The following is a 144,179-nucleotide window of genomic DNA, read 5'->3' as shown; positions in this document are numbered from 1 at the left end:
AGCACTGTCTCCAATCTTATCAGATGTTCTGGACCACAGGCCATGAGCAACCATCCAGTAACACTTAGCACTGGTGTGGGCCACAAGCCACCCTCGTCCACAAGACAGGTAAAGCTGATCGCCACTGCGCTGGTTAGCTCGGAAGCTTAAGTCCGCAGAAGACACGTTTTCTGCTTCCAGTTCTGATTCAATTGCATTCCGAAATCTGGTATTACAGAAATTGCAGGTGCTGGGAACAGAGTTCGTTGCGAAGTTAATCGACTTAGGTATAGAAATGCAAACACAGAAAACAGAAATGTAGGCACAGAGCACTATGTTAACTTTTTTCATCAAAATTTTACATAACACTTTCACATATCACCTGACAGTAGATAACAGAAAAGAAAACTCATTTTATAAATAATTATATACTCTAAAACACGTTCACATTTTAGTATTCGATACAGAAATCAGTAATACAATGTCCTTGGAGTAACTTATTGTGCGATACTTTTGTAGAATTCACATCATAGTTCATTTGAGGAAGAATGCACATTTCTCATAATAATTGTTCAGTCTTTGTAGTTTATGGTGGTACATAGTCATGTCAACCCTTCTTGGGATTATGTAAAATATCATAAGTCACTTTAAGCAGTTGACTACATTTTTTGTTGGGTATAGAAGGCTCATCTGTGTTATCATGTTGTATGATGCCCTGTGACTACTTGATAATTTTTGCTGATGGACAACCATACATTGTTTGCATTACCACAACCAAACTGAAGTTCTTTCATGTCTATGAGATTGTAGGTAGCACACAATGGAGAATGTGCCAGAAGAATGTAGTGTTGATATTAGTTCGTTGGAATTTATCTGTTGACAATGTAAAATCACTTTGCCCTTAAATTAGTAGTTAGTAGTGGGTTAGGGATGTTTTTCCAGATTCTGCGCCACTTAAAGTTTTATACTTTTGTTTCATATCGTTCCTACTTTCACTTTGCGTGAAATTCTTGTACATATCTTTCGCTTTTGTCTATGCTTTTCAGGAAATCTCATTTTAACACATCTACATTCAATGAGGAAATGTTTCATTACGAATAATCGTACAATTTACTGTTATGATTCATCATATGAAACGGTCTGCGGAATATGAAATTAACTAACATTCGGGATATGGTACACATGTACTAGATGAGACCAGGGTAGCAGGTGCTATTTCTTTTAACAGACATGTCGCCATGCTATTAGGCGATTTCTTCCACTGTTTATACGATTTACAGATGTACAGTTCCTGTATGTTATTGCACAAATCTGTAAGGTTTAAACCACATTATCTGTAGTCAATGTCAGCTTTCCATATTTCATTATAATATGTGTTTGTCACTGATGCACTGACAGAGAGTGGATGAACTTCTCTTGACCACATCTTTAGCTAGTGTCTGGTCTTGTGCCACATAACCTATTTTGGATGTAATGTAAACGTGCATCAAATACACACTCTATATTTCATCAAATATCCTTAGATTGTGTTGACATATACTCGCCATTGTGTATTGGCGAGTATTTATTTGTGTTATATATACAGGGTGATTCATTGATCGCGACCGGGCCAAATTTCTCACGAAATAAGCGTCAAACGAAAAAACTACAAAGAACGAAACTTGTCTAGCTTGAAGGGGGAAACCAGATGGCACTATGGTTGGCCTGCAAGATGGCGTTGCCATAGGTCAAACGGATATCAACTGCGTTTTTTTTAAATAGGAACCCCCATTTTTTATTACATTTTCGTGTAGTACGTAAAGAAATATGAATGTTTTAGTTGGACCACTTTTTTCGCTTTGTGGTAGATGGCGCTGTAATAGTCACAAACATATGGCACACAATTTTAGAAGAACAGTTGCTAAAGGTAGGTTTTTTAAATTAAAATACGGAATGTAGGTACGTTTGAACATTTTATTTCTGTTGTTCCAATGTGATACATGTACCTTTGTGAACTTATCATTTCTGAGAACGCATGCTGTTACAGCGTGATTACCTGTAAATACCACATTAATGCAATAAGTGCTCAAAATGATGTCCGTCAAACTCAATGCATTTGGCAATACGTGTAACAACATTCCTCTCAACAGCGAGTAGTTCGCCTTCCGTAATGTTTTCACATACATTGACAATGCGCTGACGCATGTTGTCAGGCGTTGTCGGTGGATCACGATAGCAAATATCCTTCAACTTTCCCCACAGAAAGAATTCCGGTGACGTCATATCCGGTGAATATGCGGGCCATGGTATGGTGCTTCGACGACCAATCCACCTGTCATTAAATGCTGTTGTTGTTGTCTTCAGTCCTGAGACTGGTTTGATGCAGCTCTCCATGCTACTCTATCTTGTGCAAACTTCTTCGTCTCCCAGTATGTACTTGCAGCCTACATCCTTCTGAATCTGCTTAACGTATTCATCTCTTGGTATCCCTCTAATATGATATTTAATGCCGCTTCAAACGCATGCGAGCTATGTGCCAGACATCCATCATGTTGGAAGTATATCGCCATTCTGCCATGCAGTGAAACATCTTGTAGTAACATCGGCAGAACACTACGTAGGAAATCTGCTTACATTGCACTATTTAGATTGCCATCGATAAAATCGGGGCCAATTATCCTTCCTTCCATAATGCCGCACCATACATTAACCCGCCAAGGTCGCTGATGTTCCACTTGTCACAGCCATCGTGGATTTTCCGTTGCCCAATAGTGCATATTATCCCGGTTTACGTTACCGCTGTTGGTGAATGTCGCTTCGTCGCTAAGAAGAAAACGTGCAAAAAATCTGTCATCATCCCGCAATTTCTCTTGTGCCCAGTGGCAGAACTGTACACGACGTTCAAAGTCGTCGCCATGCAATTCCTGGTGCACAGAAATATGGTACGGGTGCAGTCGATGTTGATGTAGCATTCTCAACACCGACGTTTTTGAGGTTCCCGATTCTCGCGCAATTTGTCTGCTACTGACGTGCGGATTAACCGCGACAGCAGCTAAAACACCTATTTGGGCATCATCATTTGTTGCAGGTCGTGGCTGACGTTTCACATGTGGCCGAACACTTCCTGTTTCATTAAATAACGTAATTATCCGACGAACAGTCTGGACACTTGGATGATGTCGTCCAGGATACCGAACAGCATACATAGCACACGCTCGTTGGTCATTTTGATCACAATAGCCATACATCAATACGATATCGACCTTTTCCGAAATTGGTAAACGGTCCATTTTAACACGAGTAATGTATCACGAAGCAAATACCGTCCGCACTGGCGGAATGTTACGTGATACCACGTACTTATACTTTTGTGACTATTATGGCGCCATCTGTCGCAAAGCGAAAAGGATAGTCCAACTAAAACATTAATATTTCTTTACGTACTACACGAATATGTAATAAAAATGCGGGTTCGTATTTAAAAAAAAACGCAGTTGATATCCGTTTGACCTATGGCAGCGCCATCTAGCGGGCCAACCATAGCGCCATCTGGTTTCCCCCTTCAAGCTAGACGAGTTTCGTTCTTTGTAGCTTTTTCGTTTGATGCTTACTGCCATTAAGTTTCACACATGGTGCTAGCTTATAATTGCTTAGTATTTGTAGTGCTTTCTCTATGTCACTGGTGCCTGCTACGTAATGTATCCCCATTTTTGTGACAATATGCCCTTTAAAGATTAAATGTTTGAAAGTAAAATTTCCGACAAAATAAGGACACATCACGCAGCTGACAAGAGAACAAAAATATTTTTCTGCTTAATTAAGTGATATGGTATAAGTGTATCTTCAGCGCCATACTACAACTTTTCTCGGCAGAAATTGAAATTATTGTAGTCAAAAGCCGTATTTGTAAAATGATAATCTTGGTGTCGCCAGACAGTGTAGATGTAAATGCAAAATGTCAGCTTCGTTGAAAATGCTACTTATAATTGGATTTTGTTAAAATTATGTACTGCACGTGAATGACGTGCATTGTAATTTGCAAACCAAAGCACACTTACCGGACACGATTGTTGAATCACCAAACTGACCACTTTGACTAATTTGCATGCTTAAAAATATATAAAACGTTTTTGGTTAGTGGACTATGGTACTAAATATGCTACTAATAAATAAAATGTAATGCATTTTAAGTATCACGTTAATATTTCATTATGATACTGCGATAACAAAATATGCAGGACCTTTTCGCGTGGAAGCTCACGGAGGAAGAAGAATGAGAGTGAGTAGTACCTTTCGTTCATAGTGGTCAAAGCATTAAAAAAACGGAATTCCCAAATACAGTAGAATATGCATAATATGTAAACTTCACAATCAGGAAATAGGTACTTTACTGTACATAGACGGTATACCATAAACTTTCTGCAGTACAATAAACTTTTTGATGCTGAATCGTAATGTATTTTTCTACTTTGCCCCCCTTGAATGGTGGAGACAACATTTGCAACAGTAATGGGATTCACCATTCAGCTTCATTTTACATAAGGACTGAATATTCCGCGTATTACAGACTTAAAAGCATAGTAGATCACTGACTAATAAATCCAGAGTACAATGTAATTTATGGAGTCTGTCAGACATTGTTTCCATGACACAATAATTTGATGTTATATGTACGAGTATTAAGCAAAAAATATTATCAGTATATATCTTTGCTTGTGTAGCTTGCACTCGTCTTTAAGTGTTTTTTTATGAGATTAACACACATGTGTTAACTTTCGATAACGTCCGGAAATTTTAGTTCGTTTGTTAATTAGAATTCATAGCTGTATATGTACAATACAAAAATGTTTTTGTCAATATTTCACAACTATAGAAGCCAGAAATCTGCCTCTACATGATTACTCTGCAATTCACATTTAAGTGCTTGGCAGACGGTTCATCGAACCACAATCATACTATCTCTCTACCATTCCACTCCCGAACAGCGCACGGGGAAAACGAACACCTAAACCTTTCTGTTCGAGCTCTGATTTCTCTTATTTTATTTTGATTATCATTCCTACCTATGTAGCTTAGGCTCAACAAAATATTTTCGCATTCGGAAGACAAAGTTGGTGACTGAAATTTCGTAAATAGATGTCACCGCGACGAAAAACGTCTTTGCTTTAATGACTTCCATCCCAACTCTCGTATCATAACTGCCACACTCTCTCCCCTATTACGTGATAATACAAAACGAGCTGCCCTTTTTTGCACCCTTTCGATGTCCTCCGTCAATCCCACCTGGTAAGGATCCCACACCGCGCAGCAATATTCTAACAGAGGACGAACCAGTGTAGTGTAAGCTGTCTCTTTAGTGGACTTGTTGCATCTTCTAAGTGTCCTGCCAATGAAACGCAACGTTTGGCTTGCCTTCCCCACAGTATTATCTATGTGGTCTTTCCAACTGAAGTTGTTCGTAATTTTAACACCCAGGTACTTAGTTGAATCGACAACCTTGAGAATTGTGCTATTTATCGAGTAATCGAATTCCAACAGGTTTCTTTTGGAACTCATGTGGATCACCTCACACTTTTCGTTATTTAGCGTCAACTGCCACCTGCCACACCATACAGCACTCTTTTCTAAATCGCTTTGCAACTGATACTCGTCTCCGGATGAACTTACTAGATGGTAAATTACAGCATCATCTGCGAACAACCTAAGAGAACTGCTCAGATTGTCACCCAGGTCATTTATATAGATCAGGGACAGCAGAGGTCCCAGGACACTGCCCTGGGGAACACCCGATATCACTTCAGTTTTAGGATATGCAGGATTAAAAATATACAGGATTTTGATGATGGCTGGAGATTCTGTAGGTGATGATGGTGCAAGATGGACTCAAGGTGATGCGTCATCATGGCTCGGGCTGCATCTCAAGGGCGTCAAGCAGTCCGTCGGATCGGTTGTAACCTGACGTCGGCTCCGTGTTTAAACGGTGTTTTCGTGTAGCGAGTGGTTCCTGTACTCACAAGTAGTGGAAGTGTCAACTATTCAAGTGTCAGTTTTCTCGAAGAGACATTAAGTGTAAACAGGGCAGGACGAGTGAATTGAAGTTATAAAGTGGGACCGGTCGCGAGCAGCGTGGAGGGATCGTCGCTATACCGTTGGTGCAGAGTGCGCGTCGGTGTTTGCGCTGCGTCAACTGAGAAGAGGCACGCGGGCCACAGCAGTTCGTCAGGAGCCCGCTGCGCCGCCAGTTGCTCTGGCTTCTGTACGAGCCCAGACGGGTGTGAGGCAAGGCCAGCCACACCTGACGCTTCTCGCGACAGCGGAAAGCGGCGTTACGACAGCGGTGCAGCTAAACAGGAGAGGCCGTGCACTGCAGCATGCACATCAAATGGACAAACAGATTTAGTCAGACTGGCTACCCGGAAAGGAACAGTGGCGACTGACACAGCTAATTTGAATAATAATGCCGAAGGGAAAACTGCAACAGTTAGAGAAGCAGTGAATGTACAACAGCAATTCGAAGACTTGATGACATTTACGGAAAATGAATTTTCTGGGCGAAAGATTATGCAGGCAACTGCAAGCGAATTGAAAGTGGAATTAAAGGAGGAAATATCGCAGTGGGCGATAGAGAAGGCATTATTAATTGGCAAGTTGGAACTATTACCAAAATAAAACGAAAGCTACGGAGACAGACGAATGGAAAAACTGGTAGAAGCTGACCCTACTACTTATCTTGGAAGCTAGATTAAGGAAAGGCAAACCTACGTATCTAGCATTTGTAGACTTAGAGAAAGCTTTTGACAATGTTGACTGGAGTATTCTCTTTCAAATTCTGAACGTGGCAGGGGTAAAATACAGGAAGCGAAAGGCTATTTATAATCTGTACAGAAACAAGATGGCAGTTATAAGAGTCATGGGACACGAAAGGGAATCAGTGGTTGGGAAGGGAGTGAGACAGGGTTGTAGTCTCTGTATACTGAGCAAGCAGTGAAGGAAACAAAAGAAAAATGCGGAGTAGGTATTAAAATCCATGGAGAAGAAATAAAAACTTTGAGGTTCGCCGATGACATTGTAATTCCGTCAGAGACAGCAAAGGACTTGGAAGAGCAGTTGAACGGAATGGATAGTGTCTTGAAAGGAGGATATAAGATAAACATCAACAAAAGCAAAACGAGGATAATGGAATGTGGTCGAGGAGGAGGATATTAGTATTTAACGTACCGTCGACAACGAGGTCATTAGAGACGGAGCTCAAGCTCGGGTGAGGGAAGGATGGGGAAGGAAATCGGGCGCGCCCTTTCAAAGGAACCATCCCAGCATTTGCCTGAAGCGATTTAGGGAAATCACGGAAAACCGAAATAAGGATGCCCGCAGACGCGATTGAACCATCATCCTCCCGAATGCGAGCCCAGTGTGCTAACCACTGCGCCAAAGTCGAATTAAGTCGGGTGATGCTGAGGGAATTAGATTAGGAAATGAGACACTTAAAGTAGTAAAGGAGTTTTGCTATTTGTGGAGAAAAATAACTGATGGTGGTCGAAGTAAAGAGGATATAAAATATAGACTGGCAATGGCAAGGAAAGTGTTTCTGAAGAAGTGAAATTTGTTAATATCGAGTATAGATTTAAGTGTCAGGAAGTCGTTTCTGAAAGTATTTGTATGGAGTGTAGCCATGTATTGCAGTGAAACATGGACGATAAATAGTTTGGACAAGAAGAGAATAGAAGCTTTCGATATGTTGTGCTACAGAAGAATGCTGAATATTAGATGGGTAGATCACATAACTAATGAGGAGGTATTGAATAGAATTGGGGAGAAGAGGAGTTTGTGGCACAACTTGACAAGAAGGAGGGACCGGTTGGTAGGACATGTTCTGAGGCATCAATGGATCACAAATTTAGCATTGGAGGGCAGTGTGGATGGTAAAAATCGTAGAGGGAGACTAAGAGATGAATACACTAAACAGATTCAGAAGGATGTAGGTTGCAGTAGGTACTGAGAGATGAAGAAGCTTGCACAGGATAGAGTAGCATGGAGTGCTACACCAAACCAGTCTCAGGACTGCAGACCACAACAACAACAACAACAACATGGAGAAAATTTACAAAAACAAGCTAAAACTTATGCAGTTGTGGTGCTAAAGACGCTACCTAGTAGAGATGCAATCTAATTAGCTCCTGCAGCTAAAATAGTGACAATACAAACAATGCAACAAAGTACATTGTTCATAAAGTCAAGAACAAATGAAGAGGTGAAAGTAGTGCAACAAAAACTAACGACCTTAATGAACCCCAACAAAAAGGTGCAAGAGATACTGACTTGTGAACAGTCTAAGAAAAAGAGACCTTTAATGACACCGTACGACATCCCAGAGGACACAGAGCCAAAGGCACTAAAAGAAACAATGTACATGCAGAATCTAGAAGATGAACTAAGTGCGGAAAGCTTCGAAAGCGGTTGTACAGTACGATTCAGGACAGGACCAAAGGGAAGAAAAGTTGGCCATCAAGTTATTGAAGTGAGTTCTGAGGTTATAACAGCTCTCATAAAGTGACAAAAAGTATATCTTGGGTTTCGTTCGGTTTCAGTGATATTAGTGAGGTGGTGTGTTCACTGCCAAGACCTTGGTCATTTGGAAAGTCATTGCGATAAACGAGTAGTAATTTGTGGACATTGTAGGAAAGAAGGTCATATCAGAAAAGACTGTAATAAAATCAAACAAGTGGCAGTATGTGTGCCATGTAAATATAGGGGTAACAAAGGCATCAGAGAACAGAAATGAATGTCACACGTATCAAACTCTCCTTACAAGATAGATTTTAAGAATGCAGTGAGGACTGTAATGACACCATCAAGTGTCGTCTATGTAAGGAACATAAATCACCATCGGGGAGGAGGAGGGACGGCGAAAGAACGAGGAATTTCCGGCAAACATTGAACAGTAAGTACCATAGAACAGAGCATGCAACACAGACTGCACCTATGAAAAAGCAAGAAAGAAGTTTTTGGCGAAAATTCAGAACTATATGGCATAACAGAGAACCAAGATTGGAGACGGATATGGGAGTGTCGTATGATATAAGCGAAGAGAATTTGGTGACACAAGCTGGGCAGTTGTATGTACATAGAAGGCGACAGCACACATCCTGAGGAATATACTGCGCTACATAGAGAAGTATTTGAAGATTCGCCAATGCAGGAAGCGAATCTGCAACAAAAACAGTACGAGACACAGAGCCAGCTCGTACAGGAAACAAACACCTTCTGCAAAGAAGTAAACAATAAAACACAGACCAGAATAGAACGGCGACAGATTTATGAAAGCATAGAGAACGTTAAGCTGGAAGAGCCGACGACGCTTACTACGGCGTTAACACATCTAGTTAGGTATAAACATCCAGAAGGGGCGTATATTACTTTTCCTGTACCTGATTTCGTGCATAGAATTCACCTCAGAGTGAACAGTCAGCCAAAGGGAGTGCAAAAACTGCAGAAATAACTGAAGCCAGTTTCTGCCAGAAGAAATGAATCATTCTCTTTAGATACTTTGTACAAGCACTTTGTGATGACGCATGGTCCTATAGCATTCGATTACAGGCAATTAGGCTACGACTGTCGAATATATACCCCTCACCCCTAATGGAGATAAGGATAGGACAGCTTAATGTCATGAGAAGTGTAAGCGTATTGCATAAGGCTAGAAGAGAAAAAAAAATGGTTCAAATGGCTCTGAGCACTATGGGACTTAACATCTATGGTCATCAGTCCCCTAGAACTTAACATCTATGGTCATCAGTCCCCTAGAACTTAGAACTACTTAAACCTAACTAACCTAAGGACATCACACAACACCCAGCCATCACGAGGCAGAGAAAATCCCTGATCCCGCTGGGAATCGAACCCGGGATCCCGGGCGTCGGAAGCGAGAACGCTACCGCACGGCCACGAGATGCGGGCTAAGGCTAGAAGAGTGGCAGAGGAGTTGCAGTTAGATGTATTGTGCCTCCAAGAACAGTATACGAAGGTAGGAAAGACCCCCAGTATGCCAATAACTGCCAGATAGTCGCACAAGAGCAGCGTCCTATGGCAGGCATAATGGCACTTAACAAGGCCATAACAGTGACAAAAATATCATAATACTGTTCAGAACAGAGTAGTGTGTTCACATTTTGCGGCGTGCAGTTGCAGCTGTACCGGTTATAAAGCTAAGTACTAATAAAGGTCGCCGGCCGCGGTGGCCGTTCGGTTCTAGGCGCTGCAGTCCGGAACCGCGGGACTACTACGGTCGCAGGTTCGAATCCTGCCTCGGGCATGGATGTGTGTGATGTCCTTAGGTTAGTTAGGTTTAAGTAGTTCTAAGTTCTAGGGGATTGATGACGTAAGATGTTAAGTCCCATAGTGCTCAGAGCCATTTGAACTAATAAAGTTCTTTGAGCACTGCTATACAGTTACTAAATTTAATAGTTTTCAGCGTTGTTTCGTGCTGTTTGTGGCGAAATAATGATGTAATAAACTTTTAGAAACGTTCGCTCGCTGCGTTTTTTAGAGTTTTCTGTGCGTTGAAGTCGTTTAATAAACTTCGTGTTTTAGTTTTCATCTGACGTTTCTTATTGTTTCTAGTGAAATATTTCTGTAAAATTTTCATTCATTGTTTTAACTTCGTTGAGTGTTCCAGTGGCCGATTGAATTTTTGGGTTTAGCTAAAAATTTTGTGAAGTTTTGTTGGTATAGGTGTTAGCTGTGGTCTAGTAGTATTAATACAAGTGGTTGCTTTCTTAGTAGACAGAATTTGGAGACCGCTATTGTTAGTTCTATAAATAGTTCTACTGGTGTAACTGAACTTAGTTAATGTAGACGCATAGGTTTTTTTTCAGTAACTGTAAAATTTTACAATGAATGAGAAGTGTGGACTTTGTCGTAGATTTGTGAGTAGTGGGTTACGGTGTGAGATTTGTTCAAAGTGTTTTCATTGAGGGGAATGCAGTAGGGAAGCCAGTGGGCCTGCTAGCGAGATCCTGTCTTGGAAATGCAGAACCTGTAGTAGAAATAAGTAAATAGAGGAGCAGGAGCGTAAGATTTGTGCCCTTCAGGTGCTGTTGCAATGCGCAAAGGGGCAACTAGATAGGTTGAGGAGGGTGAAGGGTGGTGGGGAATGGCAACTGGCAATAGGCAAGAAGGCAGGTAGGAGAAGGAGGTATTCAGTCAGTTATACTTTTGCATGTAAGCAACAGATTTGGCCAACTGTCAGAGCTGAGTGGAGAGGAGCCTCTTATAGCCGTAGATGTAAAGAGCACGCAGCTGTCCTCAGCAGTTAGGAGGCCTAGATTATTTGTAAACTCTAACAGAAAGAAGAATGTTCTGCTGCTAGGTAGTTCGCATGGTAGAGGTGTGGGCCAGCACTTCCTTGGCTCAGGTGACTGACAGCATAGGAATGTAGGAATTTCACGAAGGAGGATCAGGTAGTGATAGTGGGTGGAGCAGGGAATGGTCTTGATAGGGACGGGGAACATGATATAGATGGTGACCTGGTAATGATAGCTACTCAGACTGGTGGCACTAATGTGCATTTCGTGCAACTGTTTCATTGTCATGATCGGCTCCCTATTAATGCGGCTGTTAGGAGTGTTAACATGGGGCTGGAGAGGGCACTGATGGCAGGGGGGCATGGGTCACATTTCAGTGGTGCCAGTTGGGACTGTCAGTAGATCAGGTTTCACTAGGCATGGCCTACACCTCAATAGGTATGGGAAGGGGAGGATGGAAAAGCATATAGGTGACAGTATAGTGGTGGGATTACTCATGGTGAAATTCCTGTAGTAGTTGGTGTTAAAGCTGCACCTTTTTTAGATTGAAGTCAGCTGTTAGGTATCTGAAGTAAGTGATTGTTTGACGCGAAAACTAGTCTACTTTGCTTATTTTCATTGACTTAAGTCATATGGTGTTGTATTTTGGGGTGACTCTTCCCATTCTAAAAGGATATTTTTGGCTCAGAAACGGGCGGTTTGGGCAATAAGTGGTGTAAGTTCACAAACCTCTTGTCGACACCTGTTCACGAGCCTGGGTATTTTGACACTGGCTGCTCTATATATATTCCTTACTGTCATTTCTTGTTAACAATATCAGCTTATTCCCAGAATAAGCAGCTTTCACTCAATTAATACTCGGCAGAAATCAAACCTGGATTTGGATCGGACTTCCTTAACTCTTGTGCAGAAAGTGTACAGTATACTGTAGCATCCACTTTCAATAAGCTAACACTCGAATTCAAAATCTTAGCAGTAATCCAAGCGCTTCCAAATCGAAACTGGAGGGTTTCCTCATGGGTCACTCCCATTCTGTCGAGGAGTTCCTTGAAAAATTAAGCTGGTCCTTTTTGTATTCTTTATTGCATTTACTTATACTTATGGACTGACATTTTTCGGTTTCATAAACGTTTCATTTTTATCTGTTATTACTTTCATGTTGTAATTTCATATACTGACACGTTCCATGGTCTTGGAGATTCGCTCCTCAATTTGATCCTAAGAAATTTGACGCATAAATAAAAAAATAAATAAATAACATGTATCTGTGTGGAAATGTTAACTGGAAGGGAGAGTTGTATCCTGATTTCCATATATTTTCAGTTTAGTGATGAGATCAAGAGCATCTGCGAAGACTAAAGGATATTAGTCACCTAGGACGAACTAAGCCTCTTGTGTACTCCATTGATGCAAATGCGAAGTCAGTATTGTGTAGGCAACTGACTGATGACCGTGGAAGACAGCTAGAAGAAACCATTATCGAACTCAACCTACAAGTACTAAATGCATCTTACAATCCGCCAATCTATCAAGGGAGGGTCGGAGCAACGTCAAATACTGCACTTGAGAGGTGGCAGAAGCCCCCTCTCATATTTCTATCTTACTCACAGTAATTCGATTTTCCTCTCTAATTGCATGTGGTGAAAAGTTGCTATTCCTCCACACGTGGACTTCCCACGCAGCGTCTCTCGTCACCCGGGTGGTCTGGTGACGGGCAAGTTCTGCTCAGCTTGAAAGTGTTAAGCAGATGGGTGTGAGGGAGTCGAGTGGATGCTTTCCAGAAGCCGACATTGTCATGAGAGCGGCGGAGACACGCCCAGGTGCCCCGGAAGGGGCGGCTGGGCTAGAGATTCCGTTACTTCACAGAAACTTAGTGAAAACCATTTCTGGCGGGCTACCAGCGAGGCGTGGGAATGACTTGTGTTCCCAGGCAGTCTTGGCGGGCAAATTCCCGCGTTTTCTGCAAAATCGTAATTGTGATTGGCTTGCTCAGGGCATAGCAAAATCGGCGCAGAAATTGGCGCCAAGAATCTCCATTGGTGGAATGGTAGTGCTTCTGCAATAGAGTGGAATTTTCCGCCGGTTTTCGAGTTGCTGATTGGAACGTTTACCCACGGCCACTGTCGTGGGGGCGGGAATGTTCTGTGTTCGGCTTGTACGGGTGCTCTTGAGAGTGTCGGCTCTCGCCTTTCTGTCGGAGTAGGTTACAAGACTGAGCTCTCAGTGCTCTGGACAGCCTGCCTTCCGTTGGCTGTCTAATATACTTTTATTTAATTGTAACTGTTTGACGAAGTTTCTGAAGTTTCGACTTCAACGTAATTTTCAGAGTACAGTTGGCAATTGAGCGTTCTGCGTACAAGCGGCCTGTGTTGTCTGTCTTGAGCAGTTTTGGCTAAAGTTGACTGTACCCGAGTTATGTGAGACTTCGCTTGTTAAAATCAATCACTGTAACGTCAGTGATTGTGTGGCGAGCCTTCTTCGTCTCCCTCAGTGGCGCATTTCCATTGCTAGGAAGTCTTTAGTCTGAAACAACCAGACCAGGATAATTTGTTTTGGGTTATACTCGCAACATTATCATCACCACGACGGGACATCTAAGCAACCGGCCATCGCCTCCGGTACGCCAGATCGTATTCTTGCAGTTAAGAAGACAGCTTGTTAATGTATGTCCACAGCACCGGCTGATTAGGGATTTTCCTAGGTGATAACCTGAGCTCAGCAGAGCGCGCCTGTTCGTCTTTTTCTAACTTTTTTCGGTCTTGGGCAACTGTAGCAGCAATTAATGTTGGGTTGGCTGTGTGTTTCGTCATAAATGTCACAATCGAGTTTAGAGACAACTTCACCTTCAGAGCATTTATTTGAGTATCCAATTGAGCCAATTTGATGTATTGTAAATGTTTCATGTGTTTTATTTATTATTTTGAGTTTAGTCGTAATAAATCATATTGTTGTTTTGGACAGAACTTTCATTCGGTTAATCGGTAGAGCAACCGTTTCATTTCTCACTACGTTAATGAAACTTTCCTTTATTTAACTTATTTATCAAATTAAATTATTGCAGGTGACAAACTCTTTTCTACTCCATTTTCAGGGTCGATTACAGTCAGTTCACGTTTCTTTTTCATCCATATACAACAACAAAAGTCGGAGTTAGAATAGGAGGGAAGGGGGGTTTAGAGCATCATTTACATATGAAGATTCTAGAAGAATTTAGTCTTAAATACACTGCTAGCCCCGACACCTCGCACACTTTAGCAAATATGGCAGAGGCGCGCCGTGTGAAAGACTGGAAGGTTGCGAGTGGAATGACATCGAGTGACCACAATATAATACATTACACCATCACTGGAAGAGAAATCCAAGACGACACAGAAAACATGCGCATAAGGCCCAAATATAAGTTCAAGGACGCTGACTGGGAAGAATTAAGAAGACTATTTCAGTGTCCAGGAGCTCCATCGTTGGGTGATAATGTGGATGTGAAAGTGCAAGAACTGGCAGTGGCTATACATGGACCAATGGAGGCATCGGTAACTATCAGCAGAGGTCATTCTAAAAGAGCACCTTGCATCTGGACCGAGGAATTGCAAAAATTAAAATCCGAAACAAGAAGATCCAGGAAGCTGTACCACAGCAGCATGACTCAAGAAAAAAGAGTCCAAACGTTGCATAGATACAACGTTTTAAGGAAGAGTTGTGGAAATCAAAAATAGAACGATGGAAGCAACTCGTGGAGGCTAACTTGGCCACCTGGATACCTGGGGCGTGCCATATAAAAAAGTCTGTGAGAAAATACGATCACCAAAAGTCTTACCGACCCTCAGAAGGATTGATGAGATGGTAACAGAAAGCTGGGAACAGTCGCCCTGCTAATGGAAACACTACTTCTTGAGAGAAGAAGACAAGACAGATGATCAGTGTAGGTGACTGATGTGTTATGGGAAGAATATAGGAACAATAAACTTGTGTACCCTTCCGCACAAGCAGAAATTAGGCACATAATTTTGAGACTGAAAAAGAAAAAAGCTTGAGGACTTGACGGGATCCCTGCCAAAGTAAAACAAGTCTTATGACACCAATTACATACTTACTTTTGCGATCTGTACAATGAGCGTTTCTTGCAAGGAAAGGTCTGTGCATCGTGGAAGAACACTGAAGAGGTAATAATTAGTAAAGGGAAAGATAAGGATCCAATGATACCCAGATCCTACAGACTAATTTGTCTTTCAAACATTCTTGGCAAGATAATATGAAAAACTATTATTTAAGATATTACAAGGTCACATGCTGCTATGTGAGATGAAGCCTCACCAGTATGGGTTTAGAAGAAGCTAGTTAACTGAAGACGCTATTAACAAGGTGATTTCGCTAGTGACAGATACTCATTCTATGTACACTTTAGCAATGATGATTGATATTGCTGGTGCACTCAATAACCTGTGGTAATCATCTTTATTTGACGGCCTTGGGGATTTGGAGTGTCCAGAAGCGCTGTATAATTGCCTGAGAGATTATTGCCATGGGCAACATGCTTCTTAACATGCCTGGGAAATAAAATAAGGAAGACAATAACAAAAGCTGTCTGCAGGGATCAGTGTATGGTCCAGAGTTTTTGGACATAGCACTGAGGCCCATATTACAGAAATTACATGACAGCAGTAACATAACCTATCTGGTGGCTTTTGCAGATGACATGCTGTTTGTCATAAGTGGTGACTCCAGAAGAATTATAGAAGACAAATGTATTGCGTCGGCCGGCCGGAGTGGCCGTGTGGTTCTAGGCGCTACAGTCTGGAGCGGAGCGACCGCTATGGTCGCAGGTTCGAATCCTGCCTTGGGCATGGATGTGTGTGATGTCCTTAGGTTAGTTAGGGTTAATTAGTTCTAAGTTCTAGGCGACTGATGACCTCAGCAGTTAAGTCGCATAGTGCTCAGTGCCGGTTTTTGTATTGTGCCCCTCAAAAACTTGAGGGCTGGTGTCGAAGTGTTAAATTGTCACAAGCACCTCACAAACCAACGTACCTCCTGCTGAAAGGGAACCTAATAAGAAACCCTAAAATAAAGTTCAACGATATAACGATTAGAAGAAGCGCAGTGACGAGATGTTGAGGGGTATTTCTAGATGAACATCGTAAATTTGCACGTCATGTAGAGGAAGTAGGCAGGAAACGCACCAACGTAACGAATGAAATTATAACCATTGCAAGTAGGTAATTTCAGTTTCCCTTGAAGACAATTAGAGTATACCACCCATCTATATTAGCATCAGTCGTAGGATATGGCGCAAGCGTCTGGGCTCATAGAGTGCAGCCAGTAAAGCCAGCCTCAGTAGTGAATAGAGTTCAACGGGCATGGTACTAAGATTAACGGGGGCCTACAGCACTACCCCAAATGATGCTGTGTTAATAATTCTAGTAATATGCGCACTGGATTTGGAAATTAGGAAAAGGGGAACCTTTAACTGGTTACAGAAAAGCAATCAGATGGAAGTACGAAGGTGCTTGGAACTGGGGTCAGTTCGGAAAAGGCAATAAAAGAAAGCATGTTACAGCTGTGGCAAAATGAGTGGGACCTTTCACACACTGGCAGAAGAACACATGAATTTCTCCCTAACATCAGGTAGAGATTAAAAATGATATTTCTTAACCCATCGAGTTGATTGATACGTTAACTGACTGGCCATAGACCTTATGCCATGTATCTATACAAAATCAGAAGAATGTTAACTGCACCCATGACAGTGTAGGCTCACCAGAACCCACATTATGGGACTGTGCACTCCATGAAGTTGCAGCGGCTAATGGATGTCAGGTATTAAGGATTTTGGATTCCAAAGCAGCACTAAGGAGCGAGTCGATCTGGCACATCTTGCACGACACTGCAGCTACAGTATCGAGGAAGGCCAAGGAAGACATCACAATGCATTCAACTATAAGCCATCATGCTTCCATCCAGGCTAAATATGCTCTGCTGATGGAGAAAAGACGACTGAGGTTGGCGATCACCGCGTGAAATACTGTTCCAAAAATCTACACACATCAAAAACGTTTTGCATCACCCTGGTTCCCAGAACTCCTGAAGATACGCGTTAACTCTGGGTATTGTATCACAGACACAGTCACTTTGACTGTTCAGAGATGTCACTAAACCCGCCCAAAGATGTAAAAACCACGCATGAGCAGCGCCTATTAGACGGAGAGAATCCGACAGCCGATCAGTTGCAGTCATTCCACGAGGAAGGAGGTACATGACTTGTGTTGTCTGTAGTTCAACCATGCCTAGACGGTCAATACCGCAGTTCGATCGCGTCCATATTGTTACATCTACATCTACCTGATTACTCTGGTATTCACAATAAAGTGCCTGGCAGAGAGTTCAATGAACCACCTTCAAGCTGTCTCTCTACCGTTCTACTCTCGAACGGCATGCGGGAAAAACGAGCAGTTAAATTTTTCTGTGCGAGCCCTGATTTCTCTTATTTTATCGTAATGATCATTTCTTCCTATGTAGGTGAGTGCCAATGTTTTCGCAATCGGAGGAGATAACTGGTGATTGAAATTTCGTGAGAAGATCCCGTCGCAACGAGAAACGCCTTTGTTTTAACGATTGCCACTCCAATTCACGTATCATGTCTGTGACACTATCTCCCCTATTTCGCGATAATACAAAACGAGCTGCCCTTCTTTGTACTTTTTCGATGTCATCCGTCAGTCCTGCCTGATGTGGATCCCACATCGCACAGCAATACTCCAGAATATGGCGGACAAGCGTGATGTAAGCAGTCTCTTTAGTAAATCTATTGCACCTTCTAAGTGTTCTGCCAACGAATCGCAGTCTTCGGTTTGCTCTACTCACAGTATTATCTATGTGATCGTTCCAATTTAGGTTATTTGTAATTGTAATCCCTAAGTATTTAGTTGCATTTACAGCCTTCAGATTTGTGTGACTTATCGCGTAATTGAAATTTAGCTGATTTCTTTTAGTAACTGATTTCTTTCAGTACTTCACACTTTTCCTTACTCAGGGTCAACTGCCACTTTTCGCACCATACAGATATCTTATCTACATCATTTTGAAAGTGGTTTTGATCATCTGATGACTTAACAAGACGGTAAATGACAGCATCATCTGCAAACAATAAAAGGCGGCTATTCAGATTGTCTCCTTTGTCGTTAATATAGATCAGGAACAATAGAGGGCCTATAACACTTCCTTGCGGAACGCCGAATATTACTTTTATTTTACTCGATGACTTTCCGTCTGTTACTACGAACTGTGACCTTTCTGACAGGAAATCACGAATCCAGTCGCACAACTGTGGCGATACTCCATAGGCATGTAGTTTGGTTAGAAGACGGTTGTGAGGAACGATGTCAAAAGCCTTCTGGAAATCTAAAGATATAGAATCAATATAACATCCCCTGTCGACAGCACTTACTACTTCATGGGTATAAAGAGCTAGTTGTGTTGAACAAGAACGATATTTTCTGAAACCATGCTGACTATGTGTCAATAAATCGTTTTCTTCGGGGTAATTCATAATGTTCGAATACAGTATATGCTCCAAAACTCTACTGCAAATCGACGTTAGTGATATAGGCCTGTAATTCAGCAGATTACTCCTACTTCCATTTTTGGGTATTGGTGTGACTTGAGCAATTTTCTAGTCTTTAGGTACGGATCTTTCTGTGAGTGTGTGGTTGTATATAATTGCTAAATATGGAACTATTTTATCAGTATACTCTGAGAGGAACCTGACTGGTATACAATTTGGACCGCAGGCCTTGCCTTTATTAAGTGATTTAAGCTGCTTCGTTACACCGAAGATATCTACTTCTATGTTTCTCATCTTGCCAATTGCTCTTGATTGGAATTCAGGAATATTTACTTCGTCTTCTTTGGTCAAGGAGTTTCGGAAAAACGTGTTTAATAACTCTGCTTTAGTGGCACTGCCATCAGTGACTTCACCGTTGTTATTGCGCAGTGAAGGCATTGATTGCGTCTTGGCATTGGTGTGCTTTATGTATGACCAGAATCTCTTTCGGTTTTCTGCCAGATTTCGAGGCATAATTTCGTTGTGATAATTATTAAAAGTATCTCGCATTGAAGAACGCGCCATATTTCGAACTTCTGTAATACTTTGTCAATCTTCGGGATTTTGCATTCTTTTAAATTTGGCGTGCTTTTCTCGTTGCTTCTGCAACAACGATCTGACCCGTTTTGTGTACTATGGGGGATCAGTACCATCACTTATTAATTTATGTGGTGTATATCTCTCAATTGCTGTCGATACTACCTTTTTGAAAACATTCCACAACTCTTCTACACTTACATGATCAGATCGGAAGGAGTGAAGACTGTCTCTTAAAAAGGCGTTAAGAGCATTTTTATCAGCTTATTAAATAGATATACTTTGCGTTTCTTTTTGATGGTTGACGGTGTTACGGTATTCAACCTAGCAGCAACTGCCTTGTGGTCGCTAATTCCTGTATTCGTCACAATACTCACTATTTGTCGAGGATTATTTGTTGCTAAAAGGTCAAGTATGCTTTCGCAACCATTTACGCTTCGAGTGTATTCATGAACTAATTGTTCAAAATAATTTTCTGAGAAAGCATTCAGTACAATTTCGGATGACATTTTATGCCTGCCGCCGGCTTTAAACGTATATTTTTTCCAGCATATAGTGGGTAGATTAAATCACCACCGACTATAATTGTAAGAGCGGGGTACTTATTTAAAATGAGACTCAACTTTTCTTTGAACTGTTCAGCAACTATATCTTCTGAGTCGGGGGGTCGGTATAACGATCCAATTAATAGTTTAGTCAGATTGTCAGGTATAACCTGTACCCATACTATTTCACATGAACTATCTAGCTCAATTTCGCTACAAGGCAAACTATCTCTGACAGTAATAAAGACTCCACCACCAACTATATTTAATCTATCCTTTCTGAACACTGTTAGATCGTTTGAAAAAAATACAGCTGAACTTATTTCAGGCTTTAGCCAGCTCTCTCTACCTACAAATATTTGAGCATCAGTGCTTTCTATTAAGGCTTGGAGCTCTGGTTCTTTCCCAACACAGCTATGACAATTTACAACTACAATACCAATCGTTTCTACAACTACCTTATTGTGTTTTACCTGCCCACTTTTAGACAGGCGTCCCTTCTGTGGTTCCCTGAGACCCTCTGACCTAAAAAACCGCTCAGTCCCTTCCACACAGCCCTTGATACCCGTGTAGCCACCTCCTGTGTGTAGTGGACTCCTGACCTTTGAAGTGGAACCCGGAAACCTACCAGCCGATGGCGCAAGTCAAAGAATCTGCAGCCTACATGGTCACAGAACCGCCTGAGCCTCTGATTCAGACCCTCCACTCAGCTCTGCACCAAAGGACCACAGTTGATTCTATAAACGATGCTGCAGATGGTGATCTCCGCCTTAATCTTGGAAGCAGGACTGGCAGTCTTTACCATTTCTGCTAGCTGCCCGAAACCATACAGAGTCTGCTCTGATCCAAAGACACATACGTCAATGGTAGCGACATGATCCACCACCCACAGTTGGCTGCACCCTGTACTCTTCATGGCATCCGAAAGCACCCTTTCCATATCCAGAATGACTCCCCCCATGGTGCACATGGAGTGCACACTGGCTTCCTTCTCCTCCTTGGCAGCCATGTTCCTAAGGGGCCCCATTACGCGCCTAACATTGGAGCTCCCAACTACCAGCAAACCCACTCTCTGTGAATGCCCAGACCTTACAGGCCGAGAAGCCTCCTCTGTAACAGGGTGGATAACTGCATCCAGCTCTGAGACATCGTCAGCCACAGATAATGCCTGAAACCTGTTCATCAAATGAACCGGGGAGGCACTACGATCAGCCCCTGGGAAAGTTTTTCACTGCCTGCCAGACTTTAGAATGATCTCCCACTCAACCATGGGTCAACCTCAGCGCAGGAGCGCCTGGAGCTGTCACAGCAGTGGACTGATCGGAGAACATGTGGAAAGTGCTCAACATCCCTCGCATCCCCGCGTCCGATCCCCCACAGTGACGCCCCTTGGGAGCAGCCTCAAGCTGTGTGACGGAAGCCAAAGCAGCCTGGAGCTGTGAGCGAAGGGTCGCCAACCCAGCTTGCATCTGTACACAACAATAACAGTTCCTATCCATTAATGCTGTCACTCCTGTTTGAAACTCGTAAAACTATGTAACAAGTGAACTGTGTACTCGCCTTATTAGTAGTAGGAGCTAGTGGTGCACTCTTGCTGACAGTCTAACCACTGAGCTGTTCTAACCAAACAAACAAAGCCTGTATGATACGAGGGTCGATACAATGGTCGATAGCAATGGCGGTACTGTACACTACACTGTTGTTGAAATAAAAGGTTGTGCCTAGTAAGCACTCAAACACGCAAGAAATTACAAAAATAAACTAATAACTACCCAGATTATTGAAAATAAGTCGCTCCTGTTTGAAGCTCGTAAAAACATGTAACAAGGGAACAGTGTACTCGCCCTATTAGTAGCAGCAGCTAATGGTGCGCTCTCACTGACCGTCTAACTGACAGCACCAGGAAGGGCTCTCAACAAGGAAAGTGTCCAGACGTCTCAGAGTGAACCAAAGCGATGTTGTTTGGACATGGAGGAGATACAGAAAGACAGGAACTTACGATGACATCCCTCGTTCAGGCCGCCCAAGGACTACTACTGCAGTGGATGACCGCTACCTATGGACAATAGCTCGAAGGAACCCTCAAAGTAACGCCAACATGTTGAGTAATGCTTTTTGTGCAGCCCCATGATGTTGTGTTACGATTCACTGTGCACAATAGGCTGCATGATGCGCAACTTCACTCCCAATGTCCATGGCGAGTTCCATCTTTATAACCACGACAAAATTTAATAGTCATGGGTGACTGAAATTCGGTAGAAGGAAAAGGGAGAGAAGGAAACGTAGTAGGTTAATATGGACTGGGGCAAAGAAATGAAAGAGGAAGCCGCCTGGTCGAATTTTGCACAGAGCACAACTTAATCATATCTAACACTGGGTTCAAGAATCATAAAAGAAGGCTGTATACATGGAAGAAGCCTGGAGATTCTGACAGGTTTCCGATAGGTTATATAATGGTAAGACAGAGATTTACGAACCAGGTTTTAAATTGTAAGACATTTCCAGGGGCAGATGTGGACTCTGACCACAATCTATTGGTTATGACCTGTAGATTAAAACTGAAGAAACTGCAAAAAGGTGGGAATTTAAGGAGATGGGACCTGGATAAACTAAAAGAACCAGAGATTGTACAGAGTTTCAGGGAGAGCATAAGGGAGCAATTGACAGGAATGGGGGAAAGAAATACGGTAGAAGAAGAATGGGTAGCTTTCAGGGATGAAGTAGTGAAGGCAGCAGAGGATCAAGTAGGTAAAAAGACGAGGGCTAGTAGAAATCCTTGGGTAACAGAAGAAATATTGAGTTTAATTGATGAAAGGAGAAAATATAAATATGCAGTAAATGAAGCAGGCAAAAAGGAATACAAACGTCTCAAAAATGAGATCAACAGGAAGTGCAAAATGGCTAAGCAGGGATGGCTAGAGGTCAAATGTAAGGATGTAGAGGCTTATCTCACTAGGGGTAAGGTAGATACCGCCTACAGGAAAATTAGAGAGACCTTTGGAGACAAGAGAAACACTTGTATGAACATCAAGAGCTCAGATGGAAACCCAGTTCTAAGCAAAGAAGGGAAAGCAGAAAGGTGGAAGGAGTATATAGAGGGTCTATACAAGGGCGATGCACTTGAGGACAATATTATGGAAATGGAAGAGGATGTAGATAAAGATGAAATGGGAGATACGATACTGCGTGAAGAGTTTGACAGAGCACTGAAAGACCTGAGTCGAAACAAAGCCCCCGGAGTAGACAACATTCCATTGGAACTACTGACGGCCTTGGGAGAGCCAGTACTGACAAAACTCTACCATCTGGTGAGCAAGATGTATGAGACAAGCGAAATACCCTCAGACTTCAAGAAGAATATAATAATTCCAATCCCAAAGAAAGCAGGTGTTGACAGATGTGAAAATTACCGAACTATCAGTTTAATAAGTCACAGCTCCAAAATACTAATGCGAATTCTCTACAGACGAATGGAAAAACTAGTAGAAGCCGATCTCGGGGAAGATCAGTTTGGATTCCGTAGAAATGTTGGAACACGTGAGGCAATACTGTCCCTACGACTTAACTTAGAAGCTAGATTAAGGAGGGGCAAACCTACGTTCCTAGCATTTGTAGACATAGAGAAAGCTTTTGACAATGTTGATTGGAATACTCTCTTTCAAATTCTGAAGGTAGCAGGGGTAAAATACAGGGAGCGAAAGGCTATTTACAATTTGTACAGAAACCAGATGGCAGTTATAAAAGTCGAGGGACATGAAAGGGAAGCAGTTGTTGGGAAGAGAGTGAGACAGGGTTGTAGTCTCTCCCCAATGTTATTCAATCTGTATATTGAGCAAGCAGTGAAGGAAACAAAAGAAAAATTCGGAGTAGATATTTAATTCCATGGAGATATTAAAATCCATGGAGAAGAAGCAAAAATGTTGAGGTTCGCCGATGACATCGTAATTCTGTCAGAGACAGCAAAGGACTTGGAAGAGCAGTTGAACAGAATGGATAGTGTCTTGAAAGGAGGATATGAGATGAACATCAACAAAAGCAAAACGAGGATAATGGAATGTAGTCGAATTCAGTCGGGTGATGCTGAGGGAATTACAGTAGATTAGGAAATGAGACAGTTAAAGTAGTAAAGGATTTTGCTATTTGGGGAGCAAAATAACTGATGATGGTTGAAGTAGAGAGGATATAAAATGTAGACTGGCAATGGCAAGGAAAGTGTTTCTGAAGAAGAGAAATTTGTTAACATCGAGTATTGATTTAAGTGTGAGGAAGTCATTTCTGAAAGTATTTGTATGGAGTGTAGCCATGTATGGAAGTGAAACATGGTCGATAAACAGTTTGGACAAGAAGAGAAATGTGGTGCTACACAAGAATGCTGAAGGTTAGATGGGTAGATCACATAACTAATGAGGAAGTATTGAATAGGATTGGGGAGAAGAGAAGTTTGTGGCACAACTTGACCAGAAGAAGGGATCGGTTGGTAGGACATGTTCTGAGGCATCAAGGAATCACCAATTTAGTATTGGAGGGCAGCGTGGAGGGTAGAAATCGTAGAGGGAGACCAAGAGATGACTACACTAAGCAGATTCAGAAGGATGTAGGTTGCAGTAGGTACTGGGAGATGATGAAGCTTGCATTAGGTAGAGTAGCATGGAGAGCTGCATCCAACCAGTCTCAGGACTGAAGATCACAACAACAACAACCACGACACCATCCAGTGCAGTACAGATGGGCCCAACAACATGCTGAATGGACCGCTCAGGATTGGCATCCTGTTCTCTTCACCGATAAGTGTCACACATACCTTCAGCCAGACAACTGTCGGAGACGTGTTTGGAGGCAACCCGGTCAGGCTGAACGCATTAGATACACTGTCCAGCGAGTGCAGTAAGGTTGAGGGTCCCTGCTGTTTTGGGGTGGCATTATGTGGGGCTGAAGTATGCCGCTGATGGTCATGGAAGACGCTGTAACGGCTGTAGGATATGTGAATGCCATCCTCTGACCGATAGTGCAACCATATCAGCATCACATTGGCGTGGCATTCGTCCTCATGGACGACAATTCGCGCCCCCATCGTGAACATCTTGTGAATGACCTTCTTCAGGATACCGACATTGCTCGACTACAGTGGCCAGCATGTTCTTCAGACCACAATTTATTGGTTTTGAACTTCGTGGCACAAGAAGGATACGTTCTGAGGTATCAAGGGATCACCATTTTAGTACTAGATGGAAGCGTGGAGCGGAAAAACTGTAGAGGGATACCAAGAGATGAACACACTCCTTCGAAACTAATAATATAAGTTAGACCAGATGTATCTTGAATTCAAAGAAATAGTATCGGCAGCAATTGAGAGATTTATACCAAATAAATTAACAAATGACGGAGCTGATTCTCCTTGGTACACAAAACTGGTCAGAACACTGTTGCAGAAACAACGAAACAAACATGCCAAACTGAATCAGACAAAAATCCTCCAAGATTTGCGATCCTTTACAAAAGCTCGAAATTTAGCGCAGACTTCTATGCGAGATGCTTATAATAGTTTCCACAAGAAACTTTGTCTCGAAACCTGGCATAAAATCCGAAGAGATTCTGGTCGTATGTGATGTATGTTAGGGGCAACAATCAATGCCCTCTCTGCACGATAGAAATTGAGATACTATCGAAGGCAGTGCTGCCAAAGCAGAGTTACTAAACACAGCCTTTCGAAATGCCTTCACAAAAGAAGACAAAGTAAATATTGCAGAATTCGAATCAAGAACAGCTGGCATCATGAGTAACGTGGGTGTAAATATCCTCGGAGTAGCGAAACAACTTAAATCACTTAATAAAAGCAGGTGTTCTGGTCCAGACTGCATACCAATTAGGTTCCTTTCAGAGTATGCTGATGCATTAGCTCCATACTTAAAAATCATATACAACCATTCGTTCGACGAAAGATCCGTACCCAAAGACTGTATAAAGTTGCACAGGTCACACCAATATTCAAGTAAGGTAGTAGGAGTAATCCACTTAATTACAGGCCCATATCGTGAACGTCGATATGCAGCCCGATTTTGGACCATATATTGTGTTCGAACATTGTGCATTACATCGAAGGAAATGGTCTATTGACACATAGTCAACATGGGTATAGGAAACATCCTTCTTGTGAAACACTACTAGCTCTTTATTCGCATAAAGTGCTGAGTGCTATTGACAACGGATTGCAGATCGATTCCGTATTTCTGGATTTGCGGAGGGCTTTTGACACTCTTCCACACAAGTGGCATGTAGTGATATTGCGTGCCTATGGAACGTCGTCTCAGTTTTGTGACTGGATTTGTGATTTCCTGTCAGAGAAGTCACAGTTCGTAGTAATTGACAGAAAGCCACTGAGTAAAACAGAAGTGATTTCTGACATTCCATAAGGTAGTGTTATAGGCTCTTTGCTGTTCCTTATCTATATAAACGATTTGGGAGACAATCTGGGCATCCGTCTTAAGTTGTTTGCAGATGATACTGTTGTTTATCGACTATTAAAATCATCAGATGATCAAAACAAATTGCAAAACGATTTAGAAAAGATATCTGATTGGTGAGAAAGTTGGCAGTTAACCCTAAATAATGAAAAGTGTGAGGTCATCCACATGAGTGCTAAATGGAACTAGTTAAACTTCGGTTACACGATAAATCAGTCAAATCTAAAGGTCGTAAATTCAACTAAGTACCTAGTAATTAAAATTACGAACAAATTAAATTGAAAAGAACACACAGAGAATGTTATGGGGAAGGCTAACCAAAAACTGTGTTTTATTGGCAGGACACTTAGAAAATGTAACAGATCTACTAAGGAGTCTGCCTACACTACAATTGTCCATCCTCTTTTAGAATACTGCTGCACAGTCTAGGATCCTTACCAGATAGGATATCGAAAAAGTTCAAAGAAGGGCAGCACGTTTTGCATTATCGCGAAATATGGGAGAGAGTGTCACTGAAATGATACAGGATTTCAGCTGGACATCATTAAAAGAACGCGGTTTTCGTTACGACGGAATCTTCTAACGAAATTCCAATCACCAACTTTTTCCTCCGAATAAGAAAATATTTTGTTGACACCGACCTACATAGGAAGGAACGATCACCACGATAAAATAAGATAAATCAGAGCACGTACGGAAAGATATAGGTGTTCGTTCTTTCCACGCGCTATACTAGATTGGAATAATGGAGAATTGTGAAGGTGCTTCGATGAACCCTCTGTCAGGCACTTAAATGAGATTTGCAGAGTACAGATGTAGATGTAGATTCATTTTAATTAGAGCAGGATTAATACTTCCTATTTTGTTTGGTTCTCCAATCTGTTGGCTTCAAATGCTTCTTAAGTTCATCGATACATATCTTCTGTTCTTGTTAACTATTATCTTCTTCTTTTTGAGAGCAATGGTGTTTTCTCCTGGCATTCGACTTACAGGTAGGGGAAACCCCTCTAAAACTCCACCTGGGATAATCTGTCTTATGTTCTGTTTTGCTTTACATAATCTTTATATTTATGTCTTGGTATTTAACTTAATTTTGTATTAGTGTAATATAGTACTTTATATTTGCATTTTCGCTTTCAGTAAGTAGATGGGTAATATTATTGGATGGTCCAAGTGGAATGGTTTCGTCAGTTTCTTCGTTAATTTCTCTGATGCATTGTACTATGGTGTGTGGTGGGTATTTATGCTAATAACGTGGAAAGTTGAAACGCGTAAATTCTTCTTTTAACGTTTTGGTTGTGAGCGTGTCGAAATGAATTCTATTCTGTCCTGTATTGCTCGCAAGATCGATGAGTCGGCGCTGTAGTGATAGTATGTTTGCAGAGTGTACTGTCATGATTCGTAGTATATAGATTTTACCTGGAGGCACTTCACAGGGTTTTCCTTTCTGTACTTAAAACACTTTCTGTGTGCTATTTATTTGAGATCCATACTGGTGCACCATGTTCAAGAACTGGCCTTATAAACGTTTTATGGGTGTAGATTAGAGTGTTGTTAGATGCTCCTCTTATTCGTCCTCTAATTAGCTTTAGAAGGCCTAATCTTTTCCTTGCCTTTACTATGATCTTATCTTGATGAGTTTCCATGATAGAGTGGTATCCATTGTAAGACCTAAGTAATTTTACCTTGTTTGGTGTTTGTTATTTGTTGGTCATGAAATTTCTATGGCTAAGTATCACCAGTTGACTTTTCTGAGCATTAGGCTTAACATGCCAGATGACAAACCATTTTTCTAATTTTGAAAGGTAATGTATATTAGTATAATTCAGATCTTCTGTTGTTTTTTCATGACACTAATAAACTGTACCGTCTGCATAAAGGACCAAGCCCTCATGTAAGATAAACTTTACTACCACACCCCATCGAACGATCTTTCTATGTCCTGAGACAAAGCTGACGCACAATCTGTAATATGTAATGCTTTGGTGATTACTACATATTCTTATGATCAGGTCTGTAGTTGAATGTTGCTTTTTAAAGCCCAATTGTATATTTGGTATTAGTTTTAGATCTTCTACAAATTTCTGAAGCTGTCTGTTTAAAATGGACTCAAAGCCCTTTCCAGTAGTTGTCAATGACTTTATGGATCGATAAGATGTCGGATTATTTAAACGTTTTCCAGGCTTTGATATCATGATTACTTTTACTGTGTTCCATTGTTGCGTTACTCGTTTTAATTTTAGAGCTTTGTTGTAGAAGCAGCGTAATTTCTAATTATTTATTTTCTTGCGGTTGCTCTGACATGTAATCTACTGATTCCATCCATTCTCAATGCAGTGCTTTTACCAGTGTTTATTGCTGTTTCTATTTCCTCTTCTTCTATGATTTCTTGAATAAGCATTAACTGTCTTTCATTTAGTACCTCTGGGGCTGTTAGAGTTATTGACATATCGTCTTCTATTATTTTTATGTATGCTATTGAAGAGAGAATCGTTGGGTATTTTATGAGTTTCTTCTAATACATCTCTGAAGATCTGCGCTTTTGTTTGACTGTCTGTTATCATATTCCCGACATATTGCAGTGGGGGATCTGTTATGTATTTAAAAATAATCCAGGACTTATTCGACTGTTTGTGGTCTAACGATTCACACGTTTTGGCCCATCTTTGCAAACGATAATCTGCAAGTTGTCTTTTTACAAGCAGATTCAAATTATTCCTTTCTATTCTCAATTCGTTACTTTTAAGTCTTTTTAATTGTCGATATGTCCTTCGTTTTTAGTTTATAGCTGACAAAATATTTACTGGTATACTTTCTAAATTTTACTTTACTCTTGTAGTTGGGGCGTTTTCGTATTCTGTTTGTTTTAAAGCTGTTACGATAGAGTCATTACATTGGTTTAAATCTTCAGTTATTGTTATGTTGATCCATTTTGTTAAATTCTCACTAACTAATAATTGATATTTTTTATAATCCATATTTTTTAAAATCATATATCGTTTTTGTATTTTGTTGAATACTGATAGAATAGTACATTGTTGTTTTTACGAGTAATGGTAGGTGATCGCTAGTAATACTGCTGCCTATCCAGTGAGCAGTGAAGTATCGATGGATATTATTGCTATATAAAATATGATAGGGTATAGATTTGTAAAAGTAACGGTTGTTCCAATACTACTGGCCTGTATAATGACCGAATTACAGTGGGAGTGGATTTACACTAGTTCCGACCTAAGGAGATCTCATTCAAACTAATCAACGACCTTACTGTTGTGAAAGGTCAACAAGATGACCAACGCGTCCAAACCGGCGAGGAACATTCTCCCAGCAATACAGACTGTCTTCGGATGTAAATCTCGATTCTGTCTATTCCACATATTCAGCAGACATAATACCCATCCTCACAACTACTAAAAACCACGCTCATTTCCAGCATTTGTCACCAGAACAAGATCCTTACAGTGCTGCAGCATTGTAGCATCCCTTCTTCCTTCAGCCTCCAAAACTCACCAACCCCAATCTTCACTCCCATTTTAGACAACCTCATCGGCTGCCCCCTTACCTTGTATGGTATTTTCTTTTTTGACTGCTAATGACCATGCACGCTCCACCTACTCAATGCAGCTTTAATGGTCCAAATGTGCCCCTATGTAAGAAGCCAGCCCTGGCACCACTGGTCACATGCACCTGTGTAAAGATGAGGTCTGCAACAGGCCACCCCCTCCTCTTCCTACTCCTCCCCCCCCCCCCGTGCACCTTGTGCTCTACACTCCCAGGCAGAAAGGATATCTGTGGCGACCTAGAGCAGTGATTGCATGATGCATGTGAGGAATCTCTTTGGCCAGTGCTAGGGCTTCACTATGAGGCAATGTTGTAGTTAGTCTGTTCTGAGCTTCTGTGTTGTATTCACGTTCTCTGACCTGTCTCCACGGAGTAATGAAGTGTAGATTCATGGCACTCATGCTCTCCATTATTTAACCTGGAGCAAGCTCACTTACATCTGCTCTACAGTACTGCACATCTACCATTCAAAATAAAACTACTGGTACATCAATTAGAGCAAATATGCAAAAAATGTAAACAATATCAGGAATTTTCAGTTGTGCATCTAGCAGCCTATGTTGTTCTGTAAAATTACATTGTCACATGGAAACGAACAGTGGAAACAGTGGGAAACCATTAGAAAAACCACAAATCTCCAAAAGGTGTAAACAGAACGATATTCACAAACAACTGATTTAACATGCATAAACAGTCATTACTACACGTCTGTGTATATAAATCTTAACAAATTTGGGTTTTCAAACCAAAAGTAACACTGTGTTATGGTGAAAGAAATCAACTTTGCCAAATCACTGTAGCACTGTTTAGTCGTTCTGTAAGAATCTATGAATTTCATCTTTGAATGTTACATACAGCCTTTAGTTTATGTTTCTAGAATGGTAGAATCCAGATTTCCTTCATTTTCTCATTTGTGTGCAATAATGACAGAGAACCACATCATCCTCTAAGGTCAACTCGCTGAATGTAACCAATAGATGCTTGGCTTTGACAAACAATACTCTTTTTCCTCCATACCAGCACATGGCAACTGCAGTTTCTCATTTTGGAGTTGTGCTTTGTGCAGAACTTCTTTGCCAGTTACACAGCAACCAGCTGCCAATTTAGATGGCGTGCCCACTGCATTCCTCTTGAGTCGCTCTGTGTATGGATGGCTCAACTTGCATGTAAGGGTGATGGTGGGGGATGCATGTGCTATAGTAAAGACCAGTTCACATTGGCCATCATGTCACTTCACATCAGGTGTAAACATTCGATAATACATTTGCAATGGTGACATTCACACAAACCAAAAACGAACATGTGTATATTTCTGTGCAAACTCTGATTTCTCTATGATGATCGTTTCTCCCTATGTAGGTCGGCGTCAACAAAATGTTTTTGCAGTCTGAGGAGAATGTTGGTGATTGAAATGTCATGGGAAGTCCTACTGGAACGAGATACACATATCTTTTATTGATGACCACCTCAAATCCTCTATCATGAGTGTGACATTCTCTCCCCTTTCTCTCAATACTAAAAAAATGTGTTGCTCTTCTTTGAACTGTCTCAATGTACTCTGATAATCCTAGCTGGTAAGGATCCCACATGGGACAGCAGTACTCCAAAAAAGGGATGGACAAGCATAGTGTAGGCAGTCTTCTTAGTAGATCTTTTTCATCTTGTAAGTGTTCTGCCAGAATATCACAGTCTTTTGTTCGTCTTCCCCACATCATTTTCTATGTGTTCTTTCCAATTTAAGTTGTTCATACATGTAATTTCTAGGTGTTTAGTTGAATTTACAGCCTTCATAGTTGACTGATTTATTGTGTAACCGAAATTTAACGAATTCTTTTTCGCACTCATATGGATGACCTCATACTTTCCATTATCTACAGCAACTTGCCAATTTTCGCACCATACATATATCTTTTCTGGATCGTTTTGTAATTTATTTTGATCTGCTGATGACTTTACTGGACTATAAATGACGGAATCATCTGCAAATTGTCAGATTGCGTCTTAAAATCTTTTACATATATAAGGAACAGCAGAGGGCCTGCAACACTACCTAGGGGAACGCCAGAAATGAGTTGTGTTTTATTATTTTTTTTAAAGGACCACACCACCATTTGAGTGTTTTATTGTTTCGGCATTTTATGTCATTTTCAAGTGTTTGATTTTATGTCTTTAGATATATCGGAGAACACTGAACAAGTTTTCAAGCTCAAATTTAGCCATAAATTAATAAAAATATTGGCTCTCTGCGAAATGCCAGATGTAAAATCATCATCTTGTTTCAGATCAGTAAATAATCGTGGTAACATGTAATATTTAGTAAAAACAGGCTTATTTAAGTAAATAAGGTGCACACATGTCCTTAAAACATAATGATAGTATAATCAGAGAGTATGAGTAACAAAATAATATGAGTTGTTCTATTACTCCATACTTTTCGATTTCAGTATCATTACATTTTAGGAACCTTCATATATATATATATATATATATATATATATATATATATATATATATATATATATATATTCCTGGAAGTGGAAAAAAGAACACATTGACACCGGTGTGTCAGACCCACCATACTTGCTCCGGACACTGCGAGAGGGTTGTACAAGCAATGATCACACGCACGGCACAGCGGACACACCAGGAACCGCGGTGTTGGCCGTCGAATGGCGCTAGCTGCGCAGCATTTGTGCACCGCCGCCGTCAGTGTCAGCCAGTTTGCTGTGGCATACGGAGCTCCATCGCAGTCTTTAACACTGGTAGCATGCCGCGACAGCGTGGACGTGAACTGTATATGCAGTTGACGGTCCCGCACACCGTTAGGCCGTCTTCCGCTCACGCCCCAACATCGTGCAGCCCGCCTCCAGTGGTGTCGCGACAGGCGTGAATGGAGGGACGAATGGAGACGTGTCGTCTTCAGCGATGAGAGTCGCTTCTGTCTTGATGCCAATGATGGTCGTATGCGTGTTTGGCGCCGTGCAGGTGAGCGCCACAATCAGGACTGCATACGACCGAGGCACACAGGGCCAACACCCAGCATCATGGTGTGGGGAGCGATCTCCTACACTGGCCGTACACCTCTGGTGATCGTTGAGGGGACACTGAATAGTGCACGGTACATCCAAACCGTCATCGAACCCATCGTTCTATCATTCCTAGACCGGCAAGGGAACTTGCTGTTCCAGTGCACGTCCGCATGTATCCTGTGCCACCCAACGTGCTCTAGAAGGTATAAGTCAACTACCCTGGCCAGCAAGATCTCCGGATCTGTCCCCCATTGAGCATGTTTGGGACTGGATGAAGTGTCGTCTCACGCGGTCTGCACGTCCAGCACGAACGCTGGTCCAACTGAGGCGCCAGGTGGAAATGGCACGGCAAGCCGTTCCACAGGACTACATCCAGCATCTCTACGATCGTCTCCATGGGAGAATAGCACCCTACATTGCTGCGAAAGGTGGATATACACTGTACTAGTGGCGACATTGTGCATGCTCTGTTGCCTGTGTCTATGTGCCCGTGGTTCTGTCAGTGTGATCATGTGATGTATCTGACTCCAGGAATGTGTCAATAAAGTTTCCCCTTCCTGGGACAATGAATTCACGGTGTTCTTATTTCAATTTCCAGGAGTGTGTGTGTGTATATATATATATATATATATATATATATATATATATATATATATATATATATATATATATATATATATAAATTGTGCTTTATTTTCGTGACAATTGTTTCGTTACATCTCGGATATCTGAAAGGGAAGAATTGTTTGGGTTTCACAGAACAGAACAGGTCTGACACCCACACTGTATATAAATCAGATCATAAGTGAATACCATAATTTTCATGAAATAACATTTTAACTGAAAAGGTCAGTGCTGATGAAGGAGAAATATATAGTTTTCTAAGACGTTATTAGTTATGTAAGGAAAAAACATAATAGATATGGTAAACAACCTCTACTTATTATGTTATAAATATTGTTTGATGTTTATGTATGCAGGGGAGACAAGTACAAACTGAGCAATTAAGCATGCTGAGCAACTGATTATATAAAATCTGTGACTGTCAGCATGCCATCACAGTATTGCACATCTAGCCTATACTCTCTGAGCATTTAAGAAATCTGTGAAAACTAGATGGATGAATGACGCTGGAGTATTGAAACTTCGACTTATCATTAAGAGATAGCTCGGCCTGAAACAAGAATAACGAAGAGCGTTTCAGTGTAGCGAGAGTCAATAGAATTGCTTCGAAAGTACCATGGCGCACCTCTAGCATTCGATTCACTTGACGTCCCTTGCTCATTATGTTCCTAGATTGCCTGCATATGAGACACTATATTCAGTACATCGTATTTGGGTATAGCTTGCGTGTTATAACAGTATGCCATTTCAACGTAGCAGTACAATGAAGATTTATCACACTAAGTATGGTATGTTATAATTAAAATTAATTTAATCTCTCTTTGGCTATAAAAGCCTTAAGGAGAGTTGAACAGCAACAATAATATGTGGTCATGTGATTTAGAGACATGTAGTTGTGGAACAAAGAGGCATAGGCTCACTTCCTGGAGCATACAAATACTCTTTCCCATCTTTGAATTTGTGATACATTATGGGACCTCCTTATTCCTGTAATAAAGGTGTGTTCTGCGATATTCGATGTTATTTGCATTAAAGAGTGTACTTTCTCAGTAATGAGTTTCTCCCATTTCGTGGCATCAGTCCATTTAAAAAACGAAGAGTCAAGCAGTATATTGCTCCCTCCTACGTATATCTCGCGAAGAGACCATGAGGATAAAATCAGAGAGATTAGAGCCCACACAGAAGCATACCGACAATCCTTCTTTCCACGTACAATACGAGACTGGAATAGAAGGGAGAACCGATAGAGGTACTCAGGGTACCCTCCGCCACACACCGTCAGGTGGCTTTCGGAGTATGGATGTAGATGTAGATGTAGAAATTGTTGTGAGTGAAACAACAGCAATGGCATTTTTATTCCATCTTGCCACAAATAGTTACCCCGTTTTTTTTCGACTGTTTCGTGATTTCCGAGGGTGCGGTTAGCCATGAATCTAAGGGTACATATTAAATGACATTTGTATTCTTGGCTGTTATAAATATGTGGGTGTTTATTTCTGAGTATGTCACGATTTACGATGGCCTCGTTACACAAGAATCTAAGAGCAAAGCTGAAACTGCTGTGAATGTAAAGAGTAGCAATAGTATGTATAGTCTTGCCTGTCACAAATATTTAGCTGCAGTCGAATCCTTAACAATGCTTTCCTAACTATGGCAGTCAAGTAAAAGATCACACGACAGTGCGAGCGAGAAGCGTCACATGACCTAGTCCTGATTTCATCCAAACGGAGAGATGTCATGTGACCTTCTATCAATATCATTATTTTTGTTTCTGGTCAAGCTGTTCCTGACAAAAAGTAAAGTGTAACACTTGTATTTCCCTATCTTCCTCTGCAAATTATGCCTTGTTTGGAGCAAGAATTTGTACTTCTTTATTTCGTAGAAACCAAATGTTAGGAAAGTAAGCTATTATTGTGGGAATTGACTGTACATACCAAATAAAGCATAGATTTATAATGTCTGTTTGTGACTGAATAAATGTATTTAGTTCTGTTGATGGAGTATGGGGCAGAGTGAGCAATTTTGTCCAGAGTGTATGTACTCATTGTGCCCCACGTGTTGTTTCTCTTTTAGTAAGTAGGATACTCCATAACTTTCAGAAAACCAAATCTGTTCGCTACAGAGAGAGAAAAAGTACAACCCTTGACCGATTCTTGAAAGTTTAGTTGTCTTGGCTATATGATGGTTAAAAAGTTTCAGTAGTTGGAAGTCTAGCAGAAACTACTGATAATGATACCAACAGGGCAGATACAACACAGACCAATAACACAAGCACTATCCCAATTGTAAGGCTATGTGTGGTTAGAAACTATTTAAAAAATTCAAGAGCCTTGAAGTCACCAAAATAAATTCGACTTCTTCCAAAAGCCACCACCAGTAAGACAACTCAGCATGGAAGCAAAAGAGGAAGGACAAAAAATCGTTCTGATACCCCAGAGAAGTAGAAACATCTAGAATGGCAACATAGGAAGAAAAAATTGGCCGAATTCTCAAACTGAAACAACCAAAAATCCCATTTCTAAAAATGTCAAAAGGCAACTTCAGCCAATGAGAAAATTATAAAGGTTGTGCTATTCTTCAACTGAGTGACAGTGGTGATAATTCGAGTCTCCATGAATAAAAAGCATTTAACGTGAAAGGTGAGCTCTAAGAGAATAACTATGTTATTGTAAAAGTGACACAGAAATAAATACCATTTTGCCGCTTTGTAGCAGATATCAGTTCAGTTGGTGAAAATAAAAGCACTGCTATGTCCAGTGCTCCTATTACATACAAATTCGATGCATCACAATGCTTATCAAGAAAAATAATTGTTCCCAGTGTGTTTGTCGATTTTTGCTGTTGTCCACAGTGCCCCATAGTAATGCACCATGTGCCCCATGATGGGGATGGAGTGGACATTTTCACATTACTTTGCTGTCACTTATTCCGATTGTAAGGTTTTTATTTGAACAAACAAATAAAGTAATACAGATACTAGATGTTGTAATCTACCTACATGATATAAAATAATCCTCAAATATTACCAAATTTCATCGTAAAATATTATAAAAGAAAAAAATGTGTCAACTGTGCTCCAGTCTCCCCACTTCTCAGGATCTTACCACACACAGAATCAAGAATACACATTATGAAGTTTTCCTTGGCCATTAATAAAATAAACTTTTGCATTGTTATGTCCTCAATTCTGAAACTATAATATGACTTTTTGAATCACAAATGGTAACTCATAACTTCACTTTTACCATTCAGTACTGTGATGAAAGAACTGATGTGACAGTACTCTTATGTAATGTGAGATGGTAGCCAGTGTGAATAGGCTTTAATTAATGTCTGTGGAATTCAGCTTTATTCCTGAGATAGCGTTCTAGTTCAGTTAAGTTGGAAACACAAATTGAATTCGTGCAGTACTATAGTGTGTGACTGTTAACGATATTCACACAACATTCAGTGGATTTTGCTGTTGTCTGTGGAAAAAACATGGCTGACAAACACTTGAAATATGCCAATTACATTCTTGGGGACACTGAGGCTAGTAGACATCGTTATGGTCTATACGAACTTTGTGGAAACAAGGGAGTTTATGTCATCATATCTAATGAAAAAACTAATGAGAAAAAATTTTCAGAAATTTTTTGGAAGTTTTGTGTACATATGGAACGGTTAAATCATGTAACATAGTTAAATAAAGTATCAGATATACACCGTAAGGCCAATAAGATATATGTATTTCGAAAGCTCAGAATAAAAAGGGGAAAAAGAAAGACAGACTTTCAGCTCCCTAACGTGTACATGTAGATCAAGCAGCAGTGAACAGTTGAGGCAGCCGTATGATGCTCTAAAAGAGAAAAAACAATGATTGTGACTAGCAAAGACAATAGAAGTTGGAAACTGGTGCTATTTTGAACATAGAGAATAATTTTTATATACAGTATATGATATGATAAAGCTATGACACATTTCAATGGAAGCTAACACGCCACTGAAAATCCCATGTGATATGATGTTATAGCTCATGTGATGATGATAATGATGATGATGATGATGAGGGGTTCTCTGCTAGGTGTGAGAAACAGGATGATTGGAGTGTGTCCACAGATGACTCCTGATGACAGAATAACAGCATTTATTGATTAATTGCAATACATTGGCATACAGCTGGCTCACACTTGCACCCACTACCTGGGCTGTAGCTGACTCGGCAGCGGTGCTACAGCATTGGTAGGGCATATTGCAGTGGCTGTAGGCATGAAGGCAGCATCCCAGGACGACGGCGATAGTGCATTACTACAACGCACCGCAGGCGATGAATACCATTTTACTGAGCGAGGTGGTGCAGGAGGACGACGGTTCAAACCCGCATCCGGCTATACTGATTTTGGTGTTCTATGCTTTCCTTAAATCGCTTCAGGCAAATGCTGGGATGATTTCTCTGAAAGGACAAGGCCGATTTTTTTCCCCATCCTTCCCTCATCCGATAGAACTGATGACTCCCCCCAGATCAACTGCCCAACCAGCTCCCACTACAAGCAGCTGCCTTCTGACTACGTCTGATTACAGAGATGACTATTGCACCAGCACCAATCTGGCGCCTCCTAGGCATGCATTATAGTGGTGACTGTCACGATGACTGTGATGACAGTGACGATCCCAAACTGGTGGCAGTGCTGAGTGTCACAGGCTGTGCGTCACTCGAACGTCTCATGACAGTTGATGACGAGCAGCTAGCTGCTGGTCCTTAAATACGAGATTCGGCAGCTGGTGTTGAAAGGTCAAAAGCTGTCTGGCTTGCCTCTTTCCATTTACACTACATTTATCTGCACCTTGTCACGACAGGCGATAAGCAGGACACTTGGTTCCATCTACTCAAAGTCTCATTACGTTAATTTATTCAGGGAAATGTATTTTATAAAGGTTTCTGTGGTCCTCAGTAAACAGGCTAATAGTTCCAGTCTGTGTATACATGAGAAATGTACAGTTCGCATGCTGCTCTGAATGTGGCAGGTGTGTCGTGGGCACTTAGAGCTTTGTGCTCACTTGTGCATGATAAGTGGCCACTAATGGAAACTTAAGGAACCTACCGGTCCTTTTCACTAAGTTGAGGTTGGTGGCCTGTGGCTGAGGGCAACAGTTCCAGGTGCTTGTTGGGACACTAGAATCTATGGCAGAAATGTACAAGTCTTGGAATGTTGGAGTGTTAAACAACACTCTGAGTTACCCATCGCCAGCTGACTTCAGATAGGAATTTCTGTGTCAAACTAGCGAGGAAGATGTGCTTTGATTGGCCCTTGACTAACTAAATTCCTGGGTGTGAATTTGTAAAGTGTAGCATTGACACACTATTGTCAGGTAGCACTAACTTTTTCCTGACCAGCGTAAATTCACGGGTTGGGATATGGTGGGAAAAAAAGGGGCACTCTTAGTTTGATTGTGGATGGAGACAGGTCGCAGGTTTGAGACGTCATGGCGATTAGAGGTGTCCAAGTCCTAACGAACGAGATTCTGATCCTCCAATACAGACACTGTCCTCTGACTTACTGCCAAAGCAGACTGGCCCGAGTACACATCAGCACAGCTCACTAGATGGAGGTTGATGTTTATGTAGGAAGCATACTATTGCCACAGTTCTGGTGAACCATTTTCAAGCCTTAGTTATTTGGTGTGGTATTCAGTCGATTACTAGTGTTTCTAATTAGTTGGGTCGTAATGGTTTAATGATTTAATGTGCAGCTAGGATATGGTAGCCATCCATATGCTTGCCTATCTTGTTAGTTGTCATGAACAATTACTTTTTTGCTTTGTTTTTTTTCGCTGAATGTTGAGACAAATACTTTGTAATTGGTTAATATAATAAATAATCCGTTTACAGGCATTTGAATTTTTTTATTTGAAGGTGTACACAATTCTCTTCAAGTAAGTGCTTTACTCTATTGATTGAATGGATAGATTAGTAGGATTATTGCAATTTTCCACCTTATGATTCTACATTAGGGTATTTCAAAATAGCGATTCCATTGCACTATTAACAGTTAACTTGCAGTCTTAACTAGGGTGTGATGGAATCTGGGTAAGCCCATTACTTTGATAGGATTCACAGTCTTGGACACCATGGATATTGCATAATTTGGGGAATCCGGCTCAGTCTTGTTGTTTGGGAGATTCTGTGGGCTATCTAACTTTCTCTCTTGTTCTTACATAGTCAGTTGATCTAATGTATTTTTCATTTTGTTCATCTGATATCACCATCTCTGGCAACCTTTATTAGTTCTGCTTTTGTATTAGATTAGTTTTAGTTTGCTGGCGCCTATTCCTTCATTACTTGTGTTTTACATGTGCTGTAGATCTGTGGGTTTTGCTCCAAGTCCCTTATCAATTGACCGTACTCACACTGGTGTTATGTGTACATGTGAAGGCTACAGAGATGCAGACCCAGATCTACGATATTTTTGAATCGGTGGAAAGACTTGATAGTGGACCCTCTCCCCTCCCATTCGAGCGTTTCAAATAGGCTGCCAAAAATTTTGAAATGAAATCGATTTTTCAAAAATATGTTCATTTTGTAGCGCAAATATTGCTGAAGAGTTTGATATATAAGACATATATATTGGAGGAGATGTAAGACATATTATTTGGTCTTAAGTGTGCCAAAGTCCAGCGCCACACCTCTTCACTCACCATTCTTCTATTGCCCATCACTGTATTTCGCTCTATGGAATTAAAATATGTATATTTAGTAATAGAAGCCATCAGACCTATAAGCAGGAAGGCAGAAATTAAAAAGGCCTGCTAATAGTAGAGCACTGGTGGCATCAGAACAATCTGTTAGTGCAGGCTGCCTACAGCACGGGTAAATATACATTCAGGGGTAAGTGCACATTCAATGGCAAACTGATTGTTATCCTTTGATTGACAGATCCTTAACCTATTGTTCTGCTGAAAACATTAAGACCCCCTGGGGATAATCCATTTTTTTGATTGACAGATTATGAACCCCTGAGGATAATCCTTCCTTTTGATGAAAATACCAGTAACCTATTATCCCCCACCTCTCCAGCACCTCCCCCCTCCCATCCCTCATGGAATTCCTTTTGATGATACAAGCACATTATTGATATCAATTTGGTGATTAATTTATTAAATCGATCAATTAGTTAAATCCACCTTCTGGGAAAACCCCTAGCCCTCCCCTTCCCCTCCCCCTCCTGGGAATTGGCGAGAAAAAGACACAGCTGATCGGTCATTTGCTGGGAAATCGACTGCAGTGTATGGAATATTGTTTAAACAATTTAGACAATGTGTGGAATATTGTTCATTTAAACAGTTTATGGGATTCAAGACGGCATATATAATATAAAATAAACTCTTTATTTAGTTACATGCACGCAATACAACTATGGGAAAGAGTAATTCATCAATTGGGAATTTAACATCGCGATTGGGTTTTTAAAAGCGCTATAGAATTCTTAAATTGGTTATCTCTGCTGCATTCGGAAGGAGGGAGGAAGTTGCGAGATACAACAGAGACAACAGCAAATACCACTGGAAGACAAAGCCCACTGTGATGTATTAAGAAGCACTAAATACGACACACTGGAACCACGATCCAGTGTGTGAGAATACGTTGTCATGGCTATTGCCTCAATAAAAAAAATGACTGTTTTCCAGGAAAGCATCAAAGACAGCAGTCAGCTTGCATGTACCACTATTACCTCAATAGACATGCAGTAGAATGTTGCCTCGACGAAAAAAAAATACTGTTTCCCTAGTTCCTGGTGATTCCATGTCAATGTTTCCTCATATTCCACTTGCTGTCCCACACTCGTTCCCATGTACAAGAATTGTTCTGCACCAAGCAGAAGACTTGCAGCAAGTGCTCCTTCAATTTCCCCACATTTCGGCGTATTATCCCACAATTTATATAAATTTTACGTCATTTTTCGTAATATTATCGGTTTTATGTCACTCCTACCCATATGATCATGATATCACTATGCATCCAGTTACCTCCAACCACATATTCTATAGTTACAGTGCGTTTGCACTGTTTTCTGTATATCTGTCTTGTATATCTGTCTCTGTGCATGTATTGGAGATGGCTCCCATCATGACCGAATGACTGCTGTCCTGTCGGGATGCATCATTTGTGTGACATAATCTGTGTTCAACTCATATACAACTGCATGTTCTGTGTGTGACTTAGAGCACTGTCTACTTGCGATCGTTAACAGCAAACCTTTCAGTGATCAGAGGAATTTCATCTCATTTGTGATTAAATGTGTCCATCGTGGTTCAGCAGATTCCTGTAGACAAACGAAGATTTATGAGACGTACTCCATTCCTCTGCCGCATCTTGGGCATAAAATAGTGTCTTTTGTTTCATAACTACGGTGATTCTACGTTAGCGATAGATGCTTGTGAGAGAAAGCAATCGCTGTTTATACATCTGCTTGACAGATAGGAGTTTACAGAGTTAGTGGCGGCATGACATGTAATTTCACATGTCAAACACCTCTGCTATGCATTAGTCTCTTTCTTAGTAAGAGGTATTCTCTGTTACTAACAATCATAGTTTGATGTCTGAACCATGATTGGATGTGAGCAGTGGGTGCTATACACCTCTTGAAAGTTACATTATGCACGTAGCACAAAGAATCGATATTTTAAGGAAGTCGTTTTTTTTCCATTTTACAGTTTGTCACCATAGTTTATCGCAGAGAAACCTGTGAGGAGAATGTATGGCATGCACTGGAAATATATTTCTTACATTGGGATAGTAACACCACAATACAGTAGGTCGGAAACTGCGATGATCTAACATTATAGCATGTTTTAAGTGCAGAATTGTGTAGCCATAGGAGTGCATGTGTTTATATTCTCTCTAAAACCAATACCTTCTTGGTACTGACTCCAGCCATTAGAACAATACTTTACAATTGATAGCGTAGTTGATCTATGGAAAATGCTTTAAACTCTGTCCATATGGAGCTCCATTTTGCAAAAAAAAAAAAAAAAAAACACCTGTTTCTTCTTCATAAACGTTTATTATATCGTCATAACACTTTCATATCTACTATATACCGATAAGGGTTGCTAACCTCCTTGACATTGGCACATCTGGAGAAATCTTATGCTCTTTGATGAGTGTGGGACAGCAGTTGTGGACTCAGTTCACTCTGTTACTTCACGGAATGTGGAATGTAGTGGTCTCCTTCTGGTAAGCAGCAAATTAAATTGGTGACAGTGTTGCTGTGAGCATTGGTCAAAGACAATGCGAGGAGATCTCTCAGTCTCTAACTTTATCGTAAGAATGTGAGAATGATCTGTGACTCCCATCCACATAGGGAAAGATGAGCAATCCTAATCGTAAATTAAGCACTATGATCGAAGTGCTAGAAGTACATAGACCACTATGTGGTATACTTTTGGTTTATATGTTTGAGAATTAACAATAAATGGACATACTACACAGACATCTATCTACATTCACAATGGTACTCACAAGGTAGAGTAGGGGCGGTTTAGTGATGATACATAAATTGGGAAGTATGTTGCTGTGTCACTGGTTGGCATCGTAAAAACTGATAAAATTGCTAAAATAGCTAGCACTATCAACTGTGATGCTTATTGCATTACATTGGAGGAGTCTTTAGCATTACATCCGTCCACTGCTACAATGTTGATTGCAACATAATGATTGACATCACTTGTTTGAGATGGAGACAGAGTCTTGATGGAAGAGCAACACCTTCTGGGGATGGCTAGCGCCTGAACAGTGATCACGTACATGACAGCAATGAAAGGAATCAATAGTAACGGCACACAAAGACATCAGCTATCCCATCACTGCGAAAGATGAGTTTAAATGTAGATGTTGTCAGTCACCTTTGGACAGCAGTTTGGAAACTCTCCACAACGCCGCAAAACTCTTCCAGTTTCCTTATGTTGTGATGAATTGTATTACAGTCATCCAGCATATGTGTTGTTGGAACAGTGGTAACATGATTTACACTGTGCAATGTCCAGATTCTGTGAAAGCCAATGGATCGAAATGTGTTAATGTCAGTTTAGAACCTGACACAGACCTCGACGTCATGGCAGAAAAAAAATGTATGGTGGTGTGCAAAATGTGTTACAACATGAATAAACTATGTATTAAATAACAAAACAGGGATCATCTCTTGCAACTGATAATCTGTGGGATATGCAAGCGACTTTCATCACTTGCGACCAATGGATCAATACCTGTATATTTAGTAGGATCTCCACATATGCTCAATACCGGCATGCAGATAGTATTTGTTTTTGAAATGTTGAAAGAGGGAGATGCAGTTAAAATCTTATTGAGTTCTCTGATGGGTGGAGTTCGCGGTGCTTTTATAGTTCGTGGTTTTTCTCTATTGGAATGTACAAAGGAACGGTGATAGAATGTTTGGGTGACAGATGTGAATACACCCTGACGGCCGCAGATCTTCAGACTACAGTACCTGTACATACACTCCTGGAAATTGAAATAAGAACACCGTGAATTCATTGTCCCAGGAAGGGGAAACTTTATTGACACATTCCTGGGGTCAGATACATCACGTGATCACACTGACAGAACCACAGGCACATAGACACAGGCAACAGAGCATGCACAATGTCGGCACTAGTACAGTGTATATCCACCTTTCGCAGCAATGCAGGCTGCTATTCTCCCATGGAGACGATCGTAGAGATGCTGGATGTAGTCCTGTGGAACGGCTTGCCATGCCATTTCCACCTGGCGCCTCAGTTGGACCAGCGTTCGTGCTGGACGTGCAGACCGCGTGAGACGACGCTTCATCCAGTCCCAAACATGCTCAATGGGGGACAGATCCGGAGATCTTGCTGGCCAGGGTAGTTGACTTACACCTTCTAGAGCACTTTGGGTGGCACGGGATACATGCGGACGTGCATTGGAACAGCAAGTTCCCTTGCCGGTCTAGGAATGGTAGAACGATGGGTTCGATGACGGTTTGGGTGTACCGTGCACTATTCAGTGTCCCCTCGACGATCACCAGAGGTGTACGGCCAGTGTAGGAGATCGCTCCCCACACCATGATGCCGGGTGTTGGCCCTGTGTGCCTCGGTCGTATGCAGTCCTGATTGTGGCGCTCACCTGCACGGCGCCAAACACGCATACGACCATCATTGGCACCAAGGCAGAAGCGACTCTCATCGCTGAAGACGACACGTCTCCATTCGTCCCTCCATTCACGCCTGTCGCGACACCACTGGAGGCGGGCTGCACGATGTTGGGGCGTGAGCGGAAGACGGCCTAACGGTGTGCGGGACCGTAGCCCAGCTTCATGGAGACGGTTGCGAATGGTCCTCGCCAATACCCCAGGAGCAACAGTGTCCCTAATTTGCTGGGAAGTGGCGGTGCTGTCCCCTACGGCACTGCGTAGGATCCTACGGTCTTGGCGTGCATCCGTGCGTCGCTGCGGTCCGGTCGCAGGTCGACGGGCACGTGCACCTTCCGCCGACCACTGGCGACAACATCGATGTACTGTGGAGACCTCACGCCCCACGTGTTGAGCAATTCGGCGGTACGTCCACCCGGCCTCCCGCATGCCCACTATACGCCCTCGCTCAAAGTCCGTCAACTGCACATACGGTTCACGTCCACGCTGTCGCGGCATGCTACCAGTGTTAAAGACTGCGATGGAGCTCCGTATGCCACGGCAAACTGGCTGACACTGACGGCGGCGGTGCACAAATGCTGCGCAGCTAGCGCCATTCGACGGCCAACACCGCGGTTCCTGGTGCGTCCGCTGTGCCGTGCGTGTGATCATTGCTTGTACAGCCCTCTCGCAGTGTCCGGAGCAAGTTGGTGGGTCTGACACACCGGTGTCAATGTGTTCTTTTTTCCATTTCCAGGAGTGTAGTTTCGAAACGCATTGTAATTCAGTAGCAAAATCCTCGTCCTTCTTCCAGTTCCTATATGATGTGGAGTGTTCCTCATTTTCCCAGCACCATAACTGTTCGTAATGTCTTTTATACTACCGCGTGCTGCGCGAGAAAGCGAAATTTGGCATGGACTTCAATGCGAGATGCCTTTAATAGGTTCCACAACGAAAAATTGTCTCAAAATTTGGTAGAAAATCCGAAGAAATTCTGGTCATATGTAAAGTACACAAGTGGCAAGACGCAGTCAATACCTTCGCTGCGCAGTGCTGATGGCACTTTACCAACGACTGTGCCGCTAAAGCGGAGTTATTGAACGCAGTTTTCCTTAATTCCTTCGCCAGGGAAGACGAATGGAATATTCCAGAATTTGAAACACGAACAACTGCTAGCATGAGTTTCTTAGAAGTAGATACCTTAGGGGTTGCGAAGCGACTCAAATCGCTTGATACGGGCAAGTCTTCAGGTCCAGATTGTATACCAATTAGATTCCTTTCAGATTATGCTGATACAATAGCTCCCTACTCAGCAATCATATACAACCGCTCGCTCACTGATAGATCTGTACTTACAGATTGGAAAATTGTGCAGGTCGCACCAGTGTTTAGGAAGGGTAGTAGGAGTAATCCATCGAACTACATACCTATATCATTGACGTCAGTTTGCATTAGGATTTTGGAGCATATACTGTATTCAAACATTATGAATCACCTCGAAGGGAACGATCTATTGATACATAATCAGCATGGCTTCAGAAAACATCGATCTTGTGCAACGCAGCTAGCTCTTTATTCGCATGAAGTAATGGCCGCTATCGATAGGGGATCCCAAGTTGTCTGGCCGCGGTGGTCTCGCGGTTAAGGCGCTCAGTCCAGAACCGCGTGACTGCTACGGTCGCAGGTTCGAATCCTGCCTCGGGCATGGCTGTGTGTGATGTCCTTAGGTTAGTTAGGTTTAAGTAGTTCTAAGTTCTAGGGGACTGATGACCACAGAACTTAAGTCCCATAGTGCTCAGAGCCATCCCAAGTTGATTCCGTATTTCTAGATTTCCGGAAAGCTTTTGACACCTTTCCTCACAAGCGACTTCTAATCAAGCTGTGGGCCTACAGGGTATCGTCTCAGTTATGCGACTGGATTCGTGATTTCCTGTCAGGAAGGTTGTAGTTCGTAGCAACATACGGCAAATCATCGAGTAAAACTGAAGTGATATCAGGTGTTCCCCAGGGAAGCGTCCTGGGACCTCTGCTGTTCCTGACCTATATAAATGACCTGGGTGACAATCTGAGCAGTTCTCTTAGGTTGTTCGCAGATGATGCTGTAATATACCTTCTAGTAAGGTCATCTGAAGACCAGTATCAGTTGAAAAGCGGTGTAGAAAAGATTTCTGTATGGTGTGGCAGGTGGCAGTTGACGCTAAATAACGAAAAGTGTGGGGTGATCCACATGAGTTCCAAAAGAAATCCGTTGGAATTCGATTACTCGATAAATAGTAAAATTCTCAAGGCTGTCAATTCAACTAAGTACCTGGGTGTTAAAATTACGAACAACTTCAGTTGGAAAGACTACATAGATAATATTGTGGGGAAGGCAACCCAAACGTTGCGTTTCATTGGCAGGACACTTAGAAGATGCAACAAGTCCACTAAAGAGACAGCTTACACTACACTGGTTCGTCCTCTGTTAGAATATTTCTGCGCAGTGTGGGATCCTTACCAGGTGGGATTGACAGAGGACATCGAAAGGGTGCTCGTTTTGTATTATCACGCAATAGGAGAGAGAGTGTGGCAGATATGATACCCGAGTTGGGATGGAAGTCATTACAGCAAAGACGTTTTTCGTCGCGGCGACATCTTTTTACGAAATTTCAGTCACCAACTTTGTCTTCCGAATGCGAAAATATTTTGTTGAGCCCAAGCTACATAGGTAGGAATGATAATCAAAATAAAATAAGAGAAATCAGAGCTTGAACAGAAAGGTTTAAGTGCTCGTTTTTCCCAAGTGCAGTTCGGGAGTGGAATGGTAGAGAGATAGTATGGTTGTGGTTCGATGAACCCTTTGCCAAGCACTTAAATGTGAATTGCAGAGTAATCATGTAGATGTAGATGTTTTGGCGCTGGCCTTACACATCGTAGACCATTAGCAGAGCTATGGCAACTTGTTCCCATTTCCATCGAGTGGTCAAAACACAGTCCCGTCGTTTTGAGTCTGCTTACCTTGTTTCTATACACGTTGCAGAAGGTGGTAGATATAGCTCTTTCCGATTTCTGCTCAGTTCCAACTTAAATTGGAACGATCACATGCGCATAGCTGCAGGGGTGGCGGGGAGAGACTGAGGAGCAGTCACAAGGTTCATAGGAACTGTCAAAAACACATTGCAGTTTTATTGCAGCAGATAGGTTCAATGAAGTTAGCTCGTTTTGAGGTATGAGAGTGTCATGAATATGATTCACTAGTGGCTGTAATCATTAAAAGACTTCTCCATAGGATCCAACGCAGGTACATGGTTGCGTGAAAAGACTTGATTCCAAATTGCATATAGCATTTCTACCAGGAAGTGTAACAGTATCAGCGTCTCTTGTGTGTACTTGTAGAACCAAGACCACTTTTTATGCAGGGTGACGGTAACACAGTCGTTGCGATCGTGTTTTTAATAGTGCGGACCTTACACATAATGTGTGTTGTCGGCAGCAGAATCCTTCTGTTGTCAGCTTCATTGGCGGAGCTACAACAACATGTTCCCACTTCCTCAGAGTGGTTCAAAAATGGTTCAAATGGCTCTGAGCACTATGGGAGTTAAGATCTAGGTTCATCAGCCCCCTAGAACTTAGAACTACTTAAACCTAACTGACCGAAGGACATCAGACAACACCCAGTCATCACGAGGCAGAGAAAATCCCTGAACCCGCCGGGAATCGAACCCGGGAACCCGGGCGAGGGATCACAGAGTGTTCAAAAGACGGTCCTGTTGCATCAACTCAGCTCAGTCTGTTCCTAAACGAGTTGCAGAAGGTGGTGAGTATAGCACTCTCTGACTTCCATTCAGTTCCGACTTAAATTGGGACCACCACATGGATGAAGGTGCAGGGATGCTGGGACAGAGACTGAGGAAGTTTCAAGATATAGAGGGACTGTTTAGCACCACGTTGGAGTTTTGCAGCAGCAGATAGGTTCGAAAAAGGTGACTTGTTTCAAGATATGAGAGTGGCACAAATATTATTCACCAGTGATTGTAATCATTAAAAGATGCCTCCATAGGATCCAATGAAAGTGTGTGGTTGAATGGAGAGACTTGATTCTAAATCGCTGACGCCATTACTAACAGAAAGCGTTACACTCTTGTGTGTGCCTGTAGAACCAATGCCCCTTTTCATACAAGGTGACGGTAACATAGTAATTGTGATTGTGTTTTTTATAGAGTGGTTCTTACACATAACGTATGCACATCAAAGAGAGTTTTGCCTCACCCCGATTCCCAGAACTTCTGAAGATAGACGTTGACTCTGAATATTGTATCACAGACACAGTCCCTTTGACTGTATAGAGACGTCACTTAACCTGACCAAATATGTCAATAACCATGCATGACCAGCGCCTATTAGACAGAGAGGGTCTGGCAGCCGATCAGTTCCAGTCATTCCACCAGGAAGGAGGTATATGGCTCATGTTGTCTGTAGTTCAATCATGCCTAGACGGTCAGTACGGCGGTTCAATCGTGTCCTCATTGTTGCTTTGTGTAGGAAGGGCTCTCCACAAGGGAAGTGTCCAGGCATCTCGGAGTGAACGAAAGCGATGTTGTTCAGACAAGGAGGATATAAAGAGAGACAGGAAATGTCGATGACATCGCTCGCTCAGGCTGCCCAAGGGCTACTACTACAGTGGATGACCGCTATCTACGTATTATGGCTCGGACGAACCCTGACAGCAACTCCACCATGTTGAATAATGCTTTTCGTGCAGCCACAGGATGCTGTATTACGACTCAAACTGTGCGCAATAGGCTGCATGGTGCACAACTTCACTCCCGACGTCCATGGCGAGGTCCATCTTTACAATCACGACACCATACAGAGCGATAGGCCCAACAACATGCCGAATGGACCACTCAGGATTGGCACCATATTCCCTTCACCGATGAGAGTCGCATATGCCTTCAACCATACAATCGTCGGAGGTTTGGAGGCAACCTGGTCAGGCTGAACGAGGCTGAACGCCTTAGACACACTGTCCAGCGAGTGCAGCAAGGTGGAGGATTCCTGCTCTTTTGGGGTGGCATTATGTCGGGCTGACGTACGCCGCTGGTGGTCATGGAAGGCGCCGTAACGGCTGTATGATACATGACTGCCATCCTCCGACCGATAGTGCAACCATATCGGCAACATATTGGCGAGGCATTCGTCTTCATGGACGACAATTCGCGCCTCCGTCGTGCACATCTTGTGAATGACTTCCTTCAGGATAAAGAGATCGCTCGACTAGAATGACCAGAATGTTCTCCAGACATGAACTTTATCGAACGTACCTGGGACAGATTGAAAAGGGCTGTTTATGGACAACGTGATCCACCAACTACTCTGAGGGATCTACGCCGAATCGCCAATGAGGAGAGGGACGCTCTGGAGATTGTGTATAGTATGCCACAACGGATACAGACATGCATCAATGAAAGAGGACATGCTACTGTGCATTAGAGGTACCAGTGTGGACAGCAATCTGAACCACTACCTCAGAAGGTCTTGCTGTATGGTGGCACAACATGCAATGTGTGGTATTCATGAGCAATAAAAAAGGGCGGAAATAATGTTTGTGTTGATCTCTATCCTAGTTTTCTGTACAGATTCCAGAATTCTCGGAACCAAGGTGATGCAAAACTTTATGTGTGCATGTAGCCAGCTGTAGAATCCTTCAGTGGTCAGCTTCAAATGTCGATTCTCAATAGTGTTCCTCTAAAAGAACCTTTTCTTCCCTCCAGGCATTCCCATTTGAACTTCCTGGTGAGTGTAATCCGACTACTGAAAATGGAAAATTACTTGCATTGCAAAATGGCCCTCATGATCAATTAAATTAATTATCCTATCAATTTGATATCATTGACATGCAATCTACCAGATGGTTGGGCCACCACAGATTTAATTTTTCACTTAACGATATTTCAATCATCCATCTATCTACATCTACATGGTTACTCTGCAATTCACATTTATGTGCCTGGCAGAGGGTTCATTGAACCATTTTCATACTACTTCTCTACCATTCCACACTCGAATGGCACGTGGGAAAAAGGAACAACTAAATCTTGCCGTTCGAGCTCTGATTTCTCTTATTTTATTATGATGATCAATCATCGTAATAAAATCAGATGTGTTACCACATTTATAAAGTGGTATGTAGTATAAAACTTACATTTACAGCTTCTCTGTGCTGTTGCTTTAAGAGACAACGTATGTTGCGAGACACTTGGTTACTTTCAGAGAGAGTTCGAAAATGAGGTGGCGTCCTATGACAGTAGTAGGTCTTAGCACTCCATAATGAGCTAAAAATGAGTTTAATATTCTAGACCTGTGTTGCATGACGTGACAGATAAGGAAAGAGATTTTTCTACCTGATGAAAGAATACTTTGAGGGAATATAGTCTATGCCATTCCAGTCCAGCATTTTCACAACAAGTAACGGAACTTTAGCGATGTGAAAACGCATGCATTGTTCGATTTCTTCTATCTTCCAAAATAACTCGTATAAACGCGAGAAATTCGAGGTGCATGGTCAACAACATTGTTGCTCAAATGGTTGAAAGGGCTCTGAGCACTGTGGGACTTAACAGCTTAGGTCATCAGTCCCCTAGAACTTAGAACTACTTAAACCTAACTAACCTAAGGACGTCACAAACATCCATGCCCGAGGCAGGATTCGAACCTGCGACCGCAGCAGTCGCGCGGTTCCAGACTTAAGCGCCTAGAACTACTGGGCCACTTCAGTCAGCTAACAACATTGTTGCCTCGGATTGGTTAGGCATCCAAACTGCAGCTGCTTGTTTCACAGTGCAGCATGGCTGCTTGCAAGGGTGGTCAAAAGGAGTCGGCAACTGGAAGTAATGGATTAGCTCAACATTTGACATGTACAAAGAATGCGCCTAACTTTCTGATCTTGCCCACTGCAGCGAGAGCTAGCAAAGTGACCCAGTGTGCTGGGTGAGCCTAACAGAAGTGGATATGTGGTGTGTTGCGTAAAAGAAGATTCCAAATTATGGACGTTTTCACTGGATGTACTGATAACATCCGAATTCCTACCAGTCCAATCATCCCCGGATGCCCTCCATGGCTGGGGGTAGTGCACTCTGGAAGACACGTGTGTCCATGACTGTGACTGTGGCCACAGAGGAAATTATCACTGACTTCTTTACACGGTGCTGGCAGTGTGCATGGAAGCGGGTGCGCTGCATGTGAACCTCGGGACAGGAGCGAGCAGCGAGTGCGTTTTCAGCTACCTCTGACATCTAGACATGGCAACTACTCCTACAGACTGGATCTTGGTTTAATTTTTGTCATGTTTACTGCTTCTCAGTACATTGGACTGGATTCTGTCTTGCAGTGGTATTTGATGTTGTCTCTATCCTGTCAAGTACTAGAACCTACCTCATCCACCTTCTTCCAAATGTAGTGGAGATAACCAATTTAGGAATTCTGCTGTGCTTGAAAAAACCAAATCGCGACATCAGGTTCCCGACTGAAGGCGATCTGACATCTAGCCATGACGTCTTATTGCCATGGACTGGATCGTGGTTTAAGTGTGTTGTGTTTAGTGTTTCTCAATACATTTCATTGGGCTCTGTCTTGCATTGGTGTTTGCTGTTGTCTCTAATGTATCACACAGCTTCCTCCCTCCTTCCGAATGTAGCGGAGAAAACCAATTCAGGAGTTCTACAGTGCTTTTAAAACCCCAATCGCAACTTCAAATTCCCGATTGATCAATTTATTCTGTGCGTGCAGGCGTGCATAAGGGTGTGGGTCTTCTCCCAGGTGTGGCGGGCGGGGACTACACTGTAGATGGCGTACAGCGTGCGCCTCGTGATCTCTAGTTTGTGTTATCGGTAGGATTTTTTTTCCCCATCAGATATGTTTAGTGGAACATTGTGTTGGAGGAGGGTGTTTGTGCTCTCAAACGTTGGTGCGTACCAAGACCTCGGATATATTTAGCTTTAAAATATATTTGTGGTTGAAATTTCATTACTTGATTTACATCATGTTTGTGCGTGAGGACTCAAATGTTGAAAATATGTTTTATTGTGAAGAAGGGTCATCGTTCTTTAAACGATCTGTTTGACTGCTGTAAATTGTTAAACAATTAATTTGAAAGGTAGTGCAAATGGCTTATTTCACTCTATTTTTGATATCAAAATTATATCAGCTCTTCCTTTGCCTCCAGCGTTAGCCAATAGGAACACTGTAATCTGAGGGAGACGCAAACCTCTGCCTGGATGTTTTGGGATGTTGGTTCACACAGACAATAAGGGGAGTGGCCTCTTGAGAAGGACAGAGACAGGAAGCGAGTCTGGAATTTCACAATCACCACATTGCCACCACCCAATGACACTGGACGGTTTTGACCATCGTTGTGTACCATGACGATAGAGACACGCACAGGAGACCCCAAATGACGGCTACTATACTGCACTTCATTCCATTCATGATCTGTAGACCGCTTTGGCAGGGTTTAACTGCTGGTGCAATATGACAGCTGTATGTTTCTCGATATTTACAAAATAGTTTATCACTGAGATTCTAGTAGTATGTCTGTTTGCAGAAAGTGGTGGTGGATTTCGATATATGTCATAAACTTTTAGATAAATAATTTCTCTAATTTTTCCGTCTGCGCTTAGACACCAGTGAGCTTCGAAAAGTGAGGAAAATAAATACTAAGAGTATTAACATCCCTGACTCCAGCGCAAATAAAAACTAAGCATACTCAGCGTTTTCAAACACGATCAGAATTAAAAAGGGTCGCAATTGTTTAAATATTCCATACTACAATCGATTTCCTGACAAACTGTTTAAATAACACCATCTCATAACCTGTAATTTATTAAAATAAACAGTATTCCATACACTGCAGTCAATTTTCCGACAAATTCTTATTCCATATTTATAATTTATTAAAATAAACAGTATTCCATACACTGCAGTCAATTTTCCGACAAATTCTTATTCCATATGCCACCTGGAATCCCATAAACTTTTTAAATAAACACTATTCCACACAATGAATTGTTTGAACAATATTGCATATACTGCAATCGATTTCCCTCCAAGTAACCGATCAACTAAGTCTTTTTCCCGCCAATTTCTGGGAGGAGGAGGGGAGGGGGAGGGGTAGGGCTGTGGGGTATCAAATAGGGTGGAATTAATTAATTGATCGATTTAATTAATTACTCAATCAAATTGATATCATAAGTGTGCTTTTATTGGCGAGGGGAGTTCCCACAGGAATGGGGGAGGAAGAGCTTTCATGGTGGGAGAACAATAGGTTAAGGATCTGTCAATCAAAAGGAAGAATTATCCCCAGGGGATTAAAACCTGTCAATCAAAAGGATGAATTATCCCAAGGTAGTCTTAATGCTCTTAGCAGAACAATAGGTTAAGGATCTATCAATCAAAGGAGAACAATAGGTTTGCTCCTTAAGTATACTTGCTCCTGATGCAGGCAACCCGCACTAATAAACTGTCCTGATACCGCCCTTGGCCTAATACTCCTGTGGAGCCATTCCTACTCCCAGTTGGCCAGTTTGATAGCCCACTTCACATTAAAAAAAAACCTCACAATTTATACTGGATGACATTATTTGTATCTGTGTTCTCAGCGGGACTCATCAGCAGAAGTAACATTCTCCTGAAGATGGCGACCAGCTGGATCGCCGAAATATCGAATCGAGTTGATTTAGGATCCGGCAGCAAACCAAAGAGACTCTCAAGACTTATTACGCCGGTAAAGCCTACAATGTCACACAATATGTAATCCTTCTTACCTGATATTCCTGTTAGTTATTACTCTCCACTCTGGTATTCTGAATCTATGGATTTCACTAAAAGTGATCATTTGCACACCCAATCAATCACATGAATAAACAGCAATTGGCAGTCACCCATTCCGGTTTATTCAGCTTAGCTTGTATAGCTTGTCCCCTTTATCCTGAGGGAAAGTTTATAATGTCTAGATGCAATGGGGATTCCCCTGGCAGAGTCATCATGTACACATTGCACGCATTTAAAAATCAACTTACTTCAGAAATCAACTTAGAATGTGTTCAAAACTGTTCAAAAACCATCATGGATGCGTTTCAAAATCATATGAATAATCGACAGATCAACATGCGGTGGATGCTAGGCGCTTTATGAAACAAGGTTTTTTTCTTAAAGAATTTTATTTTGGCACCCCCTGAAATTGCTCCCCAGGGCAAATACACCGTTCTGCTCCCGCCCCCCCCCCCCCCCCCCCGCCTCCTCTAGACCCAGTCAGTGGAGATGGTGATATTATAGTTATTAGGCATCTTATAGAGCGTCAGTTACTTGACTGTTCTATTGGATTATGCCATTAGATTTCTGCGTGCATGATTACATTTAGTAAGGCATGGGAATAAATTTCTCAACATGGGGAAAAAATCGAGTGGTCATTAAAGCAGTGCAGCCAGTTTCAGATGAGGGGTTTGATCACGCAATTCAGTGGAATCAGATCCAAGTTGAGGCTGATATTCACCACTGTGCTGTTGATGTAGATGTAGGCAAGGACGGTGGTGAGGTCACTTCATGGCCAAATTTATGCATATCCTCATGGAACAGTAGGGTGGCAAACGTACAGAGCACAGATAATTTGTTCATGTTTTCAAAGAAAATGGAAGCAAGAGCAGTAGAGAGGGAACAAGTATTCAAGATAATACTAAAAAACGAGGTAAAACACAGACAAAATGGCAAAACAAAGGGAAACAAAAGTAGATGACAGGACATTGAAGAGAACAACAGAGGGCACAAGTTGTGGACTGAAGAGATTAAATTGGAAGTGAAAGAGGAAGGCAAGTAGACCTCAATACTGGTTGTGTGTGCCTTGAAAAAGGCACAAAAAGCTAAAGAGATAGCAACAACAGCGGTCAGAGAGGCGAAGAAGGCTCACACAGCGATCAGGACATTAAGGGAGGAAGGTCGTGAGATGAAGCATGTATTAAATAAGACGAATAAGAAATACATGGCCCAATTTGTGGAATGATTTTACCAAAGTGCAAGAGTGCATGGAACAAATATCACGAGATGATAGAATGACAAGTGTTATAAACAACTGCATACCACTACTCAGAACTGCTGAGCACATCAGCATTGTGGTGAGTCCTGTAGTAAGTGAAACAGGCATTATGAGTTCAGAGTCAGTACCAGACAGTCTGCCAGGAACATCATTACGCGAATGTATGGACGACATGTTCCATTTTAAACACTTTGTGTCCATCAGAAAATCTCTAAGCTACAGAGACAATAGAAATGTCCTACACCTGAAGTCCTTCATTTCTCAGTTTGACCTCTCGCTACCTCCAGAGTGGCCTCTCGAGTGCAAATCATATTTTGTATGTGGGCACCTAGAGGGAAGTGTCGCAGAAAGAATATGTACAATTGCATCGACTTGCTCATCGTACAAAGAGTTTAGGGGTGGGTTCTTGGCAAACTGCTGGTCGACTGAGACGCAGGAATGCATTAAAAATGAGATCACGTTTATCAAGCATTTAATCACCTCAGGATTTAAGAGTCCTGTGAAATTCTTTGAGGTGCTCGTGAAAAAGAACCAGTTCCTCGCTGACCGATGCAGCAGTGCCAAAATAATCATCTTCTGCCATATGAAGATCCCATGACACCTCCAACAAATATTAATTGGCAAGTGTGATAGGGAAAATGGAGAGTCACGAACCATGAGTTGTCTAGCGAATCAGTATCGAGAGAATCCACGTAGATCGTGTAGTAGAAAACATCCAAAATAATGTAGAATATGTGGCACAGATGCGCCAGAAGAGTGAAGAGTTACGGAGAAATATTGCAAGGCAGCAAGTGGTGCAAAGTATCAGGAATGGTGAAATGATTTGACCTACAGAAGAATGGGGGCTCGCTTCAGAAAGGCAAGGTGCCAAGTTAGAAAAAATTATTGTCAATCTGTATGTACAAGACAGAATTATTTTCGATAATTCAAGAAACTTTGGAGGTCAAGAAACTTTGGAGGTACGTGGGAAACACAACGAGAAACGCCTTACAGGTCTGAAAGAGAAGAGTAAAGGGTGATGATGCCAGGCCAAAGAGAGAATTTTTGCGAAGCTAGACGAAGGATTGCACCGAGTAAATTCAGAATTAGAAACAGTAACAGAAGATCACCACAGCATCATCGCAGATGTTAAAAAATTGATGGAGGTATTAAATACGAGGGTTGGAACTTCAATAGTGGCAACTATTTATTTACAGCTCGTACAAAATAGATACGCGTTTCAAAGTTTTACTGACCTTCAAAGTTGTCACCAGCGATGTGGAAGTCTAGGATACTCTTATCAGTGCCAGTTGTGTTGACAGTTCGAGCAGCACGATCTACTGTCCGACGAATTAGTAGCAGTTCCGAAGTGAATGCACATGTTTCCTTCAGTTTAGAAATCGAGTTGAACTTACGAGGGCTTAAGTCAGAGGAGCGCAGTAGATGGTATAGCACTTAGAAGCCCCATCAGAAAAATAAGTCAGTAACAGCTTGCACTGTATGTGCTTGAGCATTGTCCTGCAAAATGATCAAACTGATGGTCAGCTCCTGCAGAAAGTGTCATCACTTCTGTCTCTAAGCTAGTTATAGGTTGTGATCCAAAAATGAACAGCATAGACACGGAAGTGATGAAACTTTCTGCAGGATCTGACCATCATTTTGCAGGACAATGCTCAAGCATGTACAGTGCCAGCTGTTACCGATTTGTTTGACTGATAGGGCTGCTAAGTGCTACACCACTAACTGCTCTCCCCTGACTTAAGCCCCTGTGAGTTCAACTGGATTTCTAAACTGAAGGAAACACTTCACGGCATTCACTTCAGAACTGCTACAAATTCGTGAGGCAATAGACCGCGCCTCTTTAACTGTCAACACAACTGGTACTGCTATGAGTATCCTACAACTTCCAGAATGCTATCAACAGGATATATACAATGCTGGTAACTACTTTGAAGGTCAGTAAAACTTTGAAACACGTTTCTATTTTCAGAATGAGATTTTCACTCTGCAGCAGAGTGTGCACTGATATGAAACTTCCTGGCAGATTAAAACCGTGTGCCGGACCAAGACTCAAACTCGGGACCTTTGCCTTTCGTGGGTAAGTGCTCTACCAACTGAGCTACCCAAACACGACTCACGACCCGTCCTCACAGCTTTAATTCTGTCAGTACCCCGTCTCCTACTTTCCAAACTTCACAGAAGCTCTTTTGTGAAACTTGCACACATTTTTCATCTTCCAGGAAGTTATCTATCTGTTTTGTATGAGCTGTAAATAAATAGTTACCACTATTAAAGATCAAACCATCGTAAAAAAAAATGCAAAAGCTGAAGATGTACAAAGAAAGACACAACAAGCAGAACAAAGCACTAACTCGGTTGGATATGGACCCTAAGTTGAGAGAGAAAAATAATGAGAACTGAACGGAATTTGCACGAAAGAGACACAAAGAAAATATTTGTAGTCATTACACCACACAGGTATCTGAGTCAGTCGAGTTCAGTCTAGCAAATATCAAGGAGGATGTGGTGCATACGCAGTATGATAGAATCCATATTGTAATTCATTTTTCGAGTCAGTCTAGAGAATTTCATCAAAGAACTTGGATCACTCGGTTCAACCACATACTGCCACTGTCACAGTCACACAAACGAAGAATGAACTTCGTGCCCACACACCATTATGAGGAATCTGCGGCAATTATGAGGGTCAGAGCATTTGCATGTCAAAGTTACAATGAATTTCGAGGAGATTTCATTGAGGAATACTGACCAAAAGTACTTCAGGAACTTGAAATAAAGGGGACTGCTCATTTTGTTGAAGTATTTGAGTCTCGAGTGCAACTGTCCAAGAGAATATTTGAAGGCTATGGTCGCAAGGGACAGCATGAACCTTTACTATGAAAGGACAGTATACTGCCTTTGTTTTCGTGAAATTACAACAGATGAGAACAGAGATCATACTGGCGGGTAGAGGCACATTTACAGAGGACGAATTTCAGTAACCGTTTGTAGAGTTATGGTTTGAGCGTGAATTTGGCGAGTGAAAATCAAAACACGGAAATTTATAGGTAGGGCAGAGGACAATTCGTCTCACATACAAGTTTAGGGTGTGAAATTTGTGTGCCTGTATAGATTTAGTCTGTAAGATTTGTGTATCGTAAGTGTGGTCATCGTCCATTTATTGATTAGCTATACAATTTGTGTACATGTTGTGTGTGTGTGTCAATTTCCGTACTAGGATGGTGAGTTAGGTGGAATTTTGGGTGCTGTGATTTGTAACAGCAACTAAAAGCAGAAATATCAGACAACTTACTAGCATATGTTTCCATGTACCTATGAATAATAAAGTATACCAATTGCGAGTTCGCCGTGTGACAAGAGAACTTGTTGGTAATGATTTGTTGGATGCAAAACAGCATCACAGATATGTGTTAACAATAGCAGGAAGATACAGTGTCACTTTGTGCTATGATTAAATGTTGAATGTGACTGTTAGTCAAGAGATCACACCATATGCAACAGTACATGTAACTGGTGAACAAAAGGTTTGCTTGTTGCGCAGTCACATCAAGCTTGGTAGTTGTTTTCTTGTTGGTTCTTTATGCAAGAGAAAACAATGAATGAGCCTGATATGACAAATGTGTAGACAACATTAGACAAAAGTCGACTCCTTCCAGGGGGAGCAGAAAGAAGAGTGCCAAACCTCAGTACACTCCTTGATTGTGCAGAGTTTATTACTGAGAGCAGTAGTGCACCAGGGTCATTCAACTTTTGGGCAAAGAGAGATTTCACATATATCCGTAAGTGGAATCACAAAAGGGAATGGGGATAAGTATCTGCTTCTCTAGCTGAACGGTCAGCCAGATCATTCCCTAGGATGCTGACATGACTTTGGACTCAGAGAGAGATAACTGAGTAAGCAGCATGGCCAAGGGCAGAGAGAAGGTCATGGATAGCAGGGATCAAAGGGTGATGAGCGTAACATCAGTCGATTGCCTGCAGGCTGCTCATTGAGTCAGTACATATTAAAACATTGTGGAGGGAAGCCTGAGTAGCGAAAAGGAGGGCCCTGTGAATGGCTAACAACTCTCCTGTGAACATACTACATGATCCCAGCAATAAATGGTGCTCTAAGCCAGTAAGAGACGTGAAAGTGTATCCTTTATCTATTGTCTTAGAACTATCAGTGTAGAAGATGGTAGCACCCTGGAACTCTTCAAGGATGGAACATACAAGACGCCAGAAGAACACAGAGGCGACAGAGACCTTAGGACCCTGGAATAGGTCGTCCTAATCTGTGGTCTAGGCACCATTCAAAAGGGGGGGGGGGGAGGGAGAGATCCTGGCAGAGGGAACTGAGATGCATTCCAATCATCAGACACACCCATAGGCAGTTATCAGGAGTGAGATATCCCTCGTTTGCAAAGAGGACAGTGTACATGGGGTGGTTAGGGAACTGGCAAACGGCAATTGCGTAAGAAACCAGGAGTTGGCTGCATTGTATTTGTAAGGGGGAATCCCCACTTATGCGAGGAGACTCTCAACACAACTAGTGCAAAAGGCAGCACTAGCCAGTTTAATCTCACAATGGTTCACAGTGTCAAGTATTTGCAGGTTTGAAGGAGCTGCTGAGCCATAAACCTGACTACCGTAATCCCGCTGGACAAGACCAGAGCATGGTAATGATGGAGAAGAGTGGCATGGTCTGCACCCCAAGATGTGTGGGCCAGGAGGCAGACAGTATTAAGTGTCCACATGCATGCAGTCTTCAGATGTCGAAAATTGGGCAGCCACACCAGCTTTTTATCAAAAACAAAGTCCAAGAAATGGGACTATGCTACAACATAGAGGAGCTGGTCGCCTAAATAAAGTTCTGGATTGGAGTGTACTGTGGGTCAATGGCAAAAATACATAACCCCACAGGAGAAAACTGGAAGCCATGGGAGATGGCCCATGCAGAGACCCATTGGAAGGTGTGTTGGAACCAGTGCTCAGCAGATGCTACCGAGTCAGAGCTGCACCAGATGCAAAAATCGTCTACATACAATGCTGTGGTAACCAGAGGCCCAACAGAGATTACAAGACCATTGGTGGCTATGAGGAAGAGTGTAACACTTCACACAGAACCCTGTGAGATACTGAACTCACGAATCTGAGGAGTGCTGAGTGAAATGCTAACTCGCACCCAGAAGAGCTGATGGGATAAAAACTAGCAGATAAAAATCAGAAGGGGGCCGTGAAAGCCCCAGTTATGAAGGGTCACTAAAATGTAATGGCGCCAAGCCACGTCATATGCCTTATGTAGGTCAAAGAAGACTGCGACAAGATGCTGGCAGTTACTAAAATCCTGTCGAATTGCTGTTTCCAATCTGAGTAAATGGTCAGTCGGAAGTCATCCTTCCCAGAAACCACTATGATATGGGGACAAAATGCTCTGAGATTTGAGTACCCAACATAATCGGAAGCTAACCATTCTCTGAAGCAGTTTACAAAGTACATTCATCAGTCTATTATGGTGGTAGCTGTCTAAAGACGTTGGGTTCTTCCTGGGCATAAGGACAGGGATAACTATACTGTCTCGCCATTGTGACAGGAAAGCATCTGTGAGCCAAATGCAGTTGAAGACTCTGAGAAGATGTTGCCTCTGGGTAATGTCCAGGTGTTGGATCATCTGGTTATGGATGGAATCCAGGCCTGGGGCCATGCCATGTGAAGAGATAACAGCCTGCAAGACTTCCCATTCAGTGAAGGGTTCAGCTTGGCAGGCATTGAAACAAAGGGGGGGGGGTGTCTGGTCAACTCACTGTTTCTGCTGGAGAAAGATATCAAGATAGGAAGAGGACGCTGATGCCATCACAATGTGTGTAGCAAAGTGTTCTGCATAGACCAATAGATCAGTACATAGAGCACCTTAGATGATAAAGACACTGGACAGTTGATTGTCACTGGCGGCCCAGGAGGCTATGGATCTTGCACCAAACCCGTGATGAAGAGGCATACATCCACATTGAGGAAACACAGCGCTCCCAGCAATCTTTTTTACTTTCCTTAATAAGGTAACAAGCCTTATCATGGGGACTGTTAAAACTGAGGAGATTGGTTTGTGATGAGTGTCGTTTAAATCACTGCAGCGCCCATCAGCGGTCCTGTACAACGACTGCTATGTCCTTGATTCACTAAGGTATTGGTCAATGACGAGGGGGAACTATGGATAGAGGGACAGCAGTGCCAGCAGTATGCAGAATAGTAACAGAGATGCCCTGCACGACCGCATCAATGCAAATCGAGAGAGAGGTGTCGAAGTGCACAGCAGATGTATATGAAGGGCTTATTTCAATAGTGGTTCAAGTCCTTTTTTTTCATTTTGAAATACAGAGTCGCAAAGTTAAATGAGCACTGAAAAATCTGCAATTCCGATACCAGAAATATTCAAGCATGTGGCTTCTTGCTAGAGGTGAACCTTTCTTTCTGCTTGTTTGGATCATTAATATCATAAACATTATATACAGCAAAGTGGAGATAATGGACTTGTACCACTATTGAAATAAGCCCTTCATATAAAGCGAATTGTCTCTGCAGAATGCCCATTGTGGGTGCTTGTCTGCCTGGCGGCAGCAGGGAAATGATAGAATCACTGGAAAGTGGTCACTGTCATGAAGATTGTCATGGGGTGATCACTGTAGGGAAGAGGAGATTGTGAGATCGACAGCAGTAAAAGTGCCATGAGTGGTACTGAAGTAGGTGCGGGAACCGTCATTGAGGAGACACAAATCAAAGTCTGTAATAAGTTGGTCAATTAGATGATCCTAACCCATTGAAGTGGCACTGCCCCACAAGGGGTGGTGTGCATTTAAGTCCTCATGGAGGAGATACAGGGGAGGGAGTTGCTGTATTAAGGTAACAGTCCAACATAAGGAAGTGACCTACCTGGAGTGAGGTAGACATTGCAAATGGTAATTGCCAGAATTGTTTGAACTCTAACCACTGGTGCTTTCTGGTTGGTACAGAGGGGGATACAGTCACTAATGACATCAGCACAAACCATAGTGCAGACCCCTTCAGGTGGTGAGAGTCCACGTTAGACAAAGAAGCTGAGGGGAAGTCATGTCACCTGGTGAGTTGTCGTAACTGACAAGGATGGGGCATTCTGACAGAATGCCTGATAATCATGAAACATTGGAGAGTGGTCATCATGGAAGTGCATTTCTCGAAGCTCAAGACAGGATGCAGAATAGCAGCATACAAGGTATTGTCTTTCCAATAGGTTATGATAGAATCTGTTGCAATTGCACTGGGTTATTGTGTGGTGAGAGTCCACATTAGACAAAGAAGCTGAGGGGAAGTCATGTCACCTGGTGAGTTGTCGTAACTGACAAGGATGGGGCATCATCCATAAATAAGATGTCAGACTCAGGTTGTGAGGGAGGAGATGGCAGCTCCAGTGGCACCAAAGGGGGGGGGGGGGGGTATCTTGTCCTGGAACTTATGTTTCTTGCATTTTGGAGGTGGAGGAGGGCAGGGCACAGAGGGAGTACAGGCTTCTGCAAGATCCGGAGCTGAAGAGAGTGGACGGCCTTCAGGCATGCAGTTGATGCATCTCATGGATGAGTTGTGGTAGTAGGCTACCGGCCTGAGAAACACTGGGGAGAAGAAGGCTTCTGAGTGAAAGGGGGGGGGGAGGGGGGCATCGTATACAGGTGCCCAAGAAGGGGGAACTTCTTCAGTTGGGGAGGGGGAGGGGGAGCAGCTCCCATTGGGGAGGGTGTGGGAACTGCAGGGGAGGGAGAGAGGGAAGGGCATGGGTAAGGAAGAGGTAGGAGGGAAAGGATGCAACAGAAGCAAATGTTGAAGAAAGTGACACCAGTGGAGTCTCTCATATTTTTGGCGAGCCTCAGCATCACAGAGGCAATCCAGGGACTTGTACCCTTGGATCTCCTTGTCTCTCTTGTCAGCTGGTCACTCTGGCAAGCAACGAGGGTGGTGGTCAAGACAATTGACACATGGGTGGCGGTACACAGGGGCTTCCTTCAAGAAGTGGGTGTCCACAGTCACCACACAGAGGATCCAACATGCAACAGGAAGACATGCCCAAAACACAAGCACCGAAAGTACGTCAGTGGTGGTGAGATGTAAGGCTTCATGTCACATCTGTAGCACATAATCTTGACCTCCTATGGGAGGGTATCCCCCTTGAAAGCCAGAATGAAGGTGCTGGCTTTGGTGTGGCTGTCTTGACAATCCTTCTGCTCACATCGAACAAGATGATGGCCACATTGCCCAGATTTGCGTGGAGTTCCTCATCAGTTTGCAGGATGAGGTCCCTGTGAAAAATAGCTCCCTAGACCATATTAAGAGATTGGATAGGGGTAATAAACACTGCATCTTTGCCAAGACAATCACAAGCACAAAGAGCTGCAGATTGGGCAGCAGAAAAAGCTTTTGTCAACAGGATGACTGTCTGCATCTTACTGAGAAACTCTGCTTCAGCAAACTTATCCTCAGTATTCTCTACAAGAAACAATGGTTTTGTGGTGGTGAACATGTCTCCATCTGTGGGGAAAGTGTTTCATCCCAAGACGGCTAGCCTGGCCCTCCTCCAACAGTGTACCCAGGGAGGCCAGGACATACAAAGCAGCATTCAATGATTCTTCACCATTCAATGAGGCGGTCATTTGAAAATGGCCAGAATTTTGCCACTTGATGTGCTTTGTGCACCAAGCATCCACCCTGGTTCCACCCACTTTGATCATGGGCTCTCCCTGTGGACCCCCACCCTGCCACAGCAAGGGCAATATGGCACAGCAACTGTTGCTGGGAGTTCCCATGTTCCAGGAAGAAAACCAACCATTCCTTAGCATACATGGGGAGGGAACAGCTCAGGTACAGCAGTGTGATCTCTGTGTTGTTAGAGGGCTCAGACAGATGGGTACATAACAGCTCCACCACACTGACTGTTTACAAATGCTGATGACTTTGTGGAATGGAGGGGGGCTACAGCAGGGAAGGGGGTAGAGGAATCCATGCCATAGATGCTAGAGAGGGAGTTCTTCCCCAAATGGCTCATACTAAAAACAGAAAATTTAGAACTGGAGGTCAGACCTCAAATGGGGACCAAAACGCCATAAAGGGATGAAAGAGAACAGGCAGGTGGAACAATATTACGAGCAAAACATGGACCAAGGTGGATAGCCAGGTCAACATCAATAAGAATATCTAGAGAGGGGAAGTTGAGGGCAGCGGGGTAGGGGTGAGGGTTGGGAGGAGGGGATAGGGTGAAGGAAGCGCAGCCAAGGAAGAAACAATGGGCTGCAATAGCTCAGGACCCCATGTGCACCACACACAAACTCACGAAAAAACTGTGAGTCCACTGTGGGGTGCTGTAATGTTGCTGTGGATGACAACAAAAGGGGCCATGCTATGAAAAGAAATGGCACCCCAAAACATCATTCCTGTTTATCAGTTCATATGGCAGACAACAATCAGGATGGTATCCGACTTCTGTCCGGGGCATCTCCAAACACATCTTCATTGGTCTTGGAGCTCATTTCAAAGTGGGACTGATCACAGACGATAATTTTACTCCAGTCAATGAGATTCGCTTGTTCCAGAGGTAACAAACACTACAGTTACTTGCTGGATTGACTATTCCTGCAGAAATAATTACATGATTTTCTGAAATACAGACAAGAAAAATAAGTGGTCATTTAAAGTAACAACAAGGGTTACCACAGTCTGGTGCCATTAACTTCTTATAGGTAGTCCAAGACTGGACTACTGACAATGCATGACTTTGCATGTAGACACAAAACAGCATCAATACAACTGAAAGCTATGGGGCAACACATGTTCAAGAGAATGACTCAGCCTGCATTTCCATTTAGATAGCACACCACATTGACAGTCTCTGCCACCTACTTGGAAGAGAATTTCATTGTACAGTAGTGAAGAATTCTTCTCTGATGATGGAACACTATCTGTCCGAGTTGCAGCTCAGTGTCATCTAAATCTACAAGACTACTCTGCAATTTAAACTAAGTGCCTGGCAGTGGTCCCATCAAACCACCTTCATACTATTTCCCTACCATTCCCCCAAGCAGTGCACAGATAAAAATGAACATTTAAATCTTTCTGTGAGAGTTCTGATTTCTCTTACTTTATTGCAATGATCACCTCTCCCCCTGTAGGTTCACATCAACAAAATATTTTCGTTTTCGGAGGAGAAAATTAGTGATTGATATATTGTGAAGAGATCCTGCTGCAACAAAAAACACCTACACTTTTATGATACCGCCCCATCTTGTGTATCTTATCCTTGACATTCTCTCCCTTATTTCACTATTATACAAAATGAGCTGCTCTTCTGTGAACTTTTTTTTATATCTTCCATTACTCTTATCTCCTACAAACCCCATACTGTGCAACAATACTGCAGAAGAGAACTGTTAAGTGTAGTGTAGACAGTCTCTTTAGTAGAACTGTTGGATCTAGAAGATGCAACAGTCATTGGCTTGCCTTCTCGCAAAGTTATTTATGTGATCATTCCAATTTAAGTTGTTTTGCAATTGAAGGAATTTGATTGAATTGACAGCCTTTAGATTGTGTAATGTACTGCATAATGTAATATAACGTGGCGAAAATGGTTTTGTGTGGTGAAGTTTGGGATGTGTATCTTTGCTTAACATAAGAAAAATGGATATCCTCCACCAAATAAATAATATGTATCTTGTGTAATCCGGAGTACTGCTTCTTAATGCTGCTGTAGGTTCATCTTGATTATCTTACATCACCACACAGGAATCCTACAGCGGTTGAAATAAGTTCCGGTATTTCTTATTCACAGAGTTTTATTCTGCGTGGTAGACGTTCGGTGGCGAACAAGTGTAAAATAGACTTAAACCTAGAACACAAACGTTCGTTATTATTATTATTATTATTATTATTATTATTATTATTATTACTACCACCAACACTTCATTGTTGCTTGAAAAGTGCAGGAAGGTCACAACCACTTCCATCTCATCAGTACCTTCCTAGCATTAGCGACTAGTTGATGTGCTTATGACTGCCAAGAAGAAACTCCGTGCACTGCTTAGAAAACAGTGGCAGCTTTTCTGAAAGTCGCAATTTTTATGATCGTTTGTAATTTGGTTACATCTTATAAGGTCAGTAATGCTCACAATATGGGTTTATCATTACTTTTATGCATGATCCACGCTGTATTTACCGAGACAATAATATGAGTATTTATAAACTCAGTCTATCACTATCTTGCATTTAATTTCAGATGTCAGATTTAATAAACGCAAATGACCCAAATCTGGGAGATAAAATAAGAAAATTACTTGATGAGCTAGAGCAAGAGGAGAATAACAGCAACATTTATGACTCGACAAGTGGAGATGAACCCAATAACTTTGAGAGGATGATATTGACCCTATAGACGGCGAGAGTGAATAACACCAAATTACAATCCTTGGTTCAAACCATCCAAATTCTGGCGAAAAAGGAAGTCATGCTCTGTTGCGGTCAAGAAAGCGACTCAGGATTGTGTCTTCATCTTCCTCATCGTCACAGTAACCCATAATTTCAGATTCAGGTAAAAGTGTTTCTTCATCTTTAGATGGTAAGGACTACATGATTTGGCCCCGAAAGATCTCTCTGCAGGGTAAGGATGGAAGTTGCTGGTTATCTGTAGATCCTAAAAGAAAGACAGCATGTACACCTCAAAGAAATATTATTCATCATATTCAGCCCCCTATCAACGATGCTTGAAATGCTGCTATGCCATTAAAAATGTTTTTTTTATTCTTCAGAGATGACGTTACAATTAATAGATCACATGAACGAGGAGGTAATGAGGAAAAGATCAAAATCTGAAGAGTACTCAGAGTAGAAGTTCCACTGAAGAATTGAAAGCTTTAATTGGTAGCCTGATCCTGACAGCAGCTTTGAAGAATAACCATTTATCAGCATGTGAATTATTTGACAGTAATTTATGTAGCCATAGATATAAAGCAGGCATGAGTTTTTAATTTCTTGTCTGAGGTTTAGTGATAAATTGACTCGTGAGGAACGAAAGCAGTCCGATACATTTCCAGCTATCAGGGAATTATGGGATGAATTTGTCATCATTTGCTGTAACTGTTACAGACCAGGCTCATTCATTACAGTGGACGAACAACTCCTTGCTGTTCATGGTAGACGTCCACTTCATACATTCATAGTCAACAAGCCCGCTAAATATGGGATTAAAATTACCATGGTGTGTGATGCAGGAACAAAATATATGGTTGATGCTTCCCCATTTCTCAGCAAAGGCACAGATACTAACGGTCTGCCATTTGGAGAATACTATGTAAAGGAGCTCTCAAAAACAATGAGAAGATCTAACCGAAATGCTACAGTTGATGACTGGTTCGCGTCTACCAAGTTAGCTGATGATCTGCTAAAGGAGAAACTCACTCTCATTGGTACTTTGAGACACAATAAGCGAGAAATACCTACAGTATTGCTTATAACCAAGAAGAGAGAGATAGGAACATCCATGTTCAACTTTGACAAGGAAATGACTCTTGTCTCATATAAACCTAAGGCAAATAAAATAATCCTGCTATCGACAATGCAAGGCCAAGCTGAAGTAACTAAGGAACCTAATATGATTCATTGCTACTACGACACAAAATATGGTGTTGATTCATTAGACCAGATGTCTTGAAACATTTCTTGCAGCCGGAAGACTAAACACTGGGATTTTTGTGTCTTTTATGGAATTTTGAACATTGTGTGTGTTAATATGTAGGTAATCCACGTTCACAATAACACCTATGAAAAGGAGAATGTCCTAAAGAGGAAACACTTCCTAATACAACTGTGTGAAGAGCTACTCTCACCATGGACACAAAGCAGGCAACAGGTACCAAGAATATCAAATACCATCTGCCCTGAGGAAAACTATCTGCCACATGTGTCTATCAAAAAAGAGAAGAATTACAATAACGTTTTGTGCTGTTTGTTGTAAGGCATTTTGCAAAGAGCATCGAGTGCAATTATGCACTAATTGTTCAAATAAATGTTCCAATTGTTGTCAAAAACTATTTTTTCTGTGGTTATCGACTGGGGATTTTGTTGTTTATTAGTGATAAATAATAAAATGTATTACCAAATTTTGCTTACTTTTTGTTATGTCGTAAAAATTACAATCATTTGTAACATTAGATAACTGAAGAATGTTTATTTCTAGGATTAACACTGTCTCATGACTGACATAGGACTTACTGTAATATAGTGATATCCTACTGTGATACAGTTTGCACTCCTGAAAGTAGCACAAACCTTTGTGGTCCGTATATACAATGACTTCGTGTCCAACTAAATAATTTTGAAATTTTGTAAAGCCCCAAACAATGACGAAAAGTTCCTTCTCGGTGACTGTATAATTCTTTTCATGGTTTTGCAAACTACTGCAGCCAAAACTAATAGCACAGCGCATGGTCTCTCCCTCAGATTAGATAAGTTTTTCGTTCCATAGATCCGTGTTGAGGAGATCCTCGTGGATGTGGAACATGTCACTTTTTTTTTTTAAAGCTGAAATAACAATACTAATAGTATAAATATATACAACACATCATTTGTTTCTATTAAAAAATTCATCAATGGAGTAGGAGTTGGCCACTAGTAAGTCTTTCAGGCTCCTTTTAAACTGATCTTTATTTGTAACTAAATTTTTTATATCTGCTGGCAAATTATTGAAGATTAGTGTTCCTGAGTAGTGGACCCATTTTTGAACTAAAGTAAGTGCTTTTAAGTCCTTGTGCAGATCATTTTTGTTCCTGGTATTGTATGTATGAACTGAACTGTTTGTTGGAAAAAAAGAGATATATTATTTAGGATAAATTTCATTAAGGAGTAAATATATTGAGAGGCAGTAGTTAGTATACCCAGTTCTTTGAAGAGGTTTCTACAAGATGCCCGTGAGTTTACTCCACAAATAATACGTATTACAAGGCTTTTGGACTCTGAAAACTTTTGTTTGACTTGAAGGGTTACCCCAAAATATTATACCATATGACATTATGGAATGAAAGTAGGCAAAGTATGCAAGCTTTTTCACTTTTATGTCGCCTATGTCTGCTAACACTCGAATTGCAAATACAGATTTGTTAAGGCGTTTCTGCAATTCTGTGGTGTGCTCCTCCCAACTGAATTTATTATCAAGTTGTAATCCCAGGAATTTAAGACAGTAGACCTCTTCTATCTGCTCTTCTTCATACTTTATGCATATGCTGGGTGGAAACCTCTTACAGGTTGTTGAAATAAACAGACTCCTAAGTCATAATCACACCCATCTGTCATCATACAAAATGGTAAAGTTAAGTCTGGTCAATGTAAGATTTCACTATTGACAAGCTGTCTTTTAATCTCATCGAAAGCTGCTTGACATTCATCAGTCCATTCCCAAATACTGTTCTTTTTCAGGAGCACAAGAAGCCATGGAGCATTTAAAGCGTGTGTTCTTATACATTCCCTATAGATATTGCATAAACTGTAAAATGACCTAAGTTCCTCCTTTGATTTCAGTTTGGGGAATCTGCAATAGCCAACATTTTGCATTCATCAGGCATAATTCGTTCCTTATTAATAATGTGCCCAAGAAATTTCACCTCTGTTACTCAAAATTTATATTTTTCCAACTTTAATGTCATATACCCCTCTCCCCCACCTAAATTTTATGGCAATAGCTTTCAGAATTTCCATATGTTCATCCCAAGGTTTTACTGACTACCAGAATGCCATCCACATAAATGATTAATTTTGAAAGTAACTCAATTCCTAAAATGAAATCCAAAGCCCTGATAAATGCAGCAACTGATAAGTTTAATCCAAAAGGTACTACACAGTAATGAAAACTTTCCCCATTATACAAAAATGCAGTATATTAATGCCTAGAATTGGGTTCTAAAGTAATTTGATGAAATCCTGATGTCAAATCCAAACTTGCAAAATCATTTGCATCATGAAATTTATATAAGAATTCCTACACTGGTTCTGGGTGGTCAGTTCCCTTTTCCAAGAATTTATTTAAATGTCGAGAGTAAAGTACTATTCAAACCCCACCATCTTTCTTAGCTGCTACAACCATACGATTCTTGTACTGACTGCTACAACTTTCTATTATTCCCCAACTTTGCAATTTCTCCAACTCCTTTTCTACTACCTTCCTCTTACAAATAGGTACTCCTTATGGCTCAATGAAAAATGGTTCATGTGGTCTCAGTTATAACTTACACATGTAACCTTTCACCCTGCGTGTCCTGTCACTGAAAACGCCATTATATACCCAAGAAATCCCTCCAAGTCACTTTTTGCATCGCTACATAAATTGTCTGCTGGGTTAAGTTTGTCCAGTACTAATTGAGAAAAGTCTTCACTAACCATCTGGTTATCAAAATATTTGTTATCTTCATCTAAATAGTTTCTGTCATCAAATACTTCCACTCCTCTTTAATTACTGCTACATTTCTCACCAATTGACCCTAACCACATGTGCTCATCTAAATCGGTTATTACCACACATCCTTGCTCAAGTACAATACTACTGACAGTAAATAAAATTAATGCTAGCCTGCTGATTAATTTATCAAGTTCACCAGTGGCCCCTTTTATTTCATTTCGTTACTTGTATCATTGTCTACTACTTCCACATAAACCATACCATCTAATTCATTATAAAATACATCAGCATCAAGTGTCTCAAAATACCCATTTGCAACATCAACTGCACCTACATGAACCTAAACTGCAATTATATGTCTCCACATGACAATCACTATGAAAATAAAATGAAATGATCATATGGCATTTATTGACCATGATATCCCCTTCGGGGTTCGGACACTGTATTGCAAGCCTTTTTAGTTGACGCCACTTTGGCGACTTGTATGTCAATGATGATTATTCCAGATACGCAACACTCAGTCCCCTGCCAGAAATCGAACCAGGGCCCTCGTGTGTGATATGTGGTAATGTGCTACAGAGGCAGACACAATCACTATTACAAGTACCAGAACTTATGTCAGTGGGCACATAAACATAATTCAACTTAGGTTTTCTTTCTTCCACATCTTTTCAGACAACACTAAAAATTCATCATCACAAAATAAGCTAACTAAGCCATACTCATCAGCAACATTATACATGCTACTATTACTGAACACACAACTCTCATCAAATACCAAAAGTTAGTCAAATCATCTGTACTAAGATTAAATTTATTTTCTGCTTTACTAGTATCTTCACCCATTTCCATCGGCATGAAGCCCCTAAATGCTTTATCATAATCAGCTCTGTTTATCTGGTAATTATTGTGTCTACTGTGGTATCTGTGACCTGAACTTCAGCTCTCTCTTGTTATTATCATAATATCTGTTACCATTTATCCTCTGATTACCCCCCCCCCCCTGCTCATTATCATTAGCATCACTATCATTCTGTTTGTGATAGTTCGTACCAAAATCATCATTACTTCTATTACCATAATATCTGTTGTTATTGATCCTCCTGTTGTTATTCTGGTGGTGTTGTGATGACCCCCCCCCCCCCCCCATTCTGAAAATTGTTCTCCCAAGCATGATCTAATTTATCTATGTATTTCAGAAATTCCTCAACAGTGCTGTCAGGTCCATAAACAAGATTCCTCTGACCATGGCCATGTAAATGCTGCTTAAGTGTGTCAATTTGGATTAATTTGTCAAGTAGTTCATCTAAGCATGCTAAAGTCCTAAGCTGCTTTTCACAAAATTCTCTCTTCTCATCTCTCCCTTGCAAAATCTACTTCCATTCAAAAATTCTGATTTTATTTGCACCTGCTTACTTTCTGAGCAAAATTTGTTTAAAAATAATTTTTCAAATTCTGCTAACATCATTTCACTTTCATATGTTCAGGCAAGCCCGGTTCAAAGCTGTCTTGCACTGGTGCAAATAATAGATAAAGTGTAGTTTACAATCACCCAGACGTTTCATAACATTATTGCAATTGTTTTGAAACATCTTATTACCACTTCATATATTACTAAACATTAGTCTCTAGATTCACAACTTTAGAGTTGACTGTTTGAAGATTGATATTTCATTTATTTTGTTGTTTATTGAAGAAATTTGTTCTGAAACAAGTATAAAATTTAATGTCAGTTTCTCGTCAATGAAATTATTTTCAGTTTGAATGTAAATTTGTATGTTATGCAACTCGGATTTTTGTCTGTTATTTTTAGTCGTTCATTGATTACATCAACACATTCAGTAAGTAACTGTAATTCAGTAACAGCAAAGTACTTCAAACAATCCACTTTATATTCTTTGTCTACTCTTTCATTTACACTGTTTATTTGTATATTTACCTTATTAACACCTTTCTTAATTGCTTCTAGATTCTGATCCATTTTTTCTAAAATTGTTTTCGGTGTCCTCCCTTTTTTTATTTTGCTCTGACAGTTTACTATGTAGTAAATTTTTCTAGTATTTCTCCTGGAAGTTGAAGTTCGTGGAAGGATGAAGTTTAACTGCTTGATGAATTCTCATGGCTTTGAGTGTTTAGATTCTGCATTGATGCATGCAGCTTCTGTGAAACTAGCACAAGAGCTTCTGTAAAGTTTGGAAGGTAGGAGACGAGATACTGGCAGAATTGAAGCTCTGGGGGCGCAGGGGGGGGGGTCATGAATCGTGCTTGGGTAGCTCAGTTGGTAGAGGGCTTGCACACGAAAGGCAAAGGTCCCACGTTTGAGTCTCGGTCCAGCACACAGTTTTAATCTGCCACGAAGTTCCATAGAGGTCCTTGTTTCCATTCATATCCCAATACTGGTATATAACACACTATATTTTAATCAATTATTTCACCTGAAACTTAATGAACAGAGGGATCAGTTTTACTGAATGAAAGGCCTAGATTCAATTAATTAAATTTTGTACGAGTAAAACTTTAAATTCCTACATGGTCATAATCACAATTCCATTAACTAACACCGCACCAATTTCAATATGAGTATGCTTAATTCTGACTGAAATATCATCACATCATATTTCTATTAGGGTTACAAACAGTTTTTAGCCTGAAAACATAAAAGTAGCTTTCTATAGATGACTATAAATATCGGAAATTTATTTGTTAATTACACCATAATTACAATAACAAATTTATTCCTACCATGTGCCCATAGTTTGCATTGTGTGCAAATTGTAGTGGTACATTAACTTCTAATCCAACATGTTACCTTCATTCTGCATACTGTTGAGGAACAACATACTCAATGCCATAACAATAGATTAAATTAGAGCAAATTACAAAAGACTAAGTCAAAGCAGAAGTTTAAATTGCTGTAAATTACTGATATTATATATATGCCCTCTTTGGGAGAGTGGGGATGAGACTGTAAGAGGGTACAGGATCCCAAAAGGGTTGTGGTATTACAGTAACCAAAATTTATTGGATTCCTCTTAGTGCTCATGAGGATGCACTGACATTTTTTTTTTTTTTTTTTTTTTTTTTTTTGTTATTTGAAGTCAATTGCCACATTCCACACCATACAGATATCTTGTCTAAATGATTTTGCAATTGGTTTTGATCATCTGACGGCTTTACCAGACAGTAAATGGTAGCACCATCTGCAAATAGTCTAAGAGGGCTGCTCGGCTAGTCTCTCCTTATATAGATCATGAACAGTAGAGGCCTTATAACACTTCCTTATGAAACATCTGGTATCACTTCTGTTTTTCTGACCAAGTGATTTATATTTGGTCCCATTTGGATTCATTAAGTACAGAGTGTGTGCGCTCGTAATATAGGGCACGCCATAGCCAACGTATTACAATATGGAAACATGTATTACAAGTTATTTACATTCATAATACTACAATGTCTTTAGTTGATTACTATACATAGATACAACTAATAACATCATTTGTCACTCTTTACACATATGTACCTCTACACTATAAAATTCTTTATCTGTTGAGTTATCCTTTCAACCTTCTTGAATGTCCTATCATTTATACTGCCCTGTAAAACTCTTATGACAATGCTTTACCAGCTGTACTCCAGAGTATCGAGAAACTTTTACAGCCGGTCTCAGTCTGGGAGGTATAGTTCTTGGCTTATCTTTACTTCTTGTGTCATGTAAATGAACATCTACATTTTTCTAGTTATGTACTGCTTACAATTAGTGAAATTATTGTTTTGTATGTGTACACAGATGGACAAGTCAATATCTTTTTTAGATTACCAAATGCAGGTCTGGATGAGTGTTGTTTCTTTTTATTTATTTATTTATTTTTTTAAAATTTGAAATGGTCTAATAGCTCTTTCTGTAAGACAAGAAATTTTTTAATTATTATTGCTGCTGGAGTATCCCCAAACACTAAGTCTACACTGTAAATATAGTTCAAATAGAACATGTTATATAGAAGGTATTTTTAGCATAATGTTCAAGCTGTTTCATAATAAATATTATGGTGCTTAATCTGCAACAGATATTGTCTGTATATTTTCTGCATTAAAGGTTAATGTCAGCTGCAATTTCCAGATTTTTATGGAAGTGAATTCTTCCAACTTTGTTTCATCTTTGCGATCTTCCTTATCTCTATTTGTGAACACCACGAACATAGTCTTTTTTAGATTTATAATTAAGCCATTCTGTATGAACCACTGTACTGTATTATTTGTCAACATAGACACATTGTTTTCAATATTTTGAGCTTTTCTTCTACATACATCGGTGTCATGTCATTAGCATACAGTATTTTTTTTTTTTAATCCTTCTCAGTGACTTCAATGTTCTTTACAAATGGGTTGAACAGAGGCAGGCCAAGTACGGATCCTTGAGATGCACCTGAAAGTTGTTTTGTTTTCATAAAAACTCAATCCATTTGTACTTATCTATTGGGCGAAAGATGTACAAAATGTGTGAAGTTACTGACAATAAGAGTATTCTGACTTAGGGAGAAAAAAGTAATTGCTCTTACTACCAATCACAAAAAATCAATTTTCCAGTGTCTGACTGCGTTTTAAAATATTCTCTAATGTCTCCTAACAACTATACTGTAATCCGCCTGTACATGCAACATGCAGCTTACCTCGTCTTGCAGCTGCAACTGCGTGACCAACAACATGCTAAAATAATTCTGCAATCCATGCAGAATAACACAGGGTCACAACCACTGAAACAATTACTGTCATTTTTTTAAGGTAGAAATTGAATCATCAGGAAGGGTTTTATCAACAAGCCTTAAGCAGTGTAAACCATGAAAGAAACGAATTAAAAATTTTAATTTACAATATTCAGAAAATTGATGATTTAAACACTTCCAAACTTTATATAGACCGTTCTTTCATTCAACCGCATGATTAGCAACAACTTTAATTATTCCAAAGTGTCTATAATCGTGTCTCTGGTCACAACAAAGATATATTACTCTCAATTCATGCATACACAAATCTGACAAAATCTCTTGAGTATGCAACAAAAAAGACAATTACCAAAAATCCTCAATTAATATCAAAGCTTCCTCTGGCACTACTAGCACGGTCATGGCAGGCGAAGATATCTCATATCACATGGCTTCCCTCCATCACACGCCGTGTCCGACGACTTCTGACAATTATCAACAACTGTTCGCTCACACACCAAGCAGAATCAGTGGTCAACTTTCCAAAGAAATATTAACGCCAAAATTTCACACTGTACTTAATATTACTGATTTCAGATCTCCATCCTTTTTCTGTTGTCACATGCTGCTTTCTGTAACTGACATATGGTTTTTATCCAGTGCCCTGCATGTCCATGTATGCTATAGTTCTAAGGATTCTCTATTACTGATGTATGGGTGATTGTGTCAAAAGCTTTAAACAAATCCAGAAACCAAATGATGCAGCTACTTAGATAAATTCTATGTTTATATACAATTATTTTTCTTTCTACTTATGGCAAAATATTGAATGGTACTTCACTAGTTTTACTTTGTTTTAGATCCAAAGATGATCCAATGATCAAAACATGTCATCTCATCAAAAAAAAGTGCAACTGAGACGGAACAATAAATCAGAGTTACCTTAAATCCAGAAACATAGCAGATGTGGAGTTTCTATCGTCCAATGCATCAATAACAGATTCTGTTCAGCTTGAAATAGCTGTTTCTGTAGATTTCACTTTTTGAAAACCATGTGATGTAATCACAATAATACATTCCTCTAGGAATATGGTCATCCTACTATGCAAGAGCGTCTCTAGAATTTTTGACAAACCATAGATCTAAGATACTGGTCTGTATTTATTTGAGTCATCTTTCTTACATATTGGTACTACTTCGCTTATTTTTCTGGAAATAGTCCTCCTCTGAATGAGCAGTCAGCTGCATCCAGAAAAGGTTAGATTATTCTTTCATTTGCATGCTTTATTAGAAAATTTTGCGTATCACCATCTCCTGCAGACTTCTTAGATTTTAACTTTGGAATGTTTTATGAGTTCCGCTTTTCTTACTGATTCCATGAACACAGTGGTGCAGTTGCCCAAGTGTTATTGGACGCTTTAATCCTCAATGACTTCTCTCTCTCTTTAAATTCTGCACAATATCTATAAATTATTGTTAGTACATCAGAAATTTTTGTTCCATCTGTAACAGTATTATTCTCAATATTCACTGACTTCGTCTAATTTCTGTTACTTACACTCTTTTGACCACATCTTTCAGTGATTAATATATCCCATGCTGTTTTAGTTTTACGATTGAAATTTGCTATGGCTCTGTTTCTTGAATTGAATTTTGCCCCTCTTGTTTATCGCCTGTACTACTACTGATACTTTTGATGTGTCTCCATGTTCCCTGTTTGTCTAAGTTCCTTCGCTTTAGTCCTGAGTTCAATTATTTATTTGGCAATCTATTCCTGCTTTGACCTTCCTGACACTTAATTTCGGGAATGACTGTATAAAAATGATATTAGTGCATTAAGAAATGCATCATACTTCATATTCATGCTTTATGCACACAATGTTTCAGTCCAATCTTCTTTCCTCATTGTTAATATAAAAGTCTTTCCATTAAATACTAAGAACTGTTATCTTTCTGACAGGAAATCACAAATCCAGTCATACAACTCAGACAATACTCCATAGGCCCGGTTTGATTAAAAGCCACTAGTAAGGATTAGTGTCAAGCACTATCTAGAAATCTAGAAACATGGAATCAATTTGAGTTCATCCATTGATAGCACTCATTACTATGTGTGAATGATGAGCTAGTTGTGTTTCAGAAGAACAGTATTTTCTATCTGGTAGAGTACTTGCCCATGAAAGGCAAAGGTCTCGAGTTCGAGTATCGGTTTGGCACACAGTTTAAATCTGCCAGGAAGTTTCATACCAATGCACACTTCATTGCACAGTGAAAATTTCATTCTGGAAACCCCCAGGCTGTGGTACAGCTATGTCTCTGCAGTATCCTTTCTTCCAGGAGTGCTAGTTCTGCAAGTTTCGCAGGAGAGCTTCTGTGAAGTTTAGAAAGTAGGAGATGAGGTGCTGACGGTAAGGACGGGGTATGAGTCATGCTTGGGTGGCTCAGATGGTAGAGCACTTGCCAGCGAATGGCAAAGGTCCTTTGTTCGAGTCTTGGTCCGGCAGACAGTTTTAATCTGCCACGAAGTTTAATATCAACACATGCTCCACTGCAGAGTGAAAATTTCATTCTGGAAACATCCCCAGGCTGTGGCAAAGCCATGTCTCCGCAATATCCTTTCTTCCAAGAGTGCTAGTTGGTTGGTAGGTTTAAAAGAGGGGGGGGGGGGGGTCAGGGACCAAATTGCTAGGTCATCGGTTCATCGCTCCGATTAAAATAATTCCAGAAGGGTGGGAGTAAAATAATCGAGACATACAAAACACAGCTGGAAGAAAGGAGAAAAATCACAAGAATGACAGAGGGGCAATAAATATTAAAATGGACAAAATCGGCCAAGAACACCACAGAGATACACAAGAGACATTTAGAAGAGATCAAAACAAGAGAGCAGATTACCAAGGCTGGCTGACCATGAGAATAAAAAGGAGAAGCCTGCCACTCTCCAACACATTAAAATCTCCAACCTAAGAGCACTAGGGTGGAGGACACAGAGGGACAAAGGACATGTGCTAAAACTTAGATCTAATTATAAAGCCCAGCCTCATGAATAAAACTTAAAACTAAAAATGCTGTTGAGGCATTGTCGCCCAACACCGAAGATAGGGTGCTGGGATGGTTAGAATTTTCGCCACAGAGTGGCTAAAAGGAGGCAGCCCAGCAAGGTTTGGACAACAGTCATATGTGAGCCACAGTGATAACGAGGTGGATCCTCGCAACAGAGGAGGTAGCCATGTGTTAGGACAACTGATTCCCTGTGAGAGGGCTGCAAAAGGTTAGGAAGCCAAGTAAATCAGGGATCAAAAACCAGTCCTAAGAATCGGTATGTCTCCACTGCAGTGAGTGGATTGTCATTAAGGTAAAGTTCTGGTTCTGGATGAATGGCGCCATGCATAACACACGACTTTGTGGCAGAAAACTGGAAACCATGGGCTAGAACCCATGACTGCACCTAGTAGATGGTTCACTGCAGGTGCCACTCGGCAACACTAGCACCGGTGGAGCAGTATGAAATGCAGAAGTCGTCTGCATACAGAAATGGTGAGATGGTCCCGGACACCCCCAATCATACAATGTGGCAAGAATATGTCACCAGGTTGTGTCATATGCTTTACATAAATCAAAAAAGACGGCAACCAGATGTTGGCGTCTGGAAAAGGCCGTTCGAATGGCACATTCGAGGGGCATAAGATTATCAGTGGTAGAGCGACCCTGGCAGAAGCTGCCCTGACATGGAACCAGTAGGCCACATGACTCCAGGACCCACCCCAACTGCCAACACACTGTACATTCCAGCACGTTACGAAGAAAGATGGTGAGGCTGACGGGCTGGTAGCTATCCACATCATTTTGACCAGATTTGAGCACATAATGATGGTGCTCTCCCACCATTGCAATGGAAAGATGCCATCACACCAGATCTGGTTGAAGATGACGAGGAGATGTCGCTTGTAGTCAGATGAGAGATGTTTAATCGTCTGACTGTGGATATGATCCAGCACAGGAGCTGAGTCAGGGCAATGGGCAAAGGCGCTGAGGAGCTCCCACTCTGTAAATGGGGCATTATAGGGTCCACTGTGGTGGGTAGTGAACGAGAGGACTTTCCTTTCCATCCACCGTTAGAGGGTGCGAAAGGCTGAGGGAGGTGAAGGAGGGGAGGTCGCGGGTTGTTCTCAGACGCAGAGGCTCAAGCATTTGCTCAGCAAAATGTTCAGCAATCACGTTTTCATCAGTAGATAACATGCCATTGATGTTAACGCCTGGGACACCTGTTGGGTCTGGTACGCAGGAAGACATCTGATCTGCATCCAGATTTGGGAAGGTGGCATATGGCACCCAATGGTCGACACGTACCTCTCCCAACACTCCTGTTTCCATCGGTTTATAAGCTGGCAAACGCGGGCACAGAGCTGCTTAAAGTCTATTACGTGCTCTAGGAAAGGGTGCCATGTATGTCGCTGTAGAACTCGCCGACACTCTTTAATTGCCTCAGCAACTTCCGGCGACCACCAAGGGACTGTCTTTCGCCGGGGACACACTAAAGAACAAGGGATCGTGTTTTCCGCTGCAGAAACGATCGTTATAGTGACTTACTCAATGACAACATCGATGGTACCATGTAGGGGAGATTCAGTGGTGACATCAGAGTTGAAGACTTCCCAGTCTGCCTTGTTTAAAGCACATCTGTGTAGGTGTCCATAGGCATGATGCTGGGGAAGTGACAGGAAGATGGGGAAGTGGTCACTCCCACACAGGTCGTCATCTGCTCTACAGTGGATAGATGGGAGGAGGCCAGGGCTGCAAACCGAGAGATCAATGGTCAAATATGTGCCATGTGCCACACAGAAATGTGTGGAAGCACCTTTATTTAAGAGGCACAGGTCGAGTCATGACAGGAAATTTTTGACCTCCCTGCCATGGCCAGTAAGCATGGTGCCAGCCCACAGGGGTTATGCACATTAAAATCTCCCAAAAGTAGGAAAAGTTTAGGGAGTTGATCAATCAGTGCAGCCAATACATTCAGGGGTAAAACACCATCTGGAGGAATATATACATTGCAAACAGTTATTTCCTGCATCACCCTTATCCTGACAGCCACAGCTTCAAGAGGGCTTTGAAGGGGCACAGTTTCACTACACACTGAGTTTAGGACATAAACACAAACTTCATCTGATTATAGTCACTACAGTTCCTGTAATATATCTTATAGCCATGGAGGGCAGGGGTCTGCATTGCAGGGAACCAGATTTCCTGGAGGGCAATGCAGAAAGCAGGTGTAAAGCTTAACAGCTGCCGTAATTCAGCCCAGGTGGTGGAAAAAACCGCCACAATTCCACTGGAGGATGACATGATCGTGAGACTGGGAACGCATGAAACACTCAATGAGGGATGCCTCAGGGTCACCAGATGAGTACCTGTGCAATTTATATCCACTGTGTCTGAGGGCCCAGCGACACCACAATCTCCACCTCATCATCAGACACAGAGCTTGTAGGTAGTGGTGGTGTGGGTATCACTGCAGCACCTTGGTTCTTGGGGGTCTCTTCTTTTATAGGTATCTCTCACTGCTCCTTAGGTTTGTCCAGGTGGGAGGGCTTCACTGATTCAGTCTCAGGGACTGAGGAGGACCATGGAGCCCTACGACCAGCTACCTGTGGTTGCTTCAGCCACTGGTAGGTGTCAGCAACTGGTAGGAAACTGGGAAGGGAGTGACCCAAGGGATCCCTTCCTGGCAAGAGGAGCCGAAGAAGACTTACGCTTCTCTGCCTGAGAGGTGGGTGTTGCTCCTGAAGTAGGATATGCAGGAACAACAGGGAGGGAAACGCCCCCATCATCAAGGGGGCAGGTGGAGTCTGACAGCTCAGAGCCAACTGTATGCAGCAGAATGGAAGATGGTAGAACCATTGTCTCATAGTGGTGGCATAGGTTGACTTCATATGCACAGGATGCAGCCTCTCATATTTTCTCTTAGCCTCAGTGTAGGTCAGTCGGTCCAGGGACTTGTATTCCCTTATTTTACTTTCCTTCTGGAGAATCCTGCTGTCTGGCAAGCAAGGTGAATGGTGCTCTTCACAGTTGACACAGACGGGAGGCGGGGCACAGGGAGTATTGGGATGTGGACATCCACAATCCCAAAAGGTGATAATGGAGGTGCAGCGGGAGGACATATGGTCAAACTTCCAGCACTGAAAGCACCGCATCGTGGGAGGGACATATGGTTTTACATCACAGCGGTAGACCATCACCTTGACCTTCTCAGATACTGTGTCATCCTTGAAGGCCAAGATGAAGGCACTGGTGGCAACCTGATTACCCCTCAAACCCCGGTGCATGGGCCAGATGAAATGGACACCTTGTTGCTCTAAATTGGCACTCAGCTCATCGTCAGACTGCAAAAGAAGGTCCCTGTGAAATATGATACCCTGGACCATGTTCAAGCTGTTATGGGGCGTGATGGAAACACGCTTGTCATAGGCGAGTAGTGCCCATGACTAGTCAGAGTATGCTGTTTTGATCAAGACCGACCCTGACTGCATTTTAGACAAGCCCTCCACCTCCCAAACTTGTCCTCTAAAAGTTCCACAAAAAAACCGAGGTTTCATCGACAAGAAAGATTCCCCCACCAACTCTTGTACATACGAGGTACCAGGGTGAATAAGCTTTGCTGCCATCCTTAGCCTCGTGTTCTTCCCATGGTATGGCAAGGGGGAAGGGGTGGGGGAGGGGATACAATTTGGGGTCATATTTCTTAGCACTGAAGTTAGACCTTGATCGCTTAGAGACTGCTGGTGTTCGACCACCAGCAAGAGATGACGTACTACGCTTCATGGCGTGTCATCCGTTCTGATGCCACCCACTCTGACCAGGGGCCCTCCCCACAAGCGCCACCCAATCCTGATGCCGCAGGGTGATGAGCATCTACTCCTTGGCATATGTGGGGAGTTAACGGTACAGGCATCAGCAGAGCGACCACTGTGTGGTCAGGGGGCTACAACCAATAGGGTACATGGTGGCCCCACCACAACAGACTGACTATCTAGCGCAAACGAGCAATGTAGTCCATTATCGCCAACAGTGAAGAAAGCAATACTGCACAGAGGATGGAGGAAAACACACTCAGGGGGGTGACCTCGCCCAACAGCTGGAGGAGAAATGGAAGTACAGATCCACGTCGACGAAGGGTGAGAGAGGTCTCGGTGCCCTTTCCCAATTGGCTCACTCTTCGGGAAAATTTTGAAAACTGGAGGTAAAAACCTATAGGGGACCATCACAAAGGCTGAATCATTAGACTCCTTTTAGTTGCCTTACGACAGGCAGGAGTACCTCAAGCCTATTCTAACCCCTGGACCCGCAGGGGGAGGAGTGCTAGTTCTGAAAGTTTCACAGGAGAGCTTCAGTGAAGTTTGTACTGCAAAACTATTTCAAGTAAGATATTATGACAAGCATTTATACCAGAATTAAAAGAGTGCAAGGCAGGGTATCCCCCAAATACTTGACGACTCAGTGATTTTGTGCTATTTGAGTTATTCTTACACTTGCAGTAGTAATGAGTGGCCAACAGCAAAGGGAAAATATTTTCGAAGAGAAGTGATGGAAGAGAACTTCTACATATCTCCAAATTGTACAACATTTTAAACAAATTGATGCTTAGAAGCCACAATGATTTATATTTATGGCTGTGAACCATGAGAGAACTTTTAATAGAATAGGAACCCTAGAGCCATTATTAACTTTTTAAAAAAATTGTATTGTAGGTTACAGGTTAACAGTATCTGGAACGTATGGTGTAGAAATTGAGAAACTAGTGTTGGAGAGAGCAGCCTGATATTTCATTGTTACAATGCGCCTCATCATGACAGCTTTATACAGTAATGGAATTTTCATCTTCAAATCAAAATTTCATACCAGCAGATTTGCTAATGGTCTGGTTTTTGTTTAACTTGCTTTTCACTTTAATCTGTAATGTTAGTAACCTTCAATATTAGTTTTGTGAACACAAAAGTTTGTAAATACCTGAAACATTAAATGGACATCATAATATACATCTAAAATCTGCCATCCTAGAAGATGGATGACTCTTGTAACTCCAGCCTGCGCTATTCTTATGAACAGCCTACAGCCTCTTGGTGACACTTACAATGTCAGGCTGCAATCACAACAGTGTTAGATGCTACAATTTGCCACTTTACATTTTAAGTGTTGTTGCACTGTCATGACTGTGTTCTTCATACAAAACCTGATCTAATGATGCTTTCCATGCCAGGCCTGGATATAGGGGAGTGGGGGCAAACTGAGGTATCTGTCAGGTTGGCAATTTCAAGGGTGCCAAATTCATACTGTTAAAGAAAACCATCATGTTTCACAAAGCACCTACATCCAGAGCTGTTGGTCTATCGATTATTCATATGATTTTGAAACAAATTCCTGTTGGTTTTTAAATATTTTCTAACACATTCTAAGTTTATTTCTGAACAAGTCAAGCTCATTTTTGAATGTGTGCATAGCGTATGTGATGTCTCTTCCAGGGGAATCCCCGTCCCATCTACAAATAAAAACACTTTCCTGCATACAATAGGGGACAGGGCTATACAAGCTGAGCTGAATAAGCCCAAACAGATGAATGCCAATCACTGGGTGCACAAAAGATCAGCATTGTTATAATTATTAGGGAAATTCATAGATTCAGACTACCAGAGTGGAAAGTAATGATTAACAGCAGAAGGCTACACTACAGAGGGCCAGTTGTACACTCCCCAATTAGCAGTTGCTTAAGTTCTATACATACAATATCACGGGAAACATGTTGCAAAAAGATTTAATACCGCCTAATTCGAGAATGTACATGGGATAGCTGAACTTGTGATTCTGCAGGGTTAGCAAAGTTAACCACAGAATAAGTTTTTACAATGGCAGGAATAGTTACAGAATTAGTAATGACAATATTGTTTGTAGGAATGAGGAAGGAGAAGAAATGGGGACATCAAATAAATTATACGGAAGAACGCACAGATTCCAAATTATCAACAGAAGAATGGAAAGACTGGTAGAAGTTGAACTGAGGAAAATATCATTTTGGGTTCAGGATCAATGCAGCACCAATCATCAGGAAAATGCAGACACTACAAGTTATCTAAGACAACAGATTGCATTAGTAGGGTTTGTAGATGTAGAAAAAGCTTGACAGAATTGACTGGAATACACTGTTTGAAATTCAGAAGGTAGCAGAGAGAAAAATATACAATTCATACAGAAACCAGACAGTAGTTATTTGAGCTGAACATGAAAGGGAGATATTAGTTAGGTAGATAGAACAGGGTTTTAGTGTGGGCCCTTGTGTTGTTCAGTGAGTAAATGGCACTAGAAACCATGAATTTGGATAGGAAATTAGTTTCGGCAGAACAAAACTCATGGTTTTCTGATGACACTGTAATTGTATCAGACAGAGAAAATTACTTGGAAGGCCAGTTGAATGGCATGGATAATGCCATGGAAATTAAGTTATAAGATAAAGACCAACAAAAGTCAAAATAGAGTAATGAAGTTAAATCTAGTGATGCCTAGGGAATTAGACAGCTGGCCATTAAAACTGTAACACTGTGAAGATTGCATACAAGAAATTACGAATTGGCATGAAGTGTACCACCTGCTTGGAAGTGCAAGTGATGCATTTCAGTCTGACCCCACAAAGCAGGTGGAATTAATGCCATCCTCATTATGTATCTAAGATGAATGTTTGTGAGAAAAGTGTTTTACACCTCATTTGACGAGGAGAAATGTCTACCAGCATGTGTTGGAATTCGCAGGATCTCTCAATGGCCCTACACAACTAACACCCGAAAGGACTGGCATATTGTTCACTCAGCTGTGCTGGTTCGTACAGTTATTTTATGTAACTAGATTCAAGAAATGAACATGTTTACAGCAAGAAAACTATCCACATGGACAATGTAGTGATATCTAAAGCACTGGGAATGTCAACATCTCGCCCCCATTCTTCCAACTTAATATGTCAGCCAATCTCAGTTTGACTTGTTGCCCAGCAGGGTTACTGCCGTTGTTGCTGCCAGAGGTGGCAGCTCTCTGTTAAATTTTGCACCCCGTATACCCCCAAATCATTTATAAATTTAATCATGCTTTCTTCCTTCTATGTAAAAAGTAAAAGAAGGGAAAAAGTCAAAATTCCTTTTTTCCTGATGTTGAACTTTCAGTGGCCAGCACTGCAGATTTGGGAAAATGAGTTTTGAAATGAATTTTCGTAATTTGGCAACAAAATAAACTGACAATGGCCATAGTAGAGAGAATGTAAAATGCAGATAGGTAATAATAAGGAAAGCTTTTCTTAAGAAGAGAAAAAGTTATGATATAAATTTGTTAGTAAGTCCTTTTCCGAAAATATTTCTGGCGTGTAGCCTTATTTGGAAGTGTAATGTGGATGATAAATGATATGAACAATAACAGAATAGGAACTTCTGGAATGTGATGTTGCAGAAGAATCCAAAGGTCAGCACATACCCTCTGTGATATTGGGATTATCACATTCTTATTCAAGTCTGCATGTATTTCACCTGTTTCATATATCTTGCATACTAGGGATACTAAACTAGATATGGTTGGTTCTTATAAATAGGAAATGTTTCCCACAGCCCAGTGCCACATTGACGTAACTGCTCGATAAAATTCAACAGTGACAGCAAGAGAATTGTCTGCCTCAGGACTTGCAGTTTATCAAGAATCTGTACCAGAGACTCGGAGCAAATGGTCTGTATGCCATGCGACCAATAATTTTTTCCTCTTCATAGTGGTACAGAGAGGGGCATGTATATTGTGAAGGAACATTGAGACTGAACCCATGTTGAACAGAAAAATGTGTTCTTCCTTGACGAGACTCAGAGCAAATGGTCTGTATGCCATGCGACCAATAATTTTTTCCTCTTCATAGTAGTACAGAGAGGGGCATGTATATTGTGAAGGAACATTGAGACTGAACCCATGTGGAACAGAAAAATGTGTTCTTCCTTGACGAGTATCATTCCAGTGTACAAAATAATGTTTAAGGGACACTGGATGTGTGTACAGAACATCACATCTTTGTGGGGGGGATTGTATTACAATACTTGTAACTTTTCAAGAGTTGTTACAGTTGGTCCAGACTGCTGCTTTGTGCATAACAATGTCTACCCCCATAGAGTTGTTTTGTGTACAAATTTCTTACTGCTGTAGATCTCTATCATATGTAATGGGCATAGAGGTCTTTCTACCTCAATCCTGTAGAACTCATCTCACAACAGGCATAGTGGAGATGAACTGCAGCCCATCAAGAACACTTCAACACCTTTGTGCAGTCCACTGTCAGTGGTGGGATCAGAAAGAGAGAGCACATTTTTCACAAAATTGTTTTGTTAATGAACAAGATTTTTCTTTTTTTTCCCCCTTTTTAAAAATATGTACTTTATAAAGGAAGCTCAGAAAGATGGTTTATGGTTGAATCAACGATGAGGTCATTAGAGGCAGCACAAGTTCAAATAAATGAAGCAACTCTGTCACATCCTTCACTACGAAACAATTCTTGAACTTGCCTTAATCAAGAGGGTGAAACTACCGAATAGCTTAATCAGCATCGTCAGATGTGGAGTTGAACTGCATTCCTCCCAGACACACATCCATCAATAAGCCACACTGCAAGGTGTATATCTGTATATTAGATTTCAGAATTTTTCTAACTTCACATTTTCGACATTTGTGAGCCAAGTATTATGTGATTAACCTTGACCTACATCTGTCTGTATGACACACTGACTAGGTAATGTGCCTCCACTTTTTATACTAATAAAAGGGGTTGTGTGTGATATTTCTGAATTTGCTGTACCCCAAAGAATTATGTTACTCAAGATAACGTAGGAAACAGTAAGATATGGTTCAGAACTGCCCTATGATGAGTAGACAAAATATAGCTGTTTTCTAATGCTACAGCCCAGTAAGGAAACAATAAAGTAAACCAAAACCTGTTTTTAAATCTTACCTAGTCTAATTACTTCTAATACAATTTCTTCATTGCATATGGATGGCATCTTTCACTAGGCTTGCATCAAATATCCTTTCCTATATACATATCTTAGCACATTCCTTCTTCAAAGTTAACATACTAAGCTGGTATTACTGAATAATACTCACTACCATGAACATATGTTCCTTTATTTACAAGTTACATGACAACTTTTTAGCAGATCATTAGCACAAGTACTGACATTTATGAAGGATACAATTAATTGTATTTTCAACATTAGACCAAAAGACTCTTGTAACAATTATATGTGAAGCTATCTATGGTCAAAAGGCCCCTGTAACACAATTATGTGTGGAGCTATCATCTGTAGTTTTTTCAGTTCACTTTCACTAAAACCAGCAGAATAAAACAAGTCAATAATCTTTAAATGAACAAGATATTCAGCCATGGCAGCAAGTGGTAAACCAATTGCTCTACAGTGCCTCATATGAAACCATTTCAACTTTTTCAGGTGTAGCAAATGCTGAAATGAGGAGGGCTGTAAAGAGTAGCACATAGTAAGATCCAATTCCAACAGGTTTGGACAACATTTTAAAAATGAAAGATCACGAAGTGAGTTAGACTGTGTGATTTCCAGTAAGCGAAGTTTAGGGCACAGTTGTAAATTCTGTAACACATGGTCTGAGGCCTGACTTAATTCATGTAACGCCAGTTCTTCAAGATGGGGACAGTGCTGGCACAACTGAAGGACAGTGTCAACAGTAATACTTCTGGCACCATGTATGTGAAGTATTTTCAACTCTGACAGTGACCCCTGTCTCAGTAAAAGTGGTAGAGTTTCACCTGGAGTGTTATACATCATTGGATCATGTTTCACAGTTAAATACCTGAGTTTCTTATCATCATCAAGCAGCTTTGGAAACAAATCAGGACTGAAGAGACCTCTTGGAACTGTTATGTTACTAATATTACAACTCCAAACTAAATCCCTAATTATTTCAAAATCAACACCTGATGAAAGAAGCACATTGCAACCAGTAAACCATACACAGAATTTTGTACCTGTCCCTACAAAAAGTGTTGTCAGGTGTGGAATAAGTTTGGCTACTTCCACAATCTCACATTTCCTTTTTTTGTCTGTTAACCGATATTCTCGCCCTTTCCAAAGGGCTGAACTCCTACACACGGCTTTCCAGCGTTTACAAACATAAAGAGCACATGTAACTATATCTTTAACAGGAAGTCGTGAGAAAATTTCAAGCAGTATTTCATCAGGGAAGTCCTGAAGCAGCATTGTATCAGGGCACACCTGTAAATCAGATTTGTAAATTAATTTGCCTGTGTATTTATTTAAGATACAAAGGCTACAGATGAACATCATTTTCAAAGAACACTGCATGCCACAGTTAAAAAATTTCCAAGCAGAGCATGTAGTGCGGGGGTTAGTAAATTGAAAGCAAAAGATAGCAACACGTTACTGTACAAAATAATTCAAAATAAGAATAAACAAATTCATAACATCTTCAGAAAAAATGAATACATAAATCTTCTGAGACAAATTCAGTCAAAATTTTGTATACAAGACTAGAGCGACCAGGACAGGACATGATACCTTATGTACAGTAACCACTGTCTATATAGACTTTGTGGCTTTCTGAGTTAGTATTTTATTAACACAGCTAAGGAAGCAGTAGCACATGGTGATTTTAATGTCTTGTAGGACCTCTGTGCTTCAGAATAAGACACACATTTTGATATTCTTAATTCTTGGATTTTTCTCCCCTGAAGAGATAGGTTACTAGATACTTTAAATGGGGCGATTACCAGTGAAATTAAAGCATTACATAAAAAATGAGCACAGCATTCCTACTTTCTGAGCAGCCTTGACAACGACAGCCACAAGTCACTTAGTCACTGCAAGCCAGTGTGGTATAACTGAAAAATGATGGTATTTAAAACATAAATTTATTTATTGTCCCTGGCATCTTGTGCTGAACAATGTACAAAGATATAGGACATGGTTTACATAACCTGTGTGGTGACTGTTTCATTTTTTTTTATTAGACATAATACAAACAGTATTGAAGTTATAAGCTCACAGATATGGTAGCATTAAAATGGTCAAAAAGCTTAACACATACAGGGGACACGTTTACATGTATGACTAAATTACATTTGACATAAAGCTAAATACATGTAGGGGACAGATTACATTTATATGAGGGTGCACAGAACATTAAGTGACAGTAATATATATATGGGCTTACAATGCATGATGGGAATTTAGAATAAATATAAAGACATAGACTAATTCCTGTACAGTCCTAATTTACCTACCTTACAGTGCAGTTTATTTCAGTTTATAAAACAAGATTAAGAGTAAGCAAATTTAAATTTAATATGTTATCCAATGATTAGTGAGCTTGTGTTTTTATTTTTTTTAGAAAGATTTTTGGAGGGCTAGTGTAAATTTGCCTGCAAGTACACCAACAGAGTAAAAGGAGTGTGTGACAAGTAGTTCTTTTACTTCTTTTTTTCTGAATGACAGCCCTTCACTATTTCTTATGGTCATAGGAAGTTTATTGTGCAGCTGAGTGCCTATATTTCAGACACCAGCTTGACATCTACTTAATCTCTGTGGCAACAGAGTGTTCAGATCTCATTTTGTGATCATGTATATCCCTTTTTATTGTGAAAAGGTGCATGTATTTTTAATAAATAAGACTGTTTCCATTATATAAATACAGGGTACGGTAAAATTTCCAAGGCTTTGAAAACTGTCTTTGCTGACAATCTGGGATATTCTCGCTCCATTATCTTTAATAGCCTTTTCTGCACTATAAAGATTATTTTGTGTTATGACCCCCAGAAGGGGATGCCCCATGTTGAAATGGAATGAACTAGGTCAAAGTACACTGTTTTTAATGTATATATGTTGCATCTTTGAATGAGGATTCTAAATGCATAACAGAGGCTGCTCAGCTTATTCAGTACTTTATCTCCGTGCACATCGTACTTCAAAGTGTTATCTACAGATATTCCCAAAAATTTCATTGCTTCTATTTGATTGATTTCATGGCCTTCTATTATTATTGATATCACCTGCATAGGGAAATTTTTTGATGAACAAAAGAGCATGTGAGCTGTTATTTGCTTTCAGCAACAGTTTATTTCTGAGAAACCAGGAGAGCAGTCTACTCATTGTATCTGATATTTGGTCACTCTTTTGTTGCACTGATGTGATACTAAACAACCAATTTGTATCATCAGCAAATAGTATATGAAAAGTTTTAGAAGGGTTCAAGAAAGTTCATTAATAAAAGGCAGAAAAAGAAGGGGACCCATAACAGAGCTTTGTGGCACACCACAAGTAATCAGGGCTGTGTTAGAGCAAGTTCTTTAAGTTCTTTCTTTGCTAGTGCTGGAGACTTCAACTACGTGCATCCTATTTGTTACGTACAACTGAAACCATTGATTACATGTGCCTCGGATGCCATATGTGCCTAGTTCCTGAAGCAATATCTGGTGATATCAAGTGCTTTGGTCAGGTCAATGAAAATCTGGAGGAGAATTCTCTGTGATTGAAGGAAGAGAAGATTTGGTCACAGAGAGCACAAACGGCATCATTAACAGATCTGTTCTTGTGCAACTCATGACATTCAGAAAATAAGTTTTCTTTATTGATGAATTCTAACGCATGACTGCACATGACTTTTTCAATTACCTTTGCTGCTGTTGGTGGGAGGGATTTTGGCTGATAATTATTGACGTCATGTGGGTCACTACTTTTGAAAACTGGGGTGACTTTTGAGATTTTGAAGAGTTTCAAAAGGCAGCCATTGCTTAATGAACTGTTTATTACATCACAAAGAGCTCCAGCAATTTCTATGGTAATATTTTTCATTAAATGGTCAGTCAAACCATCAGTGCCACAGGAGAATGAGTTTTTGTTTCTCTGATAATTTTTATAACCCCTGCAGTTGATGATGGTGTTGAGAAGAGTGCCCTGTCTGATTTTTTTTAACACTATTTCAAAATTTTTTTTGTAATTTGCTCATTCCTGAAGAAAGATTGCTTATGTTACCTGTGAAATGTGCAACAAACAATTCATTTGTTTCTTTAAATTATCTTTTATCCCCATTTTCATTTACGAAATCAGGCAGTAGTTGTTGAGCCTAAGTTCCTCTAGTACCACTGACAACTTTCCATACAGCTTTACTTATGTTGCTTGCATTTTTAATGTACTGGTTGACAGAGCTTTTTTGCCTGGGCTACCACTTTCTGTATATTTTTGAGATAATTACGAAAATTAGAATCTGTTACTTTTACTTTCCATGTACAGTCTTTCCTTAGTTTCACAGGAGGTGAGTATCCCTTGTGTTATCCACCTTTTGTATTCATTTTTCCTGGAGGTCCTAATTACACGTTTCTTAAGCGGGAAGGCAATTCTTAGCATTTTTATCAGTGGCGTTTTCCAGGTAAACATTTTCCCAAGACTATTGTGTTAGCAAATCTTTAAATAATTGTAAACAACAGGATCATTAATGTACCTGCCATTAATTATTTCAGATGAGGTGCACATGGAACTATAGGTTTACATCAAACAGGAGGCCTTGGTGGTCAGAGAGACCATCTGACAAGTTCTCAAGTTTTATTACTGGGGTAGTGTAAGGGTTTACAGAGATTGTGTCAATGGTAGAAGAGGACATGGAGTCGTTCTAGTAGGTTCTTTCACAATATTTTCCACTGAGAATGTTGCTAACACATTTCTTAAATCACTGGCTTCATGTGAAGTCACTGCTAAATTTGCATTAAAATCAGAGCACACAATAACTATTTCCCTTTTTGAAACATAATAATTGATTGCAGATTCCAGATTTTGTGGAAAGTGAAACATGGTTCCACTTTGTGATCTGTAGCTGCAAATACTAGCTGTTTACAGTTGTTTCAGTTCAAGTACACAATGTCCAAAGTGTTTTTCTACATTTAGATGATACATTTTATTGATTTCACTGGACTGAATGCATCTCTTACACATATTAGTCGGCTTCCATCCCTTTTAGTGTATCTGCAGTAGCTAGCACCCATGACATACTTAGAAAAATTAAAAAATGAGAGCTCATCAGCTTTCATCCACTGTCCAGCAAGGCATATAATATCCACAGTGGGAAGGTCAGACAAGCAATACATTTCAAATTCTAGAATTTATTTTGTATAGACTGCATGCTTTGATAAAGAGTACAGAAGGTTTCATTAGTTCAATAAGGCCTATCACACCTACTCATAAAAAATATTTTTGCACTCTGAAGGCCAACTCAGCTTTATGGGTTCTGTATTACCTCACATTGCTTCATTGTGTACTATTACTTTAATACAATTAGTAATAAAATCGCATATGTATAATTTACCAAGATCATTTTAGGTGTGTGTGAAATCTTCTGCCATTGTGGACACAATTGAGTTTTTTTACCATATTTATAAAATCACTGATCAGTCATTTGCAAAGTCTGTATGCTAACCTAAAAAAATCTATTGAAGAGTCATGCACTCCAAACAGAAATATCTTTAACCAATGGACAACAGGAATTAAACCCATTCCACTGGAAAAATATACAGTTGTCTCTCATTGATTGTACAACATTTTATATCCTTCAGTAAGACAGTGCTCTTTAACCACAGATTTTTCTAGCTGAAATAAATGCATGTAGCAATGGTGGTCCACTCTCGACTGTACGAATTATTTGTAGAACATAGGCTTTCCCTTAATGGCAGGGTATTTAGTAGACACAAGGCTTCCTCAAACCCAAATCATCCTTCACTGAGCCCAGCAGAGCTTAATATTAGCTAGCAGCATCAAATCCCTTTAAAATTCTCCCTATTTTTGAACATATGCTTCCCAAAAAAGTTAGGAATGACACAAACTTGCTTATATTTTCTGTTGGTTCCCTCATAAGTCCAATCTGTAGAACATAATGGATGTGATTGTCAGTATAAGCATTCTCCTTGACCACAGCTTTTAGATGACACAGTTCTTATGTCAAACCGAGACGCCATAAGCTATTTTTACCAATGTATGTAGGATCCACTCCGTTGGTATGATAGATGACAACTTGAATGAAGATATCAGTCCACATGCATGGGCTTACGATAAAAACTGTGTCCTAATGTACCATTTTTAGAGTTAGATATCTAAAAATGGAAGTTTTCCTTCCTTTGTGAACTTAACATTGGGATGCAGATAATTAAAATTATCTAGGAAATGGTCCAGAGCATCCCTCCCATGTGTTCATTACATAATCGTATTGTCAATGTACCTACATAAACAAGTTGGTTTTAAGAACGCCATTTTCAGTGTCATGTTCTCAAAATCATCTATAAACAAATTGGCGACTATGGGGGATAATGGACTCCCATGGACATTCTAGTTAGTCTGTTCAAAATATTTGTCTAATTAAAAGTAAGTCGACGTCAACACATTGTGACAAGCTTAATTTTTCTTCACCCAATTCTTCACCAATTAACTGCAAAGAATCTTCAAGAGGAACTCTGGTAAAAAGAGAGACATCATCAAAACTAACAGCAAATCCATGGGACTGAGAGACAAAGACTTAAAACGCTGAATAAAAAACAGAGAATTGGAAATATGATGTTCACATTTTTTGACATGGAGACTAAGAATAAATGCTAAATACTTGGTCAAGTTGTAAACAGGAGCACCCAAATTGCTAACAATAGGCGGAAGAGGAGTCCCTTGCTTGTGTACCTTGCACTAAATGTATAATCACAGTGTGACTGCAGCACCAGTTCTAAGTTTTTAAAGATCATAATCAGATAATGATCTCTTCCTCAAAAGTGAAAGCATTTTACGCAAATGATCATCTTGCGAAAGAAGAACTATTGCATTGCCCTTGTCAGCTGGTAGAATTACTAAATCCTGGCCTTCTCTGATGGATCGGATCACAGCTCTTTCAAGTGAGATGTTGCTTCATAGGGGTGGCACCCAACACACTGTATGTGAGACCTCTTGCCCGACAACATCAGCTAGATCATTGGGGAACCTGGACACCTCTTCTTCAACAACAGAAATGAATAATGGGAACATTCCTGGGTACAGGGGCAAAATTTAATCCCTTTTCCAATACTGCCAACACAGCATCATCCAGTTGCTTGGTTGTGTGATTAATCACAACTTGTTAATGGGTGTCGTCATCTGTTATTGTAGACTGAGAAGAAAACTGTTGAAACTTCGAAGACTGTCTAGTGAGAACTATCAGCCCAATCCCAGGATGCAACAGACAGCAATGCCGAAACTTCCATATGCAAACAAAATTCATCCTTGGATATGAAAACCAGTTGTCTGCATGTAAAACAAATGAGCTTCCTTACTAAGGCAAAAACAGCATGCTTCTTAATATGTTGGCCATTTTTTGCCCCAAAGTAATGAACAATTTTGGCAAATTTAGGTATTCTACCTTCAATCTGGCATCTCGGGAAAAAAGCAAGGGCACTCTGTCACTTCCCCTTCTTCTTACGAAGTTTATCAAACTTCCTTACAAGTTCAAATGTCTCCCCATAAAGACTCTTGACATGCCTCCATAAACTCCCAATGTAGTAATTGACGATATTCACGTCGGTTCTCCAGATGGAACATAATGTGGTCCACCTGCCCACCATCTTAACGTGAGTAAGCTATCACACCAACTCGTCATAACTGAATGCCCTCACTTTTCTGTTGAGATGCCGGAATGAAGGTATAATACCTAAATTTGCCAGAATTGTTCATTACATTGGAACAAAAATGGCCAACGACATTAAGTGGTACACTAATTTTGCCTTAGTAAGGGAGCGCATTGGTTTTACATGAAGACAACTGGATTTCATAGACAAGGATTTATTTGATTTGCATTTGGAAGATTTGGCATTGCTGTCTGCTGCATCCTGGGATTGGGTTGACAGTTCATCCCGGGCAATATTAGGCTGTGTCCACACAAATGCCATCAGCAGGCAATCTTCAAAGTTTCTCAGTCTACAATAACAAATGATGACATCCACTGATATGTTGTGATTAAACTCGCAACCACACAATCCTCACAGTATTGGAAAAGGGATTAAATTTTGCCCCTACACCCAGGAATGTTCTCATCATGAAATTCATTTCCGCGGTTGAACAAGTGGTGTCCAGGTTTGGAAGCTCCTACTTGTAACTTGGCCAAGTATTTAGCATCCATTCTCAGACCCCACGTCAGAAAATATGATCATCATACTTCCAGTTCTCTGGTTTTTATTCAGTGTTTGAAGTCTTTGTGTCTCAGTCCCATGGCTTTGCTGTTAGGTTTGATGTCTCTCTTTCTACCAGAGTTCCTCTTGAAGAGTCTTTGCAGTTAATTGGTGAAAAATTGGACGAAGAAACAACTATGCTTTGTCACCACATGTTGACATTGACATATTTTTATTTCATGACATATACTTTGAAGTGGTTCATGGTGTGGGTTCCTGTAGTCATGTCCTAGTTCATGAACCACGGGCAACGTATGAGTGGCCAAGAAAGTGCTCCGACAGTCGGGATACCAGTTACTTTGGAATAAGGCTGGGCATCTCGGACATATTCTGAGTCGTGGTCACCTTTGTGCTCATACGGCAAAGACTACCAAATCCACCGGTTAGTCCCTAGACCGTAAGGGGTAAAACCCATTAGGACTCTGGGCAAGTAAGGCTAGCAACCTGCTTCCCTGATACTTTAAATATGGTGCTGGCAACAATCAGAGCAAAATGCCTCAGACCTTTGGAGGTGACGGAGTCCCACCTCTAACTGACAAACCAGGGACTCCTAAGATACGACTTGGCAAACAAATGGTAATGAGATGGGGAGCTATTAATATCAATGGGGGCTACTCTGGGAAGAAGGTAGAGCTGGCAGAGGCTGCAAGTAAGATGGGGTTGGACGTTTTATCTGTTAGTGACATTCGGGTAAGGGGTGAGAAAGAAGAGGAAGTGGGAGAATACAAGATCTACCTGTCAGGAGTCAAAGCAGGAATAGCACAAGGGGGTGTGGGGATTCACATCAGGAAAGAAATGGAACCCAGCATAGTTGCAATAAGGTATATAAACGAACGACTGATGTGGATAGATTTGGCAGTGTCTAGCAAGAAAATTAGGATTGTGTCAGTATATTCGCATTGTGAAGGGACAGATCAAGATAAGATGGATAGTTTTTATGAGGCACTCAGTGATGTAGTTGTTAGAGTAAAGAACAAGGACATTGTTCGGCTCATGGGTGATTTTAATGCCAGGATAGGAAATCGAACAGAAGGGTATGAAAAGGTTATGGGTAAATTTGGAGAGGATAAGGAGGCCAACAAGAACGGGAAACAACTCTTGGATTTCTGTGCCAGTATGGGCTTAGTAATTACAAACTCCTTTTTAAAACATAAGAACATTCACCAGTATACTGGGAAGGCAGGGGAACCAGATCTGTCATTGACTATATAATAACAGATCAGGAATTCAGGAAGGCTGTGAGGGACACACGTGTATTCAGGGGATTCGTTGATGACACTGATATTTATCTAATCTGCAGTGAAATTGGGATTGTGAGGCCGAAAGTGCAGGAGGTCAGGTCCATATGTAGGAGGATAAGAGTGGAGAAACTTCAGGATATGGAAATCAGGCACAAGTACATAACAGCGATCTCAGAAAGGTACCAGTTAGTTGAATGTAGTCAATTACAGTCATTGGAAAAGGAATGGACAAGGTACAGGGACACAGTACTAGAAGTGACTAAAGAATGTCGGAACAGTAGTGTGTAAAAGTAGGATGAAGCAAACAGCTTGGTGGAATGACACAGTCAAGGCAGCCTGTACAAGTAAAAAGAAGGCGTATCAAAAATGGCTACATACTAGAACTCAGGTAGACAGAGAAAGTTATGTTGAAGAAAGAAACAAAGCTAAACAGATAATTGCAGCATCCAAGAAGAAATCTTGGGAAGACTTTGGAAACAGGTTGGAGACTGTGGGTCAAGCTGCTGGAAAACCATTCTGGAGTGTAATTAGCAGTCTTCGAAAGGGAGGTAAGAAGGAAATGACAAGTATTTTGGACAGGTCAGGAAAACTGCTGGTGAATCCTGTGGATGCCTTGGGCAGGTGGAGGGAATATTTTGAAGAGTTGCTCAATGTAGGTGAAAATACGGTCAGCAATGTTTCAGATTTCGAGGTAGAATGGGATAGGAATGATGATGGAAATAGGATCACATTTGAGGAAGTGGAGAAAATGGTCAATAGATTGCAGTGCAATAAAGCAGCTGAGGTGGATGAAATTAAGTCGAAACACATCAAATACAGTGGAATGTCAGGTCTTAAATGGCTACACAGGATAATTGAAATGGGCTGGGAGTCGGGACAGGTTCCATCAGACTGGACAAAAGCAGTAATCACACCAATCTTTAAACACGGAAACAGAAAAGATTGTAACAACTACAGAGGTATCTCTTTAATCAGCATTGTGGGTAAAATCTTCTCAGGTATTGTTGAAAGGAAAGTGCGAGTATTAGTTGAGGACCAACTGGATGAAAATCAGTGTGGGTTTAGGCCTCTTAGAGGTTGTCAGGACCAGATCTTTAGCTTACGACAAATAATGGAGAAGTGTTATGAGTGGAACAGGGAATTGTATCTATGCTTTATAGGTCTAGAAAAGGCATATGACCGGGTTCCTAGGAGGAAGTTATTGTCTGTTCTACGAGATTATGGAATAGAAGGCAAACTTTTGCAAGCAATTAAAGCTCTTTACATGGATAGTCAGGCAGCAGTTAGAGTTGATGGTAAATTGAGTTCATGGTTCAGAGTAGTTTAGGGGGTAAGACAAGGCTGCAATCTCTCTCCACTGTTGTTCATATTATTTATGGATCATACGTTGAAAACAATAGACTGGCTGGGTGAGATTATGATATGTGAACACAAAATAAGCAGTCTTGCATCTGCCGATGACTTAGTTGTGATGGCTGATTCGATTGAAAGTTTGCAAAGTAATATTTCAGAGCTAGATCAGAAATGTAAGGACTATGGTATGAAGATTAGCATGTCCAAAACGAAAGTAATGTCAGTGGGAAAGAAATATAAACGGATTGAGTGCCAAATAGGAGGAACAAAGTTAGAACAGGTGGATGGTTTCAAGTACTTAGGATGCATATTCTCACAGGATGGCAACATAGTGAAAGAACTGGAAGCGAGGTGTAGCAAAGCTAATGCAGTGAACGCTCAGCTACGATCTACTCTCTTCTGCAAGAAGGAAGTCAGTACCAAGACTAAGTTATCTGTGCACTGTTCAATCTTTCGACCAACTTTGTTGTATGGGAGCAAAAGCTGGGTGGATTCAGGTTACCTTATCAACAAGGTTGAGGTCACGGATATGAAAGTAGCTAGGATGATTGCAGGTACTAGTAGATGGGAATAATGGCAGGAGGGTGTCCACAATGAGGAAATCAAAGAAAAACTGGGAATGAACTCTATAGATGTAGCAGTCAGGACAAACAGGCTTAGATGGTGGGGTCATGTTACACGCATGGGAGAAGCAAGGTTACCCAAGAGACTCATGGGTTCAGCAGTAGAGGGTAGGAGGAGTCGGGGAAGACCAAGGAGAAGGTACCTGGAGTTGGTTAAGAATGATTTTGAAGTAATAGGTTTAACATCAGAAGAGGCACGAATGTTAGCACTGAATAGGGGATCATGGAGGAATTTTATAAGGGGGCTATGCTCCAGACTGAACGCTGAAAGGCCTAATCAGTCTTAAATGGTGATGATGATGATATACTTTGAACAAACTGACAGAGTGGCTGTGAGGAGTCTGTTATCCCTCACTGTCACCAATTTGTTTATGGAAGATTTTTGAGTACACAGCACTGAAGGCAGCATTCTTAAAACTGATTTGTTTTTAGAGGTATGTCGACAATATGATTATGATACGGCCACATGGGAGGATGCTCTGTTTCCTTTCCTAGATCATTTTAGTTCTCTGCATCCCAATATTAAGTCCATGATGGAGGTTGAAAAAGATGGAAATTTTCGTTTTTAGATGTCTAGATCTACAAGAGGGATGATGGGACATTAAGACACAGTATTTATCATGCACCCACGCATGATATCTTCATGTATCAAGTTGACATCCGTCGTACCAATGTAATGGGGTCCTACTACATTGGTAAAGAAAGCTTACGTCATCTCAGATGCAAAAAGTTTGACACAAGAACTGTATCAGCTAAAAGCCATGTTCAATCAGAATCATTATACTGACAATCAGATCCATCATGCTGCACAGATTGGATCTTTGAGGGAACCAACAGAGGATACAAGCAAATCAGTGGCATTTTGCAGGAAGCAAATCTTCAGAAAGATGAAGAATTTTAAAGAGATTTGATGTTAAAAGTGTATTCCATCTGCCAGCTAAGAAAAGAGCTCCGCTGGACTCAGTGAAGGATGATTTGGGTTTGAGGAAGTCTGATGTCTACAAAATTCCCTGCCAATGAAGGAAAGCCTGTATTGGACAGACTATTTGCATGATACAGGATTGATGCATGGAGCACCACTGACACATGCGTTTGTTTCTGCCAGAAAAATCTGCGGTTGCGAAATATAGTCTTACTGAAGGACATAAAATGTTGTACGATAAGACACAAGTGGGTTCCCCTGCATCACATTATTGGAATTGTACTGAAAGAAGCTCTTGAAATCCACCAATCTGACAATATTATGAACAGAGATATGGGGGCATCCTTTAAGTACAAGTTGGAACCCTGTTTTGTTTGACATTAAAAAACAATGGTCATTGTTTTGGTCGTCAGAAGCAGTCAATATGTTTGATATAAATTTATCATTTCCGCAAGTTTTCACCACTGGTGCACTGCTGTGCCTTGCGTCAGAGGGCAGTTATGTTCATGCACATGCGGTGTATAAAGGAGCCACCACGGCATGTATGATTTCAGTTCTGGAGAGTTAGTGCAGCAGCTTACTCACCTGAAGATGGCGGTCAGACGGACCACTCAAGTATTGTGTCAAGATGATGACATATTCTGGCTGGGGACCCAACATGAATATCATGTTTGTAAGCTGTTGTGTGTTGCCATTACACGAGAAAAAATAGAGAAACAGCATTTTATGTTTTTATTTTACTTACCACAATTTGAAAACAATCCTGGACACTTCATTTATCATACAATAAAGACAAGAGCTGATACGAGTCACACAAATACATACCAAGACAAAAAAAATATGTCACCAAAATGGGCTATCCAACTGGAACAGAATTCAGTAAATGTCATGTCATATACTGACAAACAAATGATTACAATTTCAGAAAAAAAATTATGATTTATTCAAGAGGAAGAGTGTCACCAACTGTGGAAGTCAATAATGTTGGTCCATCTTTGGCCCTTGTGCAAGCAGTTATTCGGCTTGGCACTGATTGGTAGAGTTATTGGAAGTTCTCCTGAGAGATCTTGCCAAATTCTGTCTGACTGGTGCTTTAGACCATTAATATATGGTGATGATTGGAAGACCCTGCTCATGATGCTCCAAACTTTCTCAATTTGGGAGAGATCAAGTGACCTCGCTGTGTGTGAGTGGGCATTATCTTGCTGAAATGTAAGCCCAGGATGCCCCAAGAGCAACACAACGAGGCACAGAATATTGTTGATGCACTGCTGTGCAGGATGAGTAACAAGGATGACAATATAAGGGGCCCTGCTCTGAAGACAAATGGCACCTCTGACCATCACTCCTGATAGTCTGGTCTGTACAACAGGCAACAATCAGGTTGGTATCCCACCACTGTCTGGGGCATCTCCAAACATGTCTTCAGCCTGGAACAGAATTGTCTACAGCGATGAGTCCTGCTTCGAATTGAGCCCCAATGACCAGCAAAGACATGTCTGAAGGCTCATCAGACAGTGGTGGAATACCAACCTGACCATAAGGCCCAACTACCAGGAGTGATGGTCAGCAGTGCAATTTCTTTTCACAGCAGGACCAGGACCCCTTTGGTTGTCATCCACGGGGCCCTTACAGCACAGCAGCAAGTTGACAATAATCTATGCCCTGTTTTATCACCCACCATGGCAAGCCATCCTAGGCTTACATTTCAGTAAGATAATTCCTGCCCATGCACAGGGAGAGTTTCTGCTGCTTGTCTTCAAACTTCCTACCTTGGCAAGCAAAGTCCCCAGATCTCTTCCCAATTGAGAATGCCTGGTGCCTCCCAACCAGCTTGGGATAATGCACCAATTGGAAAGAATTTTGCCCAACATCCTCCATGAGGATAGTCAATAACTCAATCAATCAATGCCAAGCCAAATAACTGCTTGCTTAAGGGCCTGAGGTGGACCAATGTGTTGTTAATTTGTTCAGTTTGTGAAGCTCTTTCTCTCGAATATACCATGCAATTTTTCTGAAAGAGTTATAATTTGCTTGTCTGTAAATGTACATCACATCTACCAATTTCCATCCTATTCAGATAATTCCTTTGTGGTACATTGTTTTTGTTGTCCTGGAATGTATATACTGAAGACACGAAGCAATATTTTCCAACTTGATAAGTAACAATAATAGATATCACAATAAACACAAAGTGATTGTTGAAGCAGTTTTTACACACCTAGACAGCATCAGGCACACCCAGAGGTGGCAATACATATTAGTAAAACCAGTAAGTTGGCAGTAAGTATGCTTCCCAAAGTCCAGAAAAGACATATTAATTTTGTGGTAAGCATGCTTCATGAAGAAAGTTCTTTGGTGGTAATCTTGCTTCACAAGACCTTCAAAACAACATTAGTTGGCAGTATGTATGCTTCCCATAGCCCTTAAAGCTATATTTCACAACGAATAGGAACTACAGCTGGGCAGCACACAACCACTAGATACCAGGAGTGCACAGAAGTGGTATGATGTATTTGCATAAAGACAATAAATAAATATAATTAATGCCATGTACACAGGTTTAAGATACGTCACTAGTGACAGTGAAGCTGGAATGGAGGCAGTAAAAAGTGACAAGCTAGGTAGTTGTGGTAGTACGTGAACACAGAGGATGGAAGACTCTCACAAGACTGATGGGAAACATTGCTTCATGCAGGGAGATAGAGGACGGAGGGCTTCATTTGGGAGGGGGGGGGTCCAGGATAGACAACTTGATCCAATTAGTTTCTTGGCAGTATACAGTTATGCAGCCACAAAAGTCACAAATTTTGTGACACAAGTTAATGTGGGGCTTAGGTGTTATCACAAAGTATTTTGTGTCGTTAAATTTCTCGGGTTTTCATCAGGTACTGTGATGAAAGTAGTAAGAGATATAAAAAGGAACTTTGATCTTCATTTAGTGGAATAGTAGTGAAGCACAGTGTGCAGTTACTGCCTGCTTGCATGACTAATCTCAGGAACTTTTTTTTGTTAACTAAATATTGTGGTTTGAAACGATACACTACAGTGCCATCTACTGTAATCAGCCATACTAACTCCAACATTCGTTTAATGCTGCAGTTAAGAAGTTCTAGAAATAAATTTTATGAACTTTAACTTAAATAGGGGAACTGTTTTGCACTAGTTCACATTCAGCCCCTACAGCTATTTCTGAGCCAAAGACATTATTTCAAATCTGACAGAGCACAAGTATCACTAACAGGGCCTCAAGTCACAAATGAGTTTACAAGAATATGCAAACGTACATGGGTACGTGTTTTCTTTTACAAACGCCTTGTTAGCCACAAGCTTACTTTGTGACAGTTGTGGTTTTTTTTTTTGCCTCTCTGAGACTCAGCATCTCCACTATATGGTGAGTAGCAACTATCCTTTTCATAATATTACAATATTATGAAAAGGATAATTGCTACTCATCATTTAGGGGACATCTACATCCATACTCCGCAAGCCACCTGATGGTGTGTGGCGGAGGGTACCCTGAGTACCTCTATCAGTTCTCCCTTCTATTCCAGTTTCGTATTGTTCGTGGAAAGAAGGATTGTCGGTATGCTTCTGTGTGGGCTCTAATCTCTCTGATTTTATCCTCATGGTCTCTTCGCGAGATATACGTAGGAGGGAGCAATATACTGCTTGACTCTTTGGTGAAGGTATGTTCTCGAAACTTTAACAAAAGCCCGTACCGAGCTACTGAGCGTCTCTCCTGCAGAGTCTTCCACTGGAGTTTATCTATCGTCTCCGTAACGCTTTCACAATTACTAAATGATCCTGTAACGAAGCGTGCTGCTCTCCGTTGGATCTTCTCTATCTCTTCTATCAACCCTATCTGGTACGGATGCGACACTGCTGAGCAGTATTCCAGTAGTGGGCGAACAAGCATACTGTAACATACTTCCTTTGTTTTCGGATTGCATTTTCTTAGGATTCTTCCAATGAATCTCAGTCTGCCATCTGCTTTACCGAAGATCAACTTTATATGATCATTCCATTTTAAATCACTCCTAATGCGTACTCCCAGATAATTTATGGAATTAACAGCTTCCAGTTGCTGACGACCTATTTTGTAGCTAAATGATAAGGGATCTATCTTTCTATGTATTCACAGCACATTACACTTGTCTACATTGAGATTCAACAGCATCATCTGCAAAAAGCCTCAGTGAACTTCCGTTATCATCCATAAGGTCATTTATGTATATTGTGAATAGCAACGGTCCTATGACACTCCCCTGCGGCACACCTGAAATCACTCTTACTTTGGAAGACTTCTCTCCATTGGGAATGACATGCTGCATTCTGTTATCTAGGAACTCTTCCATCCAATCACACAATTGGTCTGAAAGTCCATATGCTCTTACTTTGTTCATTAAACGACTGTGGGTAACTGTATCGAACGCCTTGTGGAAGTCAAGAAACACGGCGTCTACCTGTGAACCCGTGTCTATGGCCCTCTGAGTCTCGTGGATGAATAGTGCGAGCTGGGTTTCACATGACCGTCTTTTTCGAAACCCGTGTTGATTCCTACAGAGTAGATTTCTAGTCTCCAGAAAAGTCATTATACTCAAACATAATATGTGTTCCAAAATTCTACAACTGACTGACGTTAGAGATATAGGTCTATAGTTCTGCACATCTGTTCAACGTCCCTTCTTGAAAACGGGGATGACCTGTGCCCTTTTCCAATCCTTTGAAACACTACGCTCTTCCAGAGACCTACGGTACACCGCTGCTAGAAGGGGGCAAGTTCCTTTGCGTACTCTGTGTAAAATCGAACTGGTATCCCATCAGGTCCAGCGGCCTTTCCTCTTTTGAGCGATTTTAATTGTTTCTCGATCCCTCTGTCATCTATTTCTATATCTACCATTTTGTCATCTGTATGACAGTCTAGAGAAGGAACTACAGTGCAATCTTCCTCTGTGAAACAGCTTTGGAAAAAGACATTTAGTATTTCGGCCTTTAGTCTGTCATCCACTGTTTCAGTACCATTTTGGTCACAGAGTGTCTGGACATTTTGTTTTGATCCACCTACTGCTTTGATATAAGACCAAAATTTCTTAGGATTTTCTGCCAAGTCAGTACATAGAACTTTACTTTCAAATTCATTGAACGCCTCTCGCATAGCCCTACTCACACTACATTTCGCTTCGCGTAATTTTTGTTTGTCTGCAAGGCTTTGGCTATGTTTATGTTTGCTGTGAAGTTCCCTTTGCTTCCGCAGCAGTTTTCTAACTCGGTTGTTGTACCACAGTGGCTCTTACGATCTTGCATGGCACATACTCATCTAACGCATATCGTACGATGGTTTTGAACTTTGTCCAATCATCCTCAACACTATCTGTACTTGAGACAAAACTTTTGTGTTGAGCCATCAGGTACTCTGTAATCTGCTTTTTGTCACTTTTGCTAAACAGAAAAATCTTCCTACCTTTTTTTAATATTTATATTTACAGCTGAAATCATTGATGCCGCAACCGCTTTATGATCGCTGATTCCCTGTTCTGTGTTAACTGTTTCAACGAGTTCGGGTCTGTTTGTCACCATAAGGTCTAATATGTTATCGCCATGAGTCGGTTCTCTGTTTAACTGCTCAAGGTAGTTTTCAGATAAAGCACTTAAAAAAATTTCACTGGATTCTTTGTCCCTGCCACCCGTTATGAACGTCTGAGTCTCCCAGTCTACATCCGGCAAATTAAAATCTCCACCCAGAACTATAACATGGTGGGGAAATCTACTCGAAATATTTTCCAAATTATCCTTCAGGTGCTCAGCCACAACAGCTGCTGAGCCAGGGGGCCTACAGAGATATCCAATTACCATGTCTGAGCCTGCTTTAACCGTGACCTTCACCCAAATCATTTCACATTTCGGATCTCCGTCACACGCCTCCCCCTTCACTGTTCAGCCTGTCTCTGCGGTATGCATTCCAGTCTGAGTTTAGGATTTCATTACTGTTTACGTCTGGTTTCAGCCAACTTTCTGTCCCTAGTACTATATGGGCATTGTGACCGTTTATTAATGAGAACAGTTCTGGGACCTTTCTATAGATGTTCCTGCAGTTTACTATTAGCACATTAATATTGTTATTCCCTGTTGCATTTTGCCTACTCCTGCCTTGCCAACTCTCAGGAGGCGTCTTGTCGGGCCTAGGGAGGAAGTTCTCTAACCTAAAAACCCCTATGTGCACTCCACACGTACTCCGCTGCGCTTGTAGCCACTTCTGGCGTGTAGTGCACTCCTGACCTATTCAGGGCGACCCTATATTTCTCCACCCATTAGCGGAGGTCGAGAAATTTGCACCCCAGATCTGCGCAGAATCGTCTGAGCCTCTGGTTTAAGCCTTCCACTCGGCTCCAAACCAGAGGACCGAGATCGGTTCTGGGAACGATACTACAAATAGTTAGCCCTGATTCCACCCCGCGAGCGAGGCTTTCCGTCTTCACCAATTCCGCCAACCGCCTGTACAAACTGAGGATGACCTCTGAACCCAGACGGCAGGAGTCATTGGTGCTGACATGAGCAACAATTTGCAGTCGGGTGCACCCAGTGCTCTCTGTCGCCGCCGGAAGGGCCTCCTCCACATCTCGGATGAGACCCCCCCGGCTAGCAGACAGAGTGAACACTGGCCTTCTTCCCAGACCTTTCCGCTATTTCCCTAAGGGGTTCCATCACCCGCCTAACGTTGGAGCTCCCAAATACTAATAAACCCCTCCCCCCGTGTGCCTGCTCGGACCTTGCTGAAGGAGCAGCCACATGTCCACTCACAGGCAGAGCGGGCGATGCCACACGGCCAGCCTCCACATTTACCCTCCGCCACGTGCGCCGCTGAACCTGCCACTCCCCTTGGGGAGAGGGTGGCCCAACCGCGCCCGGTACCCGCGAAGATGTCTCGATAGCAGGTACAGTGGGTGAAGCATGTAACACTTGGGGTGTATCATGCGACGCACCAGACTCCCCACTGCTGCTACACTCCAAGGCAGCAGCCTAAAGACGGCTGACCACAGCCATCAACAAGCTCAGCTGTTCGCGAACAGTGTCCAGCTACTCCTGTGTCCGTACACAGCAGTCACACATCCTATCCATCCTAAGGAATCAATTTACTGTAGAGAGTTAATCAACTTTTAACTAGACTGCTAATTCACTAAAGGTGGCCGATTGTTGACTAAACTGTGACTGCTAGCCACTTCTTGTAGAAAACAATGAAAATAGCACTACCTGTCTCTGGACTGTATTCAAAACAAACACTAGCACTACTGGCACTGTGGCTGACTAAAGGGACTCTCTCTGACTGTATTATAAACAAACACGAAATCTATGGAACACTATTACTAGCACTCGACAATTAAAGCTTCCTAAAACCAAAAACACACGTAAGAAGAAGTGACAAGTAAGAAAAATACAGTTAATACTTAAATTAAGGTAGCTCGCTGCACAGCAGACGTGAAGCAGGTGGCAGTTACGACGACACTGACACTATTGGCACTATGGCTGAGTTGCAGGTGGATTGTGGATAGGGTGTCCTCACCCTCAATCAAGATCGCAAAGATGTCTTCACTAAATCTGAACCAGGTGTGGGGTTTAGGACTCTGGATGTTTATGAAAGATTCCTCTATATAGCCCATGAATAGGAACTTCACCCACTGTTTCAGGAAACGAAAGGCAGGTTCATAGTTTTCAGATGCAGAGACCCTAGCATAATGCAGAGCAATATATTTGGTGACAGCATCTGGGTCAGTGAAGAGAGTACCACTCAAGGTATTACCAGGTACACCTGCAGGTGTCTGGTATCTGTGGGGATGTCTGATATTTGCCCAAACATGTGGAGGGAACGTACATGGTCCAATGGTTGAAATGTACCACTCCCGACATTCTTGTTTCTTATTAGGTGGTGGGCCTGGACATGGAGACATTTAAAGGAAAGGAGCTGCTCAATTGATGGGTGCCACTTATGGTGCTGGAGAGCCTGTTGTGTTCTCTAATGACCTCTGAGATTTCTGATGACCACCAAAATACTGTCTTCCATTGGGGCACGCCTGAAGAACAGGGGATCGCCACATCAGCTGCCATAAGAGTGGCTGTATTTGTATTCTGGAAAGCCTCATCCATGTCTCCATGTGGCAGGGAGTCAAGGGTGACAGCAGAAATGAAAGCAGCCCAGTCAACACTGTTGAGAGTCCATCTAGGGAGGTTTCACGGGAATGACGCTAACAGAGGGACAGGAAGATAGGAAAGTAGTCACTACCAATAGGTCGCCGTGGACTGTCTCATGGATGGATGGGAGAAGACAAGAGCTGCAAATGGGAAGGTTAATGGCTGAGAAAGTTCTGTGCACCACATTCAAGTGTGTCAGGATACCAATATTCAACAGGCAAAGGTGAAGTTGTGCCAGTAAGTTTTCAAGGTCATTACTGTGGCCAGTGATTGTGTTCCATCCCCAAAAAGGATTATGGGCGTTTATTAGGAAATGTGAAGGGGTCAGGGAGGAAGGGGAAGGGGGGGGGGGGGTTAAAAACTAATGCAAACAATATTTTCGCTCTTAAATGAAGTTGTCAGATTATAAAACTGTTACCTGTAACCTTACAAGACTGGCGACTGCTCAAAAAATTAGATGGAAGGAAGTATATACAAAAAGTATATGGTATTTGTGGCACCCCATTTGCTTAGTTTGAGGCTTATCTTAATAATAGAAAACAGGCTGCACTGCAAAAAATTTGTGGATAGACCTTGCACACCCAGTAAAACAGTGTACATATAATTGAATGTGTTAACTGCAGATGATATCTGCATATGTGGGGCTTAGTATGGCGAGGCTTACGGTGTCCGTGCAGTGTCTTGCAGGGATGGTGGAAGTATGACCCGTGCTGGCTTGACCTGCTTGATAGAGACTTTTGTGGTTGTGTCATTTTGCAGGACTCCAATGTTGAGGTCTGCTTGTACAGACACTGTGAAGGGACCAGTGTGCTCCAACTGGAGTGGCAATTTGAAAATCTGTGGGGAGCAAAATTTGATTAAAGTTGTCCAAAGCTTTTTGGACAAAAACAGATTGTACACCATGGTGACTGATCTTTGCTACATGGTCTGGGAGCTGTTGTACTAACTGCAACAGTTCCCCTACAGAAAGCAGGTGTGTGTGTGTGTTTTTTTCTTCTAGTGGCACACGAGTTCTCTTTTATGTCCAACACCATCCTTCTGCCCACCTCCCTCCCCCCACTTGCTGGTGGGATGGTAGATTACTGTATGATCATGCTGTATGCCATACCAGTAGGTAATTCTTGGAAAAAAACTGTTTCAGATTGCCAGCTCTGGTCTTCAAATGGATCTATGCACTATTTGACTGAACATCTTAAGTCAACACCCCTAGACTTGTTGTTGTTGTTGTTGTTGTTGTCTTCAGTCCTGAGACTGGTTTGATGCAGCTCTCCATGCTACCCCTTATCCTGTGCAAGTTGCTTCATCTCCCAGTACCTACTGCAACCTACATCTTTCTGAATCTGCTTAGTGTATTCATCTCTTGGTCTCCCTCTACGATTTTTACCCTCCACACTGCCCTCCAATGCTAAATTTGTGGTCCCTTGATGCCTCAGAACATGTCCTACCAACCGGTCCCTTCTTCTTGTCAAGTTGTGCCACAAACTCCTCTTCTCCCCAATTGTATTCAATACCTCCTCATTAGCTATGTGATCTACCCATCTAATATTCAGCATTCTTCTGTAGCACCAAATTTCGAAAGCTTATAACCTCTTCTTGTCCAAACTATTTATCGTCCATGTTTCACTTCCATACATGGTTACACTCCATACAAATACTTTCAGAAACGACTTCCTGACACTTTCCTTGCCATTGCCAGTCTACATTTTATATCATCTCTACTTCAACCATCATCAGTTATTTTGCTCCCCAAATAGCAAAACTTTTTTACTACTTTAAGTGTCTCATTTCTTAATCTAATTCCCTCAGCATCACCCGATTTAATTTGACTACATTCCATTATCCTCATTTTGCTTTTGTTGATGTTCATCTTATATCCTCCTTTCAAGACATTGTCCATTCCATTCAACTGCTCTTCCAAGTCCTTTTCCCTGTCTGACAGAATTACAATGTCATTGGCGAACCTCAAAGTTTTTATTTCTCTTTCATGGATTTTAATACCTACTCCTAATTTTTCTTTTGTGCTTCTTTAGTGCTTGCTCAATATACAGATGGAATAACATCAGGGACAGGCTACAACCCTGTCTCACTCCCTTCCCAACCGCTGATTCCCTTTCATGCCCCTCGACTCTTATAATTTCCATCTGGTTTCTGTATAAATTGTAAATAGCCTTTCGCTCCCTGTATTTTACCTCTGCCACCTTTAGAATTTGAAAGAGAGTATTCCAGTCAACATTGTCAAAAGCTTTCTCCAAGTCTACAAATGCTAGAAATGTAGGTTTGCCTTTCCTTAATCTACGAGGGTCGGTCAAAAAGTAGTGCCTCCCATTTTTTTTCTACTTAAAAAAATTAAGTTAAGTGAAAAATTTGAATTTGGCGCCATTCCTCAAACCTTCTTCTGCAATCCACTGCAGTCGTAACTTTCTGTGTCAACAGGGGCAGCACAGCAGAAGTTTGTAAGATGGCCGACATCGATGTTCGTTTGAGACAGCGTTGTGTGATTGAATTCTTGAATGCAGAAGGTGAAATGCCCATACGCATTCATGAAAGACTGAAGAAGGTGTATGGTGTTGTGACAGTGGATGTCAGCACTGTTAGACGATGGGTTCGTCGTTGTAAGGAAGCTGAAGGGCAAACACCGTTGACTGACGAAAAGCGGAGTGGCAGGCCGGTGAGTGCAGTGACTCCACACAACATTCAGCAAGTTGTTATTATTAAACAATTGGGGTACTCAAAAGTTTGTGCACGGTGGGTTCCAAGAACGTTAACCGATCAGAATAAAGAGGCAAGGAAAACAATAGCCTCCCAACACTTGCAGCGCTTCCGTTTGGAGGGAGATGAGTTTCTGAAAAAAATTGTGACCGGGGACGAAACATGGGTGCATTTTTTTGAACCCGAATCAAAGAGGCAGTCAATGGAGTGGCGTCACACAAGCTCGCCGAGGAAGAAAAAATTCAAAACTGTGCGATCGGCAGGGAAAGTTATGGCAACAGTTTTCTGGGATACAGAGGGTGTGATTCTGGTTGATTTTTTGGAGCAGGGATGCACAATAAATTCTGTTCAATACGTCACAACCCTCAAAAAACTTAAAGCACGTCTTCAGCGAGTTCGCCCAACAAAATCAATGGCAGATGTTCTTCTTTTGCATGACAATGCAAGACCACACACCAGTCGTCACACCTCTGACGAGATTGTCAAAATTGGATGGGAAGTTTTGCCTCATCCCCCATACAGCCCTGACCTGGCACCATCAGACTTCCATCTGTTCGGGCCACTAAAAGAAGCTCATCGTGGGATTCATTTTGAAGATGAGGAGGCCGTCAAAACATCCGTGCGTCAATGGCTTAGGAAGCAGAGCTGTGATTTTTACCGTGCTGGGATACATGCCCTTGTTCAAAGATGGACCAAAACTGTAGAGATGGGCGGAGATTACATTGAAAAATGACAAAATGATCCTCAATGTTGTGGTTTTCAACCTATGTAATTGCATTTAAATTTCCTGACAAACGTAGAAAAAAAAAATAGGAAGCATTACTTTTTGACTGACCCTCGTATTTTCTAACACAAGTCGTAGGGTCAGTTTTGCCTCACGTGCTCCAACATTTCTGCGGAATCCAAACTGATCTTCGCTGAGGTTGGCTTCTACCAGTTTTTCCATTTGTCTGTAAAGAATTCGCATTAGTATTTTGCAGCTGTGACTTATTAAACTGATAGTTCAGTAATTTTTACATCTGTCAATGCCTGATTTCTTTGGGATTGGAATTATTATATTCTTCTTGAAGTCTGAGGGTATTTCGCCTGTCTCATACATCTTGCTCACCAGATGGTAGAGTTTTGTCAGTACTGGCTCTCCCAAGGCCGTCAGTAGTTCCAATGGAATGTTGTCTACTCCGGGGGCTTTGTTTCGACTCAGGTCTTTCAGTGCTCTGTCAAACTCTTCACGCAGTATCGTATCTCCCATTTCATCTTTATCTACATCCTCTTCCATTTCCATAATATTGTCCTCAAGTGCATCGCCCTTGTATAGACCCTCTATATACTCCTTTCACCTTTCTGCTTTCCCTTCTTTGCTTAGAACTGGGTTTCCATCTGAGCTCTTGATGTTCATACAAGTGTTTCTCTTGTCTCCAAAGGTCTCTCTAATTTTCCTGTAAGCAGTATCTACCTTACCCCTAGTGAGATAAGCCTCTACATCCTTACATTTTACCTCTAGCCATCCCTGCTTAGCCATTTTGCACTTCCTGTCGATCTCATTTTTGAGACGTCTTTATTCCTTTTTGCCTGCTTCATTTACTGCATATTTATATTTTCTCCTTTCATCAATTAAACTCAATATTTCTTCTGTTACCCAAGGATTTCTACTAGCCCTCATCTTTTTACCTACTTGATCCTCTTTTGCCTTCACTACTTCATCCTTCAGCGCTACCCATTCTTCTTCTACTATATTTCTTTCCCCCATTCCTCTCAATTGTTCCCTTATGCTCTCCCTGAAACTCTGTACAACCTCTGGTTTAGTCAGTTTATCCAAGTCGCATCTCCTTAAATTCCCACCTTTTTGCAGTTTCTTCAGTTTTAATCTACAGTTCATAACCAATAGATTGTGGTTAGAGTCCACATCTGCCCCTGGAAATGTCTTACAATTTTCAACCTGATTCCTAAACCTCTGTCATATAATCTGTCTGATATCTTCTAGTATCTCCAGGATTCTTCCATGTATACAACCTTCTTTATGATTCTTAAACCAAGTGTTAGCTATGATTAAGTTGTGCTCTGTGCAAAATTCTACCGGATGACTTCCTCTTTCATTTCTCTCCCCCAATTCATATTCACCCACTATGTTTCCTTCTCTCCTTTCTCCTGCTCTTGAATTCCAGTCACCCGTGACTTTTAAATTTTCACCTCCCTTCACTACCTGAATAATTTCTTTTACCTCATTATAAATTTCATCAATTTCTTCATCATCTGCACAGCTAGTTGGCATATAAACTTGTACTACTGTAGTAGGCATGGGCTTCGTGTCTATCTTGTCCACAATAATGCGTTCACTATGCTGTTGGTAATAGCTTACCCGCACTCCTATTTTTTTATTCATTATTAAACCTACTCCTGCATTACCCCAATTAATTTTGTATTTATAACCCTGTATTTACCTGACCAAAAGTATTGTTCCTCCTGCCACCGAACTTCACTAATTCCCACTATATCTAACTTCAACCTATCCATTTCCGTTTTTAAATTTTCTAACCTACCTGCCCGATTAAGGGATCTGACATTCCACGCTCTGATCCGTAGAACGCCAGTTTTGTTTTTCCGGTTCTGCTGGACTGAAGTGCCTAGAACCGCTTGGCCACAGCGGCTGGCTGGCTCTGGTCTATATTGATGTGGAGAGTCAAGTGTATCATGTTATCTAGTTGTCATTGAAGCTATTGGCTGGCTGTTTCAACAGAAATGTGCATTTCTGCAGATGGAGTACAGCTATTCAACACTGTGAAAAGGAATCTAGCTGTCTGCTAGTGGAAGGGGATTGATGTATATATGGGCAAATCATGCTGGTAAGCCTTGAAATTGTCCAATGTTGGTGTGTACATGTTGCCCCACTTTGTACTGCTGGCACTAAATACACTAACATGCTCATGCATGGTAGTCTTTTTAATCAGTATCACACAAAAACTTAGGGTAGGAAGATGATGGTTGTGTTTGCTTCTACAGGTGATGGATTGCGAATGCTGTAGAAAGCAGCTTTGCAGAGGTTCAGCAAAATGTAGGGCCATGGGCTACGCTGAGAGATGTCAGACTATAATGTTAACTTAGTTCCTGGCATTTTTGTTGATGCCATCTCACAGCAATGGTGATTACACAGACTCCACTTTTAGATGGTATCGCATTATGACACCACATACTGGTAATTCTGCAAGTGGAACCCAGAAATGGAAAAAGCTTTTCGAAAAGAATGCAAACAGTGCAGTAGCGGTGGACTGCACGACATAACTTCTTGCAATTTATGAAGCTGTTAAACATTCGACCCCACACTGAAGCTCATCTTCCATCAATTTACATTAGTCCATAACACCAGCAAAAAATGTCTCCCCTGGCAGTTCAGACACGTACAGCTTGTCAACCAGTTTACAACAGATTTGTACCACATAAAAGGAGCAGAAAACTCTTTGGTCAAAAAAAAAACTCGCCACTGTGACAGATCCACAACTACAAGATCTACCGGTCAACCCTTGTGCAGGACTGCAACTCATCCAAACCCTGGTGCCAGGAATCAAGTTAACACTGTGGTCTGACATCTCTCAGCATAGCCCATGGCCCTATGTTTTGCTGAACCCCTGCAAAGCTGCTTTCTACAGCATTCATAATCCATCACCTGTAGAAACAAACACAACCATCATCTTCCTACCCTAAGTTTTTGTGTGATACTGATTAAAAAGACTACCGTGCATGAGCATGTTAGTGTATTTAGTGCCAGCAGTGCAAAGTGGGGCAACATGTACACACCAACATTGGACAATGCTCTCCAGCATGATTTACCCGTAAATACATCAATCTTGTACATCCCCTTCCAACTGCAGACAGCTAGATTCCTTTTCACAGTGTTGAACATCTGTACTCCATCCGCAGAAATGTGCATTTCTGCTGAAACAGCCAGCCAATAGCTTCAATGACAACTAGATAACATGATCCACTTAACCCTCACATTGTTGCTTTCTGTAGTGGAACTGTTGCAGTTAGTACAACAGCTCCCAGACCACGTAACAACGATCAGTCACCATGGTGTACAATCTGTTCTTGTCCAAAAAGCTTTGGACAACTTTAATCAAATTTTGCTCCCCACAGATCTTCAAATTGCCACTCCAGTTGCAGCACACCTGTCCCTTCACAGGGTCTCAACAAGCACACCACAACATTGGAATCCTGCAAAATGACAACCACAAAAGTCTCTATCAAGAAGGTGAAGCCAGCACGGGTCATACTTCCACCATCCCTACAAAACACTGCACGGACACCGTGAGCCTCGCCATACTGAGACCCACATATGCAGATATCATCTGCAGTTAACACATTCCTCCATCAGCCACATCCCTGTAGTCAGTATCAGCACTGACACCAAACCCAGCAGTCCACATATGAGCAATCCAACAAATAAACTTATAGTCGATTTACGTCTCAAGCATGCCAGATTATTGGGAAGGGGGAATCATTTTGGAAGGAACAGTCAATCCAACAAGTGACTAATGTATGGTATGTTCAAATGGTTCAAATGGCTCTGAGCACTATGGGACTTAACTGCTGTGGTCATCAGTACCCTAGAACTACTTAAACGTAACTAACCTAAGGACATCACACACATCCATGCCCAAGGCAGGATTCGAACCTGCGACCGTAGCGGTCGCACGGTGCCAGACTGTAGCGCCTAGAACTGCTCGGCCACCCCGGCCAGCGTATGGTATGTGGTGGCCGGCGTATGGTATGTTACCTCCCATACAAAAGGTATTTTTATTATCAGAAATTAAAAAATAAATAAAACAATTCCAAAATCTTCAGTTATATGTACACTGTTTTATTGGGTGTGCAAGGTCTATCCACAAATTTTTTGCAGTGCAGCCTGTTTCCTATTATTACAATGTCTCCAACTAAGCAAATGGGGTGCCATAAATACCATATACTTTGTGTATATATTTCCTTCCATCTAATTTTTTGAGCAGTCGCCAGTCTTGTAAGGTTACAGGGAACAGTTTAAAAATCTGACAACTTCATTTAAGAGCGAAAATACGTCTTTATCCAGAAATCAATACAAAAGCCAAACTGAGGTAACTTAAAAAATTTGGTACCAGAAAGGAAATAAAGTGTTCCACCATGGTGCAATGGATCTCGAATCAGACTCTGCTTGTTAATCTTTAGTATGTTACACAAGGCTTAAAATGGATATTCAGTTTTCCAGTATTCATAAGTGACCTTATGTCAAAGACTGACTGTAAAGATAAGAAGTCCTATCCAGATGGGACAAGAATCCAATACTTTATTTGCATAACCACAACACTGCATTCAGTGATTTAAAGATTTTATTTATCAATGATTCTATCCTCTCTGGCTTGTCAGTACAGCTCGAGAACAAGTAGTACATTTTATAATTTATTTTTAGTAGCTACTCTTCCTTTTACCTTTAAGACACTTTCGTTCAACTAGCCAGTATTTGCGTATTATTTAACTCTGGCATCAACTGCCTCAGTCAATTAAATGAATTTTTTTGTATACACAGCCAGTAGAATATTGTTTCTCATTATTCCTGATCTAATCTCCGAGTTTATTTGTCGTATGTGGTGTGCACTTGACGTCGTTGTGAAAACACTGAGAAAAGTATACAATTACAGCAGCAGCAGCAGCAGCAGCAGACAACCACTGCATGTTACTTGGGGCTTGTTGCCAATTAAGGGGAACAAGCATTTACAATGTATACGTTCTTGACAATAAGAAGGAACTGAAAATCACTTTCGAGAACAGAAAAATTCATAAACAGAAAAACTTCGAACGCTTCACGAAAACAGAATTAACACGGAGTAGTCTTCACCCAATAACAGAAAGTGCAGAGTGAAGGACTGAAAAGGTACTGGGATAATGTACCTCAGTCCAAAATAATTATTTTACGTGATTCACAACTGCCTGGACTTGAGGCAAGAACAACAAGCTGAAAGAACGACCCGAATTGTTAGGAATACAGTAAATATCTACGATGACTGTAACTATGCTTACGCACATGCTACTACAACTTTTTGCCAAACACACATAAGATGTTCCCTTCATTCTTCCTTTGCTGCCAAGCCAAAAAAAACTGTTTAACTGGAGACAGTGCAAATGCACCACATCTACTCTGCGCGCAAGTGATAATACGAAAATATGGAAGTAGGTCATTAATGGTCCAAAATTACAATTTTTATTTATTGAATGACAATCTGTGTCCTATACATCAACAGCCAAATCTGGTACAAACAATGGAAAGGATAGTTAACGCTAAAAGGGCAGTGACTTAGGCCTATAGTTGAAGTGGGAAAGATTCGCGAGAAAAAAATTGATTGTTAAGAGTCGAAAGGGAACATTTTCTAGTAAATACCTACCTTTGAACACAACAAAGAATCCCACACTAACCGGCCGCTTTGTATATTTCCCATTCCTTACCTTCTTGTGTGCATTAGTTTTCTACCCAGTCACGACATTCAGCTGCAGTGACATATACTTAAGTTTTAAGAGCCCATACGCCCTTCGTGTGCTAAGCTGTAACTACGAAATTTGTTAATTACACGAACGAGCAATCCTCAGCCAAACACAACATTACGACTATAATGTACCACTGATTCCACTCACTGCGAAAAAATCTACTTTCGGATAATCAAAGCTGCGCCATGAACACAAATGTCGCTGTTGCTTCAACTTGAGCGTTTGACATAAAGCACACTGGAACAATGTTTTGACAGTACTTTGAATTCTTTTGTGATTGCCTCTCACTTTTACTTTTTGCAGATGCGCTATTCACGAGTACTGTGCATTATTATTACGACGGATGAGAAACTAGATTGAGACGCAAAAGCAATAACATGAATGTTTACCAATCACTACTACAACAAATTTCTCATACATATATCACACAATTGAGATTATATCGACGTAGACGTAAGTCCACACGAAGCCTCTTCCGCCGTGCGCAATCGCAGACCCACGAAAATGAAAGGACGTGCACAAAATTTGTAAAAAAAACGCATGTATACTTAGGCGTTCTCGTGTCCACACGTTATCTCATTGTGCAAGCAGACTGCTATGAATTCCCTTCTTTGCTCTGTACTCTGTAGATTCTGTTGCGTTATTGTGAGGGTAATGTGACAGATAAAGAAAACACAAAAGCGACTATACGTAAAGAAGTATATGAATAACTGAAGTACGTGAAATATGAAGTGATGACAACGTTTTGTCCGCAAATTTGAAAGGAGGTCACAACGAGATTTTTTATTTTCTGCTTGGGAAACTGCAGCTGTGACGATGGCACTAAAATTTCGCCCGTTAGTGAGTGGTGATCTACATACTAGTTTCAACTGTTTTCCTCGTTTTAAGACAAAGCATTTCTGTGATTACCCCTGAAACTGGGAAATACTGAAGGGGTGTTTTTAGTCGTATTTGAACGTTAATTAACTTTCAATGCGTCATTTGTATTTTATTTGTTTACGCAACGTTAATCGTGAAAGATGATATGTACATAAACACTCTCACACTCAACAAATTTGAGAGAATGTTATAGATGGCAAAATCAACTAGAACGGAGGTTATATTTTTCAATTCTGTTTATTCCCTAATGAAATTTGTTGCAAGTAATACATCTCTATTTTCAACCAATAGCTCAATACATAGTATCATTACTAGGAATAAGAAAAATCCACATTAAGACCTAAAATCGCTTACCTTGGGCCAAAAAGGGGTCCAATATTCAGGAACACTCATTTTGATTAAATTGCCATAAACCACTAAAAACTTGGTTTCAGATAGGACGTGACCTGTACCCAATTAGGAAGCCCTTTTAGGAATTCTATAGTGCTTAAAAAACCCAATCGTGGTGTAAAACTCTCGACTGATCAATTTAATTTTTTTTCGATAGTGGAATTATGAGCACATACACCTGTCCAAATCCTCCACAGAATGTATAAGGACATAGCATGCAACTGGATAAAACATGAAATTTTCAGCTAACTCGAATGTAATAGATCTCCTACCAAATGAGGTAGCCGTGCCAGTATCAACTGACAGGAGGCAAGGGGAAAAATCCAGTAGGATTTGATTACCAGGTGGTTGCAGAACTGAGTTCCACCAAATATTCTAAATTTAGTATCCACCAATAGCAAGCAAGGAAATGCAACAAGATGTGGCCACTTAGAGAGAGAGAGAGAGAGACAGAGAGCAGGTGTTTCGACAAGAAATTCTCAGGTACCAATACCAAAGTGTTGCCGCCACATGACGCTTTTGTTCAGGGACTATTGCAGGGTCCGAGTGGGTGTAGTGCAGCCTGCACATGTGGGAATATGCGAAGCGGTCGGCCCAGCAGAATGATTGCAGGTGTGGGCGTGCAGGGTTTTCAACAGTATAATTACACTACTGGGGGAGGGGAGAGCTGGGGGATTTCCCTAGCGAGAAAGGGGGTAATCAATTGATTATTTTAATTAATTAGGTAATTACTTTGATACCAAAAGAGTGCTTCTATAGACGAGAAAGAGGAGCAGTGTGTCGTCCTGAACGGTGTGAATTCAGAAGAATCAAGTGTAACTTCATATGTGCCCCAGGACGGTGTAATATGTCGGCTGCTTTTTACGATTTACATAAACGATCTGATTGATGATATTGATAGCGGCATTAGACTGTATGCCGATGATGCTGTAGTCAACAGGAAAGTAGTAGCATACGAAAGTTGTGAACAAATCAATGAGAATTTGCAGGAAATAAATGCTTGGTGTGATTACTGGCGTTATCTCTCAATATTAGTAAGTGTAACCTACTACATATAACAAGACTGAAAACCCCATTAATGTATGGGTACAAAATAAATGCCCAGTCTTTGGAAACGGTAACATCCGTCAAGTATCTGGGTGTGACTATTCGAAATGACCTCAAATTAAATGATCAGATTGCATAAGTAATGGGCAAGGAGGACTCTAGATTGCTGTTTATTGGTAGAATCCTGAAGCGATACAGTCCATCGACAAAGGAAATAGCTTACAATACGTTAGTTCGTCCAGTCTTAGAGTGCTGTTCGTCTGTATGGGACCCTTATCAGTTCGGTCTGATTCAAGTGACTGAGAAGGTCCAAAAAAGAGCGGCAAGATTCGTGACAGGTACATTTAGCCATCGCGATAGCGTTACAAATCTCATAGAGAGTGAAATAGGACACACTTGCAGATAGACGGCGCACTAAGCGGAAGGGGCTGCTCACTAAATTCCGAAATCCGTTCTTCGCCGAGGATGTAGAGCATTTATTATTACCCCCAACTTTGAAAATCATTATTCAAAGATAAGGGAAATTAGAGCTCGTACTGAGGCGTTCAGACAGTAGTTTTTCCCTCGCGCGATCCTCGAGTTGAACAGTCGGGGGGAAATACGATTTTGGCGCGAATTGTGCCTTCCGCCACACACCGCTTGCTGGCTAGACGGAGTATATATGTAAATGTAGATTAGACTGATACATGATTGACTGGTCAATCTCTGTCTCATGGCGCACAGCTTGCAGTGCGCCGACTTACAGGCAACAAGCATGTTTAGATCGATCTACTGGGGACTCAACCATACACACTGTCTCTAGTATCAAATTGTGATCATTCCTTTCTCATTTTCTGCTCCATACATTTTAAACAGTCTTCGTTCTCTCTGAGTTTCTTTTCACATCTGATCTTCCACCTGCTCTACAATGATACCTCTTTTATTTAACACTGGCATGTACATTACAGACCATTAAAATTGCTACACCAAGAAGAAATGCACATGATAGATGTATATTCATTGGACAAATATATTATACTATAACTGACATGTGATTGGGTGCATAGATCCTGAGAAATCAGTACCCAGAACAACCACTTTTGGCCGTAATAACGGCCTTAATCCGCCTGGTCATTGAGTCAAACAGAGCTTAGATGGCGTGTATAGGTACAGCTGCCCATGCAGCTTCAACACGATGCCACAGTTCATCAAGAGTAGGGACTGCCGTACTGAGACGAGCCAGTTGCTCGGCCACCATTGACCAGACGTTTTAAATTGCTGAGAGATCTGGAGAATGTGCTGGTCTGTATCTAGAAAGACCCGTACAGGGCCTGCAGCATGCGGTCGTGCATTATCTTGCTAAAATGTAGGGTTTCGCAGGGATCGAATGAAGGGTAGAGCCATGGGTCCTAACACTTCTGAAATGTAACGTCCACTGTTCAAAGTGGCGTCAATGTGAACAAGAAGTACTGAGACGTGTAACCAATGGCACGCCATACCATCACGCTGGGTGAAACGCCAGTTTGGCGATGACAAATACAGGCTTCGAACGTACGTTCACTGCGACGTCGCCAAACACGGATGCGACCATCATGATGCTGTAAACAGAACCTGGATTCATCTGAAAAAATTACGTTTTGCCATTCATGCACCGAGGTTTGTCGTTGAGTACACCATCGCAGGCGTCCTGTCTGTGATGCAGCTTCAAGTGTAACTGGAGCCATGGTCTCTGAGCTGATAGTCCATGCTGCTGCAAACGTCGTCGAACTGTTCGTGCAGATGGTTGTTGTCTTGCAAATGTCCCCATCTGTTGTCTCAGGGATCGAGACGTTGCTGCACGATCCGTTACAGCCATGCAGATAAAATGCCTGTCATCTCGCCTGCTAGTGATACAAGGCGTTGGGATCCAGCACGGCGTTCCGTATTACCGTCCTGAACCCACCGATTCCATATTCTGCTAAGAGTCATTGGATATCGACCAACGCGGTCAGCAATGTCGCGATACGATAAACCGGAATCGTGATAGGCTACAATTCGACGTTTATCAAAGTCGGAAACGCGATAGTACGCAATTCTCCTTACACGAGGCATCACAACAACGTTTCCCCAGGCTACGCTGGTCAACTGCTGTTTGTGTATGAGAAATCGGTTCGGAACTTTCCTCATGTCAACACGTTGTAGGTGTCGCCACCGCCACCAACCTTGTGTGAATGCTCCGAAAAGCTAATCATTCGCGTATCACAGCAACTTCTTCCTGTCGCTTAAATTTCGCGTCTGTAGCACATCATCTTCGTGGTGTAGCAATTTTATTGGCCAGTAGTGTATTTTACTGAAGTGTATCTTTTGTGAATGTAGAAAATTTTAATTTTCATTCTTGCTTTTGTGACCGTAATAAGAGTCCAGGCTCCATAGGCAAATAGCCAGCCGACATTAAGAAATATTCCACCAGGACGTAGGGACAAGATAAGCAATGGAGGCTGTCAAGTATGGCTTGTTGATTAAATAACTTAGTGTTTGTCTTCGTGCCACAGGAAGGAGCATGAATCAAACTTGCGCAATGGAAGACACAAACACCAGGGCGACAATACAGCAAGAGAGAGTGTCAGTCACGCGCGAAAAAGACTCGTGTGGAGCCAAATTAAGTTCTGTGCAGCTAGAGACGAAAGTGTAGTGTGGAACCGAAGGCATTCTTGCGCAAGCCAACCAATTAGAAATGAGAATGTCGTGTGCAACCACAGGCATTCTTGTGTAATCTGATCACTTAGAAATGAAAGGGCCATGTGAAACAAATTAACTCGTGTGCACCCAAGTACATGAGAAACGAAATAAATGGCCAGACAACGGAATAGCTAGAGGCAGAGATTCAGATGCAGATTCAGAGTCAGACCCAGTAGTTTGGAGATTCCACAGCGACACGCCAGCAGGGCCAAGTAGACCCATAGCAGCCGATACAGCTGATAAAGACTTCAACTATGAGAAGACGGTGATAGACTCTGGTGGACACTCAGGGACTACAGGTCAAGTAGGATTTTTAGAGTTTCTTTGGAATAGTGTTGAACAGAGGCTGTCAGTTTTTGTCTCAATTACTTAGAGAGATTTCAGTGCTAACCAAGAACAAGTGATTGTTTCGTACTTGTTTCTTATATGTATCAGCAGTTAGTTTTGAAGTAGCAAGACCAAATAAATAGACTGAATCTTACTAAGGGGTTTATGGTCCAACACCTCACATAGGTATATGTTAGAATAAACTTGATAGAAACTAACCAATCTTTTCTGCCTATTACAATTCTGTAACCTATTTTCATGAAACTTATTTGCTTCAAACCAAGGATGTTCTCTCTCGCTCATCTCTGATATAAAAGTTGACAGCAATTTATAACTAACCCATTGTCCTTAATGTCCTGACTGCGTTATGCAGTTCTCACTTACTTCATTCTGATATAGTGAGGCTGTGCCGGGATGCGAGATGGTGTCAGATGTGTGGTAGTTTCGGAATTAGGTGCAGGTGTAACGAAAGTAAGAGAACAAAGATTAGCAGTTGTGTCACCGAGTCTCACCCTAAGAAGAAGAAGCCGTTACGAGTAGCAGCACTCAAGATTCGCAAGCAGAACCAAGCAGAGCCAGAGCACCACGGAGCAGAGCAGAACATCACAGGCAACATCAAGACATCTGAAAAAGGCAAGCCACTTAGACAACTTAAATATAAGGTCCTTTGTGCTTGTATACAACGACGTCCTCCAGTTGTGACAGAACAGGTATAAGTGCTAAAGATGCGTTGGTTCTTGTTCCGAAAACATTTGAAGGTAACAAAAGAGAATTGCAAGAGTTAATTGAAAACGTGAATGCTGCATTTGAAGTCGTAAAAACTGAGGATGCAAAATTATTGTTTCAATATGTCACATAAATAACTGGGGATGCTAGATCAAAATTATTAGTGAGAGAGAACACAAGTAATTGGTCTGAAGTAAGAAACATTTTAGAGGAAAATTATGCAGACAAAAGAACTATTGACTTTTACGTGTGCAAAATGTTCCAAGCTAGACAGTATCAGGGGGGAATCAATTGCCTCTTGGGGAAATAGAATAGACGAGTTATCGAAATCATTCGAGGTTGCTGTAGCACGAATAACAAATATGGAACAATTAAAGTGTTCAATAGAATTGGTTTATGCTCTAGGCCGTGCATATTTTATCCAAGAGTTAGCGAATGAAAGAATACAGATGATTATACGCAGTCGAGGCGAAATCATTAATTAAGTGACGCTGTAGAACTCGCGCAACAAGAAGAAAGTGCAATCACGTCAATGAGAGAAAAGAATCAAAAGTCAAGGGAAATAAGAAGGCAGAATTATGAAACACACCAACCAAAGAAGATGAAATGTTACAACTGTGGTATAGTGGGGCACATATCCAAGCACTGCTACAGAAATACCAAAGTAAGATGGATGCAGACACCTAGCAGGGCAGAAGAAGCACGGAAATTTCAAAATTATTGTTACCATTGTGATGAACCAGGGCATACAGATGCGAAATGTAATAAAACCATTATATGCGAGAAATGCCAGAGGCGTGGGCATAGGGAGAAAGACTGTCGAACTCCTAAATGTTATCGGTGTAATAAATATGGGCATTTAGCATCGCAGTGTAGAGAGAAAATAGAAAAGTTCCGAGGAAAAGGGATGGGAAACGAAACAGGTGGTACAGGCAGCAGTCACGTATAGTCACCGTTAAATGGCCCAAGGTGAGGGTAGCAGGCTGCGAAGCTGAAAATGGTGTAATGATGCCTTATTGCAATGAACTGGCTAAAGAATTGATGCTTTTAATAGATACAGGAGCAGACATCAGTTTAATCAAAGAAGAAGTGATAGATAGTGGAATGCTGGTGAATAAGTACGAGGTACGGACGTTAAAGGGAGTAACACAGGATACGATGAACACGCTGGGTACAGTGACGTTGAATTTATGAGTAGCTGGAAGGTACGAGTAGCTGGAAGGGTGTTAGGCGAGCATACTTTCCATGTGTTAAGAAAAGACACGGAATAGCTAGAGCTACGGGAGTATAGTGGTTTGGTAGGTAGAGATTTCCTACAAAGACAGAGAGCAGTCATTGATTATGGCGATAGCCGACTAGAAATAAATAAGAGAAGTATTCTGTTGATCACATCACCTGAAAGCAAGTTACCAAAGCGACGAAGGGAAATACGAAAGTTTGATGTACCAACGAGAGGACGGCAAGGCCGTCAGAAAGATAAGAGTAAGCTGAACAAGTTACATGAAGGGAAATATTGAAAGAGAGAGTTAAAGGGACAATCAGTAGTAGTAAGTGTCAAGTGAGGCAGAGTCACACACGCTGGCTCAAGGCCAGGCAAGCGAAGGTAGTGACTGCACGGAGACAATTGGTCCCAGACAAGAAAAGGTTATGAGAATCCGATTATTAGAGCGTAAGATGATTTCGGAAGGCGAAGAGATTATAGTACCGAAACAAGAAGTAATGAAGGGTGTATACATTCCGGAAGCTCTAGTACAAAATACACAAGGTACGTGTATTATTAGTGTGGTGAATACGAATGAAGTAGAATGAGATGTTAGTTCAATGTGTTTAGTTAATGAACCCTTACATGAAGAAGCAGTACTAAGAAGAATAACGGAAACGCTGGAACAGGCACCGGATTACAAGAATCGTATAGCACAGGTCGGAGATGCTTTGCGAACAGAACACTTAAATCAGGAAGAAAAATATGAGGTAGAGAAATTGTGTAGTTCATATTGTGATATATTTCACTTAAAATGCGTAAAATTATCATACACAAAGACATTAAAGCATGTACTTCCACTATTGCCCGAGCAAACAGGCAAAGCTATCAATGTCAGACCATATCGTATACCAGAATCCCAAAAGGAGGTATTACATGATCAGATAGAATTAATGTTGGCAGAGATATCATCATAGAAAGTCCAAGTCCGTGGAATGCTCCAGTATTGTCAGTTCAGAAAAAAGTAGATGTCAGTGTGAAACGAAAATATAGGTTGGTGACTGATTATTGTAAGGTAAACGAGATTTCAGTAGGAGAGGAGTTCCCAATCGCGAATATATCGGAGATCCTAGACCAGTTGGAGAAGGCTAAATATTTTTCCACTCTAGATTTAGCCAGTGGATATCACCAGATTTTAATGAAATCGCAGGACAGGGAGAAAACAGCAGTTAGTGCAAATTACCAACACTATGAGTACAAGAGGATGCCTATGGGATTAAAAGGGGCACCTAGCACATTTCAAAGACTAATGGATGTTGCATTGTCAGGATTACAGGGAACAAAGTGTCTAGTATGTTTAGACGATATTATCTGCTATGGAAGTTCTTTAAGAGAACACAATTATAAATTGCGAGAGATTTTTGGTCGAGACGGAACACCGTTGAAATTACAGCCAGACAAGTGTGAATTTATGAGAAAGGAGGTAATATTTTTGGGACATAAAATAACCGATAACGACCTACGGCCAGACGAGCGAAATGTAGAAAACGCAAAGAAATTCCCAGTACCGAAGACAAAGAAAGAATTAAAAGGGTATTTAGGGTTAGCTGGATATTATCGCAAATTCATAAAAGATTTCAATAGAATAGCAGCTCCTTTGCAAAAATTTCTAAAAGATAATGAGAAATAGGAATGGGAAAGGCCATAACAATAAGTGTATGAAACACTGAAAGAGACGTTAATAAATTCTCCAATACTACAGTACCCTAATTTTGAAAAACTTTTTGTGATTACAACAGATGCATCTGGAATAGGAATTAGTGCTGTTCTATCACAAGGCAAAGTTGGCAGCGACCTACCAATAGCATATGCATCTAAGTCACTGAATAAAGCAGAAAAAAATTATTCACCTACTGAGCTGGAATGTTTAGCATTAGTATGGGCAACAAAGAAGTTGAGACCATATGTGCACAGAAGGAAGTACACGTTAGTCACAGATAAAAAACCATTGACATGAATTTTTAGTGTAAAAGTCCCATCCATAAGTTTATTAAAATGGAAACTGAAACTAGAAGAATATTCATACGACATTACATAAAAACCATGCAGACAGAATGCTAACGCAGATGCATTAAGTAGAATATCTCGACAAGATGAAGAGGCCCATGTAAAGGAAAATGCAGTAAGAGTGGTAACAGAGACTAGCGAGTTAGATAAAGAACCAGCATATCTAAGTGAGGAACAGAAAGCCGAAATATTGAAAGAAGTACACGACAATCCATTGGGTGGACATCAAGGGATCCACCGAACGCTAGACAGGTTAGCAAGGTATGGGAAGGGAATGACAAGAGATGTAAAGGAGTACATCAGGAAATGCGATAAATGTCTGCGAAATAAATTTACTCAGAGTAAGACCAAAATGCCATTGGTAATCACAGATACAGCGGAAACCACGTTTGACAAATATTATATGGACGTAATCGGTCCATTAGATGTAACTGCTCAAGGCAACAGATATATTTTAACTTTTCAAGATGATTTGAGTAAGTTTACCGTAGCAATACCATTGGGGAGACAAGATGCAGATACAGTAGCAGAAAAGTTTGTAGAAGAAGTTATCTTAAGGTACGGTATTCCTTCAGTGTTGTTGACAGACCAAGGTTCAAATTTTTTTAAGTCAAGTATTTAAAAGAATATGTAAATTATTGAGAATACAGGAAATACAGAACATACAGACAACTGCTTTCCACCCCCAAACGAATGGAGGTTTAGAGAGGACACATCGGACTTTAGTGGAGTATTTGAGACACTTTATAAAGGAAGATCACAGCAATTGGGATAAGTGGATTTCTTACAGTGTGACTGTTTCCAATACTACCTCCACTAGCAGTACAGGATATACTCCTTTTGAACTGATATTCAGGAGAACAGTGAACTTACCAGGAGTGCTACAAAGGAAGCAGCCACAATAGGATATAATGATGAGGATTATGTACACCAATTCAAAGCTAGAATGCAAGAGGCACATCGAGTAACAAGAGAAAAAATAAAAGAGGCTAAAGAGGCAAGTAAAGTTTATTTTGACAAAACAGAAAAGTACAGAACGTTTGAAATAGGCGATAAAGTACTTGTAAAGGGCGAATCAGTAAGTCGTGGGAGATGAAAGAAATTAGACTCTCATTTTGGAGGCCCATATGAGGTAATAAATGTAGAATTGCCTAATGTAACATCAAAGACAACCAGGGGGCAGGAACTGAAAGTTCATGCCAATAGATTGAAACCGTATTACTGAGATCAAGATTTCACTTACAGGCCCATCATGATGACCTCAAGTGCAATGATGTGGATGCTGTGTTTCATCAGCGGATGGTGGACCAATAATTGGCAAGTGTGTCGAGACACAGACAAGATTGTGGTCGTACACACAATACAGACATCACCAGGGATATATTACCGTCATAAAGGCGACATCGAGATAACGATAACAGCCTGAAAACTGGTAACTTACGTGAATCTGAGAACCCTAAATGAAAGGTTTCACTCGGTAAGACGAGTAGGACTAAGAGCGAAACAACAATGTAAAGGGAGATTAGAGCAACTCAATATTAGTCAGATAGAACGTAATAGACAATTACGATCGATTACAAGAGACACAGTCCTTATACATCATTTAACAAGACCAGTAAAGCGACAGAAAAGAGGAGTTCTCAATTGTGTAGGAGAAATCAGTAATATCTTATTTGGAACCTTGGACAGGGCAGGTGCTGTTTATTACAAAAAGCACATCGATGAGATGGAATCTAGATCAGAAAAATTACTGAGACTCTCAAAAGAACAAGTGGTGGTAGTCAGGGCCACACTGTCAGGTTTAAATACACTCCTGGAAATGGAAAAAAGAACACATTGACACCGGTGTGTCAGACCCACCATACTTGCTCCGGACACTGCGAGAGGGCTGTACAAGCAATGATCACACGCATGGCACAGCGGACACACCAGGAACCGTGGTGTTGGCCGTCGAATGGCGCTAGCTGCGCAGCATTTGTGCGCCGCCGCCGTCAGTGTCAGCCAGTTTGTCGTGGCATACGGAGCTCCATCGCAGTCTTTAACACTGGTAGCATGCCGCGACAGCGTGGACGTGAACCGTATGTGCAGTTGACGGACTTTGAGCGAGGGCGTATAGTGGGCATGCGGGAGGCCGGGTGGACGTACCGCCGAATTGCTCAACACGTGGGGCGTGAGGTCTCCACAGTACATCGATGTTGTCGCCAGTGGTCGGCGGAAGGTGCACGTGCCCGTCGACCTGGGACCGGACCGCAGCGACGCACGGATGCACGCCAAGACCGTAGGATCCTACGCAGTGCTGTAGGGGACCGCACCGCCACTTCCCAGCAAATTAGGGACACTGTTGCTCCTGGGGTATCGGCGAGGACCATTCGCAACCGTCTCCATGAAGCTGGGCTACGGTCCCGCACACCGTTAGGCCGTCTTCCGCTCACGCCCCAACATCGTGCAGCCCGCCTCCAGTGGTGTCGCGACAGGCGTGAATGGAGGGACGAATGGAGACGTGTCGTCTTCAGCGATGAGAGTCGCTTCTGCCTTGGTGCCAATGATCGTCGTATTGTGTTTGGCGCCGTGCAGGTGAGCGCCACAATCAGGACTGCATACGACCGAGGCACACAGGTCCAACACCCGGCATCATGGTGTGGGGAGCGATTTCCTACACCGGCCGTACACCTCTGGTGATCGTCGAGGAGATACTGAATAGTGCACGGTACATCCAAACCGTCATCGAACCCATCGTTCTACCATTCCTAGACCGGCAAGGGAACTTGCTGTTCCAACAGGACAATGCACGTCCGCATGTATCCCGAGCCACCCAACTTGCTCTAGAAGGTGTAAGTCAACTACCCTGGACAGCAAGATCTCCGGATCTGTCCCCCATTGAGCATGTTTGGGACTGGATGAAGCGTCGTCTCACGCGGTTTGCACGCCCAGCACGAGCGCTGGTCCAACTGAGGCGGCAGGTGGAAATGGCATGGCAAGCCGTTCCACAGGACTTCATCCAGCGTCTCTACGATCATCTCCATGGGAGAATAGCAGCCTGCATTGGTGCGAAAGGTGGATATACACTGTACTAGTGCCGACATTGTGCATGCTCTGTTGCCTGTGTCTATGTGCCTGTGGTTCTGTCAGTGTGATCATGTGATGTATCTCACCCCAGGAATGTGTCAATAAAGTTTCCCCTTCCTGGGACAATGAATTCACGGTGTTCTTATTTCAATTTCCAGGAGTGTAGAACTGTAGATTCAGTAGCTACAAACGAGCAATTGCTTAAAAATGGAATGGATATACTAGAACAATTTATTACGTACTCTCTGAAGACCACAGACCATGGTCTGAAGAGAATTGCTGCATTCATGACGATCAATGAACAACTCTTACAATTACAAATTTTGTTTAATGAATTAAGTATGGAATATGATAGACTTGTAAGCGCAATAGTTCATGCACAGAATGGAATGTTAGCCCCTCACACCGCAAATCCAGTGCATATTGTGGAGTATTTAAGATTAATACAAAATGGGTTAAGAGAAATAAAGTTTCCAGTACCGCTCATGGAGGCGCTGGATACATATTGTTAAGAATTATGGAACTTGATGTATTTGTAACTGAGGATGTATTAGGTTATGTAATTAATCTTCCATTCATTGAGAATAATGAGTTTAACTTATATAAAATGTTGCCATTGCCAATTAAAATGACCTCAGTTGAAGATCAATATGCTTACATAGAACCAGAGGAAGAGTATTTGCTGATTGATAATTCTAAGAAACTATATGCTAAACTGTCCTCTGATCAGTTAGATTGTAAGGAAATGGTCAAGCAAAGAAGTATATGTAAACAAACCTTTGGGTTAATTTCAATGTACAATCAGGAAGATTGTGAAGTGAAAATATTACACGACAATCACACCCCAAGTAATTGTTTCAAGAATATGATCGCATTAGAGAGATGCTTGTGGACTAGTTCAAGTACTAACGAGTGGTTGTATTAAATACCTAAGGAAGAAGACATGAGCATTTTGTGCAGCACATATCCAGCTAGGGATATAAAATTAAGGGGAATCGGAATGATCATATTCAAGAAAATTTGTAAAGGTTATGGATCACTCTCACACACACACACACACACACACACACACACACACATATATATATATATATATATATATATATATATATATATATATATATATATATCCAGTCAGACAAAGTATTCGAGACGAATTACACCAGGAGAGACAAAATACCAACTGTAAATATGAATTTAGATTGTTGTGATGACATAGAGAGAAAAATTAATACTACAACAATAAAACTTGAATTACCTCTGAAGCACATCACATCCAATTTAGATGATTTAAGACTAATGGGTCAAAGACTAGAAGACATTGATAAATTCATAGATGAAGAACAAATGGAACTGGAACAGGACAAGATGGTCCAAACCTATTCTGTTGTTACTTATATCAGTATAAGTGTAACCAGTTTTGTCATTGTATTTATATACTGTACCAAATGTAATTGTTGTAAATATTTGTACAATAAATTCTTTAATGGCCCAGGAGATTGGAACTGCTGTCAATCTATTTGTATAAAGATGACAGTAGTACAGACACCCGAACTCAATCGAATACCATTAAGATCAGTAAACAGAGATGAAAAAATGGTCATAATGAAAGACATCCGAGACACACAGATGACAGTGTGATTATAACCAATAAATGTTAAAATGCTTTTGTAACTATATTTTACAGGTATTAATGGCACTTTGGATAAGTGCACATGAATGTAATTTTGGAGAAGGTGTTGTGACCGTAGAAAATTTTAATTTTTATTCTTGCTTTTGTGACCATAATAAGAGTCCAGGCTCCATAGGCAAACAGCCAGCTGACATTAAGAAATAGTCCGCCAAGACACAAACACCAGGGCGATAATACAGCAAGAGAGAGTATCAGTCACGTGCAGAAAAGACTCGTGTGGAACCAATTTAAGTTCTATGCAGCTAGATCGAAAGTGTAGTGTGGAACCGTAAGCATTCTTGCGCAACCTGACCAATTAAAAATCAGAGTGTCGTGTGGAACCACAGGCATTCTTGTGTAATCCGATCACTTAGAAATGAAAGGGTCATGTGAAACAAATTAACTCGTGTGCACCCAAGTACATGAGAAACGAAATAAAAGGCTAGTCAGCAGAATAGCTAGAGACAGAGATTCAGATGCAGATTCAGAGCCAGAGCCGGTAGTTTAGGGATTCCGCATCGAGACGCCAGTGGGGCCAAGTAGACCCACAGCAGCCGATACAGCTGATAAAGACTTCGACTATGAGAAGACGGCGATAGACTTTTCTAGACATTCAGGAACCGCAGGTCAAGTAGGATTTTTAGAGTTTCATTGGAATAGTGGTGAACAGAGTCTGTCAGTCTTTGTCTCAATTACTTAGAGAGATTTCAGTGTACTTGTTTCTTATATGTACCGGCAATTAACTTTGAAGTAGCAAGACCAAATAAATAGACTGAATCTTACTAAAGGGTTTATGGTCCAACACCTCACATAGGTATATGTTAGAATAAACTTGATAGACACTAACCAATCTTTTCTGCCCATTACAATTCTGTAACCTATTTTCAGGAAACTTATTTGCTTCTAACCAAGGAGGTTCTCTCCCTCTCATCTAAGATACAAAAGTTGACAGCAATTTATAACTAACCCATTGTCGTTAACGTCCTGATTGCGTTATGCAGTTCTCACTTACTTCATTCTGGTATAGTGAGGCTGTGCCGGGACGCGACAGTCTATCTTGTTTATCCTCTTTAAGTTCTTCAATATTTCGTCCTGGATTAACTCCACTATCTTCTGATCTTAGTCTTGCAGTATGGCTATAACTTTCATAATTTGACCCATGGTTTTGCGAGCTAGCTTTGCATGTTTCCTGGCTATTAGGGCCTCTTCCAGTTCCACTCAGCTCTATCCAGGATATTCACATGTCGCTAACTGTTTTACTTGGGATGTTTATTAGCGCATGATGACTGCTGTATTTACACTAATGGCCATTAAAGTTGCTACACCACGAAGATAACGTGCTACAGACGCGAAATTTAAGCGACACGAAGAAGATGCTGTGATATCTAAATGATTAGCTTTTCAGAGCATTCACCCATGATTGGCGCCAGTGCGACACCTACAACCTGCTGACATGAGGAAAGTTTCCAATCGATTTCTCATACACAAACAGAAGTTGACCGGCGTTGCCTAGTGAAACATTGTTGTGATGCCTCGTGTAAGGAGGAGAAATCCGTACCGTCACGTTTCCGACTTTGATAAAGGTCGAATTGTAGCCTATCGCGATTGCGGTTTATCGTATCGCGACACTGTTGCTCACGTTGGTCGAGATCCAATGACTGTTAGCAGAATATGGAATCGGTAGGTTCAGGAGGGTAATACGGAACGCCTTGCTGGATCCCAACGGCTTTGTATCACTAGCAGTCGAGATGACAGACATCTTATCCGCCTTGCTGTAACGGATCGTGCAGCAACGTCTCGATCCCTGAGACAACAGATGGAGACATTTGCAAGACAACAACCATCTGCACGAACAGTTCGACGACGTTTGCAGCAGCATGGACTATCAGCTCAGAGACCATGGCTGCGGTTACCCTTGACGCTGCATCAAAGACAGGAACACCTGCGATGGTGTACTCAACGACAACCCTGGGTGCCCGAATGGCAAAACGTCATTTTTTTCGGATGAATCCAGGTTCTGTTTACAGCAACATGATGGTCGCATCCGTGTTTGGCGACATCGCGGTGAACATACAGTGGAAGCGAGTATTTGTCGTCGCTAAACTGGCGTATCACCTCACGTGATGGTAAGGGGTGCCATTGGTTACACGTCTCGGTCACCTCTTGTTCGCATTGACGTCACTTAGAACAGTGGACGTTACATTTCAGATATGTTAGGACCCATGGATCTACCATTCGTTCGATCCCTGCGAAACCCTACATTTTAGCAGAATAATGCACTACCGCATGTTGCAGGTCGTGTGCGGGCCTTTCTGGATACAGAAAATGTTCGACTGCTTCCCTGGCCAGCACATTCTCCAGATCTCTCACCAATTGAAAACGTCTGGTCAATGGTGGCCGAGCAACTGGCTCGTCACAATACGCCAGTCACTACTCTTGATGAACTGTGGCATCGTGTTGAAGCTGCATGGGCAGCTGTACCTGTACACACCATCCAAGCTCTGTTTGACTCAATGACCAGGCGTATCAAGGCCGTTATTAAGCCAGAGTTGGTTGTTCTGGGTACTGATTACTCAGGATCTATGCACCCAAATTACGTGAAAATGTAATCTCATGTCAGTTCTAGTATAATATATTTGTTCAATGAATACCTGTTTATCATCTGCATTTCTTCTTGGTGTAGAAATTTTAATGGCCAGCAGTGTAGCTAGTGTGGCTATGTTTTGACTGCTGTTCAAGACCAATTACCCCATGGAGGTACACCTGACACCACCGCCTTAACACTCCATTATTAGGTTGGTGTAGAAGATATTCAGGCTTGAAACTCTTGTGATTTACCCGAGGCTCCAGATATGCTGTGCCCTCTTCTTCCTCGGAGTCGAACTTTTTTGTTCTGTGTAGATTTCTATAAGTGGCTGTAAAACAAAACACTACTTTTCTCCTTAAATGAAGTGTAGATTAATTACAATTAACTCTGTGTGTTATAACAAACTTTCACAAAATGTGACGTGGGAACCAACTAATATTACTGGCTCAAAGATTTATCATTAACATTCTGTGAATAGTATATAACAACAATCGCTTATATACATCATATTCATTTTCCATGGTGCCAGAGATCTTCCATGGTACCAGAGCCAGAGCTCCTTCGTTCCTCCTTGCCCCAAGGAGATTACAAATGCTCTCTAGCCGGTAAACTCCGGACCTGTAGAGTAACACTTTCCCACAGTACATGGGCCAACGCTTACAAACTACTTGTGATTATGCAAATCTTATTCTGATCTTTGCATCTGACATATGTGACATATGCACTTCCACCAACGGCATGGATGACTATATATCCCTCCTGTAAGAGAAAAGATGTCATGATCATACACTTAACAATCAGTCACTAAAAACATACATATTCTCTAATTATAATTTTCATTAATTTGGTTATTTTATTTTTAATAGCTCCTCTACTTTGGTGACATAGTGTGAACCATAATAACATTGCTTTATTTTAGCCCACTTTCAGCTCTTTAACCATAAATCTCATTACTTTGTATTCTGGAATTTTGAGGAAATACTTGTTGTACATAATTTCAAGATCAAACTTAAGATTTTGCAGAAACTCGAATATGCGTGGTAAACTACAGATTTAGCTACTTTTTTACCTTCTCAATTTACTATCCTGTTTGGAGGAGATACTCCCTTAAGCAGGGTCCTTACTCTTTTTCTTCACAAATATTACCTTTAAGTAGTTCTCTGTCATTGAAGGCTACGTTTCTGGAGATGCAGTATTCCTTTCCTCTTATTTCGTAGGCCTGGTTGGTGTGGCAGATTACACAGCCACTCATGCTGTAGGTTCGAGTCCTCCCTTGGGTATGGGTGTATGTATTGTTATTAGCATAAGTTAGATTAAGTAATGTGTAAGTCTAGGGACCAATGCCCTTAGCAGTTTGGTCCCTTAGGAATTCACATACATTTTAAACATTTTTTAACTTCTCTTTTCTTCTAAAATGGTTTGTCCTTTCTTCCACGGATCGACCAGAACCTGGCATAAGCTCTCTTCTTTGGGGATTACAAACCCATAACTCCCAATCTGAAGTACCTCACTCTCCTATTCTACCATTTGACTGAATACTTCAATACTTCTCCCCTTTCACTTCACCTCATCTTAAGGCTACACCCTCCACAAAACTTCAGCTATGTCCCACTTTTCCACCACAAGTTCTCCTGTCTATTTTCCTCTCTCAAAAACTACGTTTCCTTCTTCACGTTGGCTTGTCACTTCCATATCAAGCTTATTAGTAGGATATCCTGTCCTATTCCTCCCTCCCCTTGAAGCAGTGACAACCCTAGCAACGGAATATCCCTAAATCATCTCTGTTTGTGTATGATCTGAAGGTGTATTTGTGCATGTGAGTGAGTGTTTGTGTGTGTAATATTCACAAATCCCGCACTTCTCCTATAAAAGTTACACCAAATCCATCCGCAACACATCAAATTACGACAAAAGTTCGAAAAATGTCCTCAGTTACATCTAAATAATCATGACATAACACATCTTGTGCCATGTCACTAGAGTTGTCCACTGTCGTCGTCATACGTTAAATACTCCCCAGTGCAAACCAACTGTTATAGATTGCAAATTCTACTATACAGATAGTAAAAAGAAGGGATCCTGCCGTAGGAACTTTGCATATGGACAGAGGGAAGATAGATAGGTACTCCTATTTTGGATGTAAGGAAAGGAAATAGAGAGACAAGTATGTTAGGACCGAAGAAGAAAATAAGACAGTACCCCATAAATGGATTCCCCTACCATCCCTGATCCCAGGGACACCACCTGCAATGTATTTGACGGTGGCGCCGGAGGGAGAAGTTGTTCGTCATTCCCTACAGAAAGGACTTCCACAGCTCCAGCATCGCAGAAACACGTTAAGTCATCACTAATGGTCAGTAAAATTTCTGTAGTAGATCTGTTCGTCGGTCAATACTCAATTGAAGTAATATTACCCACGATTAATATCCCTTAAAAAATTCAAATACAAACCCAGTCCCTGCTTTTACCATATAATTACCCCGTTTACATGGTGATCCCAAAACCGGATTTCTTCAATCGATTTCCTAATACCACTTCTGGGGGCTCGCATAAACACTTAAAAATCCATTCCGGAAATTCGCTTCTGGACCCCGGTTTTCCAATTCCGCAATCGATTTTCGCTCCCATGTAAACGCAGCCGGTTTTGAAATATGCTTGGACTGTCAGATTTCATCTTGTTTTTACAAATTTTGGGCTAATATGAACTTATCGGCGTTTTGTACAGCGAAGGATACGTAGAAATATTAGAATGAAGCTATTTACAGCTCATCTAATTGAAGAAAAGTAGCGATTATGCTGATTAAATCATAAACTGTAACAGCTGTTTTCCAGATGCCTTATTTAACTAGCCTAGCAAATTCTCTTCAGGGCTTAACTTGTAAAACGGTTTACAAAAGTCGGTTTTTGTTTTCCAGAAGATGTGTCGCAAATAAACGTAGTGAATGACAAGTAACCTGCCACTTTAGTCAGCGATCGTACACTAGAGGAATACTTAACTGCTGATTAAATAACAGTGGACAGTATCTGTTTACACACTTTCACCATTAAGAACGATCTTTGTTGTTACTGTGTTCCTTTCCCAAGTTTAATTTAATGGTGTCTTATATTGCTTAAACATATCAATACTACATAGTCCAATTTCTTGACCGGTTTCTGAATCGCCCAAGATAACTGCCTTTGGAAGTGATACATTTAAAATTTTGTAGGGACTGCTATATTAAGGGAAAAACTTGTGTGTTTCTTTCTTCATGTTTGAACCGTTATGTATTTCCTTAATTAGTACTTTAAGGAGTTGGGACCTGAATAAACTGAAAGAACCAGAGGTTGTACAGGGTTTCAGGGAGAGTATAAGGGAACAATTGACAGGAATGGGGGAAACAAATACAGTAGAAGACGAATGGGTAGCTCTGAGGGATGAAGTAGTGAAGGCAGCAGAAGATCAAGTAGGTAAAAAGACGAGGGCTAGTAGAAATCCTTGGGTAACAGAAGAAATATTGAATTTAATTGATGAAAGGAGAAAATATAAAAATGCAGTAAATTAAACAGGCAAAAAGGAATACAAACGTCTCAAAAATGAGATCTACAGGAAGTGCGAAATGTAAGGATGTAAAGGCTTATCTCACTAGAGGTAAGATAGATACAGCCTACAGGAAAATTAAAGGAACTTTTGGAGAAAAGAGAGCCACTTGTATGAATATCAAGAGCTCAGATGGAAACCCATTTCTAAGCAAAGAGGGGAAAGCAGAAAAGTGGAAGGAGTGTATAGAGGGTCTATACAAAGACGATGTACTTGAATACAATATTATGGAAATGGAAGAGGATGTAGATGAAGATGAAATGGGAGATACGATACTGCGTGAAGAGTTTGTCAGAGCACTGAAAGACCTGAGTCGAAACAAGGCCCCTGGAGTAGACAACATTCCATTAGAACTACAGACAGCCTTGGGAGAGCCAGTCCTGACAAACCTCTACCATCTGGTGAGCAAGATGTACGTGACAGGCGAAATACCCTCAGACTTCAAGAAGAATATAATAATTCCAATCCCAGAGGAAGCAGGTGTTGACAGATGTGAAAATTACCGAATTATCAGTTTAATAAGTCACAGCTGCAAAATACTAACGCGAATTATTTGCAGACGAATGGAAAAACTGGTAGAAGCCGACCTTGAGGAAGATCAGTTTGGATTCCGTAGAAATGTTGGAACACCTGAGGCAATACTGACTTTACGACGTATCTTAGAAGGAAGATTAAGGAAAGGCAAACCTAAGTTTCTAGCATTTGTAGACTGAGAGAAAGCTTTTGACAATGTTGACTGGAATACTCTCTTTCAAATTCTGAAGGTGGCAGGGGTAAAATACAGAGAGCGAAAGGCTATTTACAATTTGTACAGAAAGCAGATGGCAGTTATAAGAGTCGAGGGGCATGAAAGGGAAGTAGTGGTTGGGAAGGGAGTGAGACAGGGTTGTAGCCTATCCCCGATGTTATTCAATCTGTATATTGAGCAAGCAGTAAAGGAAAAAAAAAGAAAGGTTCTGAGTAGGTATTAAAATCCATAGGGAAGAAATAAAAACTTTGAGGTTCACCGATGACATTTTAATTCTGTCAGAGACAGCAAAGGACTTGGAAGAGCTGTTGAACGGTAATGGACAGTGTCTTGAAAGGAGGGTATAAGATAAACATCAACAAAAGCAAAACGAGGTTAATGGAATGTAGTCGAATTAAGTTGGGTGATGCTGAGGGCATTAGATTAGGAACTCAGACACTTAAAGTAGTAAAGGAGTTTTGCTATTTGGGGAGCAAAATAACTGATGATGGTCGAAGTAGAGAGGATATAAAATGTAGACTGGCAATGGCAAGGAAAGCGTTTCTGAAGAAGAGAAGTCTGTTAACATCGAGTATAGATTCTAGTGTCAGGAAGTCGTTTCTGAAAGTATTTGTATGGAGTGTAGCCATCTATGGAAGTGAAACATGGACAATAAATGGTTTGGACAAGAAGAGAATATAAGCATTCGAAATGTGGTGCTACAGAAGAACGTTGAAGATTAGGTGGGTAGATCATGTAACTAATGAGGAGGTATTGAATAGGATTGGCGAGAAGAGAAGTTTGTGGCACAACTTGACTAGAAGAAGGGATCGGTTGGTAGGACATGTCGTGAGGCATCAAGGGATCACAAATTTAGCTTTGGAGGGCAGTGTGGAGGGAGACGAAGAGATGAACACACTAAGTGGATTCAGAAGGATGTAGGTTGCAGTAAGTGCTGGGAGAAGAAGGTGCTTGCACAGGATAGATTAACATGGAGATCTGCATCAAATCAGTCTCAGGACTGAAGACCACAACAACAATTAGCACTAAGTTGTTCACATCAGATGTAAGTGCTGTAGTTTCTTCATTATATTTATACAGCTGCTTATCTGCTGCTCATTGTAAATTTTCTTTCACTACATTATCTAAGTTGTCTCCATATACGTTATTATCATCGTCTGGGCATTTACATAATTTTAACAGTGATTCGCCTATGAATTTACCTTGTGTCATTTCGATGGGAGATAAACCAATAGATAAATGAGGAAGTTCATAAAGTATTACTTGGAATTCTGGTATTTTCTGTGCCCAAGTTGTATGTCTTTTTGGACGGTATGTCCTACATAACCTACCGATTTTTCTCATGATACATTCACAAGGGTTATATTGCAGGTGATTTTTTCGAAATAGAAGTGTTGAAAACTCTTTAAACGCTTTTCTCACAAACTGTTGGCTATTGTCTGTCAACAATCTAAGTGGCTTTCCTAACTCTGAGAAATGTTCCTGTAGACATCTAATCAGCATCTCTGTGTTGGCCTGTTTAACATGATAGAGTTTAACATACTTGGACCAACACTCAGCTAGTACAAATATGTAAGTTATCCTCGCCCCCTCTACTCGTTGGTAACTGGCTAAAGAAATCATGAGCCATGAGGTCATATAAGCCTTTAGGTATTATTGGGTATAGCTTATACATCATCACTTGATTGTTGTCTTTCATCTTTTGGCAAGTTTCACATGTACGTAGTACAGGCAGTATTCTTTTCTTAAGTTCTTATAGTAGTAAAATTTTGCCATACATTGAACACATTTTCGTACCCCAAAGTGTCCTTACCCTTTATGTATAAACGTTATTAAATCAGGTTCTACAGATTGTGGTACACACAATCTCTATATGAATCTTATTTTCCTTACTCTCGCCAATAGCCTTGCCACAGTAATAAAACTAGTTCCTGCCATATCACCGAAGTTAAATACTGTCAGGCTAGACTAGCACTTGGATGGGTGACCATCCAGTCTGCTGAGTGCTGTTGGCAAGTGGAGTGCACTCAATCCCTGTGAGGCAAAGTGAGGAGCTACTTGATTGAGAAGTAGCGGCTCTGGTCTGGTAAACTGACATACAGCCAGGAGAGTAGTGTGTTGACCATATGACCCTCCATATCTGCATCCAGTGATGCCTGTGGGCTGAGGGTAACATAGTGGCCAATCAGTACCATTGGACCTTCATGGCCTGTTCGGTCAGAGTTGGGTTTAGCTTCTTTACTCTACAAAACAAATCTAACTAAAGATATATCTTTCTAGAGTCTTCCCATTTTTATGACAATAACCTGGAAAACATTCACAGGAAGTACATTGGATGTACTTCCCCATCTGGGTTAAACTTTGGAAAATGCAAATAAAAGTTCATTCCTCTTCCCAACTGTAATTCCTCTAATAGTGATGTTGCATCAGAACTTCCTCCCCAGAAAGCTGCCCATTTCGTAAAGTGCATTAAGTCTCCTGAAATTTCTGATCGGACAATGCTTGTATTTTTTTCTCCAAACATGAATGTATCTCGTGTAGATATATGGAATCTCCATAGTCGCATTTCTGTTCAAAAATTCCTGTGCGCATTTCCACACTTCTGATCTTTTACTAACTTACATTCAATTTCTGCAAAATTACATAAATTATCTACGTCCATATGCAAATCTTTCATATGTTCATGTATCTCTTCCTGAACTAAGTCACACTGTCAAGACATCGGTTCGTATTTCGTCTCTTGTCAAATTGTGTCTGTGATCTAGCTTATGTCCAAAACGCTGCTCTAACGCTACATGAGTCTCATTAATCTGAGTTTCTTATTCTTGTTGCAGTCTGTTTTAGTTTTCTGTTACTTGCTCATGAGTGTCTTTAATCTGATTTCCTGACTCTTAACATAGTTGCACAAATTTATCATCCAGCTTTAGTAATAACATTTCCATACTGACATTTTCCTTGTTATTAACAAACTCACAAATGTTACCGAGTCACTGCACAATACACACAAAACAATTTTGAAGTTAAATACTGGTGAAGCCCACTATAGTCACGATGGTGTAAACTGTGTGCTAGTGTCACGATGGTGTAGACTGTCTGCTGGTGTATAGTGTGTGCAGAATGCTGTGGCAGCTAGATGTGCAGAGGGCAGGACACATGTGGGGGTTATGGACAAGAGCTGTTGGGAAATGCCGAGTACTGGAGGGGAAGTGCCATTCTAAACTGAAGCCTACACTCACATCATCTGTAAATATTAAGTGGGGCCCTCCATGCCCAAACTTGTATGGTGGCCATTTTAAAAGATCTACTGTCGCCTCTGCTTTGGTTAGTACCTAAAAAGAATTTCGCCGAAAGTGCAGCGATTTATTTTCGTCTGACTTGATAACCTAATGTCACTTTCAGAGAAGCATCATGAGTGGCGAATTTTGAGTAAAAACTACGCACTTCTTTGGTTACCATGTTAAAATTTACTTCTTTTGCCAAACATAACAGAGTTTGCACAGTCTCGCCTCACTAACATGTTGTGCAGATGCAGTTGCAAAAGAATTCTGAAAAAGCGGCTTGTTAAGTTTATTGAGGAACTGAGGAAAAGTAAGGTCAGTGGCTTATGAAAACCTCTCAGTATATAATAAACGTACAATGTCTTCACCTGTATTGTTCCAAAACCCATAGCATTTCTCATTTCACCAGCTGTCGATGGCACTTAAAAATCGCATTCTTTCATCGAAAAAGTCTGGTAGTTAGTGGAATAACATGGTAGATAGAGAAGTTTTGCATAACAAACATATCGCAATACTCTCCTCTTTGCGTGCTCTTATTTGCCAAAACCACGGCCGAAAGGTTTGAGTCGGCCTCCTCTTCCAAACAAACGTATTCACTCGCCCAGCACTTTGGACGAAAACTTGTCACCGTATCCTGTGTTGGCTATGTGCTGGGAGTTGCATCACTCGCCGATGGCTGTGTGCTCTCTGGGCGTCACTGGCAGTATGCTCGCTTTTGGCGGATCGTCTACGGCTGTGTGCACGTCGGTTATGTGGACGCTCTTAGCCCAGACACGTCGACGTTGTTAGTTATGCTTCCTGTTGCCCTTGGCAACTCGTCTTCTCTTTACTGATTTGTTATGGAATTTCTTCCTTTCATTTCTTTTCTATCTGCCACTTTTCATTTGTAACCATACAGTCGCCATGTGGAGTGTTTATTAGACGGCTGATGACTGCTGTATTTAGCTACTGTGGCGATGTTTTGGCTGCTTGATCAACGTTGATTATAGACCTAGTACTCCATGCACCTACACGTAACACAGTCACCTTAACACTCCTTTATTAGATTGGTGTAGATATTCACCTTGCTACTCTAATGATTTACCTCAGTGTCCAGCTATGCTGTATCTTGTTCTTCCACGACACAGGACTTCTTTGGTCTGTGTAATTTCTATAAGTGAAGTGGCTCTAAAACAAAACATTGCTTCTCTGCTTAAATGAAGTGTAGATTGGTTCCAATTAGCTCTGTCCTCAGACCACCTCTCTGGGTGATCAGCACCCCGACCGAACACTCCTTAAAATTCTCTCAAAAAAAACTAATTCTCCAAAATACATATCACGTGGAGTACCACAGAAAATAAACAGTGCCAGTTGATAAGGGCACGCTCTCTCTACACCAATCACATAAACATTCCAATGCACAGCCTCGCTCCATGAGACTGGAAACATCACTCCACCAGTAGAGTGGCTTGGTGCCAAAAATTACAGATGCCTATAGCGTTTCTTCTGAAGTCACTGTCTATCTTCCAATCATGACATTTGTTTTTTGCATGCAGGGAAATTGATTGCTATTGGAAACTAAGAGCCCTAAAAAATAAATCGTCTGTGCTGATCAGGCACCCAGCAGTGCACTGGTATTGCAGGGTTCTCTCTCTCTCTCTCTCTCTCTCTCTCTCTCTCTCTCTCTATCCCTCTCTCTCTCTCTCTCAAAAAAAAGTCATCTGAAAGCCAGTCCGCAAACGCCTGCAAATTCTGAAGAAGTTCTTTATGCTCACAGACAACAATTTCCTGGGTGGTGATCCATCGTGTACCAAGTCTTGAAAGTTGTAAGAAAAAAAACCTGCAGTTAGTATTGGGGACAATGCACCAAGTGCATAAATCAGTGGTTCCCAACCTTTGTTAGACCATTACCCCTGTGTCCAATCAGGCATTAGTTAGTATCCTCACCCTCTCCGCTGCTATCTGTTGCCCCTCGTTCTCCCACATTATCACTAACAATGCTGTAGAATGAAAGACTTTGTGTGGAAGACTTATTTTTAAAATGATGTAAGATGAATGATATTCAGTGTGTGAATGTGTGTGTGTGTGTGTGTGTGTGTGTGTGTGTGTGTGTGTGTGTGTGTGTTTGTGTGTGTGTGTTAGAATTAATGACAAACGAACTCATGGTGGA

The 144,179-nt window shown here is 41.2% G+C and overlaps 1 protein-coding gene across 9 annotated transcripts; it reads right to left on the bottom strand.

Annotated features, from left to right (window-relative positions):
* Window positions 1-88,119: 88,119 nt before the first annotated feature.
* Window positions 88,120-119,219, bottom strand: LOC126350918 (uncharacterized). 9 transcript variants are annotated; one of them, XM_050002559.1, is made up of 3 exons: window positions 119,002-119,219; window positions 100,954-101,046; window positions 88,128-89,261 (listed from the first exon to the last, which is right to left on the bottom strand). In XM_050002559.1, exons 1-3 carry the CDS (start codon window positions 119,038-119,040, stop codon window positions 88,266-88,268), a joined length of 1,128 nt encoding a protein of 375 aa, XP_049858516.1. In that variant the 5' UTR covers window positions 119,041-119,219; the 3' UTR covers window positions 88,128-88,265. The 9 variants fall into 9 exon arrangements, with proteins under 9 accessions (XP_049858518.1, XP_049858517.1, XP_049858516.1 ...); XM_050002564.1 differs by lacking the exons at window positions 100,954-101,046; window positions 119,002-119,219 and adding exons at window positions 117,730-117,831; window positions 117,916-118,361; XM_050002561.1 differs by lacking the exon at window positions 100,954-101,046 and having other exon boundaries at window positions 88,120-89,261.
* Between the last annotated feature and the right edge of the window lie 24,960 nt (window positions 119,220-144,179).

This window comes from Schistocerca gregaria, chromosome 1 (genome assembly GCF_023897955.1).
Source record: "Schistocerca gregaria isolate iqSchGreg1 chromosome 1, iqSchGreg1.2, whole genome shotgun sequence".
Taxonomy (NCBI): domain Eukaryota; kingdom Metazoa; phylum Arthropoda; class Insecta; order Orthoptera; family Acrididae; genus Schistocerca; species Schistocerca gregaria.
The sequence above is the reverse complement of the archived record's forward strand: the minus strand, read 5'-3'. Positions and strand labels throughout refer to the sequence as shown.

Bases quoted from the DNA above. Each gene is read 5' to 3' on its own strand.
- LOC126350918 (XM_050002558.1), bottom strand. From the start codon at position 101,091: ATGCTGTTTCTCTATTTTTTCTCGTGTAATGGCAACACACAACAGCTT. The intron at 89,262-100,953 runs GTGAGTAAGCTG...TCTGATTTACAG, and splicing joins CGTCTGACCGCCATCTTCAG to GTGTGCCCTGATACAATGCT.